The sequence below is a fragment of the Equus asinus genome, chromosome X (genome assembly GCF_041296235.1).
Source record: "Equus asinus isolate D_3611 breed Donkey chromosome X, EquAss-T2T_v2, whole genome shotgun sequence".
Classification (NCBI taxonomy): Eukaryota; Metazoa; Chordata; class Mammalia; order Perissodactyla; family Equidae; genus Equus; species Equus asinus.
The window spans coordinates 61,826,319-61,967,500 of record NC_091820.1 but is presented as its reverse complement, the minus strand read 5'-3'; the positions used below and the strand labels follow the sequence as shown (position 1 = coordinate 61,967,500).

Below are 141,182 nucleotides of genomic sequence, written 5' to 3'. Positions count from 1 at the left end.
GGGCAAAGAGTAATTCAAATTACTACCTAGTTCTAGTCTCCCTTTTAAAAAACTTCAAACAACTGACAAAGAAAACCAAGAAACTTCATCCCCTCTCACTCTTCCACGTAGTTTTCATTTTTACTGGATAATGGTTGTAGTTCCTCAGCATAACATTTGGCTCTTTCTTCCATCCACAAAAGAAATTTTCATTGTTAAAGTATCACCACAACAACTCTTCTTGGATATCAATTTTTTACTTAAATGTAATGTATTTAAATCTAATTATAAGACCATTCCAACACACATGCTGTAGCCCTGTGGGGCTTGATTTCTGACTCTGTGCCTTTTCCCACTATGCCACACTTAGTATTCAGCATAACTGACATCTTCACTATCTACCATTTCTTCCCCTGTTTTGGAAGGATTCTATCAACAACCTATATCCTAATTTTGTAAGGATATTGGAAGAAGGCTAAAATTCCTTGATTCAAGGGAATTAGGAGCTGGTGTATTAACAGAAAAATTGAGACTTTTCTCAAGGCTGGAATAATTATGAAGGCTTAATGGGGGTGTTCATACCACTAGAACCTCAGGAAGCATCTTGGAATGCTTGAAAGGAGCAATTTGAGTTGATATTTGCACAGTGTGTACCCAGGAACCCTCAAGGGAGAACACAGATGGAAGCCAGGAGATTCTGGTTGGTTTGTGCAATCTCCTCCCTAATCAACTGTATTCTTCGTGAATCACTCCTAGGATATCCATCTGGTTTCCTGACTTCCTTGCCAGAAAAAAAAATATTGACTGGCCAGTAGGAATATTCATCTGTTTAGCTATTCTATTTTGACTATAAATTATTCAATTGGCTTTCTGGTAAAAATTCTGCTGGTAAGTTTGGGCAACATGAGCCAGTTTCCCTAGGGCCTTATCTCCACACCCTCTTTTCTGACACACCAACTCAGTCCTGAATAAAATAAGTTAACCAAGATGGAGGTTTCTAGAACTAACGCTTTGGAAACCCCACTCTGGAATGGAGAAAAAGTATAACTCCAAGGTCTTGCTTATCAAGCTATTCCTCAATACTACAAATGGTACTTTGAAAGTAGAAACCTATTATAATCACTTTGACAGTGTTTGCAAATAATTTTTCAATATTTTAACTAATTAAGAGTCTTACAATCTGGGAATTGGATGGGGCCTCAGAGGTCACATAGCCCAGATTCCCATACTTTGTTTGAGGCCACTCTAGAGCCTTCTGTCGAGTGGTTATTTAATCCATTCTTTAAATGACAGGGAACTCACTACCTTCTGAGACAGCAAAGAAAAGAACTAGTCTAGTAAGTTAGAGTTTTCTTTGTTGGTATCAAGAAAAAACTATACAGAAAAAAAACTAACTTACAGTTGCTGGTCTGATATGCAGAGAACTTGAAATTTGACACTGTCATCCCCACAACAAGAAAAAGCTGAACAAACTGAAAATCAACAATTCTTCTTAGACCCTTCAGAGATTTGAGGTCACAGGGCAAGTTGCCATGCCAAAAATTGGAGAGACAAATGAATACAGAGATTCACAGCTTACCAGGAGCAGAAGCCCAGGACCAGAAACATGCCACTGGAGACAGTACTGGTATGAACACTTAAACTGTGATTAAAAAATTGCTAGAAGCTTAGTGAGGACAAGCTTGAGATCTAAAAAATACAAGGGGGCCCAGTATTAGGGGAGCTGCCACACTTTTGTGAGGTTTACCTCCAGGAGCCCCACAAGGTTCTCAGGGTAAAGATCAGATAAAAATTCCCTCTTGTTTCTGAGTAGGGGAGAGGAAAAGTAGCCATTGTGATGTAAGCCCAGAGCACTGTGTTCCCCTTAACAAAATCCTGCCCTGAAGGAAAACTCTTTTGCTAGAGCACAAACAAATTGGGTTTACTAGAATATAACTAACCTGCCATAAGGAAAATACCCAGTTCCACCCCACTCTAAACTTGCTGCCTCCCTTAAGGCAGAAAAAAACCTGACAATTACTGGTAAAAGTCACAGCCCAGGGGAACAGGTTCACTGAAAAACTGAGACCTAATCATAGAACTACAGAACAACTCCCCTCCCCCATACCTTAACATATACCTTAACATTACATTATTACACAGGTTTCTGTATAATAACAGGGGATTACAGCTGAAGGAACTGCAAGTATCAGACCTACTTAAGAAGAGTCTCTAGGGAGCCACAAAGACAACAGGAGAGACTAAAACAAGGACACTAAAGGAAATTTTAGCTTTGGAGGCCAATAGCTATGGAAAAAATGGTAAATGTAGCCTACATCCTAGCTAGATAAACATAAAATTTCACAATAAAGGCCTATTTACCTCAGTTCATTTTACCAGAAACATCATGTCTGGCTATCAACAAAAAATTGCAAGGCATGCTAAAAGACTTGAAAAAACAAAGCAAGCAATGGAACCAGAATAAGATATGGCTGTAATAGAATAAAAAATGCTTTTCATGTCCTCTTCAGTAGACTGGAAATGATTGAGGAGAGAATCAGTGATTTTGGAGATACGTCCATAGGAATTATCCAAACTGAAAAGTACAGATAAAAAAGAATGAAAAAGAACAAAATATCCAAGAAATGTGGAACAATTACAAAATGTGGAACATATGCACAATGATAACAATAGACGAAGAAAGAGAGAACTAAACAGAAGAAATATTTGAGGTAGTGGGAGCTGAGACTTTTCCAAAATTAATGACAGACACCAAACCATAGATCTAAGAAGCCCAGAGAACACAAAGCAGATAACATTTAAAAATCTGGAGTGGGGCAGGCAGTTCAAGATGTAGGAAGATCCGGGGTTGGTGTCAAGATGGCAGCATAGGCAGACTCTGAGCTCAGCTCCTCTCATGAATACAACCAAGCTACATCTAATCTCGGAACAATTATCCCTGAGGGAGAACTGAAATCCAGATAAAAAGAAACCCTGCAACAAGGAACAGTCCTGACTGAGGCAGAAATTCCTTCTGGAGAGAAAAGCCACCTCCACAAGCCACAGGGCTTCACAGCCAGCCAGGAGCAACCCTAAGGTACATAGCCTTCCCTGGAGGAGCAGGGTATCTGAACAGGGGAGCATTACCACTATAAGCATCCTTCAGACTCAGCACAACTGAGACAAATGTCATAATACTTGGCTTTGATGGCTATTAACTACAGTACTCCTAGAAAAGTTATTGGACGTAAGCAGAAAAAAGCTGGCTCTTATAGGGCCCACACACAAATTCACCCATTTCAGAAAATAACCTAAAATCACCAGAAAGAAAGGTGCACAGCCATTTGGTGAAAAGAGACTCATCTGGTAGGCTCTGGGTACATCTTGGTGAGAGGTGAGACCTCTACAAGGATTGAGACTTTGGAAGCAACCATTATTTTGACCTAGTACAAGCGTGCTGATACAGATGCTGGCAGACACCATTGGAGATCTACTCCTGGTCTGTTAGCCCAGAGTTTGCCCCACCCACTAAAGGACTGATTTAAACCATCTCAGCCAGGAAAGTTAGCCTGCCCTAGGGACTGGCCTCACCCAACAGCAAGCCCTTGGACAACTTTTCAGCCTGCACAGACTGGGTGCCTGAATCATGTGCAGGCAGGTAAGTGGATCTGCCTCTGCAGGGCAGGGCTTCTTTCAGGAGTGGTAGAGTGGGTGGGGCATTGGTGGAGTGTGTGGGGGCCCATGCAGTGGAGTGACTGGGTACACTCCAGGGGGCTGGGACATATGCATGAGTCAGGACCTGTGTGGAAAGTATGTGTGGACCTGTAGGTGGTGGGGCTTACCAGCAACAGAAGACCTGTGCTTCACAAACAGCAACATAAGGGATCAGCCCTGCCTTCCATAGGCTAAAATAATTCAGTGCTCCCATGCCTGGGGCCAGCCCCACCCAGCTGCAATCCTGAGACAAATGACAACAGCCTTGCAGGCCAGAGGCCTACAGCAATTGTAAGCCCCTGAGCCTAATAACTAGCCATGTTGGGGGCCCACTAACTTAACAGAAAAACTACAACAGAAATGTCCTATTAGACATTGCAGTTGCAGCCAACTGTGTTGGGGCTCCCTAAACCTGATAAAGTGACTAAAAGGTCCATATCAGCCACATGCAGCTGAGAGTTACAACTAGCTGGACAGGGGAACAGCCTAGACTCCCTGGGCACCTGCAGCAATAGCAATCCTGCCACAACAGAAGGACACACATAGCCCACACAGGGGCCGCTCCCAGAACATTGGAACTGGTGATGAAAGGGAAGCATGCTGCTGGACCTCAAAGCCATCTCTTACATAAGGCCACTTTTCCAAGATCAGGAGACATAGCTAACCCACCTAATACATAGATATAAGCACAGAAAAAGAGGCAAAATGAGGAGGCAAAGGAATATGTCCAAGAAAGGGCACAGGACAAAACCCCAGAAAAAGAACTAAATGAAACAGAAATAAAAAATCTACCTGACAAAAAGTTCAGACGAAAAGTCACAAGCAAGCTCATTGATCTTGGGGGAAAAAATGGATGAACACAGTGAGAATGTCAACAAAAAAATTGGAAAATATGAGAAAGAACCAATCAGAAATGAAGAATACAATACTGGAAATGAAAAATTCACTAGAGGGACTCAATAGCAGAGTAGATGACAGGAAGAACAGATCAAGAAGCTGGACAAAAGACTGGAGGAAGTCACCCAAGCTGAAGAGAAAAAATAAAAAAATTAAAAATAACAAGAACAGTCTAAGGGAACTCTGGGACAACATCAAGCAAACTAACATTCATATTATAGGTGTTTCAAAAGGAGAAGTGAAAGACAAAGGGGCAGAGAATCTATTTGAAGAAGTAATAGCTGAAAACTTTCCTAACCTAAGGCAGGAAACAGACATCCACGTACAGGAAGCATAGAGAGCACAAAACAAGATAAACCGAAAGAGGCTCACACCAAGACACATTGTAATTAAATTTCCAAAATTAAAGAGAGAATCCTAAAAGCCACAAGAGAAAGGCAACAAGTGATATACGAAGGAAACCCCATAAGGCTATCAGCTGACTTTTCATTTGAAACCTTACAGGCTAGAAGGAAGTGGCATGATATATTTAAAGTGCTGAAAGGAAAATACCTATAGCCAAAAATACTCTACCCAGCAAGGTTATCATTCAGAATGGAAGTAGAGATAAAGTGGTTCCCAGAAAAGAAAAAATTAAAGCAGTTTATCAACAAGAAACTAGTTTTACAGGAAACGCTAAAGGAACTTATTTAAATGGAAAATAGAAGACCACAAATAGGAATAAGAAAATTGTCCCAAAAAAGGCAATAAAATTACTGTTAAAGTCAAAAATACAGTAAAGTTGGCAGATCAACCATCTATGAAGATAATATGGAGGTCAAAAGATAAAAGTACTAAAATTACCCATTTCAATGATGAGAAAGTAATGGATACACACAGACAAAATAAGAGGCTAGATATGATATCAAAAACATAAAATGTGGGAGGAGGGGAACAAAAGAGTAGAGCTTTTAGAAAGAGATCAAATTAAAGAGACTATCAACTCAATAAAGATTGCTATACACATAGTTCGATATATATGAACCTGATGGTAATCACAAACCAGAAACCTATAATAAAGACACAAATAAATAAGATAAAGGAACCCAAACATAACACCAAAGAAAGCAATCAAATCACAAGGGAAGAGCAAGAGAAGAAGAAGGAAACAGTGAATAACTACTAAAACACCCAGAAAAAAGTAACAAAATGGACATAAGTACACAGTTATCAATAGCTAGTTTAAGTGTCAATGGACTAAATGCTCCAATCAAAAGTTATAGGGTGGCCAATTGGATAAAAAATCAAGACTCCTATATATGCTGCATACAAGAGACACACTTCAGACCTAGAGACGCTCACAAAAAGTGAAGGAATGGAAAAGATACTCCATGCAAATGGCAAAGAAAAGAAAGCAGGGGTAGCAATACTTATATCAGACAAAAGAGACTTTAAAACAAAAACTGTAACAAGAGACAAGGAAGGCACTACATAATGATAAAGGAAGCAATCCAACAAGAGGCTATAAGACTTGTAAATATCTATGCACCCAACAAAGGAGCAACCAAATATATAAAGCAATTATTAACAGACGTAAAATGAGAAATAGTAACACAATAATAGTATTGGACTTTAACACTCCGCTTACACCAATGCATAGATCATCCAAACAGAAGATCAATAAGGAAACACTGCCCTTAAATGACACATTAGACCAGATGGACTTAGTAGATATATATACAACATTCCACCCAAAAACTATAGAATACACTTGTTTTTCAAATGCACATGTAACATTCTCCAGGAGTGATCGCATATTAGGCCACAAACCAAGTCTCAAAAATTTAAGAACGCTGAAATAATACCAAGCAACTTTTCTGACCACAATGGTATGAAACCAGAAATCAAATACAGGAGGAAAATATGAAAAGTCAGAAATATGTGGAGATTAAACAGAATACGACTGAAAAATGATTGGGTCAATGAAGAAATCAAAGGGGAAATCAAAAAATACCTGGAGACAAATGAAAATGTAAACACAACATGCCAAAATCTATGGGATACAGCAAAAGAAGTTCTAAGAGGGAAGTTTATAGCAATACAAGACTACCTCAACAAACAAGAAAAATCCCAAATAAACAATCTAACAGTGCACCTAAAGGAACTGGAAAAAGAAGAACAAACAAAGCCCAAAATCAGTAGAAGGAATGAAATGATAAAACTCAGAGTAGAAATAAATGATATAAAGATTAAATATGAATTTAAAAAGTCAATGAAACCAAGAGCTGGTTCTTTGAAAAAATGAACCAAACTGACAAACCTTTAGCTAGACTCACCAAGAAAAAGAGAGAAGCCTCAAATCAATAAATTCATAAACTAAAGAGGCGAAATTACAACAGACACCTCAGAAATACAAAAGATTATAATAATATGAAAAACTATATACCAACAAATTGGATAATCTAGAAGAAACGGATACAATCTTCCAAAACTTAATAAAGAACAAATAGAGAATTTGAATAGACCAATCACCAGTAAGGAGATGGGAATGGTAATTGAAACCCCCCCCCCCAAAAATAAAAGTTCAGGACCAGATGGCTTCCATGGTGAATTCTACCAAACATTCAAAGAAGACAATACCTACAGTTCTCAAACTCTTCCAAAAAAATTGAAGTGGAAGGGAAGCTTCCTAATTCATTATATGAAGCCAGCATTACTCTGATACCAAAACCAGACAAGGATATCACAAAAAGAGAAAATTACAAGCCAATATCAATGATGAACACAGATGCAAAAATCCTCAACAAAATACTAGCAAATCAAATACAATAATACATTAAAAGGATCACACAATGGTCAAGCAGGATTCATTCCAGGGATGCAGGGATGGTTAAACACCTGCAAAGGAATCAATGTGATGCACCACATTAACAAAATGAAGAATAAAAATCACATGATCATCTCAAAAGATGCAGAGAAAGCATTTGACAAGATACAGCACCCATATAATAAAAACTCTGAATAAAATGAGTATAGAAAGAAAGTACCTCTACATAATAAAGGTCATATATGACAAACCCACAGCTAATATTCTCAATGCAGAAAAACTGAAAGCTATCCCCCTAAGAACAGGCACTAGACAAGGATGCCCATTTTTACTTCTCTTAATCAACATAGTATCGGAAGTCTTAGCCAGAGCAATCAGGCAAGAAAAAGGAATAAAAGGGATCCAAATTGGAAAGGAAGAAGCGAAACTGTCACTATTTGCAGATGACATGATTTTGCATATAGAAAACTCTAAAGAATCCACTAAAAAACTTTTAGAAATAATAAATGAATATAGTCAAGTTACAGGATACAAAATCAACATACAAAAATCACTTGCATTTCTATATACTAATATCAAAGTAGCAGAAAGAGAAATTAAGAATACAATCCCATTTGCAATTGCAACAAAAAGAATAAAATATTTAGGAATAAACTTAACCAAAGAGGTGAAATATCTGTACACTGAAAACTATATCACATTGTTGAAAAAAATTGAGGAAGACACAAAGAAATGGAAAGACATTCCAAACTCTTGGATTGGAAGAATCAGCCTAGTTAAAATGTTCATACTTCCTAAGCAATCTACAGATTCAATGCAATCCATATCAAAGTTCCACCAACATTTTTCAGAGAAATAGGACAAAGAATCTTAAAATTCATATGGAACAACAAAAGATCCCAAATAGCAAAAGGAATCCTGAGAAAAAAAACAAAGTTTGAGGTATCACACTCCCTGATTTCAAAATATTTTACAAATCTAAAGCAACCAAAACAGAATGGTGCTGGCACAAAAATAGACACACAGTCAATGGAACAGAAGCAAGAACCCAGAAATTAAACCCACACATCTATTGACAGCTAATTTTCAACAAGGAGCCAAGAACATACAATGGCAAAAGGAAAGTCTCTTCAATAAATGGTGTTGGAAAAACTGGATAGCCACATACAAAAGAATGAACATAGACCATTATCTTTCACTATACACAAAAATTAACTCAAAATGGATTTAAGACTTAAATGTAAGACCTGAAACCGTTAGACTTCTAGAAGAAAACATAGGCAGTACACTCTTCGACATTGGCCTTAGCAGCACATTTTCAGGTACCATGTCTGACCAGGCAAGGGAAACAATGGAAAAAATAAACAAATGAGACTACATCAAACTAAAAATCTTCTGCACAGCAAAGGAAAGTGTCAACAAGATGAAAAGACAACCTAACAATTGAGAGAAGATATTTGCAAACCATATATCTGATAAGGGGTTAATATCCAAAATATACAAATAACTCGTACATCTCAACAAAAAAAGAACTCAATTTAAAAATGGGCAAAAGATATGAACAGATATTTCTCCAAAGAAGATATACAGATGGCCAACAGGCACATCAAAAGATGTTCAACATCACTCACTATCTGGGAAATGCAAATCAAAACTACAATGAGATATCACCTCACTCCCGTCAGAATGGCTATAATTAACAAGACAGGAAACCATAAGTGTTGGAGAGGATGTGGAGAGAAGGGAACCCTCATACACTGCTGGTGGGAGTGCAAACTGGTGCAGCCACTATGGAAAACACTATGGAGATTCCTCAATAAATTAAGAATAGATCTACCATATGATCCAGCTATTCCACTGCTGGGTATTTTTCCAAAGAACATAAAAACATGAATGCATAAAGATATACGTCCACCTATGTTCACTGCAGCATTATTCACAATAGTCAAGACTTGAAAGCAACCTAGGTGCCCATCAAGGAATGAATGGATAAACAAGATGTGGCATATATACACAATGGAATACTACACAGTCATAATAAATGATGAAATCCTGCCATTTGTGATGATATGGATGGAACTTGAGGGTATTATGCTAAGCAAAGTAAGTCAGAGGGAGAAAGTCAAATACCATATGATCTCACTCATAAATAGAAGATAAAAACAACAAACAAAGACATAGAGACAGAGATTGGATTGGTGGTTACCAGCCGGGAAGCGGAGAGTGGGAAAAGTGAAAGGGGTGATTAGGCAATGTGTGTGGTGATGGATGGTAATTAATCTTTGATTTTTGACATGATGTAACCTACACAGAAATCAAAATGTATAATGATATACACCTGAAATTTATATAATGATTTAAACCCATGTTACTGCAATAAAAAAAAATAAAAAAGACGATGTAGGAAGATCCTGAACTTGCCTCCTCCCACAGGCACACCAAATCTATAGCTACATATGTAACAATTTTCTGTGATAGAGAAACCCAAAAACTAGCTGAATGGCAACTACACATTGGGCAAATAAGATATAAAACACTTCAAAGCAGGTAAGAAAGGCTGACACAAAATCCCCGTAAACCCGACCCCTGGCCCAGCAACCCACAAACAGAAGAGAATTCAAAACTCAGAGCTTCTCCCTGAGAAGCGAAGGGTTTGAACCCTACATCAGGTACCCCAACTTTTAAGACCTGCAACTGAGAGATTGTTACTGAAACCAACAACTTAAACCTCCTGGCTAATTAAATAAGACTCTCCACCAGAAGTAAGTTGTCTCACAACGTAAAGTATATTTTCAGGAAATAGGAGACCATGTGGAATCATTTCCAAAGTCATGGCGTCCCAGAACACAAAGAAGCAGGGACCTTTTATTTCAAATGGGGAATGAACATTCAAAAGGGAGAGATGGGTATTCGCTTGCACGGGCTCAGTTGGAAAACATGCTTCCACATATACTGCAGGTTATGGTAATAAGGCCTAAGTGCCTCCTGGAGAGATCTTAGCATGAAAAATAAGGCAAAGGTCATAGGCTTTGCTCTTGTGGTGAAGCTTGATCTGGTTCAGGGTGGTTGGTGATTGCATCTCCTTAACATAACAAAAGGGAAAAAAATAATTTAGAAAAACAGTTAAATGCTTCCAAACCCACCCTTGAGTTCCTCGGGGCAACTAGTTGGTGACAAAATGAGCCCTTAAAACATCTAGCTTTGGGACCAGCCCTGTGGCCCAGTGGTTAAGTTCACACACTCCGCTTTGACAGCCCAGGGTTTTGCTGGTTTGGATCCCAGGCATGGACATGGCACCACTCGTCAGGCCATGCTGAGGTGGCGTCCCATGTAGCACAACCAGAGGCACTCACAACTAGAACATACAACTATGTACTGGGGGGCTTTGGGGAGAAGAAAAGAAAAGAAGATTGGCAACAGTTGTTAGCTCAGGTGCCAATCTTAAAAAAAAAATCTAGCTTTGAAAGCCAATGGGGCTTGCATCCACAAGACTCACAAGGCCATAACAAACAGAGCTCATGTATGAATTCACTCACCCCAGGGCCCAAGGCAGAGAGAGCCATTAGAAAAGTGCCCAGGCTTTCAGCCAAAGAGACTTAATTGCTTATCTTAAAGTATCAGCCTGAGGGACAGGCATACAACTTAATGAACATTTATATGCCTACTGGGGTACTTTCTGGGAATGGAGGCTGGCAAGTGATACCTTTGTGCTCTCCCTCTGCCTGACTCTCCAGCCAGTGAGTGCTAACTTTTTTTTTTTTAACTCTAGGCTCTTTTTTTTAAACTCTAGGCCCATTTTTTTCCAGCAGGCATCATCTTTGCTCTCTCCCTCTGCTGCACTCCAGAGCACCAGTATCTCCTAGAGAGGAACTTTTACACATGTCTCATACCCCCATTTTTATATCTGGTGCCCTGGTTTTTGCAGCTGCCATCCATGGGACACCACTTGATTGCCTGTCTCTGGCGGCCAGGGAGGCTGTGCTCCTGGTTCCCACAGGACTGTCACGATCAGAGAGAAAGTTCTTAGCTGGCTACCACACCCAGGACACTGCACAGACAGCAGAGAGAAACATATCCCCAGTATTCCTGTAAAAAGGCCTACTTGCTTGTCCTGGAGCTTCATCCTGAAGGGCAGGCTTCTGGTTTGACACACATCTAGTGGCTTACTACTTGCTCTCAGGGAACAGAAGCCAGAGGATACCATCTTGATTCTCTCCTTCTGCCTTGATCCAGCTCACCAGTATCTCAGAAAAGAGCTTATACTCTCATCAGGCACTCTGATTTTTGTGGCCGCTTCCAAGGGACACTTCTAACTCACCTGGTTCTGGTATACAATGGGAAGTAGGATTGCAGTCCCAGTAGACTGTACATATTTGCATACTTTAAAAGCTGCTGCCTGAGGGTCTGGCTTCCAATCAGCCTGAATCTAAGTACTGATTGACATCCTCCTCTTTGGGACACCGACAGATCTTGGCACACCCTCAACTACTGGGAGCCACTAAAAATAAAATAGGCTGCTTGAAAATCAAAAAGGTTTGAGAAACAACCAAGGGCAAGGTTGAATGATAAGGTTCATCTCCTACACAAAGCCACTGTCTTAAGACTGGGAGAGATGGCTGCTTTATCTTATGCATAGAAACCAACACAGAGAGTCAAGGTAAATGAAGAAACAAAAGAATATGTTCCAAGTGAAAAAGTAAGATAAAACCTCAAAAAAAAATCCTTAATGAAATACACATAAGTGACTAACCTGATAAGGTATTCAAAACAAGGGTCATAAAGATGCTCACTGAGCTCAGGAGAAGAATGGATAAAAACAGTGAGAACATCACTGTTCTCACTGAGTTGAAAAAGAAAATATAAGGAAATACCAAATAGAAGTCACAGAGATGAAGAATACAAAAAATGAACTGAAAGATACACTAGATGGGTTCAACAGTAGACTAGATGAAGCAAAAGAAAAGATCAGTGAACTCAAAGACAGTCAGTGAAACTCATATTAACAGAGCAGCAAAAAGAAAACAGAATGAAAAAAAAGTGAAAATAGCCTAAGGGATTTATGAGACAGCAACAAGCAGACCAACATGCACATTATAGGGGTCCCAGAAGGAGAATAGAGAGATAGAAAGGGGCAGAAAACTTATTGGAAGAAATAATGGATGAAAAATTCCCTAACCTAAGGAAGGAAGCAGACATCCAGATCCAGGAAGCTTAGAGAGTTCCAAACAAAATGAACCCAAAGAGACTCAAATCAAGACACATGACTATTAAAATGTCAGAAGTTAGACAATGAGACAATCCTAAAGGCAGCAAGAGAAAAACAACTTCTTGTATACAAGGGAACCCCCATAAGACTATCAGCATATTTTTCAGCAGAAATTTCTCAGTCCAGAAGAGAATGGTGCAATATATTTAAAGTGCCATAAGAAAAAGAATTTACAGCCAAGAATACTCTACCTGGAAAAGTTGTCATTCAGAACTTAAGGAGAGATAGAGTTTTACAGACAAGCAAAAGCCAAAGAAGTTCATCACCACTAGACTAGCCTTACAAGAAATGTTAAAGGAAGTTGTTTAAACTGAAACAAAAGAGTGCTTATTAGTAACAGGAAAACATATGAAACATATAAAAACATATGAAAGTATAAATCTCACTGGTAAAGGTAAATATATACTAAAACTCAGAATAATCTAATGTCATAAAGGTGGTGGGTTAATCACTTATGAAGCTAGTATGAAGGTTAAAAGATAAAAGTAGTAAAAATAACTATAACTACAATAAGTTCTTAAGGGATACACAAGCTAAAAATATTGTGACATGAACAACATAAAACATGGGGAGTGGAGAGTAAAAATACAGAGCTTTAGAATGCAATTTAACTTAAATTGTTATTAATTTGAAACAGACTGTAAGGAGAGAGCAAGAGAAGGAAAAAAACAGAAGACATACAACACATCCACAATATTAACAAAACGGTAATAAGTACACACCTATCAATAATTACTTCAAATTAAATGGAATAAATTCCCCAATCAAAAGACATAGAGTGGCTGAATGGTCAAAAAACAATGCCTAGGGGCTGGCCTGGTGGCTTGGAGGTTAAGTTCACATGCTCTGCTTCAGTGGCCTGGGGTTTGCGGATTCGGTTTCCAAGCACAGACCTACACACTACTCATTGAGCCATGCTATGGTGGTGTCCCACATACAAAGAGAGGAAGATGGGCACAGATGTTAGCTCAGGGACAATCTTCCTCAAGTGGAAAGGGGGAGATTGGCAATGGATGTTAGCTCAGGACCAATTTTCCTCTTGAAAAAAACAAAACAAGTCCTAGGGCCAGCCCTGGTGACCTAGTGGTTGAGTTTATCACATTCCACTTCAGTGGCCCAGGTTCAGTTCCTGGCCATGGTCCTACATTGCTCTGTTAGCAGTTATGCTGTGCTAGTGGCCCACATACTAAAAAACAGAGGAAGATTGGCATGGAAGTTAGCTCAGAGTGAATCTTCTTAAGCAAAAAAAAAGGGAGCCTATCAATTGCTGCCTACAAGAGATTCACTTAAGATGTAAAAACACACACAAACTGAAAGCAAAGAGATAGAAAAAGATATTCCATGTAAGTGGAAACCAAAATAAAGCTGGGGTAGTTATACTTATATCAGCCAAAATAGACTTTTAAAATAGAATGTAATAAGAGACAAGGAAGGTCATTATATAATGATAAAGGGGTCAATCCAACAAGAGGATATAACATTTTTAAATATTTATGCACTCAACATAGGAGTACCTGAATATATAAAGCAAATATTAACAGACCTACAGGAAGAAATAGATAGCAATTCAATAAGACTAGAGGATTTTATTGCCCCACTTGCATCAATGGATAGATCTTCCAGACAGAAAATAAACAAGGAAACATTGGCCTTAAATAATACATTACACCAGATGGACTCAACAGATATATACAGAACATTTCATCCAAAAGCAACAGAATACACATTCTTCTAAAGCACACGTGGAACATTCTCCAGGATGGATCATATGTCAGGTCACAAAATAAGTCTTAATAAATTTAAGGAGATTGAAATCATATCAAGCATTTTTCCTGACCACAGTGGTATGAAAGTAGAAATCAATTACAAGAAACTGAAAAATACACAAATATATGGAGATTAAACAACACACTACTGAACAACCAATGCATAAAAAAGAAGTTAAAATATACCATGAGACAAACAAAAATAGAAATACAACATACCAATATTTATGCAATGCAGCAAAAACACTTCTAAGGAGAAAGTCCACAGCAATAAATGTTTACCTGGAGAAACTAGAAATATTTCAAATAAACAACCTAAACTTACACCTCAAGGAACTAGCAGAAGAAGAACAAACAGGCATGACGTCAGCATCATGGTGAAGTGAGTTGCTCCCTTTGTCTCTCCCCTCTCAGTTACAACCAGTAGGACATCCATAAACCAACAAAGGCCCTCAACAAAGCACGCCAGAACTCCTGAAAGATCCATACATCTATACAACTGAAGGTGAGTCGACTGGACTTCATGGAAACAGTAGAACCAGGGGAGCAGAAGAAGCAGCTCCTGAGACCAATAGCTCCAGGAACTGTGTAAAAACTAAAAATCACATGATAGTCTCAGTAGACACAGAGAAAGCATTTGAGAAGATTCAGCATCCATTTATAATAAGGTCAACTCTAATAAAACAAGTATAGAAGGAAAGCATCTCAATATAATTAAGGCCATTTATGACAAACTCACCCCTAACATCATACTTAACAATGACAAACAGAAAGCTATTCCTCCAACAACAGGAACAAGACAAGGATGCCCACTCTCACCACTCTTGTTCAATACAGTATTGGAAGACCTAACCAGAGCTATTACACAAGAAAAAGAAATAAAGTGTATCTAAATTGGAAGGGAAGAAGTAAAACTATCACCAGTTGTGAATGACATGACTTTACATATAGAAGACCCTAAAGAATCCACAAAAAAACTATTAGAACTAATTAACAACTACAGTAAAATTGCAGGTACAAAATTAATAGTTAAAATGTCCATATTACCTAAATCAATCTACAGAGTCAATGCAATCCCAATCAGAATCCCAACAACACTTTTCATGGAAATACAACAAAAAATCCTACAGTTATATGGAAAACCAAAGGCCCCAAATAGCCAAAGCAATCCCAAGAAAAAAGAGAAAACCTGGAGGTATCACAATCCCTGACTTCAAAATATACTATAAAACTATAGTAATCCAAACAACAGGGTACTGACACAAAAACAGACACACAGATCAAGGGAACGGAATTGCTGGCCCAGAAAAGTACCCCTGCATCTATGGACAGCTAATTTCTGACAAAGCAGCCAACAATATACAATGGAGAAAAGAAAGTCCCTTCAACAAATGATGTCAGGAACACTGAACAGCCATATGAACAAGAATGAAAGTAAGCCATTATCTTACACCATAAACAAAAATTAAATAACAAGAGATTTGAATGTAAGACCTGAAACCATAAACTCCTAGAAGAAAACCTCGGCAGTATGCTCTTAGACATCAGTCTTAGTAGTATGTTTTTGAACATGTCTCCTCACGAATGAAGCAAAAGAAAAAATAAACAAATGCAACTACATCAAACTAAAAAGCTAATTCATGGCAAAAGAAATCATCAACAAAATGAAATGACAACCTAACAGTTGGGAGAAGATATTTGCAAATCATATGTCCAATAAGGGGTTAATATCCAAAATATATAAATAACTTATGCAACTCAAAAACAAAAAACAAATAACCCAATTTAAAATATGGGAAGAGGATCTGATCGTATATTTTTCCAAAGAAGATATACAGATGGCCAACAGGCACATGAAAAGACGTTTAACCTCACTAATTATTAGGAAAATGGAAATCAAAACCACAAGGAGATATCTCCTCATGTTCTTCAGATGGTCATTATTAAAAAGACAAGAAATAGCAAGTGTTGGAGAGGATTTGGAGAAAAGGGAACACTTGTACACAGCTGGTGGGAATGTAAACTGCTGCAGCCACTATGGAAAACAGTATGGAGATCCTCAAAAAATTAAAAATAGAACTACCATATCATCCAGCTATTCCACTTCTGGGTATTTATCCAAAGAACATGAAAGTGCTAATTAAAAATCTTTTTTGCACCCCCATTCATTATATCATTTTTCACAATAGCCAAGACTTGGAAACAACCTAAATGCCCATTGACATATTATTAAAGAAGATGTGGTGCATACACACAGACACACACACAATGGAACACTACTCTGCCATAAAAAAAAGATGAAATCGTGCCATTCACAACAACATGGATGGACTTTGAGAGTATTATGTTAAGCAAAATAAGCCAGACAAACAAAGACAAGCACCGTATGATTTCACTCATATATGGAAGATAAACTAACACATGAAAAAACAGAACACTTTCTTGATTACCAGAAGGGAAGGGAGTTGGTGGGTGGGTACAAGGGGTGAAGGGGCACATTTATATGGTGCCTGACAAATTATAATGTATACATTATACAATAAATTATAATTTGTTATATAATAAGTTATGTAACAAATTATAACTGAAATTTCACAATGTTATAAACTATTATGGCCTCAATAAAAAAAAAGTATATCCTAAGGAAAAAAAGGTAGATGCATTTGCAATGCTACAAGTTCACTTTTTCATGTTTAACAATTACTTTTCATAGTGTATAATATATTTGAAATGTTAAAAAACATCAAAAGTTAAGGAGATAATCTTAAAAGCAGCAAGAGAAAAAAAACTAGTTACATACAAGGGAACCCCCATGAGACTACCAGCTGATTTTTCAGCAGAAACTTTCCAGGAGTGAAGGGAGTGGCACGATATATCCAGAGTAATGAAAGAAAAGAACTTACAACCAAGAGTACTCTATCGGCAAAATTATCCTTCAGAATTGAGGAGAAGTAAAGAGTTTCCCAGACAAGCAAAAGTTAAAGGAGTTCATTACCACTGAACCTGCCTTTCAAGAAATGTTAAAGGGACTTCTTTAAATGGAGAAAAAGGCCATAGCTAGAAATAAGAAAATTACAAAAGAAAAATCTTTCACTGATAAAGGCAAACATATAGTAAAGGTAATGCATCAACCACTTACATAGATAGTATGGAGCTTAAAAGACAAAAGCAGTAAAATCATCTATATTTACAATAATTAGTTAAGTAATACACAACCTACAAAGATGTAAAATATGATGTCAAAAACTCAAAATGTCAGGGTGAGGAGTAAATATGTAGTGCTTTTAGAACATGTTGATCTTAAATGACCATCAACTTAAAATAGACTACTATATACATTGGTTATTATATTACGAACCTTATGATAACCACAATCCAAAGACCCATAATACATACACAAAAAAAATAAAGAGAAAGGAATAAAAAGATAACACTAAAGAAAGCCATCAAATCACAAGGGAAGAGAACAAGAATAAAAGAAAGGAACAGAGAAGAATTACAAAAACCACCAGAAAACAATTAACAAAATGGCAATAAGTACGTCCCTATCAATAATTACTTTAAATGTGAGTAGACTAAATGCTCCAATCAAAAGACATATGGTGGCTGAATTGATTAAAAAAACAAGACACATCTATATGCTACCTATAAGGGAGTCACTTCAAATCTAAAACAGATGCATAGTGAAAGTACAGGGATAGAAAAAGATATTCCATAGAAATGGAAATGAAAATAAAGCTGGGATAGCAATACTTATATTAGACAAAGGAGACTTTAAAACAAAAACTGTAACAAGAGACAAAGAAGGGCACTACATATGATAAAGGGAACAATCCAACAAGAAAATATAACACTTGTAAATATCTACGCACCCAACATAGGAGCAGCTAAATATATAAAGCAATTATTAACAGACACAAAAGGAGAAATAGGCAGTAACACAATGATAGTAGTGGACTTTAACACTCCACTTACATCAATGGATAGATCATCCACACAGAATATCAATAGGGAAACACTGGCCTTAAATTACACATTAGAGCAGATGAACTTAGTAGATAAATATAGAACATGCCATCCAAAAACCACAGAACAGATGTTCTTTTCAAGTGCACATGGAACATTCTCCAGAATAGATCACATATTAGGCCACAAAAGGTCACAATAAATATAAGAAAACTGAAATCATATCAAGCATCTTTTCCAACCACAATTGTATGAAATTAGAAATCAATTACAAGGAGAAAACTAGAGAAAACACAAACGTGGTGATGAAACAACACGTTACTAAACAATAAATGGGTCAATGAAGAAATCAAAAAGGAAATCAAAAAATACTTTGAGACAATGAAAATGAAAAGAGCATACCAAAATCTATGGGATGCAGCAAAAGCAGTTCTAAGAGGGGAATTTATAGCAATAAACACCTTCATCGAGAAGCAAGAACAATCTCAAATGGACAATCTAACCTTACATCTAAAGAAACTAGAGAAAGGAAAACAAAGTGCAAAGTTAGTAGACAGAAGGAAATAATAAAGATCAGAGTGGAAATAAATGAAATAGAGACTAAAAACACAATAGAAAAAGATCAATGAAACTAAGATCTAGTTCTTTGAAAACAAAGAAAATTAATAAACCTTCAGGCAGACTCATCAAGAAAAAAAGAGAGAAGGCCCAAATAATAAAATCAGAAATGAAAGAGGAGGAGTTACAACTGACACCATAGAAATACAAAGGATTGTAAGAGATTACTGTGAACAATCAGCCAAAAAGTTGAACAACCAGGAAGAAATGAATACATTCCTAGAAACATACACTCTTCCAAGACTGAATCAGGAAGAAATAGATCATCTGAAAGATGGATTACTAGTAACGAAATTGAATCAGTAATCAAAAAGCTTCCAACAAACAAAAGTTCAGGATCACACAGCTTTACAAAGGAATTCTACCAAGCATTTAAAAAAGAGTTAATACCTATCCTTCAGAAGCTCTTCCAAAAAATAGAAGTGGCGGGAATGTTTTCAAACTCATTCTACGAGGCCAGAATGACCCTGATACCAAAACCAGAAAAGACACTACAAAGAAAATTGCAGGCCAGTATCCCTGATGAACATAGACGCAAAAATCATCAACAAAATATTAGCAAACTGAATTCAACAATACGTTAAAAGGATCATACACCATGATGAAGTGGGATTATCCCAGGGATGCAAGGATGGTTCAATATCCACAAATAATCAATGTAATACACCACATTAACAAAACAATGGATAAAGATCATATGATCATCTCACTAGATGCAGAAAAACTATCTGAAAAAATTCAACATCCATTTATGATAAAAACTCTCAACAAAGGGCATATAAAGGAAACAATCCTTGATATAATAAAGGCCATATATGACAAATCCACAGCTAACATCAATCATATTCAATGATGAAAAGATTAAAGCTTTTCCTCTAAGATCAGGAACAAGACAAGGATGCCCACTCTCGCCATTTTTATTCAACATATTATTGGAAGTGTTAGCCACAGCAACCAGACAAGAAAAAGAAAGGAAAGGCATCAAAATTGGAAAGGAAGAAGTAAAACTGTAACTATTTGCAGGTGATATGATACTATATATAAGAAACCCTAAGGCTGCCACCAAAAAACTATTACATAATAAATGAATTTAGAAAAGTTTCAGGATACAAAATCAACATACAAAAATCTGTTCTGCTTCTTTACACTAATAACAAACTATCAGAAAGAGAATTTAAGAAAATAATCTTATTTCCAATTGCATCAAAAAGAATAAAATACCTGGGAATAAATTTAACCAAGAAGGTTAAAGACCTATACTCTGAAAATTGTAAGACACTGATGAAAGAAATTGAAGAAAACACAAATAAATGGAAAGATATACAGTGTTCATGGACTAGAAGAATTTATATTGTTAAAATGCACGTACTTCCCAAAGCAATCTACAGGTTCAATGTAATCTTTATCAAAATGCCAATGTTATTTTTCACAGAACTAGAACAATCTTAAAATTTGTATGGAACCACAAAAGACCCTGAATAGCCAAAGCAATCTTGAGAAAGCAGAACAAAGCTGGAGCTATCACATTCCCCTGATTTCAAAATATAGTAAAAAACTATAGTAATCAAAACAGTATAGTACTGTCACAAAAACACACACATCAATGGAACAGAACAGAGAGCCTCGAAGTAAACTCACACTTATATGGTCAATTAATCTATGACAAAGGAGGTATGACTATACAATGGGGAAAAGACATTCTCCTCAATAAATGATGTTGTAAAAACTGGACAGTTACATGCAAAAGAATGAAACTGGACCACTTTCTTACACCACATACTAAAATAAATTCAAAATGGATTAAAGACTTAAATGTAATACCTGAAACCATAAAACCCCTAGAAGAGAAGATAGACTGTAAACTTTGACACCAGTCTTAGCAATATTTTTTTTAATCTGTCTCCTCAGACAAGGGTTACAAAAACAAAAGTAAACAAATGAAACTACATCAAACTAAAAAGCTTTTACACAGCAAAGGAAACCATCAACAAAACAAAACTGCAACATATTGAATAGGGGAAGATGTTTGCAAATGATATATCTAATAAGGGGTTAATATCCAAAATATATAAAGAACTCATACAACTTAATATTAAAAAAAAATGATCCAATTAAAAAATTGGCAGAGGACCTGAATGGACATGTTTACAAAGAAGACATACAGATGGCCAACAGACACATGAAAAGATGCTCAACATCACTAATCATCAAGTAAATGCAAATAAAAACCACAATAAGATAACATCTCACACCTGTCAGAATGGCTATTATCAAAAAGATAACTAACAAGTGTTGGCAAAAATGTAGAGAAAAGGGAATCCTCCTGGACTGTTAGTGAGAATGTAAATTGGTGCAGCCACTATGGAAAAGAGTACGGAGGCTCCTCAAAAAATTAAAAATAGAACTACCAAGCAACCCAGAAATTCCTCTTCTGAGTATTTACTTGAAAGATACAAGAAGACTAATTCAAAAAGACATATGCGGAGTGATGTCAGCAACATGGCAGAGTGAGCAATTTTCTTTGTCTCTCCCCCTTTGAACTACAACTAATTGGACATTCATTGATCAATGGAGGATACTCACATAGCACCTCAGGATGCCTGAAAGACCCATGCTGCTATACATTGGAAGGTTGATGGACTACCCCCAGGGAGGAGGTGGAAATAGGTGAAAACTCTCCAGCCCCCAGACAGCCTAGTACCTGCAAGTGACTCTCTCCCAACTGACAAGCTCATAGCACCACCACAGCACCAAGGGTGGGCATGTGCATCAGTGCAACTGTGGAAACAGGTGGCTACAGCCCTAAGCCCCCATGATTGCTCCTTAGTCCAGTGGGAAAATCCAAGGTCCCACAGTGACCACAGGGAAAGACACTGGTTGCCCCTAGTGGAGAGGCTCCACCCACTAAATGCAAAGGCTGGGAGGGCTTGTGGCAGAAGTGGCTCTGCCAGGTGAACTACCCACCAGCTGCATTAAACACTCACAGCTCTACTGTGGCCCTGAGGGGGCAAGTGAGACCCAGCAGGACCATGCAAGTAGGCAGTGACAATCCGGAGCCCCAGTGTGACTGGTCCTTGATCCAGTGGGAAAATCCACAGTTCCACACCAGCCACAGGGCAAACTTCTACTTGGCCTTGGTGAAGAGGCCCCACCCACCAAGCACAAAGGCAGGGTGACCTAAGAGCAGAAGTGACACAGCTGGTTGAGCTAACCACTGCCTGTATTAGCTGCTCATAGCTCTGCTGTGGCCCAGAGTAGGCAAGTGAGATCCTGTGGGAACAGACAGTGGCAGAGCTAAGAGTCTAGGTGAATCAGCTTGTGACTGCTGTGAAAGATCATAATACTGCTGCAGACCCTAAGGAGGGAGTGTGTCTAGGCCAATCTGTGAGAGCAGGCACAAGCAACCCAAAGCCCCCTTGTGATTGTTCCCACAGCTGACAGGAGACCTCACAGGGCCACTGTGATCCTGAGGAGGGGCCCAGGCTTGGTCAGGAACAGCTGACAGGGATCCTAGTTGGTGCAGATTACACACCTGCTGCCCTCTCCCCCCCCAGTGGCAACAAGTAGAAGCAGTAACCAAATTCTATCTCTATGCAGAGGTATAAATCCACGCTATACAGCAGTATGAAAAAAAATACATTAAATCTCCACAACAGAAGGAAAATGACAAGTACCCAGAAAACAATCCCAAAGACACAGAAATCTATAGCCCAAATGACAAAGAATTCAAAATAGCTATCATTAAAGAACTCATTGAATTAAAAGAGAATACAGATAGATAACTCAACGAGTTCAGGAGCTACATCACAAAAGAGCTTGATACCATAAAAAAGAACCAATCAGATATGTTGGAGATGAAAAACACAATGGAGGAGATTAAGAAAAATCTAGACTCCCTGACAGTAGGGCTGATAATATGGAGTACAGAATTAGCAATTTGGAGGATAGGAATATAGAAATGCTTCAGATAGAAGAGGAGAGAGAACTAAGACTAAAAAGAAATAAGAAACTTTCTGAGAAATATCAGACTCAATTAGGAAATGCAACATAAGGATTATAGGTATCCAAGAAGGAGAAGAGAAGTAGAAGGGGGCAGAGTTTGTTCAAGAAATAATAGCTGAGAATTTCCCAAACCTGGGGAGAGAGCTGGAAATCCATGTGAGAGAAGCTAATAGACCTCCAAACTTTATCAATGTAAAAAGACCAACCCCAAGGCATATAGTACTGAAGCTTGCAAAAGTCAATGACAAAGAAAAAATATTAGGGGCAGCAAGGCAGAAGAAAATAACCTACAAAGGAACTTCCATCAGGCTTTCAGCAGATTTATCAGCAGATACCTTACAGGCTAGGAGAAAGTGGAATGGTATATTCAAAACTCTGAAAGACAAGAACTTTCAACCAAGAATACTCTATGCAGTGAAAATAACCTTCAAACATGATGGAGAAATAAAAACTTTCCCAGATTAACAAAAGTTAAGGGAGTTCATCACTACAAGACCCTCCTTATAAGAAATGATCAGGAAGACCCTCATACCTGAAAAAAAAAAGGAAAGGGGTGACAAAGCCCTGAGCAAAGGAGATAAGTAGAAAGACACAATCAGAAAATTGCAGCTCTCCATCAGAACAGGTTAGCAAATGCTTAAGTATAACATTAAAGATAAAAGGAAGGGAAACACCAAGAATAAATGTAGTCTTGTCATTTTAACCACAAACTCACAACACAAGAAGAAAAAAAAGATCTGACAATAACAACCTAGAAGGGGAAGAGGTAAGGGATGGAACCGGCTTAGTCTAAGGAAGTAATAGGTTATGAAAATGGACCATCTCATCTATGAGATGTTTTATACAAACCAGTTGGTAACCACTAAACAAATAACAAGAACAGAGGCACAAATTACAAATAAGAAGAAAAGCAACATAGAAAACTACCTACCTGAATTGGTAGTCCAAAATTCATGGGACAAGAAACAAAGGAAATGCAGGAGAACTGGAAAATGAGCAATAAAATGGCAGCATTAGCTCCCACATTTCAATAATCACTCTAAATGTAAATGGATTGAACTCTCCAATCAAAAGACACAGAGTGGCTAGATGGATTAAAGAACATGACCCAACAATATGCTGCCTCCAGGAAGCACACCTCAGCCCCAAAGACAAACACAGACTCAGAGTGAAGGGATGGAAGTTGATACTCCAAGCTAATAGTGAACATAAGAAAGCAGGTGTTGCCATACTTATAGCAAACAAAGTAGACTTCAAGGTAAAGAGAGACAAAGAGGGGCAGTTTATAATGATAAAAGGGACATTCCACCAAGAAGACATAACACTTATAAATATATATGCAACCAACACAGGAGCACCAAAGTACATAAAGCAACTAAAAGGAGATATCAACAAAAATATGATAATAATAGGGGAACTCAACACCCCACTAACACCAATGGATATATCATCCAGATAGAAAGTCAACAAGGAAATTGCAGAATTAAATGAAAAACTAGACCAGTTGGACTTAATAGATATATATATAGAACAGTACATCCAAAAACAGCAGGTTACACATTCTTCTCAAATGTGCACGGAACATTCCCAAGGATTGACCATATGTTGGGAAACAGAGCAAGCCTCAACAAATTCAAGAGGATTGAAATAACATCAAGCATGTTTTCTGACCATAAGCTATGAAACTAGAAATCAATTACAAGAACAAAGCTTGGAAAGGGACACAGATGTGGAGATTAAACAACATGCTACTGAACGTTCAGTGGATCATTGAAGAAATTAAAGGAGAAATCAAATATTATCTGGAGAAAAATTAAAATGAAAACACGCCATACCAACTCATTTTGGATGCAGCAAAAGCAGTCCTATGAGGGAAATTCATCGCAATACAGGCTCACCTCAATACACAAGAAAAACGTCAGATAAGCAATCTCAAACTACACCTAACGTAATTAGAAAAAGAAGAACAAAAAAAGCCCAAAGTCAGTATAAGGAGGGAAATAATAAAAATTAGAGCAGAGATAAATGAAATTTAAACAAAAAAGACAGTAGAAAGGATCAATGAAACAAAGAGCTGGTTCTTTGGGAAAATAAATAAAATTGACAAACCATTAGCCAGGCTCACTAAGAAAAAAAAGAGAGAAGACTCAAATAAATAAAATTAGAAATAAAATAGGAGAAATAATAACGGATACCACAGAAAAACAAAAGATTATAAGAGAACACTATGAAAAACTATATGCCAACAAACTGGACAACCCAGAAGAAATGGATAAATTCTTAGACTCTTACAACTCACAAAACTGAATCAGGAAGAAATAGAGAATCTCAATAGACCAATCACAAGTAAAGATATTGAAACAGTAATCAAAAACTTCCCCAAAAATAAAAGTTCAGGACCAAGGCTTCTCTGGAGAATTGTAGCAAACATTCAAAGAAGATTTAATACCTATCCTTCTCAAACTATTCCAGAAAATTGAGGAAGATGGAGCACTTCCTAACACATTCTACAAAGCCAACATCATCCTGATCCCAAAATCAGACAAGGACAACACAAAGAAGGAAAACTACAGGCCAATATCACTGATGAACATAGATGCAAAAACCCTGAATAAAATATTGGCAAACCGAATACAGCAATACTTTAAAAAGATCATACACCATGATCAAGTAGGATTTATACCAGGAACACAGGGATGGGTCAACATCCAAAAATCAATGTGATACACCACATTAACAAAATGAGAAACAGAAACCACATTATCATCTCAATAGATGCAGAGACAGCATTTGACAAGATCCAACATCAACTTATGATAAAAACTCTCAATAAAATGGATATAGAAGGAAAGTATCTCAACATAACAAAGGCCATATATGACAAACCCACAGCCAACATAATACTCAATGGGGAAAAACTGAATGTCATCCCTCTGAAAATAGGAACAAGACAAGCATGTCCACTCTCACCACAATTATTCAACATAGTACTGGAGGTTTTGGCCAGAGCAATTGGGCAGAAAAAAGAAAAAATGAATCCAAATAGACAATGAAGAAGTGAAACTCTCAGTGTTTACAGATGACATGATCTTATAGATATAAAATCCTAAAAAAATCCAACAGAAAGCTACTAGAAGTAATCGACAACTACAGCAAAGTTGCAGGGTACAAAATCAACTTACATAAATCAGTATCATTTCTATATTCTAATAACAAACTAACAGAAAGAGAACTCAAGAACACAATCCCATTCACAATTGCAGCAAAAAGAATAAAATATCTTGGAATAAATTTAGCCGAAGTGAAAGACCTATACAATGAAAACTACAAGACCTTCCTGAAAAAATTGATGATGGCATAAGGAGGTGGAAAGACATTCCATGCACATGGATTGGAAGAATAAACATAGTTAAAATGTCCATTATACCTAAAGCAATCTACAGATTCAATGCAAGCCCAATCAGAATCACAATGACATTCTTTGCAGAAATAGAACAAAGAATCCTAAAATTCATATGGGGCAACAAAAGACCCCGAATTGCTAAAGATATCTTGAGAAAAAAGAACAAAGCTGGAGACATCACAATCCCTGACTTCAAAATATACTACAAAGCTATAGTTATCAAAACAGCATGGTACTGGTACAAAAACAGGCACACAGATCAATGGAACAGAATTGAAAGCCCAGAAATAAAACCACACATCAGAGGACAGCTCATCTTCAACAAAGGAGCTGAGAACACACAATGGAGAAAAGAAAGATTCTTCAACAAATCGTGTTAGGAAAGCTGGACAGCCACAGGTAAAAGAATGAAAACTGACCATTCTTTTACACCATTCACAAAAATAAACTCAAAATAGATCAAAGACTTAAAGGTAAAACCTGAAACCGTAAGACTTCTAGAGGAAAATATAGGCAGTACACTCTTCGACATCAGTCTTAGAACGATCTTTTCAGACACCATGTCTTCTCAGACAAGGGAAACAATAGAAAGAATAAACAAATGGGGCCTCATCAAACTAAAGAGCTTCTACAAGGCAAAGGAAAACAGGGGTGAAACAAAACCACAACCCACCAATTGGGAAAAAAATGTTTGTAAATCATATATCTGACAATGGATTAATCTCCATAATATATAAAGGACTCACACAACTGAACAACAAAAAATCAAACAACATGATAAAAAAAATGGGTAGGGGATATGAACAGGCATTTCTCCAAAGAAGATATATGGATGGCCAATAGGCACATGAAGACACTCATCATCACTGATCATCAGGAAAAAGCAAATCAAAACTTCACTAAGATATAGCCTTACACCCGTTAGAATGGCTAAAATATCCAAAACAAAAAATAGCAAATGTTGGAGAGGTTGTAGAGAAAAAGAAACCCTCATACACTGCTGGTGGGAATGAAAACTGGTGCAGCCACTATGGAAAACAGTATGGAGATTCCTCAAAATATTAAAAATAGAAATACCATATGACCCAGCTATCCCACTACTGGGTATCTAGCCAAAGAACTTGAAATCAGGAATTCAAAGAGACCCACGCACCCCTATGTTCATTGCAGCATTATTCACAATAGCCAAGATGTGGAAGCAACCTAAGTGCCCATCAACTGATGATTGGATAAAGAAGATATGGTATATATATACAATGGAATACTACACAGTCATAAAAAAGGATAAAATCGTCCCATTTGCAACAATATGGATGGACCTTGAGGGTATTATGTTAACTGAAATAAGCCACATAGAGAAAGACAATCTCTGTATGACTCCACTCATATGTGGAAGTCAAACATGTGGACAAAGAGAACAGATTAGTGGTTACCAGGGGAAAGGGAGGGTGGAGGGTGAGCACAAAGGGTGAAGTGGTGTACCTACAATATGACTGACAGACAATAATGCACAACTGAAATTTCACAAGGTTGTAAACTATCATAACCTCAATAAAATAAAATAGAAAAAAAGATATATGCACCCCCATGTTCATTGCAGCATTATTTACAATAGCCAAGATATGGAAGCAACCTAAGTGTCCATTGATAGATAAATGGATAAAGAAGATGTGATATATGTATAGAATGGAATATTACTCAGTCATAGAAAAAGAATAAAATCTTGCCTTTTGCAACAACATGGATAGACCTAGAGGATATTATGCTAAGTGAAGGAAGTCAGACAGAGAAAGGCAAATACCATTTTATTTCATTCATATGTGGAATCCAAAAGCCAAAACAAAACAGAAACAAACTCATAGATACAAAGAACAAACTGGAGGTTGCCATAGGGAAGAGGTCAGGGGGATGAGCAAAATAGGTGAAGAGGATGAAGAGGGACAAACTTCCAGTTATAAAAGAAATATCATGAGGATATAAAGTACAACATAGGGAATATAGTCAATAATATTGTAATAATTTTATATGATGACAGTTACTGGAGTTATCATGGTGGTCATTGCATAATTTAGATAAATGTTGAATTACTGTGTTGTACACTTCAAACTAATACAATATTGTATGTCAACTATATTTCAATTTTTAAAAAGCAGAAAAGGCAGAGTAGAAGACAAAAGAGGAAACAAAATAGGACAAGGAATAGAAAACAGTAATAAATATGGCAGGTATTAATCCAACTACATCAGTAATCACCTTAGATGTAAGCAGTCTAAATATACAAATTAAAAGATAGAGAACATGAGAGTGGATTAAAAAAACAAGACCAACTATATGTTGTCCTCAAGAAACCCACTTTAAATATAAAGACACAGATAGATTAAAATTAAGGGGATGGGGAGTTCTCGTCAAGATGGCGCTGTGAGCAGACGTTGAACTCACCTCCCCCCACGAACACAACCAGGATACAACAATTTTGGGAAGAATCACCCTGGATTGAAAACTGAAAACTGGATAAAAAGAACCCCTACAACAAGGGATAGTCCTGACGAAAGCAGAAGAGGCAGTAACTCTGGCAGGAGAGGAAAAAAGCCACCTTTGGGAGGAGCGGAGCTTCTCAGCTGGCCAGGCGGGAGCCAACCTAAGGTACGCAGCCCTCCCTGGAGGAGTGAGTTCTGGAGCGGGGGCAATACTGCTATAACCATCCTTTGGACTCAGCCCAACTGAGAGGGGGGGTCTTACTGTCTGGCTTTGCTGGCTATTAACTGCAGCGAGGACACCCCAGAAAAGCTATCGGCTGAAAGCCAAAAAGATCCGGGTCTTAAAGGGCCCACACACAAACACACTCATTGGAGCAACCTAAAATCACCAGAGAGAGGGCTGACTGTCCTTTGGTGAAACAAGACTCACCTGGTGGGCTCTTGGGGCATCTTGGTGAGAGGATGATCCTCTCCTGAGACTGAGACATTGGTGGGGGCCATTGTTCTGAGCTGGTCCAGGCGTGCTGATACGGACACATGTGGGGGCTATTGAGTTGCGTCCCTTGGGCTGTTAGCCCAGCAGTCTGCCACACCCACTAGAGCACAGATTTAATCCAGTTCAGCCAAGGCAGGCAACCTGCCCTAGGGACTGGCCCCGCCTAACAGCAAGCCCTCAGGCTACTTTTCAGCCTGCATTGACTGGGTGCCTGGATCCTCTACAGGCAGGCAAGGGTGTCTGCCTCTGTGGGGCAGGGCTTGTGTGAGGACCAGGAGAACTGTGGGAGGCATTGGGACAGAGGTGGGGGCCTCTGCAGTGTGGCAGTGGGGCACGCTCCACGGGGTTGAGAAGTGTGCACAGACTGGGACTGTGTTGACAGTGGATGTGGTCCAGAGGGGGGTGAGGCTTATCAGCAGCAGAAGACTTGTGCTTCACAAATAGCCATAAAAAAGGATCAGCCCCACCTTCCAAAGCCTGAAACAACTGAGTGCCCCTATGCCAAGGGCTAGCCCCACTCAGCTGCACTAAGAGAACTGACAACAGCCTTGTTGGCCTCAGGCCTATCACAACTGTAGGCCCCTGAGCCTAGCAACCAGCTACACTGGGTACCAACCCAATTAAGAGGACACTTGCAATAAGAGTGTGCTAATAGACTTTCTAGCCAACAGTGCTCAGACCCCTACAAAGCAGATTTACAAACAGCTGGCCAGGGAAGGAAAGATCAGACTCCCTGGCTACCTGCAGTGGGAGCAACCCTGCCACAGCAGAAGAACACAAGTAGCCCACAAAGAGGTCACTCCTGGTTCTTATGGTCTGGTGACGAGAGGGAAGCACACCATTGGGCCTCATAATGCATCTCATACATAAGGCCACTTCTCCAAGATCAGGAGACACAGCCGACTCACCTAGTACAAAGAAAATAGCACAGAGAAAGAGGCATAATGAGGAGGCAAAGGAATACTTTCCAAGCAAGGGAACACTACAAAACACCAGAAAAAGAACTACGTGAAACAGAAACTAGTGACCTCCTTGACAAGGAATTCAAACAAAATATAATGAGGATGCTCACAGATATGCAGAGAAGAATGGATGAACATAGTGAGGACATCAGGAAAGAATTGGAAGATATAAAAAAGAACCAATCAGAAATGAAGAATACAATACTTGAAATGAGAAATTCACTAGAGGGACTCAATAGCAGAGTAGAGAAAGCAGAAGAACGGATCAGCGAGCTAGACAACAGACTAGAGGAAATCACCCAAGCAGAACAGAAAAGAGAAAAAAGAATTAGACAGAATGAGAACAGTGTAAGGGAACTCTGGGACAATACCAAGCGTGCTAACATTCGGATTATAGGGGTCCCAGAAGGAGAAGAGAGAGACAAAGGGGCAGAAAATTTATTTGTCAAAATAATAGAGGAAAATTTTCCTCACCTGAGGAAGGAAACAGACATCCAAGTTCAGGAAGCACAGAGCTCCAAACAAGAGAAGCCCAAAGAGGCCCACACCAAGACATATTATAATCAAAATGTCCAAAATTAAAGACAAAGAGAGAATCCTAAAAGCAGCAAGAGAAAGGCCACAAGTGACATATAAAGGGAAGCCCATCAGGCTGTCAGTGGACTTCTCAGCCGAGACCCTACAGGCGAGAAGAGAATGGCACAACATATTTGAAGTGCTAAAAGGAAAAAATCAACAACCAAGAATACTCTATCCATCAAGGCTGTCATTCAGAATGGAAGGAGAGATAAAGAGCTTCCCAGACAAGCAAAAATTAAAGGAGTTTATCACCAAGAAACCAGTTCTACAAGAAATGCTGAAGGGACTTATTTAAGTGGGAAAGTAATGACCACAAATAGAGATAAAAGAAAAAAAATTATCAAAAAACCCCAAAACAACAAGAAAACACAGGCAATAAAATCACTTGTAAGGTAAAAGTATAGTAAAGGCAGCAGATCAACTACCTGTGAAGGTAATATGAAGGTTAAAAGACAAATGTACTAAAATTACCTATTTCAATGATAAGAGGGTAATGGATATACACACACTAAACAAAAGACTATATATGATGTGAATAACATGTAATGTGGGAGGAGGAGAGTGAAAAAGTAGAGCTTTTAGAAAGAGGTCAAGCTAAAGAGTCTATCTACTCAATATAGACTGTTATATGCATAGTATATTAAATAGGATCCCCATGGGAACCACAAACCAGAAACCTATAACAAGCAGGAAAAAAATTAAGACAAAAGAAATCAAACATATTACCAAAGACAGCCATCAAACCACAAGTGAAGAGAGTAAGAGAAAAAGAAAGGAACTGAGCAGAACTACTAAAACACCCCCCAAAAAGAAAAAGTGACAAAATGGCAATAAATACATATTTATCAATAGCTACTTTAAATGTCAATGGATTAAATGCTCCAATCAAATGCCATAGGGTGGCCAACTGGATAAAAAACAAGATCCATGTATATGCTGCATACAAGAGAGACACTTCAGACCTACAGACACTCACAAACTGAAAGTGAAAGGGTGGAAAAAGATATTCCATGCAAACGGCAAAGAAAAGAAAGTGGGGTAGCAATGCTTATATCAGACAAAATAGACTTTAAATCAAAAACTGTAATAAGAGACAAAGACGGGCACTACGTAATGATAAAGGGAACAATCCAACAAGAAAATATAACACTTGTAAATATCTATGCGCCCAACATAGGAGCACCTAAATATATAAAGCAATTATTAACAGACATAAGAGGAGAAATAGACAGTATCACAATAATAGTAGGGGACTTTAACACTCCACTTACACCAATGGATAGATCATCCAAACAGAAGATCAATAAGGAAACACTCACCTTAAAGCACACATTAGAGGAGATGGACTTGGTATATATATATATACAGAACACTTCATCCAAAAACCACAGAATACACATTCTTTTCAAATGCCCATGGAACATTCTCCAGGATTGATCACATATTAGGCCACAAAACAAGTCTCAATATATTTAAGAAGATCGAAACAATACCACGCATCTTTTCTGACCACAAAGGTATGAAACTGGAAATCAACTACAGAAAGAAAACCAGAAAAGCCACAAAAATGTGGAGATTGAACAAAATGCTATTGAACAATGATTGGGTCAATGAAGAAATCAAAGAAGAAATAAAAAAAAAATCCTGGAGAAAAATGAAAATGAAAACACGACATGCCAAAATCTGTGGGATACAGCAAAAGTGGTTCTACGAGGAAAGTTTATAGCAATTCAGGCCTACCTCAACAAAGAAGAAAAATCCCAAATAGACAATCTAAAAATGCACCTAAAGGTACTGGAAAAAGAACAACAAACAAAATCCAAAATCAGCAGAAGGAAGGAAATAATAAAAATCAGAGCAGAAATAAACAAAATAGAGACTAAAAAAATAGAAAAAATTAATGAAACCAAGAGCTGGTTCTTCGAAAAGATAAACGAAATTGACAAACCCTTAGCTAGACTCACCAAGAAAAAAAGAGAGAAGGCTCAAATAAATAAAATCAGAAACGAAAGAGGAGAGATTACAACGGACACCTCAGAAATACAAAAGATAATAAGAGAATACTATGAAAAGCTATACACCAACAAATTGGATAATCTAGAAGAAATGGATAAATTCTTAGAAAGATACAACCTTCCAAAACTGGACCAAGAAGATGTAGAAAATTTGAATAGACCGATCACCAGTAAGGAGATTGAAGCAGCAATTCAAAACCTCCCAAAAAATAAAAGTCCAGGACCAGATGGCTTCTCTGGTGAATTCTACCCAACAGTCAAAGAAGACTTAACACCTGTCCTTCTCAAACTCTTCCAAAAAATTGAAGAGGAGGGGAGGCTTCCTAACTCCTACTCCGAAGCAAACATTATGCTGATACCAAAACCAGACAAGGACAACACAAAAAAAGAAAATTACAGGCCAATATCACTGATGAACATCGATGCAAAAATCCTCAACAAAATACTAGCAAATCGAATACAACCATACATTAAAAAGATCATACATCATGATCAAGTGGGTTTCATTCCGGGGATGCAGGGATGGTTCAACATCCACAAATCTATCAACGTGATACACCACATTAACAAAATGAAGAATAAAAATCACACGATCATCTCCATAGATGCAGAGAAAACATTTTACAAGATACAGCATCCATTTATGATAAAAACTCTAAATAAATTGGGTATAGAAGGAAAATACCTCAACATAATAAAGGCCATATATGACAAACCCACAGCAAATATCATTCTCAATGGAGAAAAACTGAAAGCTATCCCTCTAAGAACAGGAACCAGACAAGGATGCCCACTGTCACCACTCTTATTTAACATAGTATTGGAAATCCTAGCCAGAGCTATCAGGCAAGACAAAGAAATAAAAGGGATCCACATTGGAAAAGAAGAAGTGAAACTGTCACTCTTTGCAGACGACATGATTTTATATCTAGAAAACCCTAAAGAGTCCACTAAAAATCTTTTAGAAATAATAAAGGAATACAGTCAACTTGCGGGATACAAAATCAGTGTACAAAAATCCGTTGCGTTTCTATACACTAACAACAAAGTAGCAGAAAGAGAAATTAAGAATACCATCCCATTTACAATTGCAACAAAAAGAATAAAATACCTAGGAATAAACTTAACGAAAGAGGTGAAAGATCTGTACACCGAAAACTATAAAACATTGTTGAAAGAAATCGAAGAAGACACAAAGAAACGGAAAGATATTCCATGCTCTTGGATTGGAAGAATTAACATCGTTAAAATGTCCATACTTCCTAAAGCAATCTATAGATTCAACACAATCCCTATCAAAGTTCCAACAACATTTTTTACAGAAATAGAACAAAGAATCCTAAAATTTATATGGAACAACAAAAGACCCCGAATAGCCAAAGGATTCCTGAGAAAAAAAGAACAAAGCTGGAGGTATCACACTCCCCAATTTCAAATTATACTACAAAGCCATAGTAACCAAAACAGCATGGTACTGGCACAAAAACAGACACACAGATCAATGGAACAAAATTGAGAGCCCAGAAGTAAACCCACACGTTTATGGACAGCTAATATTCAACAAGGGAGCCAAGAGCATATGATGGAGAAAGGAGAGTCTCTTCAATAAATGGTGTTGGGAAAACTGGACAGCCACATGCAAAAGAATGAAAGTAGACCATTCCCTTACACCATGCACAAAAATCAACTCAAAATGGATTAAAGACTTGAATGTAAGACTCGAAACCATGAGACTTCTAGAAGAAAACATATGCAATAGGCTCTTCAACATTGGTCTGAGCAGCATATTTTCAACTCCCATGTCTGACCGGGCAAGGGAAACAAAAGAAAAAATGAGCATATGGGACTACATCAAACTGAAAATCTTCTACACAGCAAAGGAAATCATTAACAAAACGCAAAGACAACCTAACAATTGGGAGAAGATATTTGCAAACCACATATCAGATAAGGGGTTAATATCCAAAATATACAAAGAACTCATACAGCTCAACAACAAAAAAACCAACAATACAATTAGAAAATGGGCAAAAGATCTGAACAGAGATTTCTCCAAAGAAGATATACAGATGGCCAACAGGCATATGAAAAGATGCTCAACATCATTAGCTATCAGGGAAATGCAAATCAAAACTACAATGAGGTATCACCTCACTCTGGTCAGAATGGCTATAATTAACAAGACAGGAAACAACAAATGTTGGAAAGGGTGTGGAGAGAAGGGATCCCTTGTTCACTGCTGGTGGCAGTGCAAACTGGTGCAGCCACTATGGAAAGCAGTTTGGAGTATCCTCAGAAAATTAAGGATAGATCTACCATATGATCCAGCTATTCCACTGCTGGGTATTTATCCAAAGAACTTGAAAACACAAACACATAAAGATACTTGCACCCCTGTGTTCATTGCGACATTATACACAATAGCCAAGACTTGGAAGCAACCTAGGTGCCCATCAAGGGACGAATGGATAAAGAAGAATTGGTATTTATACACGATGGACTACTACTCAGCCATAAGAAATGATGAAATCCAGCCATTTGTGACAACATGGGTGGACCTTGAGGGTATTATGCTGAGTGAAATAAGTCAGAGGGAGAAAGTCAAATACCATATGATCTCATTCATAAGTAGAAGATAAAAACGACAAAAAAAAAAAAACACCACATAGCATTGGAGATTTGACTGGTGGTTACCATTGGGGAAGGGGGGGAGGGCAAAAGGGGTGATTAGGGTCACATGTGAGGGGATGCACTATAATTAGTGTTCGGCTGGTGAACATGATGTAATGTATCCAGAATTTGAAATATGATGTATACATCCGAAAAATATAAAAATTAAATAAATAAATAAATAAATAAAATTAAGGGGATGGGAAAAGATATACCATAATAACACTAATCAAAAGAAAGCTGGGGTAGCTATATTAATTTCAGTCAAAGCAGACTTCAGAGCAAGAGAAATTATCAGGTACAAAGAAGGGCATTGCAAAATGATAAAGGGATCAATTCCTCACAAAGACATAACAGTCCTTATTGTGTATGTGCGTAATAACAATGCGTCAACATGCATGAGGCAAAAATAGATAGAACTTTAGGGAAAAATAGATAAATCCACTATTAGATATAGAAGTTAGATACTAGAGATAGATGAATCCATTATAGTTAGATACTTCAACACCCCTCTATCAGAAACGGACAGGGGTTGGCCTCATAGCCAAGTGGTTATGTTTGTGCACTCCACTTCAGCAGCCTGGGGTTCATGGATCCGGATCCTGGGCACGGACCTATGCACCACTCATCAAACCATGCTATGGTGGCATCTCACGTAGAAGAACTAGAATGACTTACAACTAGGATATACAACTATGTACTGGGGCTTTGGGGAGAAAAAAAGAGGAAGATTGGCAACAGATGTTAGCCAATCTTCCTCACCAAAAAGAAAAAAAATGGACAGATCTAGCAGGCAGAAAATGAGTAAGAACGTAGTTAAACTGACCATCATCATCAATCAACTGGATCCAGTTAACATTTAAAATACTTCACCAAAATAGCAGAATACTCATTCTGTTCAAGTTCACATGGAACATTCCTCAAGACAGACCACATTTTCAAAAAAAAAAAAAAAGACTGCATTCTGAGCCATAAAACACATCATAAACAAATTTAAAAGAATGAAAATAATCATACAAAGTATGTTGTCAGACCACAATAGAAATCAATAACAGAAAGATAGCTGAAGAACTCCAAAACACTTGGTGCTTAAACAGCTCACTTCTAAATAACACACGGGTCAAATAAGAAGTCTCAAGAAATTTTAGAGAATTTTTAACTAAATGAAAATTAAAATATAACTTATCAAAATTGTGGGATGCAGCAAGACCAGTGCTTATAGGGAAATTTATGGCAATGAAGGCATATATTAGAAAAGAATAATGATCTAAAATCAATAGTTAAACTTACACCTTAGAAAACTAGAAAAAGAAAAGCAAATTTAATCCAAAGCAAGCAGAAGAAAAGAAATAAAAAATAAAGCAGAAGTCGATGAAATTGAAAAACAGGAAATCAATAGAGAAAATCAACAAAACCAAAAGCTGGTTCTTCAAAAGATCGAAGAAATTAATTAATCTCTAACCCGATTAACTAAGAAAAAAAGAGAGCACAAATTACTAATATCAAAATGAAAGAGTGGCCATCACTACTGATTGCATGGACATTAGAAAGATAATAATGGATTATTGTGAACAATTCTAGGCCCACAAATCTGAAAATCTAGATGAAATGGATCAATTATTTAAAAAATGTAATCTTACTAAAACACATAGGGGGAAATAGATAATGTGAAATCATCTATATCTGTTGATGAAATTAAATCAATAATTAATAACCTCCCAAACAGAAAGCACCAGGCCCAGATTAGTTCACTAATGAATTCTACCAAACATTTAAAGAAGAAGTGATACCAGTTCTCTACAAGCTGTTCTAGAAAATAGAAGGAGAAGGAATGTTCCAGACTCATTCTATGAGGTCAACATTACCTTAATGCCAAAACTGAACAAAGACATTACAATAAAGGAAAACTACAGACCAGTATCTCTCATGAACGTAGATGCAAATCCACAACACAATATTAGCAAATCAAATCCAACAAAGTATAGAAAGAGTTATATATCATGACCCAATAGGATTTATTACACTTATGCAAGGCTGGTTCTTTTTAAAATCAATTAACATGATCCATCACATCAACAGGCTAAAGAAGAAAAATCACATGAACATATTAATGCATGCAGAAAAAAAGCATTTTAAAAGAATCTAACATTTATTCATGATTTTAAAAAACTCTGAGCAAATTAGGAATACAGGGGAACTTCCTTAACTTGATTTAAGAAAGAAACATTTACAAACAACTTATAATTAACATTCTTCATGGTAAGAAACTAGATCCTTTGCCCCTAAGATTTGGAACAAGGCAGGATGTCCTCTCTCACTACTACTATTTAACATTGTACTAGCTGAAGTCCTAGCTTATACAATCAGACAAGAAAAGGAAATAAAAGTCATAAAATTGGGAAGGAAAAAATAAAACTGCATTTATTCACAGATAATATGATTGTCCCTGTAAAAAATCCCCAAGAATCAACAAAACAGTCCTGGAACAAATAAGCATTATAGCCAGGTTGCAGGATACAAGGTTAATATACAATCATCAGTTGCTTTCTTATATACTATCAATGAATAAGTGGAATCTGAAATTAAAAACACAATACCACTTACATTAGCAGTCAAAAAATGAAAGACTTAGGTATAAATCTAACAAAACATGTATACGATCTATATGACAAAAACTACAAAATTCTGATGAAAGAAATCAAAGAATATTGACATAAAAGGAGAGATACTACATGTACATGCACAGGAAGACTCATTGTCAAGATGTCAATTCTTCCCAACTTAATCTACAGACTTAATGCAATCTCAATCAAAATTCCAAAAAGATGTTTTGTAGATATCAACAAAATTTTTCTGAAGTTTATATGATAAGGCAAAAGACCCAGAATAGCCAACACAATATTGAAAGAGAAAAACAAAGTCAGAGAACTGACACTACTCAACTTCAAGAGTTACTATAAAGCTACAGTAATCAAGACACTGTGGTACTGGCAACGAAAAATAGAAAAATAGATCAATGGAATAGAAGAGAGAACTCATAAAAAGACCTACATAAATACAGTGAACTGATCTTTGACAGAGGAGCAAAGACAACACAATGGAGTAAAGAGTTTTTTCAACAAATGGGGCTGGAATAACTGGATATCTGCATGCAAAAACATGAATCTAGTCACAGACTTTATACCTTTCATGAAAATTACTTTACTTTCTCCTATTATGTTCAGAATAATTATGTTGAGCAGTGAGTACTGTTAACCAAAATGCTACTTTTTACCAGAAAGATGTCTTTATCTTTATTTGGTAAAGTGATCTAAACCATATGTTTGGTAACTGCAGAAGAGTATTAGGATATAACCTACGCTTACCTTGTTCTTTCCAATTCTTTCTCCCTTTGTCAGATGATGTAGTACTCTCTCTCTCCCTCCCTCTCTCTGATCATTATTTTCTGTGTATATCTTTCTCTTTGCAGGTTCCTATTTACTATGAAGGCCTCAGTTAAACTATTTATTTTCTTGTTTTCAAGGAAGACGTGTTTAAAGCGTGTGCCGTCTACTATGTCAGCTCTCCTAACCTCCCTACCAAGCTCCCTAAGGCCAAAAATAGATTTATTAGTAACTTACTAGTCATTATGATGTTAGATTACTCTTGGCCTTGAGGAGTAAGAAAATAGGCCATGGCAGCAGGGCATTAAAATTATGAATTAGGAATGCCATGGTAACATGACAAATAATTGTTATAGTGAAAACACGGTGTCACAAGTTGTCTTGATTTCTTTGTCCCTAACCCCATCCTTGTCTACACTTTGGAGGCTTACCTAAAGTGATTATTCTCTTCCCCACCTCCCTTCACTCTTCTATCCTGTTATGCATTACTCATTTAATAACAATTTTTGGCATGCCCACCACATGCCAAGCACTTTTTATCATGATAAACACTTTGTATTTGGCAATTCCCAGGATCACAACTGGATAATATTTGTTTTCTAACTCTCTCTAGCTTAGTCTATTTTCCATGCATAGACATGGAAAATGATATATTGTCCCTTCTGGATAAAATCATTTACATGCAACACTTGATGTACTACATTATATAAAAATGCAAACTGGGTAATGCTGTAAAAAATAGGAAAGAGAAGTTAAGGTCCTTTTTTATTAACAAATCTTTTACAATTAACTTTAGAGAAGTGCCCAGGATTAAAATATTAGCCATCTAAGAGTAACAAAGGTGAGCTGTGGTTTCAAATAAGGATAGTTGGTTCCTGCCATGAGATCTCCATTCTCCCTTCCAGCAGAAATCATAGGCTCCTGAGACCCTCATTTTGCCTTTTCTACTTAGGTAATCTAATGGAAGTGCTCTATCTGAGCTGGCCTTCCCCCAAATTCCAGACTTTTTCCAATTCCTTCCTGAATCCCCTTATCAAAACTGAAATGTTCTGTTCCCTCAGGCTCAGTTTGCCACTTTCTATGGCAGCAACAACTAAATCTGACCAAAACAAGAAAAGAAAATCCTTCTGGTATGGCTAGGCTCTTCCTCATTCCTCATTTCATTCTCACTATACACGTACATCCACAATTTCTCCTCTCATTATTACATGTGTGCTTTTTATCAGTGATCTTCTACAGAAAATGCCTTAAATAACTGACTCTCTACAGGCCAAACTAACAACAAAGAATTAATTTGAACTAAAAGTTGAAAATAAGGAACAGTGATAGGATTACAACTAATAGTTTTACAGTTGATCAATAAGACTTGAATTTTTAAAAGAGAATTCATGATTCCTTATATTTGATGACCATAAAAAATTCCGATTAGTTGAGCACCAAAAATAAATTTTCAAGCTAAGTCAATATATTGTGTAAAATCTTTCAAATATTCAAATGTGTTTTTTTAATATTGCAATAGCTATACATTTCTGATCAAATTATTATTATCACAATTAGGGGTTTAGTGTCATTTTCCATGAAGATTTTATGTTATTTATGGATTTATAACTTATAAGCCAATAAATAACAATAAGTAATTGAAGCAAATAGTATTCCTTTTATTATTAAGCCATCTAAAGAGAGTTATTCCATTTAAAGTAACTGTATGTAAATTTAGTCCAAAGAATCAATATTAGTTTTGACTAAAATGTTTTCATTAGTAAAGAAATATTATTTATGCTTCAGATAAATGAAACTTGATCAGCCTTAGATTATTTTAAAATTCAATTTATGTATTTTAGGGATATTCTATTCAAAGGCTTAAACACGCTGTAGGCTAAAACATCTCAGTTCATATTCTTTGAGTTCCCCAGAGACATGGTCCCAACGTAAGGCTAAATCCAATCTAAGTGGCATCTGTACCTCAGCATGAGAGATGAAACTTCATCTAGAAATAATACTCTTCTCTCCCTCCAATCCCTGGAAAGTTTGCAGATCAATGGCTCTTGTGATTTAAAAGACACCTTGGGAGACGAGGGTACAGCAGCATTTTGTGATTTCTGATTGATACCTCTACCCTAGCTCCATGATGACCCTGGGTCTCTCCCAGAAAGGACTAGGTCACCAGACTGAAATACCTTCCAACACATTTGGCCAACCCGCACCAATCATCTCCATGAATATACATAAGCTATTAGCTACCCAGGAAGCACATTTAGGCTACCTAGAAGATGATGTGGATAAGAATCTTCTCTCATGAACTTAGAAATTGTATGTTTCCATAAGTGTAGGAGAAGATGGAACTCATAACAGCTCAATTTAAGTTCTTTTTGTAGCTGTTGATTTTACAATCTCACTTAAGCCTGCAGTAATTATTTTCTCAGTCATTCCCTTACTTAATACCTTAGGCTTTACACGCAAAATATGATATAGCCAGACATGAATGACCCAATATGTTCCGTACACATATTATTTAAGAATAATTCAGGTCTAAAGAGTCAACCAAAAATTTCCAGAACAATTGATGGTGCACAGTTGCCTTTAAGAGTGGATTTACATTGTCACGAAGTGAAACCAACTGATATGTGAAAATTGACCATGAATTCAGAAAAAAAAGTTGACTCTGTCAGGTACATAAGGTCTCACTCATAACTACATTTTCAGTGTGAGCCATCATTAAGTTGTTTTCTGACAAATATAAAGAGACATTTTCAAATGTTTTCCCAAATTGCACTCATATCACTCATGAGTATTAATAATACAAAGAAAAATCTCACTATAAAATAGTTTGCTGTTCAGTTGTCTCCACTTTATGGAATCAAATCATGTTTCCCATGTATGTAGTCAAATATAGCACATCTATTCATTATAATATAGTATCCTTCTTCTTTGGTGCCAACATTACAAAGGAATGAAAGCAATTATGATTCATGACTGAATACTTATGTCTCACATTAAGCTGATACCTAGCCATTGTACTGCGTTTGAAGTAGTTTCAGTTCAATTTCTTGTCATGTCTGCAATGTTATAAATAGTGACAGATTTCAGGCTAAATATCAAGACCACATAAAGAATAACAGCTAAGCTTCTTAATATGATATACACAGGCCTCCATGATCTAACCTCTGCCTAACTTTCTAACCTCATCTCTCATCTTCCCCTACCTCATATTTTATAACTCCAGTGAAACTCAACTGCTTGAATTACCTCCCTACACACACTGCACAGTTTCTCACCTCTAAGCTTTTGCTTATATTACCAGGAGTATCTAGCCCTCATTTTCTTTTTGCATAGCTAACAACTACTCATTCTTTAAGACTCAAATCGAGTGTGTTTCATTGTCTCCTCAGGAAAGCTTTTCCAGATTATCCCCTATCATGTTAAATGAGGTACTTAGCTCCATAAGATACTGTGCCTTTCTATCTTTCACATTTATCACACTGTGGTAATTATCTATTTTTAGTTCTCTCTCTCCTATCCAACAATGAGCTCTTCCAGCTCAGTGACGGCATATTACTTATCTTTCCATCCCTAATACACAGTCAGCACTTATTTTTCACAATGTCAAAACTTTTATTTCCCAAGTATACAAGATAAAATGGAAGAGTAGTTGTCTCAATAAGTGGGAATCAGTGTGTTCAAGTGGGAGAGGCATTGCAAAGTATGGGTTCTCATCTGAAAAAATTAATGAAAACGAGAAAGTACTAGAAATTCAAAAGGTATTATGATGCTTACTTTTATTGTATGAAATTATTGTACTGTATTTTTGTTCTGTTTCATTAAAATGCACTAATTTGAAAGTAAAAGTAATGAAATTCTTTAAAGGAATATATTTTTTACAACTATCACTTAAACATTCATAAGAAAGTCAATCTTATTAAATACAATAGCTAACAGAACATGAAGATATAGCTAAAAATATCATTTTTAAAAATCCATGGGCTCTCCACAATGGCTTTTAACATAAATCACCTTTAGTCAACAAAATAAAAATTTGTTATAAAGAAAAAATTTTAGACAATATTTATTTTCTCATTGTCTTCAACAATAGTGTAGGTGTGTTTCACTTGAAGAAAATTTAGCTACTGGATTCCTACAGTAAAATTTCAACATTTAACACAAAAAAGTACACAAATGTTCATAGCAGCTCATAGTCAAAAATTGGATTCATCCAAAACGTCCTTCAACAGGGAGTGATTAAACAAACTTTCTAATCTCTACTGTGGAATACTACTCAGCAATAAAAAGGAGCAAACTGTTTGATACATGCAACAATTTGGATGAATCTCCAGGGAAATATTCTGAATGAAACAATTGAACCCTAAAAGGTTACATACCATATGATTGTTTATATAACATTTTTCAAATGGAAAAATAGTAAAAATAGAGGAGACTCTAGTGGTTGCCAAGGGTTTGGAAGGGGAGGTAAGGAAGGTGCATGCAGTTATAAAAAGACAACACAAGGCATCCTTGAGATGATGAAACTTTTCAGTATCTTGACTACAGTGGTGAGTACACAAATCCATACTTGTGATATGATAGCATAGAGGTGGTGACATCAGCAAAATGGCAGAGTGAGCTGTTCCCTTTGTCCCTACCCGTCTGAATTACAATTAAATGGACATTTGTTGACCAACAGAGGATACCCACACAGCACAACAGGATACCTGAGAGACACACAGCTATACATCTGAAGGTGGATGGACTGGATCCACAGGAAGCAGTGGAGACAGGTGAGCACTCCCCTACTCCTCCCTGGCAGCAGCAAGCCAAGTCACCATCCTCATAGAGTGGCTGATGCTACTCTAAGAGGAGGTGGGGACAGCCCAGTCTCTGCAGAAATGTTATCCTGGCCTGCAGGAGCACCCACCATGCTGCAGCAGCCCCACCACTGAGAATGTGCCCTGGCCCAACTATAAGAGGAGGTGGCAGCAGCCCTGAACATGCACATGTATGCTATTCCGGCCTGTGGGAACACCCACCATGCCACTGTAGCCCCAGTGAGTGGCCCCAGCTCAGCTCCCATGAAAGAGCCCTGCCCACCAAGCACAGTGGCTATAGCAACTATAGGCAGAGCTAGCAGCAGTCAGGCACGTGTGCAAATACTATCCTGGCCTGTGGGAGTGCCCCCTCTGCCACAGTAGCCCCATCAATGGGAACACACTCCAGCATGACTGTAAGAGGAAGCAGCAGCAGCTGTGCATGCACACATGAATGCTATCCTCACCTGAGGGATCACCAACCATGCCACAGCAGCCCCACTAAGTGACCCCAGCCCAGACTCCATGAAAGAAGCCAGCCTGCCAAGCACAGCCCAGCATACACAAGAATGCCATCATGGCCTGTGAGAGCACTCACCATACTGGCACAACTTCTAGCAGATGAGGTGGGATCAGAAGCACAACTCCTGCTGCCCCCTAGCAGTGGCAGGTGGAATCTGTGACCTGATACTACTGTAAATGTGCCAGAAAAGGATCAGTTCATCAAACACCATGAAGAACTACAATAACACTTCAGAGCAGAAGGAAAATGACAAGCCTCCAGAAACAAACCCTGAAGTCACAGAAATTTACAATCTAAAGGACAGAGAATTGAAAATAGTTGCCATAAAGAAACTCAATGAGTTACAAGAAAACTCAGAAAGACAGTTCAATAAGCTCAGGAAAAAATTAATGAGCAGAAGGAATGCTTCACCAAAGAGATTGAAAATATTTTAAAAAAGAAAAACAGAAATTCTGATGTGAAGAACAAAATTAAGGAGATAAAAAGTAACTAGAATCCTTGAAAAAGAGAGCTGATATTATGGAGGAAAGAATTAGTGACTTAGCAGATAGAAATATAGAAATGTTTCAGATGGAGGAGGAGAGAGAGCTAAGATTTCAAAAAATAAAGGAATTCCTCAAGAAATATCTGACTCAGGAAAAACAACATAAAGATTATAGGTATTCCAGATGGTGAAGAGAAGGAGAAAGGAGCAGAGAGCTTGTTCAAAGTAATAATAGCTGACAACTTTCCAAATCTGGGGAAAGAACATAAAACTAATAGGATTCCTAATTACATCAATGCAAAAAGAACCTCTCCAAGGTATATAATAGTAAAGCTGGCAAAAGTGAATGACAAAGAAAAAATATTAGTGTCAGCAAGACAGAAGAAAATAATCTACAAAGAAACCTTATCAGGCTTTCAGTTGATTTCTCAGCAGAAACCTTATAGGCTATGAGAGAATTGAATGTTATATTCAAAACACTGAAAGACAAAAACTTTCACCCAAGAATACTCTATCCAGCAAAACTATCCTTCAGATATGATGGAGAAATAAAAGATTTCACAGATGAAAAAAAGTTGAGGGAGTTCATCACCACTACACCTCCCTTACAAGAAGTTGTAAAGAACAAGAAGCCCTCATAACTGAAGGAAAAAGGCAAAGGTCTACAAAGCTTTGAGCAAGGAGATAAATAGACAAAATCAGAAAGCTGCAGGTCTCTATCAGAAGAGCTTAACAAACACTTAATACCACTTAATACCATAAAAGATAAAGGGAAGGAAAGCATCAAAAATAGCTATAAGCACTTCAATTTAGTCACAAAATCACAACACAAAACATAATAATATGTGACAACAATAACTCAGAGGAGGAAGAGGAAAGGGATGCAACCTTCTTGGGCTAATAGAGATAAGACGCTAACAGAAAATGGACTCTCTCATTTTTTAGATCTTTTATACAAACCTTATGGTAACCACTAAAGAAAATCAGATAAGAGCCATAGTTCATAAATAAAGAAAAAACTGAGAAAACCATCACAGAAAACCACCAAACTGTACTGGTAGTCATAAATATAAAGGAATAGAAACAATGGAAATATAGAACAGGAAAACATTAAATGTCAGTATTAAGCTCTCATATACAAATAATCACTCTAAAAGTAAATAGACAGACTACTCCAATCAAAAGACACAGAGTAGCTGGATAGATTAAAACACAAGACCAAAAAATATGCTGCCTCCAAGAAATGCATCTTAGCTCTAAAAACAAATATAGGCTCAGAGTGAAGGGATGGAAGATGGTACTCCAAGCAAAAGGCAAATAAAAGAAAGCCTTAGCTAGACTCATTAAGAAATAGAGAAGTCTCAAATAAATTAAATTAGAAAAGAACGAGTAGAAATTACAATGGATACAACAGAAATGCAAAGGATTATAAGAGAATACTATGAAAAACTACATGCCAACCAACTGGATAACCTAGAAGAAATAAATAAATTCTTAGACTCCTACAACTTCCCAAAACTGAATCAAGAAGAAATAGAGAATCTGAATAGACCAATCACAAATAAAGAGATTGAAAAAGTAACCAAAAATCTCCCCAAAAACAAGAGTCCAGCACCAGATGGCTTCTCTGGAGAATTCTATTAAACATTCAAAGAAGATTTAATACCTATCCTTCTCAAACTATTCCAAAAAAATGAAGAAGATGCAATGCTTCCTAACTCATTCTATGAGGCCAAGATTACCCTGATACCAAAACTTGGCAAGGACAAGACAAAGAAGAAAAATTACAGGCCAGTATTGCTGATGAACATATATGCAACAATCCTCAGCAACATATTGGTAAACCAAATATAGAAATACATTAAAAGGATTGTACACCATGATCAGGTGGGATTTATACCAGGGATGCAGGGATGGTTCACCATCCACAAATCAATTAATGTGATATACCACATTAACAAAATGAGGAATAAAAATCACATCATCATCTCAATAGATGCATACAAAGCATTTGACAAGATGCAACACTCATTTGTGATAAAACTCTGAATAAAATGGGAGTAGAAGGAAAGTATCTCAACATAATAAAGGCCATATAAGACAAACCCACAGCCAACATCATATTTAACAGTGAAAAACTGAAAGCCATCCTTCTGAGAACAGGAACAAGACAAGGGTGCCCACTCTCACCGCTCTTATTCAACATAGTACTGGAGGTTTTGGCCAGAGTGATAAGGCAAGAAAAGAAATAAAAGGTATCCAAACTGGAAAGGAAGAAGTGAAACTCTCACTGTTTGTGGATGCCATGATTCTATATATAGGAAACCCTACAGAATCCACCAGAAAACTATTAGAATTAACTACAGCAAAGTTGTGGGTACCAAATCAACATACAAAAATCAGTTGCTTTTTGATACACTAATAATGAACTAGCAGAAAGAGAAGTCAAGAATACAATCCTAGGGGCCAGCCCGGTGGTGCAGTGGTTAAGTTCACACATTCCACTTTGGTGGCCCAGGGTTCACGAGTTCAGATCCTGGGAGCAGACTTATGCACTGCTTGTCAAGCCATGCTGTGGCAGGCATCCCACATATAAAGTAGAGGAAGATGGGCACAGATGTTAGCTCGAGGCCAGTCTTCCTCAGCAAAAAGAGGAGGATGGGCAACTGATGTTAGCTCAAGGCTAATCTTCCTAGAAAACAAAATACAATCCCCTTTACAACCACAACAAAAAGAATAAAATATCTACGAATAAATTTAACCAACTAAGTTAAAGCCTATAACCTGAGGAAAGCCTATAAACTGAAAATTCTAAGACATTATTGAAAGAAATTGAAGAAGATATAAAGAAATAGAAAGATATTCCATGCTCATGGATTTGAAGAACAAACTTAGTTAAAATGTCCATATTACCTAAAGCAATCTACAGATTCAGTGCAATTCCAACCAGTACCCCAATGACATTCCTCATGGAAATAGAATCAAGAATCCTAAAATTTATATGGAACAAGAAAAGACCCCAAATAGCCAAAGCAATCCTGAGGGCAAAAAACAATGCTGAAGGCATCACAATCTTTGACTTCAAAATATTATACAAAGTTATAGTAATCAAAACAGCATGGTACTGGCAAAAGAATTAACGCGAAGATCAATGGAACAGAATTGAAAGACCAGAAATAAAACCACACATCTGTGGATAGCTGATCTTCAACAAAGGAGCTGAGAACATACAATGGAGAAAGGAGTCTCTTCAGTAAATAGTGTTGGGAAAACTGGACAACCACACACAAAAGCATGAAAGCAGACCATTATCTTATGCTGTACACAAAAATTAACTCAAAATGGATTAGAGACTTGAGGGTTAGACCTGAAACTATGAAACGCCTAGAAGAAAATATAGGCAGTACACTCTTTGACATCAGTCTTAGCAGCATGTTCTCAAATACCACGTCTACTCAGGCAAGGGAAACAAAAGAAAAAATTAACAAATGGGTCTACATAAGACTAAAAACCTTATGCAAGGCTAAGAAAACCATGAACAAAATGACATCCAACTCGACAACAAAAAACAACTCGATCAAAAAATGGGCAGACACTATGAACAGACATTTTTCCAAAGAAGACATACAGATGGTCAACAGGCAGATGATAAGATGTTTGACATCGCTAATTATTAGGGAACTACAAATCAACACTACAATGAAATATCACCTTACACCTGTCAGAATGGCTATAATTCAGAAGAAAAAATAAGAAATGTCAGAGAGGATGTGGAGAAAAGGGAATGCTCATACACTGCTGGTGGGGATGCAAACTGGTGCAGCCACTATGGAAAACTGGCGACTTCTCAAAAAATTAAAAATAGAAATATCATACGACCCAGCTATATTACTACTATTTATCCAAAGAACTTGAAATCAACAATCCAATGAGATTTATGTACCCCTATGTTCATTGCAGCATTATTCACTATAGCCAAGATGTGAAAGCAACCAAGTGCCCATCAATTGATGAATGGATAAAGAAGATGTGATATATAGATGTGGTGTATACATATATGGAATACTACTCCTCCATTAAAAAAAAGACAAAATCGTCCCATTTGCAACATCATGGATGGACCTTAAGGGTATGATGTTAAGCAAAATAAGCATGACAGAAAAAGACACACACTGTATGATTTCACTCATATGTGGAAGATAAACAAACACAGGGACAAAGAGAACAGATCAGCGGCTACCAGAGAGGAAGGGGAGTTGGGAGGTGAGCAAAAGTGGTAAAGGGACACATACGTATGGTGAAGGATGAAAATTAGACTATTGGTGGTGAGCATGATGCAGGCTTTATAGAAACTGATAATAGCATACACCTGAAACCACAAAATGTTATAAACCATCATGACCTCAATAAAATAATTGGAAAAAAAAGACACTCAAAATAAAGGGAAGTGTCCACAAGCAATAATAATCATAACAATGGTGGTTAACCTTCAAAAAAACAGCATAGAATACAATACACAAACACAAACTAATGAGTACAAGTAGAAGTGGGGAAATCTAAATAAGATTAATGGATTGTATCCAGAGTAATATCTTGATTGTGATATTATACTGCAGTTTTGCAAAATGTGGCCATTGGGGGAAACTGAGCAAAGTGTTTAAGAGATCTCTCTCTATTATTTCTTACAACTGGATGTGAATCTACAGTAATCCAAACTGTAAAATTCAATTAAAAATAGAAAAAATAAATATTTCTTAAACTTAAATATGTATGTTGAAATAAAATGGTAACTTTATGAAATATTAACAATAATATAGGAAATTTCCAATGGGTTATCTTAGAATATTTGTAAGTTTCACTTAAGTTGGAGGGTATTTTCCCATGGAAATATTATCATAAAGTCATGTTAGATTCCTAGGGTATCTCAAAATGCTATTGAATTTATGAGAAGGCTAAAATTCTGTGATTTTGCAATATAAAAATAGTAGAAAACAGCACTGCAATACATATAATTTGAAAAGACAAAAATGTCATTGACATTTTTCACAGAAATAGAACAATCTTAAAGTATGTATGGAACCACAAAAAACTCCAATAGCCAAAGCAAACTTGAGAAAGAAGAACAAAGCTCAAGACACCACACATCCTGATTTCAAACTATATTATAAAGCTATAGTAATCAAAACAATATGGTGTTGGCATAAAAAACAGACACATAGATCAATGGAACAGAATAAAGAGCCCAGAAATAAACCCATACGTATATGGTCGATTAATTTAGGATTAAGTAGCCAAGAATATCCAATGGGGAAATGACAGTCTTTCCAATAAATGATGTCGGGAAAACAGGACAGCCACATGTGAAGGAATAAAATCAGACCACTATCTTACACCATACACAAAAATTAACTCAAAGTGGATTAAAGATGTGAACATAAGACATGGAACCTAAAACTCCACAGATCCTGGCAGTAATTTTTTTTGAGGTATAATTTACATACATTATATTAGTTTCAGGTATATAACATAATGATTAGTAATTTGTATTTATCGCAAAGTGATCACCACGATAAACCTAATTAATGTCCATCATCGTACATAGTTAACAGAATTTTTTTTCTAGTTATGAGAAATTCTAAGATTTACCCCCTAGCAACTTTCAGATATGCAATATAGTATTATTAACTACAGTTGCCATGCTGTACATTACATTCACATAACTTATTTACTTCATAACTGGAAGTTTCTACCTTTTGACTCCCTTCACCCATTTTGCCCTCCCCCAACACCCCACCTCTGGCAATCACCAATCTGTTCTCTGTATATATGAGCTTAGTTTGGGGGGGGGGTTCTTTAGATTCCACCTCTAAGTGAGATCATGTGGAATTTTTCTTTCTCTGAGTTAATTCTCAGCATAATGCCCTTAAAGTCCATCCCTGTTGTTGCAAACGGCAAAATTTCATTCATTTTAATGGCTGAATAATAGTCCATTGTGTATATATATGTATATACCAAATTTCCTTTATCCATTCATCCATTGATGGACATTTACATTATTTCCTTATCTTGGCTATTCTAAATAATGCTGCAATGAACATGGGGGTGCATATATCTTTTAAAGCTAGTATTTTTGTTTTCTTTGGATAAATAAACAGAATTGGAATTTCTGGATCATATGGTAGTCCTATTTTTAATTTTTTGAGGAACTCCCATACTGTATTCTATAGTGCTAAACCAATTTACGTTCCTACAAGCATTGCACAAAGGTTCCCTTTTCTGCACATCTCCACCAAGATTTGTTATTTCTTGTCTTTTTGACAATAGCCATTCTATCAGGTATGAGGTTAGATCATTGTGTTTTAGATTTGCATTTCCCTGATGATTAGTGATATTGAGCATCTTTTCAGTGTTTATTGGCCATCCGTCTGTCTTCTTTGAAAAAATGTCTATTCAGATACTCTGTGCATTTTTAAATTGGATTTTTTGGTTTTGTGCTATTGAGTTGTATGAATACTTTATATATTTTGGATATTAACCATTGATCAGATATACGAGTTGCAAATATTTTCTCCCATTCAGTGGGTTGACTTTTCACTTTCTTGATAGTGTCATTTGCTGTACAAGACCCTTTTAGTTTGATGTAGTCCCACTTTCTTATTGTTGCTTTTGCTGCCTTTGCTTTTGGTGTCAAATTCAAAAAATCATCACCAAGACTGATGTCAAGGAGCTTACTGCGTATGATTCCTTCTAGGAGTTTGATGGTTTCATGTCTTACCTTCAAGTCTTTAATCCCTTTTGAGTTTTCTTAGGGGGGCAGGTATTGTGTAAGATAATGGTCCAGCTTTATTCTTTTGGGTGTAGCTGTTCAATTTTCCCAATACCATTTATTGAAGAGATTATCCTTTCCCCATTGTATATTCTTGGCTCCATTGTTATAATTAATTGACCATATATGCGTGGATTTACTTCTGAGCCCTCTACTCTGTTCCTTTGATCTATGTTTCTGTTTTTATGCCAATACCATACTGTTTTGGTTACTATAGCTTTGTAACATCATTTAAGATCAAGGAATGTAACTTCTTCACCTTTGTTCTTCTTTCTCAAGATTGCTTTAGTTATTCAGGATCATTTGTGGTTCCATACAAATTTTAGAATTGTTTTTCTATTTTTGTGAAAAATGTCACTGGAATTTTGATGAGGATTGCGTTGAATATATAGACTGCTTTGGGCAGTATGGACATTTTAGCAATATTAACTCTTCCAATCCATGTGTATGAAATATCTTTCCATCACTTGTGTCTTCACTTTCTTTCATCAATATCTTGTAGTTGTCAGAGTATAAGTCTTTCACCTCCTTGGTTAAATTTATTCCTGGATATTTTATTCTTTTTTGATGCAATTGTAAATGAGATTGTTTTCTTAATTTCTTCTGCTGATAGGTCATCATTAGTGTAAAAAGTGCAACAGATTTCTGTATATTGATTTTATATCCTGCAACTTTACTGAATTCATTTATTAGCTCTAACAATTTTTTGCTGGAGTCTTAGGGTTTTCTAGATATATCCTGTCATCTGCAAATAGTGACAGTTTTACATCTTCCTTTCTAATTTGAATGGCTTTTATTTCTTTTTTTGCCCAATTGCTCTGCTAGGACTTCCAATACTATGTTGAATAAAAGAAGTGAGAGTGGGCATCCTTGGCTTCTTCCTGATCTTAGAAGAAAATCTTTTAGCTTTTCACCATCGAGTATGATATTAGGTGTATGCTTGTCAAATATGACCTTTATTATGCTTAGGTATGTTCCCTCTATTCCCACTTTTTTGAGAGTTTTTATCACAAATAGATGTTGAATTTTGTTAAATGCTTTCTCTGCATCTATTGTGATGATCATGTGATTTTTATTCTACATTTTGTTAATGTGGTGTATCACATTGATTTGTGGGTTTTGAACCATCCATGCATTCCTGGTATAACTCCCACTTGATCATGGTGTATGATCCTTTTAATGTGTTGTTGAATTCAGTTTGCTCTTAGTTTGTTGAGGATTTTTGTATCTATGCTCATCAGGGATATTGTTCTGCAATTTTATTTTCATGTGGTATCCTTGTCTGGTTTTGGTATCAGGATAATGTTGGCCGTATAAAATGAGTTTGGAAGAAGTCCTTCCTCTTCTATTTTTTGGAAGAGTTTGAGAAGGATTGGTATTAATTCTTTGAATGTTTTGTAGAGTTCACCAGGGAAGCTCTCCGGTCCTGGACTTTTGTTTCTTGGGAGGTATTTGATTACTGATTCAATCTCCTTACCAGTAATGGGTCTGTTTGGATTTTCTATTTCCTCATGATTCAGTCTTGGAAGGTTGTATATCTAGGAATTTATCCATTTCTTCTAGGTTATCCAATTTTTTGGTGTGTGATTGTTCATAGTAGTCTCTTACGATCCTTTGTATTTTAGTGGTATATGTTGTAACATCTCCTCTTTCATTTCTACTTTTACATGTTTGAGTCCTCACTGTTTTTTGGTAAGTCTAGCTAAAGATTTTTCATTTTGTTTATCCTTTCAAAGAAGCAGTTCTTGATTCATTGATCTATTGTCTTTTTAATATCTATTTTATTTACTTTTTCTCTGATCTTTGTTATTTCCTTCCTTTTATTAATTCTGGGCTTTATTTCTTCTTCCTTTTTGTAGTTCCCAGAGGTGTAAAGTTAGGTTATTTTTTTGAGACTTTTTTTGTTTCTTGTGATAGGCATGTATTGCCCTGAGCTTCACTCTTAGAGCTGCTTTCGCTGCTTCCCATAAGATTTGGTATGTCATATTTTCACTTTCATTTGTCTCAATGTTTTTTATTTCATTTTTTTATTTCTCTTTTGATCCACTGGTTATTCAGTAGCATGTTGTTTAATCTCCACATATTTGTGAATTTTACAATTTTCTTTTTGTAATTATTTTCTAGTTTAATACTCTTGTGGTTGGAAAAGATACTTGATATAATTTCAATCTTCTTAAATTTGTTAAGACTTGTTTTGTGGCCTAAAATATGATATAGCCTGAAGAATGTTCCATGTGTACTTGAGAAGAATGTGTATTATGCTGCTTTTTGATGGAAAGTTTGTATATATCTGTGAAGTCCATCTGGTCTAACTTTCATTTAAGGCTGATGTTTCCTTATTGATTTTATGTCTGGATGATCTATCCATTGATGTAACTGAGGTATTAAAGTCCCCTACTATTATTGTATTGCTGTCTATTTCTCCCTTTAAGTATGCTAATATTTGCTTTATACATTCTGGTGCTCCTATGTATAAATATTTATAAATGTTATATCCTCTTATTGGTTTGAGCTCTTTGTCATTATATAATGCCCTTCTTTGTCTCTTATTACAGTCTTTTTTTAAAATTCTATTTTTTCTGATATAATTATAGCCAATCCAGAAAACTAAGAAAACCATCATAGAAAACTATCTAACTGAATTGGTAGTCCGAAATACAGGGGATGAGAAACAAAGGAAATGCAGGAGAACTGGAAAATGAGCAATAAAATGGCAGCATCAAGCCCTCATATATCAATAATCACCCTAAATGCAAATGGGTTGAATTCTCCAATCAAAAGACACAGAATGATGAGATTAACTAAAAACCAAGACGCAACAATATGCTGCCTCCAGAAAACACATCTCAGCTCCAAAGAAAAGCATAGGTTCAGAGTAAAGGGATGGAAGACGAAACTCGAAGCTAATGGCAAACAAAAGAAAAAAGATGTTTCCATACTTATACCAGAGAAAACAGACTTAAAGATAAGACAGGTAAAGAGAGACACAAAGAGAGGCAGTATATAATGACAAAAGGGACACTCCACCAAGAAAACATAACACTTATAAATATCTGTGCACCCAACACAGAAACACCAAAATACATAAAGTAACTATTAACAAACCTAAAAGGAGATATTAACAACACGATGATAGTAGGGGACCTCAACACCCCACTTACATGAATGGATAGACCATCCAGACATAAAGTCAACAAGGAAATAGTGGAATTAAATGAAAAACTAGACTGGATGGACTTAACAGATATATAGAGAGAACATTCCATCCAAAACCAGAATACAAATTCCTCTCAAGTGCACATAGAACATTCTCAAGGATAAACCATATGTTGGTAAACAAGGCAAGCCTCAATAAATTTAAGAAGACAAATAATATCAAGCATCTTTTCCAACAAAATGCTATGAAGCTAAAATCAACTACAAGGAAAAAGCTGGGAAAGGGACAAAGATGTGGAGTCTAAATAACATGCCACTGAATAACAAATGGATCTTTAACGAAATTAAAGGAGAAATCAAAAAATATCTGGAGAAAAATGAAAATGAAAATGAAAACACACCATACCAACTCATATGGGATGCAGCAAAAGTGGTATTAGGAGGGAAATTCATTGCAATACAGCCTCACATAACAAACAAGAAAAATCTCAAATAAGCAATCTCAAACTACACTTAACAGAATTAGGAAAAAAAGAACAAACAAAGCCCAAAGTCAGTAGAAGGAGGGAAATAATAAAAAAGCAGAAATAAATGAAATTTTTTTAAAAGACAGTAGAAAAGATCAGTGAATCTAGGAGCTCATTCTTTGAGAAGATAAACAAAATTGACAAACCCTTAGCCAGACTCACTAAGAAAAAAAGAAAGAAGGATCAACTAAATAAAATTAGAAATGAAAGAGGAGAAATTACAATGGATACCACAGAAATACAAAAGATTGTGAGAGAATACTATTAAAAACTTTATGCCAACAAACTCGACAACGTAGAAGAAATGGATAAATTCTTAGACTCTTAAAACCTCCCAAAACTGAATCAAGAAGAAGTAGAGAATCTGATCAGACCAATCACATGTTAAGAGATTGAAACAGTAATCAAAAACATCCCAAAAAATAAAAGTCCAGGACCAGGCAGCTTCTCTGGAGAATTGAACCAAACATTCAAAGATTTATTACCTAACGTTCTCAAACTATTCCAAAAAATGGAGGAAGATGGAACACTTCTTAACACATTCCACAAGGCAAACATCATGCTGATACCAAAGCCAGACAAGAACAAAGCAAAGAAGGAAAATTAGAGGCCAATATCACTGATGAACATAGATGCAAAAATCCTCAACAAAATACCTTAAGGGTATGAGGTCAAGCAAAATAAGCCAGACAGAAAAAGACAAACACCATGTAATTTCATTCATACGTGGAAGATAAACACATGGATAAGGAGAACAGATTAATGATTAGCAGAGGGATGGGGATGGAGGATGGACAAAAGGTGTAAATTGGCACATATGTGAGGTGATGGATAAAAACTAGACTATTGGTGGTGAGCATGATGCAGTCAATACAGAAACAGAGATATAATAATTTATACCTGAAATTACACAATGTTATAAACCAATATGACCTCAATAAAATAATTTTTAAAAAAAGAAGAAACAGAGAGTGAAGTCAGCGACATGGTAGACTAAGCTCACCCAGGACTCTATCCCCTCCAAACTACAACCAAAATGGAACAACTGAATTTCAACCAATAACTCTAATAATACAGAGATCATCAGAGACCCACAGCAACCAAAGGATGGAGGGCGGAGAGGCTGGAGCCACCCCTGGAGGAGCTGGAACAGGGTAAGAGAGAACTTCACTCCCTCCCCTAGAGACTGAGATCGCTGCTGTGGGTGAGGGAAGGAGTGGAGGAGGGGCCACGTGTCTGCGGGATCATCCAGGACTCCCACCACCCAAAGAGTGGAAATCCGCTAACGGGGGAAAGCTTTCACATGTGGGGACCCCATCAAGCCAGGGCCCTGGGAAACCAGGGAGCGAGAGATGATCGGAATCCAGGTCTGCACGTGAGAGAAAGTGCCCCTCCTCCCCCAACCCACGCTGCGTGCCTCCATCACAGCTGAAGGCAGAGGGCTCAGAAAGTGTGGCTCTCGACCCCATCTAGTGGCAACAGGCTGTAACTGCAACCAAATAATAGCATCATGTGGGAAAACTGCTCCTCTACCATTAAGCAATTTATAAAAGCTCCAGACCAGGAGGAAAACAATAAAAACACAGAAGTAAGTCCTGAGGACTTGGAAATAGGTAAACTAAGTGAAAACGAGTTCAGAGTAGCTATCATCAAAAAACTCAATGAGGTAAAGGGAAATATAGAGAAACAAGTCAATGAGTTCTGGAGTTACTTCAGAAAAGAGATTGAAACTATAAAGAAGAATCAATCAGAAATACTAGAGATGAAAATACAATGGCTCAGATAAAACAGAATACAGATTCCCTGAATGCACGTGTAGACACCATAGAGGAGCAAATTGGCATAATCGAAGATAGACAGGCTGAATGGCTCCAGACAGAGGAAGAAAGAGAACTAAGAATTTAAAAAAATGAAAATAATCTCCGAGAAATAGCAGATTCAATGAGGAAATCCAATTTAAGAATTATCAGAATCCCTAAGGGCATGGAAAAGGAAAATGGAGAGGAAAGTGTGCTTAACGAAATTACAGAAGAGAACTTCCCAAATCTAGGGATTGAGGGAGAAATGTGTGTGGAGGAAGCTTTCAGATCTCCTAGATTTGTCAATGTAAAAAGACCTATTGCAAGGCATATAGCAGTAAAAATGGCAAAAATGAATGACAAAGAAAGAATACTCAGGGCAGCACGACAGAAGAAAATAACCTACAAAGGAACCCCCATCAGACTTTCAGCAGATTTCTCTACAGAAACCTTACAAACTAGGAGAGAATGGAATGACATATTCAAAACTTTAAAAGATAAAAATCTTCAGCCAAGAATACTCTATCCAGCAAAAATATCCTTCAGATATGAGGGAGAAATCAAATCTTTTCCAGACAAACAAAAGTTAAGGGAATTTGTAACCAAAAGACCTCCACTACAAGAAATCCTCAAGGAGGCTCTCATACCTGAAAAAAGAAAAAAATGGAGAAAGGGGCCACAAACCACAGAGTAGGGAGACAGATAGAAAGAACCAGAATAGGATAGCAAATATTCAACTATAGCATTAGGATAAAGGGAAGGAAACCACCAAAGCAAAGATGATCTTATCACCCTAACCACAAACACATAACACGAGTTTCAATAAGAGAGGAAAATAATAATTTAGGAGGGGAGGAGGAAAGGGACTAAATCAATCTAGGCCAAGTAAGAGACCGCCAGAAAATGGACTATATTATACACGAGATTCTAAATACAAACTTCAGGGTAGCCACTAAACTAAAAAACAGAACAGAGACACAAAACATAAGTAAGGAAAAATCTAAGAAACCCAGCATAAGAAATTGCAGAAGTCAATGAGTAGGCTAAAACACACAGGACAAGAAACAAAGGTGATGCAGGAAAACTGGATAACGAGTTACAGAATGACAGCATTAAGCACTCATGCATCAATAATCACCCTCAATGTAAAGGGATTGAACTCTCCAATAAAAAGACACAGAGTGGCAAAATGGATTAAAGAACAAGATCCAACAATTTGTTGCCTCCAGGAAACACACCTCAGCCCCAAGGACAAACACAGTCTCAGAGTGAAGGGGTGGAAGACAATACTCCAAGCTAATAGCAAACAAAAGAAAGCAGGTGTCGCAATAGTTATATCAGACAAAATGGATTTCAAAATAAGGCAGGTAAAGAGAGACACAGAGGGACAATATATAATGATCAAAGGGACACTTCATCAAGAAGAAATAACAGTTATAAATATCTATGCACCCAACACAGGAGCACCAAAGTTCATAAAGCAACTATTAACAGACCTAAAGGAAGATGTTAAAAATAACACAATAGTAGTAGGGGATCTCAACACCCCACTCACATCAATGGACAGATCATCCAGGCAGAAAATCAACAAGGAAATAGTGGAGCTAAACGAAAAGCTAAAACATTCGGACTTAATAGACATATATAGAACACTTCATCCAAAAACAACAGAATACACATTCTTCTCAAGTGTGCATGGAACATTCTCAAGGATATACCATATGTTGGGAAACAAGGCAAACCTCTACAAATTTTTAAAAAATTGAAATAATAACAAGCATCTTCTCCAATCATAATGCTATAAGGCTAGAAATTAATCACAAGAAAAAAGCTGAGAAAGGCACAAGGATGTGGAGACTAAACAATACACTATTGAACAAGCAATGGATCATTGAAGAAATTAAAAAAGAAATCAAAAAATACCTGGAGACAAATGAAAATAACATGACATATCAACTCATATGGGATACAGCAAAAGCAGTATTAAGAGGAAAATTCATTACAATACAGATACATCTTAACAAACAAGAAAAATCCCAAATAAGAAATCTTAAGCTACACCTAACTGAATTAGAAAAAGAAGAACAAAGCCCAAAGTCAGCAGAAGGAGAGAATTTAATAAAAATCAGAGCAGAAATAAACGCTATTGAAACCAAAATAAAGGCAGTAGAAAGGATCAATGAAACAAAGAGCTGGTTCTTTGAGAAGATAAATAAAATTGACAAACCCCTAGCCAGACTTACAAAGAAAAAAAGGGAGAAAGTTCAAATAAACAAAATCAGAAATGAAAGAGGAGAAATAACAACAGACTCTGCAGAAATACAACAGATTATAAGAGGATACTATGAAAAACTATATGCCAACAAAATGGATAACCTAGAGGAAATGGATAAATTCTTGGACTCCTAAAATCTCCCAAAGCTCACTAAAGAAGAAGCAGGCGACTTGAACAGACCAATGACAAGGAAAGAGATTGAAGCAGCAATCAAAAGCATCCCAAAGAATAAAACCTGAGTACCAGATGACTTTCATGGGGAATCCTACCAAACTTTCAGAGAGGATTTAATACCTATCCTTTTCAAGCTATTCTAAAAAATTAGGGAGGATGGAACACTTCGTAACACATTCTACGAGGCCAACATCACACTAATACCAAAGCCTGACAAGGGCAGCACAAAAAAAGAGAACTACAGGCCAATATTGCTGATGAACATAGATGCAAAAGTTCTAAACAAAATTTTGGCAACCCGAATTCAGCAATTCATCAAAAGGATCATACATCACAATCAAGTGGGATTCAAACCAGGGACAGAGGGATGGTTCAACATCCATAAATCAATCAACATGATACACCACATCAACAAACTGAGGAATAAAAACCACATGATCATCTCAATACATGCAGAGAAAGCATTTGACAAGATCCAACAGCCATTTATGATAAAAACTCTGAACAAAATGGGCATAGAAGGGAATTACCTCAACATAATAAAGGCCATATATGACAAACCCACAGCCAACATCATACTCAATGGGCAAAAACTGAGCACCATCCCCCTGAAAACAGGAACGAGACAAGGATGCCCTCTCTCACTACTCTTATTTAACATAGTACTGGAGGTCCTGGCCAAAGCAATCAGGCAAGAAAAAGGAATAAAAGGAATCCAAATAGGGAGGGAAGAAGTGAAACTCTCGCTGTTTGCAGATGACATGATCTTATATATAGAAAACTCCAAAGAATCCATTGGAAAACTTTTAGAAGTAATCAACAACTACAGCAAAGTTGCAGGGTATAAAATCAATTTGCATAAATCAGTAGCATTTCTATACTCTAATAACAAACTAACAGAAAGAGAACTCAAAAACACAATACCATTCACAATCGCTACAAAAAGAATAAAATACCTCAGGGTGAATTGAACTAAGGAAGTGAAAGACCTATACAATGAAAATTATAAGGCCTTTCTCAAAGAAATGGATGATGACATAAAAAGATGGAAAGACATTCCATGTACATGGATTGGAAGAATAAACATAGTTAAAATGTCCATTATACCTAAAGCAATCTACAGATTCAACGCTATCCCAATCAGAATCACAATGACATTCTTTACAGAATTAGAACAAAGAATCCTAAAATTCATATGGGGCAACAAAAGACCCCGAATTGCTAAAGCAATCCTGAGAAAAAAGAACACAGCTGGAGGCATCACAATCCCTGACTTCAAAACATACTACAAAGCTACAGTAATCAAAACAGCATGGTACTGGTACAAAAGCAGGTACACAGATCAATGGAACAGAATTGAAAGCCCAGAAATAAAACCACACATCTATGGACAGCTAATCTTGGACAAAGGACCTGAGGGCATACAATGGAGAAAAGAAAGTCTTTTCAACAAATGGTGCTGGGAAAACTGGAAAGCCATATGTAAAAGAATGAATATTGACCATTCTTTCTCACCACCCACCAAAATAAACTCAAAATGGATCAAAGACCTAAAGGTGAGACCTGAAACCATAAGGCTTCTAGAAGAAAATGTAGGCAGTACTCTCTTTGACATCAGTATTAAAAGGATCTTTTCAGACACCATGTCTTCTCAGAGAAGGGAAACAATAGAAAGAATAAACAAATGGGACTTCATCAGGCTAAAGAGGTTCTTCAAGGCAAATGAAAACAGGATTGAAACAAAAAAACAATCCACTAACTGGGAAAAAATATTTGCAAGTCATACATCTGACAAAGGCTTAATATCCATAATGTATAAAGAACTCAGACAACTCAACAACAAAAAATCAAACCCGATCAAAAAATGGGCAGGAGACATGAACAGACATTTCTCCAAAGAATATATACGGATGGCAAATTGGCACATGAAAAGATGTTCATCATCGCTGATCATCAGGGAAATGCAAATCAAAACTACACTAAGATATCACCTTACACCCATTAGAGTGACAAAAACATCTAAAACTAATAGTAACAAATGTTGGAGAGGTTGTGGAGAAAAAGGAACCCTCATACACTGCTGGTGGGAATGCAAACTGGTGCAGCCACTATGGAAAACAGCATGGAGATTCCTCAAAAAATTAAAAATATAACTACCATACGACCCAGCTATCCCACTACTGGGTATCTATCCAAAGAGATTGAAGTCAGCAATTCCAAAAGTCCTATGCACCCCAATGTTCATTGCAGCATTATTTACCATAGCCAAGATGTGGAAGCAACTTAAGTGCCCATCAACAGATGATTGGATAAAGAAGATGTGGTATATATATAGAATGGAATACTACTCAGCCATAAAAAAGAACAAAATCATCCCATTTGCAACAACACGGATGGACCTTGAGGGAATTATGTTAAGTGAAATAAGCCAGATAGAGAAGGACAATCTCTGTATACCTCCACTCATATGAGGAATTTAAAAATGTAGACAAAGAGAACAGATTAGTGACTACCAGGGGAAAGGTGGGGTGGGGTGTGGGCACAAAGGGTGAAGGGGTGCACCTACAACACGACTGACAAACAATAATGTACAACTGAAATTTCACAAAATTGTAACCTATCAACTCAATAAAAATTTTAAAAAAGAAGAAACAAAAGAGACCAAGTCAACCAAAACATACTGCACAGCAAAGGAAACTATCAATAAAATGAAAAGGTAACCTACTGATTGGGAAAAGACACACACAAATCATACATCCAATAAGGGATTAATATGTAAAATATATAAATAACTCATACAACTCAACAGCAAAAAAACAAACAACCCAATTAAAAACTGGGCAGAGGATCTGAACAGACACTTTTCCAAAGAAGATATACAGATGGCCAACAGGCACATCAAAAGATGTTCAACATCACTAATTATTACGGAAATGCAAATGAAAACCACAATGAGATATCACTTCACACCTGTCAGGACGACTATTATTAAAAAGACAAGAAATAACAAGTGTTTGAAGGATGTGGAGAAAAGGGAACCCTCATACACTGTTAGTGGGAACATAAATTGGTGCAGCCACTATGGAAAATAGTATGGAGAATCCTCAAAAAATTAAGAATAGAATTACCATATGATCCAGCTATTCCATTTCTGAGTATTTATCCAAAGAATACAAAAACACTAACTCAAAAAGATATATGCAGTTTTATATTCATTGCAGCATTATTTACAACAGTCAAGACTTGGAAACAACCTAAGTGCCCACTGACAGATGAATGGATAAAGAAGATGTAATGTACATATACAATAGAATGCTACTCATAAAAACGTAGAAATCTTGCTATTTGCAACAACATGGAGGGACCTTGAGGGTATTATGCTAAGTGAAATAAGTCAGATGGAGAAAGACAATTACCATTTGACTTCACTCATGTGTAAGATAAACAAACAAATGAACACATAGATATGGAGACTGAATTGGTGGTTACCAGAGGGGAAGGGAGTGGGGGGAATGGAAAGGGCAAAGGAGCGTATGTGTATAGTGATGGATGGCAACTAGATCTTTGGTGGTGACCATGATACAGTCTACACAGAAGTCAAAATATAATGATGTACACCTGAAATTTATATAATGTCATAAACCAATCTGTCCTCAATAAAAAAAATGTGGTATGTGTATATATATATATATAATATATATATATATACACACACACACACACACACAATGGAATACTACTCAGACACAAAAAAGATGAAATCTTGCATTTGTGTCAACATGAATGGACCTTGAGAATATTATGCTGAGCAAAATAAGTCAGATGGAGAAAGGCAAACATTATTTGACTCACATGTGGAAGATAAAAAATAAAAACATAGGGGCCAGCTCTCTGGCCGATTGGTTAAGTTTGTGTGCTCCGCTGAGGCGGCCCAGGGTTCAGATCCTGGGCGCTGACATGGCACCGCTCATCAGGCCATGTTGAGGCGGAGTCCCACATCCCACGACTAGAAGGACCTGCAACTAAGATATACAACTGTGTACGGGGGGATTCAGGGAGATAAAGCAGAAAAAAAAAAAGATTGGCAACGGTTGTTAGCCCAGGTGCCAATCCTTAAAAAAAAAAAAACAAAAAAAAAGGAAGATTGGCAACAGTTGTTAGCCCAGGTGCCAATCTTTAAAAAAAATTTTTTTTAAATAAAAAAATAAAAACATAGACACAGAGAACAGATTGGTGGTTACCAGAGGGGAAGGGGGATGGGGAGGGTGAAAAGGGTAAAAGGGGACATTTGTATAGTGATGGCTGGAAACTACACTTCTGGTGGTGAACATATGTAATGTATATAGAAGTCAAAATACAATAATGTATACCTAAAATATATATGTTATAATCCAATGTTACCTCAATAAAACATAATATTTTCCAAAGTGAGCAATTAGTATTGAGCTTTTATCATGGGCCATTTTATTTAATTTTCATAGTAACCTGTCATGGTTATATAATTATTATTTTCTAGGTGAAGAAAATAACACTAATTATTAACCTTGCAAAGGCAATACCACCAATAATTTGCAGAGCTAGAATTTGAACCCATACCCATATGACTAACACCAATGCCTCTGATTTCTACTACATGCCTTTGACTTCAGAGGGGGTTAGCTGCTACTCAAAAGCTTAATAACGTTAAGGTGATAATCTTGAGAAATAATGAAATATAAGGCAGAAAATCTAGATAGAAGAACAGCTGGGAGGGTCATGAATGACAAGCAGGATTCCTAAACACTTTTATCAAGAGCTACTTTGCATTTTCTTACTGTTATTCCACAAGAGAAATAAGGGGTGTAAACACCAAGTTAGGGGGCAAGGGGTCTTGAGTGAAGCAGGTAAGAAGTCCTGGGCACTCTCCTTCTCACTGGTAATCCAAGCAAGTCAAATAAAAGTAGGTAGATAAGATAGACAGCAGCAACTTCTAGTTAAATACTATTTAAAGCACTAGTTTTTATTTCTCTTTGAGATGATATTCCAGTAAAGATTTTTCTCAAATTTACTGCATGTTGGAGTGGAGATTATATTCTAAGATACTCTACTCAAAGTCTCTTAAGAAGATGTAACATAAAATTCACTCATACAACAAAGATATATTGATCACCAGCTCTATGTATGATATTCTATGCTGGGTGTTATTGGATGTACAAAGAGAAAAAAATATATAGTCTTTGCACTCAAGGAAGGGACATAGAAAAAAATATACAAAATGGAGAAAACAGTATACAAAAAGTAGTTTATTATATTTACACAAATAAAAGGTGGAATACAATTAGTGCTATGAGAAAGTCAAAGCAAAAAATTTCATTATTACAGTAGCAATCCTGAAATGTGATTTTTGTTATTGTGTTTTGTATTTTTTAAGTATTTTCTGTAATCTAGTTCAACACTAGTGGAAATAATATGCAGACAAGTAAACAAAATCCCTCAAGTTTAAACTTGGACATAAATGGTAAAAGTTTGAGTTAGAGTGGCATCACCAAATACTGCAGAGTAGAAAACTCCAGGGCTCTGTCCCATCCAAAACAAAAACCAAATAAGCTAGCAAACTCTGCCAGAATCAAATTTTGCAGAACTGTAGAATTTATTCAAAAACTTAGAACAACCAAGGGAAAGTGTAGTGAGGAAAGAAGCTACTGCAATCAATAAGGGAGCACTATGGCATTTTACATTTATGCCTACCATCTCCCACCCCCTAGTTTGGCAGTGGCCATGAAGACAGAAGTCCACACTCCTGATGCAAGTTACTAGTGACAGAGGAAGAACTACAGGTCTTATTTTCAAAAAATTGTGGGTATGTGTCTTGAACTATCTGGTGGCTTGCTCAATGACCATTAGAAAGTCTTGCCTTTGCTTCCACTGACTTGGACCAATATTAGTACTGTGGTGGCTTCTGGGGCAGGTTTTTTCAAAAGCATTTTAAGGCAAAATCATTGGACACAGCAGCCTGGGACAGGATAGACCAGTTGGGACAACCAATAGACAGACCAGAAAGCTTGGGAATGAAGAGGTTGGAAAAAGACAAAAGAAGTGGAGGAAAAGGAGCTTTTAAACCTCTAGTGTATACTGGAATATCAAGAATGTCACATCCATACCCAGGGCTGAATACATATTCAGAAAAGGCTTGAGAAGAGCCTAGCTTTCGTCTATGACTGACCTTTAGATTCAGTGAAAACAGGAAATAAATGCTAAGGCAGAGTTGTAAATATCCTGGCTAAGCATTGAAAGAGTGTCTTGAGGCAGAAACAATCTGTGAAGAATAGGTGAGTATTTTTTTTCTCTTTTTTCTTTGCTCAAGACATTTAAGAAAAGTATTTCAAAGCCTAGCTGACCACTAAGATAACAGAACATTGACTTCAGTGGCCACACACAATGAAAAGTACAGAATTTAAACGAAGGGCTTACAAAAGACACTAGAGTAACAAACAACACACAATAAGAAGCAACAACAAACCCAAGGGAGAGAGAAGAATCTGATGTCCATAATATGATTTCAAGAGTAGCCACATTATAATATTCAAAATGTCCAGTTTTTAAGAAAAAATTATAAGGCATACAAAGAAAGAGGAGAGTATGGACCAGTCAGAGGAAAGAAAGAAGTTAATAAAAACCATCTCCAGTGAAGCCTAGGCATTGGACTTACTTGAAAAAAACTTTAAATCAACTGTCGTAAATATGTTCAAAGAACTAAATGAAATGAAGAGAATGATGCCTCACCAAATAGAAAATATCAATGAAGAGCTTATAAAAAGAAGTCAAATAGAAATTCTGGAGCTGAAAAGTACAATAACTGAAATAAAAAATTCACTAGAGGGGTTCAACAGTAGATTTGAGCAGGCTGAAGAAAGAATCAGAGGACTTAATGATAGGTCAATTGAGATCGTCCAATCTGAAGAACAGAAAGAGAAAAGGGTGAAGAAAAATGAACAGAGGATAAGAAACCTGTGGGGCACCATCAAATACACCGATATACACATAATTGGAGTCCCAGAAGGAGAGGAGTGAGAAAAGGGATAGAAAAAATATTTGAAGAAATAATGGCCAAAAACTTCCCAAATTTGATGGAAGACATGAATAAACACATCAAGAAGTTCAATGAACTTCAAGCAGGACAAACTGAAAGAGATCTATAACTAAACATATTATTGTCAAATTGTCAAAAGACAAAGACAAAAAAAGAATCTTGAAAGCAGCAAGAGTGAAGCAATTCATCACATACAAGGGATTCTCAACGAGATTATCAACAAATTTCCCTTCAGGAACTATGGAAGCTAGAAGGCAGTGACAGGACATATATAATGTACTGAATAAAAAAAACTGTCAATCAAGAAATTTATATCTAGCAAAATGATCCTTTAAAAATGATGGATAAGTTAAGACATTTCTAGATATACAAAAACTAAGAGAATTTATTACTAGACCTGCACTACAAGAAATATGAAAAGGAATCTTGCAGATCAAAATGAAAGAATACTAGACAGTAACTCAAAGTCATATGAAAAAATAAATAACAGTAAAGGTAATAATATAGGTAAATATAAAACTAGTATTGCATTTTTTATTTGTAACTCCTCTTTTATTTGCAATGAGATTTAAAAGATGAATGCATAAAAAATAATTATAAATCTATGTCAATGGGTACACAATGTATAAAGACATAATTTGTGAAAATTACACAGGGAGTAATGGATCTATAAAGGTGCAGAGTTTTGTGTACTATTAAACTTTCATTGAAATTAATTCAAACTTGACTGTTATAAAGTTAAGATGTTAATTGTAATCCCTAGGGTAACCATGAAGAAAAAATCTTTAAAATCTACAAAAAAAAAGGAGATCATGAAAATTGTACACAAGAAAAAACAATCTCAAAATAAGGTTATAATTTAGTAATTGAGAAACAAAAAAAGATACAATATATAGGAAACAAATGTCAAATGGCAGAAGTATAATCCTTACTTATCAGTAGTTACTTTAAATTTAAAGGATTAAACACTCCAGTTAAAAGGCAGGGATTGGTAGAATGGGTTAAAAAAACATGATTCAACCAGATGATGTCTATAAGAGATTCACCTTAGATTCAAAGATGCAAATAGGCTCAAGAAAGGATGGAAAAATATATTCCATGCAAATAGTAACAGAAATAGAGCTGGTGGGCTATACTAATATAAGACAAAATAGACTTTAAGTTAAAAATTGTTACAAGAGATAAAGAAGGATATTATAGATTTTTAATAGGGTCAATCGATCAATTTAATCAATCAATATAATTTATCAATTATAAATATATATACACCTAAAAACAGAACTCCAAAATATATGAAGCAAAAATTGACAGAATTGTAAGAATAGACAGTTCTACAATAATAGATTTCAATATCTCACTGTCAGTAATGAATAGAACAACCAAACAGAATATCAATAATGAAACAGAGTACTTGAACAACACTATAGATCAATTATACCTAACAGACATATACAGAACATTCTACCTAACAACAGCAGAATACATATTTTTCTAAAGTACACATAGAACATTCTCCTGGATAAACCATAGTTTAGGCTGCAAAAAAAAAAGTCTCAATAAATTTTAAAACACTGAAATCATGCAAAGTATCTTCTCCAACCACAATGGAATGAAACTAGAAATCAATAGCAGACGGAAAACTGAAAAATTCACAAATATGTAGAAATTAAACAACATGGACTTAACCAAAAAATCAAAGAAATTACAAGTAAAATAAGAAAATAATTTGAGATGAGTGAAAATGAAAACACAACACACCAAAACTATAACAGTGCTCAGAGGAATTTTTAGCAGTAATATCTATATTCAAAATGAAGATTCCAAATCAATAACCGAACTTTACACCTTAAGTAGCTAGAAAAAGAAGAGCAAGCCACACTCAAAGCTAGAAGAAGGAAGGAAATATCAGAGATTAGAGCAGAGACAAATAAAATAGGGACTAGAAAAAAGAGAGAGAATCAACACAACAAGTTCATTTTTTAAAAAGATCAGCACAATGACAAATGTTTAGCTACGCTGACAGAGGATTGAAAGAGGGAACATTACTACACACCTTACAGAAATACAAAGGATTATAAGAGAATATTTTCAACAATTGTATGCCAACAAATCAGATAACCTAGATGAAATGGAAACAAACTACCAAAACTGACTGAAGAAGAAATAGAAAATATGAACAAACCTATAACAAAAAAAGAGATTGACTCAGTAATCAACAAATTCCCAATAAATTGACATCACCAGATGGCCCCACTGGCTAATTCTACCAAGCAAAAATAGAGGAGTTAACACCAAGCCTCTCAAACTCTTCCAAATAATAGAAGAGGAGGGAACATTTCCTAACTTATTCTATGAGGCAAGCATTACCCTGATATCAAAGCAAGACAAAGACACCACAAGAAAAGAAAACTACAGAGGCAGATCTCGTCAAGATGGTGGTGTGAGCAGACGTTAAACTCGTCTCCTCCCACGAACACAACCAGGTTACAACAATTTTTAGAAGAATTACCCTGGATTGAAAACTGAAAGCTGGATAAGAAGAACCCCCACGACAAGGGACAGTCCTGATGAAGGCAGAAGAGGCAGTAATTACTGCTGGAGGGGAAAAAAGCCACCTTTGGGAGCAGCGGAGCTTCTCACCTGGCCAGGCATGCAGCCCTCCCTGGAGTAGTGAGGTCTGGAGCGGGGCTATATGGCTATAAGCATCCTTCAGACTCAGCCCAGCCCAACTGAGAGGGGGGTCTTACTGTCTGGCTTTGCTGGCTATTGACTGCAGCAGGGACACTCCCAGAAAAGCTATCATCCTAAAGCCAAAAACACCTGGGTCTTAAAGGGCCCACGCACAAACTCACTCATTGCAGCAAACTAAAATCACCAGAGAGAAGACTGACAGTCCTTTGGTGAAACAAGACTCACCTGGTGGGCTCTGGGGGCATCTTGGTGATAGGATGATCCTCTCTGGAGACTGAGACATTGGTGGAGACCATTATTCTGAGCTGGTCCAGGTGTGCTGATACGACACTGGTGGGGGCCATTGAGGTTCATCCCTTGGGCTGTTAGCCCAGGGGTCTGCCACACCCACTAGAGCACAGATTTAATCCAGTTCAGCCAGGGCAGGCAACCTGCCCTAGGGACTGGCCCCACCTAACAGCAAGCCCTCAGGCTACTTTTCAGCCTGCATTGACTGGGTGCCTGGATCCTCTACAGGCAGGCAAGGGTGTCTGCCTCTGTGGGGCAGGGCCTGTGTGAGGACCAGGTGAACTGTGCGGGGCATTGGTGGAGAGGTAGGGGCCTCTGCAGTGTGGTGTCAGGGCATGCTCCAAAGGGTTGAGAAGGGTGCACAGACCAGGACTGTGTTGACAGTGTATGTGGTCCAGAGGGGGGTGAGGCTTATCAGCAGCAGAAGACTTGTGCTTCACAAATAGCCATGAAAAGGATCAGCCCCACCTTCCAAAGCCTGAAACAACTGAGTGCCCCTATGCCAAGGGCTAGCCCCACTCAGCTTCACTCCTAAGAGAACTGACAACAGCCTTGTTGGCCTGAGGCCTATCACAGCTGTATGCCCCTGACCCTAGCAATCAGCTACACTGGGTACCAACGCAACTAAGGGGAAAACTGCAATAAGAGACTGCTGAAAGACTTTGTAGCCAACAGTGCTATACGCCAACAAATTGGATAATCTATAAGAAATGGATAAATTCTTAGAAACATACAACCTTCCAAAACTGGGCCAAGAAGATGTAGAAAATTTGAATAGACCGATCACCAGTAAGGAGATCGAAACAGCAATCAAAAACCTCCCAAAAAATAAAAGTCCAGGACCAGATGGCTTCTCTGGAGAATTCTACCAAACATTCAAAGAAGACTTAATACCTATCTTTCTCAAACTCTTCCAAAAGGTTGAAGAGGAGGGGAGGCTTCCTAACTCCTTCTACGAAGCCAACATCATCCTGATACAAAAACCAGATAAGGACAACACAAAAAAAGAAAATTACAGGGTAATATCACTGATGTACATCGATGCAAAACTCCTCAACAAAATACTAGCAAATCGAATACAACCATACATTAAAAAGATCATACATCATGATCAAGTGGGTTTCATTCCAGGGATGCAGGGATGGTTCAACATCCACAAATCTATCAACGTGATACCACATTAACAAAATGAAGAATAAAAATCACATCATCATCTTAATAGATGCAGAGAAAGCATGTGACAACATACAGCATCCATTTATGATAAAAACTCTAAATAAAATGGGTATAGAAGGAAAATACCTCAACATAATAAAGGCCATATATGACAAACCCACAGCAAATATCATTCTCAATGGAGAAAAACTGAAAGCTATCCCTCTAAGAACAGGAACCAGACAAGGATGGCCACTGTCACCACTCTTATTTAACATAGTATTGGAAGTCCTAGTCAGAGCTATCAGGCAAGAAAAAGAAATAAAAGGGATCCACATTGGAAAAGAAGAGGTGAAACTGTCACTCCTTGCAGACGACATGATTTTATATCTAGAAAACCCTAAAGATTCCACTAAAAAACTTTTAGAAATAATAAAGGAATACAGTCAAGTCGTGGGATACAAAATCAACATACAAAAATCGGTTGCGTTTCTATACACTAACAACAAAGTAGCAGAAAGAGAAATTAAGAATACAATCCCATTTACAATTGCAACAGAAAGAATAAAATACCTAGGAATAAGCTTAACCAAAGAGGTGAGAGATCTATACACCAAAAACTATAAAACATTGTTGAAAGAAATTGAAGAAGACACAAACAAACGGAAAGATATTCCATGCTCTTGGATTGGAAGAATTAACATCGTTAAAATGTCCATACTTCCTAAAGCAATCTATAGATTAAACACAATCCCTATCAAAATTCCAACAACATTTTTTACAGAAATAGAACAAAGAATCCTAAAATTTATATGGAACAACAAAAGACCCCGAATAGCCAAAGGATTCCTGAGAAAAAAAAGAACAAAGCTGCAGGTATCACACTCCCTGATTTCAAAATATCCTACAAAGCCATAGTAACCAAAACAGCATGGTACTGGCACAAAAACAGACACACAGATCAATGGAACAAAATTGAGAGCCCAGAAGTAAACCCACACGTTTATGGACAGCTAATATTCAACAAGGGAGCCAAGAGCATATGATGGAGAAAGGAGAGTCTCTTCAATAAATGGTGTTGGGAAAACTGGACAGCCACATGCAAAAGAATGAAAGTAGACCATTCCCTTATACCATGCACAAAAATCAACTCAAAGTGGATTAAAGACTTGAATGTAAGACCTGAAACCATGAAACTTCTAGAAGAAAACATAGGCAGTAGGCTCTTTGACATGTCTGAGCAGCATATTTTCAAGTCCCATGTCTGAACGGGCAAGGGAAACAAAAGAAAAAAATGAACAAATGGGACTACATCAAACTAAAAAGCTTCTGTACAGCAAAGGAAACCATCAACAAAATTAAAAGACAACCTAACAATTGGGAGAAGATATTTGCAAACCATATATCAGATAAGGAGTTAATATCCAAAATATACAAAGAACTCATACAGCTCAACAACAAAAAAACCAACAATACAATTAGAAAATGGGCAAAAGATCTGAACAGAGATTTCTCCAAAGAAGCTATACAGATGGCCAACAGGCGTATGCTAAGATGCTCAATATCATTCGCTATCAGGGAAATGCAAATCAAAACTACAATGAGGTATCACCTCTCTCGGGTCAGAATGGCCATAATTAACAAGACAGGAAACAAGAAATGTTGGAGAGGGTGTGGAGAGAAGGGAACCCTTGTTCACTGCTGGTGGGAGTGCGAACTGGTACAGCCACTATGGAAAGCAGTATGGAGTATCCTCAGAAAATTAAGGATAGATCTACCATATGATCCAGCTATTCCACTGCTGGGTATTTATCCAAAGAACTTGAAAACACAAACACATAAAGATACTTGCACCCCTATGTTCATTGCAGCATTATATACAATAGCTAAGACATGGAAGCAACCTAGGTGCCCATCAAGGGACGAATGGATAACAAAGATGTGGTATTTATACATGATGGACTACTACTCAGCCATAAGAAATGATGAAATCCACCCATTTGTGACAACATGGATGGACCTTGAGGGTATTATGCTGAGTGAAGTAAGTCAGAGGGAGAAAGTCAGATACCATATGATCTCAATCATAAGTAGAAGATAACAACAACGACAAAAAAACACATAGCATTGGAGATTGGATTGGTGGTTACCATGGGGAAGGGAGGAGGGAGAGGGCAAAAGGAGTATTAGGCTCACATGTGAGGGGATGGACTATAAATAGTTTTCAGGTGGTGAACATGATGTAATGGACACAGAATTCAAAATATGATGTACATCTGAAAATAATAAAAAAATAATAAATAAAAAAATTTAAAAGAAGAAATAAAAGTGCTTTTCTGAACGTAAAAAAAAAAAGAAAAGAAAACTACAGACCATTATCCCTTACAAATATACATGCAAAAATCCTCAACAAAAGGCTAGCAAACTGAACCCAGCAGCATACTAAGAGGATTATATGTCATGACCGAGTGATATCCCAGAAACGCAAGCATGGTTCAACATACAAAAATCAGGTAATACCCACATTAATAGAATGAAGGAAAAACACCATATGATCATCTAAATTGATACATAAAATGCATTTGACAAAATCCTTATCCTTTCACGATAAAGGCACATAACAAAATAGCATTAGAAGGGAGCTTCTTCAAGATTACAAGGGCATTTATGAAAAACCAACAGCTAACACTTTTCTCAATGTGAAAGACTAAAAGCTTTCCCACTAAGACCAAGAACAAAATAAGGATGTCCACTTCCACCATTCTATTCAACATTGTATTGGAAGTTCTAGCCAGAGCAATTAGGCAAGAAAAAATTAAAAGCCATTCAAATTGGAAAGAAAGTTAAACTCTCTCTATTCACAGGAGACATGAGCTTATCTATAGAAAAGCCCTTAAAATCCATGGAAAAAAAGTATTAGAGCTACTAAATGAATTCAGCAAATTTGCAGGATACAAGCTCAACACACACAAATCAGTGTATTTCTATACATTACCAAAGAATAATCCATCAAGGAAATTAAGAAAACAACTCCATTTACAATAGCATCAAAAAGAATAAAATAATTAAGAATATTTTTAAGCAAGAAGGTGCAAGACTTGTATGTAAACCAAATGCTACAAAACATTGCTGAAAGAAATTTTAAAAGACCTAAATAAATGGAAAGACACCCCATGTTTATGGGCTAGAAGGCTTAATACTGTAAATATAGCAATAATTCCCAAAGTGAACTAGAGAATCAATGCAATTCTTGTCAAAATGCCAACAGCCTATTTACAGAAATAGAAAAGCTGATCCTAAAATTCATATGGAAATATTAGGGGATCCCAAATGGTCAAAACAATCTTGAAAAATAAAAACAAAGTTGGAGATTCACACTTCCCAATTTCAAAACACACTACAAAGCTATAATAGTCAAAACCATGTGGTAACGGCACAAAGATAGATATATGAACCAACGTAACAGAATTGAGAGCCCATACATCGATGACCAATTGATTTTGACAAGGGTGCAAAGGGCATTTAATGGGGAAAGAATAATCTCTTCAATTAATGGTGCTGGTCCAATTGCATGTTCATATGCAGAAAAATGAAGTGGACCCTTACCTCCCACTATATATAAAAATTAAATCAAACTGGATCAAAGATCTAAATGTAAGAGCTAAAACTATAAAAGTATTAGAAGATAACACAAGAATAAACCTTGTGACCTTGATTTTAGCAATGGAATCATAGAAATGACACCAAAAGCACAAGCAACAAAAGAAAAAATTGGACTTCATTAAAATAAAAATTTTTTGTGCATTAAAGGACACTATCAGGAAGTTGAAATCACAATAGCAGAAAATATTTGCAAATAATATATGATATGGGGTTAATATCTAGAATATGTAAAGAACTCTTACAACTCAACCACAAAAAGGCAACCGATTAAAAAATGGGCAAAGGACTTGAATAGACATTTTTCCAAATAAGATGTACAAATGACCAATAAGCACATAGAAAAATACTTGATATCATTAGTCATTAGGAAAATTCAACTCAAAACCACAATGAGGTATCAATTCACATCCACTAGGATGACTATAACAAAAACATATTAAACAGGTTTTGGCAAGGATGAAGAAAAATTGGATCATATATTTCTGGTGGGAATGTAAAATGGTGCAGCTGCTGTGGAACAAGTTCCATGACCCAGCTATTCCATCCCTAGGTATATACCCCAAAGAACTCAAAACAGGCATTCAAACAACAACTTGCATATAAATGTTCATAGCAGCACTATTCTTGTAGACTGAAAACGACAAAATATTGCTGAAAGAAATTAAAAAAGACATGAATGATTGGAAAGACACCCCATGCTCGTGGATTGGAAGACTTGATATTAATATGTCAATACTACTCAAAGCAATCTTCAGATTTAATGCAATCTTTATGAAAATACCAATGGTGTTTTGTGCATAAATAGAAAAAAATTTATCCTAAAATTCATATAGAATCTCAAGGACCCTGAATAGCCAAAACAATCTTGAAAAAGAATAAAGTTGGGTTTCTCACACTTCTCGATTTCAAATCTTATTACAAAGCTACAATGATCAAAACAGTGTAGTACTGACATAAAGACAGATGTATATACCATAGAATAAAATAAAGAGCCCAGAAATAAATTCTCACATATATGACCAAATAATTTTCAACAAGAATACCAAAACCATTCAGTGGGGAAGGACACTCTTTTCAACAGTGTTAGGGAAACTGGGTATTCACATGCAAAAGAATGAAGTTGGACCCTTACCTTACACAATACACAATAATTAACTCAAAGACCTAAATGTAAGAGTTAGAAGTATAAAATTATCAGAAGAAAACACAAGAGAAAACTTCTTGACATTAAATTTGACAATGTTTTCTTGGATATAATAGCAAAAGCACAGGCAACAAAAGTGAAAAAAAAGATAAATTGGACTACATAAAAATTAAGAACTTCAACTAAATCAATCTACAGAATGGGAGAAAATATTTGCAAATCTCATATCTGTTAATGGGTTAATATACAGAATATATAAAGAACTCCTACAACTCAAAAACAACAAACACAAAACATTTGATTAAAAAATGGACAAGGGCTTTGAATAAACATTTCTCCAAAAAAAGATATATAAAAGGCCAACAAGTACATCAAAAGATGTTCAACATCACTAATCACTAGAGAAATGCAAATCAAAACCACAGTGAGATACCACCTCACACCCATTAGGATGGCTACTATCAAAAAAACAGAAAGTAAGCATTGGCAAAGCTATGGAGAAATTGGAACCCCTTTTCACTGTATGTAGGAATGTAAAATGATGCAACCATTATAGAAAACAGTATGGTACTTCTCAAAAAATTAAAATCAAGAGTACCATATGATCCAGCAATTCCACTTCCTGGTATATACCCAAAAGAATGGAAATCAGGGTCTTGAAGAGATATGTATACCCCTGTCATAGCAGCATTATTCACAATAGCCAAAAGGTGGAAGCAACCCAAGTGTTCATAGATGGATGAACGGGTAAACAAAATTGGCATACACATACAATGGAATATTATTCAGTCTTAAAAAAGAATGAAATTCTGACGCACGCTACAACATGGATGAACCTCAAGACATTATGCTAAGTGAAATAAACCGACTGGTCAAAAAGACAAATATTGCATGATTCCACTTATATGAGACACCTAGAGTAGTCAAATTAATAGATATAGAAAGTAGAAGGGTGTTTGCCAGGGGCTGGAAGGAAAGGGGAATGAAGAATTGTTGTGTTAGGGGTATAGAGCTTCAACTTCACAAGATAAAAAGAGTTGCACAACAATGGGAATGTACTTCCCACTACTGAACTGACACTTACAGGTGGTTAAGATGGTAAATTTTGTTCTCTGTCTTTTACCACAATAAAAAAAAAAGGATTTGCTTTTTTTGATGTACTTTGTTTACTCCCAAGAATTATTTTAACTTGGTCTTCATTTTGGAGCTTGATAGGTGATTTGAGGGGAGCTCCTTTAGAGTTTAATCCCCATTTATACCACAATTCCTGTGGATAATGTTGTTGTTTATAAAATCGTTTTGAATAAGACTCACATTTCCGAGATCTCAGCCCAAGTCCTATTAAATGGAGGTGTGTGCATCTATTTGGATGATGTCACCGTTTGCTAGGAGTGCACTTCTGGCTTCTAAGAGTTCTTGGCTACTGAGTTAGTCATGCCCAACTTGGCCACTAAGCTTCGCTGAGGGTGTTTTCAGTATACCATCTCCACATTCTACTTTTCCAAATTCTCTCAGTTTTCATGATTGCCCAGACATAGACTAAATTCTGTTGGTGGTAAATCCCTGTGAGTTGTTTGCCATTTGCCTGGCAAATAAGTTAGCTGTCTCTGCACACACTTTCAAATGTCTCCACTGAGAAACCTTGTCTAAGGTCACATATAAACATACCCTTAGCAAGAAAAACAGCTTAAAGGGAGCCCCTAAGCACGTTCCCCAGCTTGCTCTTACTATTCCTTGAGTCATTTGGAGGCTACCACCCAGGAGATCACGTGAAAGGGGTAGAAACATGAGTAAGACATGGTTCCTGCCCTTTGATAAACCAACAATTTTTCCCTTCTTTCAACTGTGGCAGCCCTCCTCAAGTCTAGAACCACCCTTAAATTAGGCAAACTGCAGTGCTGCGAAGGGAAGTGCAGACTTCTTTCGCCTACACCTTGAGGGTGTGAGTGGTGGAGAGCACAGGGTTGGGAGTCAGGAGATCAGTCTTGCCACTAAATAGCAAGTTCCTTCGCCTCACTGGACTTTACTTCCCCCCTTAAATTTCATGTTTGGACAGCCCCTGGTTCAAAGGTTCACACATTTGATCTCATAAGTAAGTTAAAACTAGATCTGTCAATATTCTTCATTTCATTTTTAATTGTTTTCCTGCTCAGGTCTCTTCCAGACTCCTTGTTTCTCCTCCAGATCAGACAGGTTGGCTGCTTCAGCAGTCTAAGTCTTGGGATTCCCTTGGCTTTCTTGTTAGCTGCCCCTTCCCAATTCCCACAGTCCCAGCCTGGTGCTCTGTGAGCTCACTTTGTCCTTGGCTCTGCCTGCAGCCTCCCTTTGCACTGGTCCCACCTTGGTCTGTTTGAGGCAGGCAGCATCCAGCTCCATTCCCCAGAGCTGTTCCAGCTTACCTGATGTCTCAGATCTTGCTGCCCACACAGATACTCTTTAACCTCCCACACTTTTTCACTAGGTTGCCTCAGTTTAGGCAGTTGGGAACGCATCTCACCTCCCCCTAGCAACATCCCTCTCTCTGATTCCGGCAGCAGTAAACTCTCAATAAAGGCAGTGATTTGAATTGACTGAACTCCCCTCTGAGAACCACCATTCCCTAAACTCAGCTCCTGGCATTTGTCTCCTGTCAAACATTAGCATCCCTACAACTGTTAAAGACATTTTGTTTACTCTGGCCTCAGCCAGGCTTCGGAGACTCTCAAATCAATTTATGTGAGAGGATGGGGGATTGGCCGGGAAGAGGGAGCCTGGCCATACCGTTCATTGTGAGTTATAGTGTTTTTTAAGTGCCCCTGCCCTTTCCTCTCACAAATCCTTTTGTTAGTGAACACTTGTGTCCAATCCTATGATTCAGCAATTTCCTCTTTCATTCGGGGCCGCAGCTGCCGCAGACCCTTAAGAAACAGAATCCACACAATGAAACGGACAAGGAGACAGGTTTGCAAATTGGGAACGCTAATCTCAAGAGAACGGAAGAAAAGGTTGGCGGGTCCCACGACTGCGCAAATGAGTGAATAGCCTGATACAATGAGGTAACGGTCCTGCTGTCAAAGAACTCTGGAGCAGTGGCTCTCTATTCCCGGGCCTGGGCAGGCACACACTGAGTCAATGTCCTTTGATGTCTCTCTTTCAAAGGGCGAGGCTGCAGCGACTGGCAGTTGTGCCGGACAAATCTGGGAAGGACCTGGGAGGACTTTCTGAGTCCCAATAGTCTCAGAACCCTTAGCCACAAGAAAAGGGGGCTGCTCCACAGTCATTCCTAATTCCTTGGCTCAAAGGACTAGAGAAGAACGCGAAAGGGCTACAGAGGGGCCCGCAGAAAAAGTTCCGTCCGTTGTTTAACTTTCCCTGAAGCACAGTGCTTTTCAAGGAGCCCCTTTCGTCCAACCTGGCAGCCTGAGGGGCTCACTTTGCCCTGTCCAACGCTCAGAAGCAGAGGCGTGCCACGTGGAGGTCGTCCCGTGCCCACTGCTGACTCAAGGCGCTGAGGTCTGGGAGCAGCTCCGTTCGCCACCCCAGTTCTTTCCTAGGTAACGTTGCGTGCCCAATCCCAAAGGTGAAGTCCAGGAGTTTCGGGCACACTTAAGGGCATAAGTGCAGAGACGGGGAAGATGGGAAAGAACAGGGTCTCTTTCAGCACTCTGGGAGGGGAGGCAGCCAAGGAACCACCGCCATCCCCTTCCCCCTGACCTGGTGACCTGTCAGGGTTCGCCCTGGGTCTGTGACCTTGCGGAGGCCACAGGAGGCCACTCTTCTTTTTCTTTTCCTCTTTTTCCTTCTTGCCCCTCCCCTCCAAGTCGTTGGGCTTAGGAACAGCTGCTGTTGTGGCTCCTAACTTTGTGCCTTTCTTTTGCCCCCAACGGCTGTTGGCATGCTTAGAGATGCCAAGGGGGCGTAAACAGCCTCCGCGAGGACTTCCGCGCGGGGACTCGTGCGCTGGGAGACCACACGGAAGACGCGGTGGCCGGATGGAACGCGCCGAGTAGCATGCGGCGGCGGTGGGGCGGGGGCGGCGGGGGCGGCGGGGGCGGGGGTTGGGAGGGTGTGGGGCGGGGCCGCCAGGCCTGGAGCTAAGTTCGCCTGTTGCTGGGATGCTGATGGATAGGATTACATGGCTGCTGCGGCCGGTTCAAGGAGGTTAGGGGATATTTTTGGAGGGAAGAGTTTCCGAGTTGAGGGGGAGGGTGAGGGGAGACCAAGGGCTCCTTTTACATCTGGAGCCTCATTTAGATTGGGACCTTATGAAAGGCAGGTTCCCTCGCCAGCCATTGGGTGCCGCGTGGAAGGACCTTCCTTCCACCGCCCCCAACGCCGCGCGCCTGCCGCTCGGGCTACAGAGGTCCCGCCCGCTCCTCTCTTTCTTCGCTTCACCGTTTGTCTTTGTACTTGGTGATTGCTTTTCCAGCCCAGTCTTTTATCTTTCCTAATATCGGACGGGTCACTGTAGCTCGGTCTCTTTTCCTATTCGGAACGCCCTGTCCCGACTAGGAAATACCTGGAGAGTGACCTGCTTTGGGAGAGTCATCTTTTCTTCTGCTTTCTATGTTCCTGGACTTTGCAGCAACTCCAGTGTTCTGTGCAGTTAGTTATAGAAATCTGGAGCTCCTAGGGTTGGAGGACGGTTTTCAGGAAAGACTTCTCTGTTTCTGCCCAGTGTTGATTTTAATCTTGCCTTTTCCCCCCCTTTTCCGTAGACATTGACTGGTAAGTGAACCAGGTGCTTATTTTATTGAAGGGAGAAATGTAGATTCCTTGCGGAATGTACACAAGAGCATTGCCCAGCTCTTGGCATATTTTTTTTTTATTTAACCACCTAAGGGATCAGTATTTGTGGCTTAGGGTGGAGAGGTTGATTTGTTTGGAAATCATTGGGATTTATTTCTTTACCTTTGCATCACACCTTGAGGGCACCAGTTATCATTTCCTTGAATGTTGACTACTTTTCTAAAGCTAAAAGGAAAACTAACTGGTCATGCCCTTGTTTTATCTACCTGTACTTTATTATTATTATTATTATTATTAATTAAAAATTTGAATAGGCACCATGTGAAATCCTTTGAATCGAGTTGTCTAGGTTTCTTTCAGTGGTATACTTGCAAGTTGTTTCTTTCCCAAATTTGTCCTTATATAAGCAATACCTTGACAATAGGACAAATTAATTGTTTTCAAGGAGTTTTGTTGATGCCGAATTCATTTAAGAAAGTAATTATCAGTATCCTATCAAATATTCAAAGGGATCAAGGGCCATAAGCATTAATTCATAACTTACCTTACAGGGAGAAATCAACCCTTTCCTCCCTCTAGTCTCCAGGCACCACTACCCCCCCCCCCCCCCCCCCCCCCCCCGCCCCACTGGCGCCGGCAGCCCCTCCTTGGACATGCTACTCTCTTAGAAGGTTGAAAACATAATGAATATAAGTGAAACGGGATTCTTAAAGTAGTATCTGTCATAAAGAGTGGCTAACAGAAATACCAAGGAGCTTTTATGATTTATTTTTGCAAGTGACCACCACAATTTTTTAGTGTACTTTGTTACTTAAAAAAGCTTTTTTGCAAAGAATGGAAAATTAAACTCTAATTCTTGGAAACTTTTGTTTATATTTTTCTCCACAAGTGATAATATAAATCGCTTTTAATCAAAAATAAAGCAATAAAGTATTCAGGGAGGGAGGCAGATTAAAGATACAGCTAATTTGCATCTTGAGAATACTTTTAAATAACTGTCCTTAATAAAATTAAAAAGTTTTATTTTATACTGCTTTGCAAGCCCAAAAATAGATGACTTATTTGAAAAGTTCCCAATGATAATTTTTCATTGAACACCAAATAGAAACCTGAATGGCTGAATTAGCAAAGCATGGCTTTTTTTGGTAAGTATTTCCATCTGTTTTGTGTCTATCTCAGAGCAAGTGTGTGGTGAAATCTTTCCAGACGGAGGTGGCTCCATGCAGCTCATCACTGCTGAGTGCCAGACTTCAGCAGAAGAGTAAGTACCTTTTGCAGCGTTGACGTCTTTTATTAAACCCTTGAAGCGCTTATTGAAAAATCACTTCCAGCTCCTAATTTAAATTGCTCTGCTTGTCAGCGCAAACCTGACTCATCAGTAGAAACCTGACGTTTTAGGTCCCCAAATCCAATTTTAAACTCTAGGCAAAATTCCTTGTGTTCCCTTCCAGTAGAATTAAACTGACAAAGAAATTTGAATCTCAACCAACTTTCTACTATATTTCAACTGTGCTATAAATTGAAATTGCACTTCATAATGCAATTTGTTCTGGAAATATTGAGGAAAAGTAGATTTATAATGATAAACTTGCCAGCTTTCAAGGTCTCTAAAATCTTAAGATACTGTGTCTCTGTGTGTGGTGGGTTTTATTTGTTTTTGTTTGTTTTGCTATGATTTAGATTTAGAGTTTGGCTCTATCACCAATATTTTCACCTCTAAGTGAAAGTAAAACGTTTCACAAACTCTCCTTGGGTTTTAATTATACTACTTAGTGAATTAAATATTCTAAAAGGAAAAAATGGTGAATTTAAATTTACCAGATATGCTCACTTGGTTTATTTGTTCACTTATTTTTTCTAAAAGTAAGTAGAAAAGGTCTTCTTTCTGCTCTCATCTTTCAACAATTAAAAATAATCTACTCATGCTAAAATTTAAATTTTTGGCATGACTTAAATATACAGTTTTTTGCTTAAGATAATCTATTTTGTCACACATTTTAATGTTCAGCATAATTTTATTTGTAATGATAATTTGAGAACATAAAGTTAGTAGCCTTTCTAAAATTAAAGAATTAATGGCATTTAAAATAACTCTTTTTAATGATAACATCTTGTTTCTCTAATACATAAATGCTATTCTCTTCAACAAAAAAATTAAATGTTTTTTGGAGATTGAAATAATTTTATATAGTCGGAATTATATCACACCAACACAAGGAATGTATATATAGGTATATCAATCTGATGTAATAGTTTGTAACGCTTTCATTCTTTAAAACTATTTCGCCAAAAAGTATCATTAATTTCGTCAAAGGTTTAAAGGGCCACGACCTTCAAACAGAAACTCAAGGGTCTGTCTAGGAATAATAACACATGCAACATATGAATATATGACACCACGGACCTTTGCCAGAACTGAACATTAGTTTTGAATTGTGACTGACATTTGTAGTTCTGGCTTTTCTTGCAGGCCTTAGTTAAAAAAAAAAAAAAAAAACTCGTAACTTAAGTTTCCCTATGGAGAAGCTTTGGAGTTAGAAATGCCATACTAGAGCAGCCAATGATTATCCACTCCTGTGATTCGTGGTGACACCGAAAAACACTTCGCGAAGACTAGAACAACCTTCTATGACATCAGCCTCCGAAGAGTGTGTATCCATCACATACATCCTCAGCTTCCATTAATAACCCAATATTGATCATCTTGGAATTTTTTCCAGTCCTTTCTCAAATCTATTGAGGTACTATATACATATGTATTTTCTATCACAAGTTCTATATATAATCTCAAGTAGGAGTACTACTTGGATGACGTATCCTTGTAGTTCTTCTTTTGATTTGCCTTTTTTTATTGCAGTAACACTGGTTTATAACATTATATAAATTTCAGGTGTACATCATTATATTTCGATTTCTATATAAATTGCATCATGTTTACCAGCCAAAGACCAATTAGAATCCATCACCATACACATGTGCCTAGTCACCCCTTTGGCCCACCTCCCCCGCCCTTCCCCACTGGTAACCACCAACCCAATCTCTGTCTCTATGTGATTGTCTGTTGTTGTTTTTATCTTCTACTTATGAGTGAGATCATACCGTATTTGACTTTCTCCCTCTCACTTATTTCACTTAGCATAGTACCCTCAAGTTCCATCCGTGTTGTCACACATGACTGGATTTCATTGTTTCTTATGGCTGAGTAGTATTCCATTGTGTATATATATACCACATCTTCTTTATCCATTCGTCCCTTGATAGGCACCTAAGTTGCTTCTGAGTCTTGGCTATTGTGAATAATGATGCAATGAACATAGGGGTGTGTGTATCTTTATGTATTTGTGTTTTCATGCTCTTTGGATAAATACCCAGCAGTGGGATAGCTGGATCATATGGAAGTTCTATTCTTAATTTTTTAAAGAATCTCCGTACTGTTTTCCACAGTGGCTGTGCCACTTTGCACTCCCACTAGCAGTGTATGAGAGTTCCCTTTTCCCCACATCCTCTCCAACACTTGTTGTTTCCTGTCTTGTTAATTATGGCCATTCTGATGGGCGTGAGTGAGGTGATATCTCATTGTAGTTTTGATTTGCATTTCCCTGATAGTGATATTGAACATGTTTTCATGTGCCTGTTGGCCATCTGTATATCTTCTTTGGAGAAATGTTTGTTCAGATCTTTTGCCCATTTTTTAATTGAGTTGTTAGTTTTTTTGTTGTTGAGACATATGTGTTCTTTGTATATTTTGGACATTAACCCCTTATCACATATATGCTTTGCAAATATTTTCTCCCAATTGTTGGATTTTCTTTTCATTGTGTTGATGGTTTCCTTTACTATGCAGAAGGTTTTTAGTTTGATGAGGTCCCATTTTTTTATTTTTTCTATTGTTTCCGTTGCCCAATCAAACATGGTACTCGACAATATGCTGCTAAGACCAATGTCAAAGAGCATACTGCCTACGTTTTCCTCTAGGAGTTTTATGGTTTCAGGTGTTACTTTCAAGTCTTTAATCCATTTTGAGCTAATTTTTGTGCATGGTGTAAGATAATGGTCTACTTTCATTCTTTTGCATGGGGCTGTCCAGTTTTCCCAGCACCATTTGTTGAAGAGATTTTCCTTTCTCCATTGTATGTTCTTGGCTCCCTTGTCGAAATTTAGCTGTCCACAGATGTGTGGATTTATTTCTGGGCTCTCAATTCTGTTTCATTGATCTGTGTGTCTGTTTTTGTGCCACTATCATGCTGTTTTATTTACTATAGCTTTGTAGTATATTTTGAAATCCAGGAGTGTGATACCTCCAGCTTTGTTTTTTTTCTCAGGATTCCTTTGGCTATTCGAGGTCTTTGATTTGTCTTTAAAACCATTTCTTCAGCTTTCAAGTCAGGGGAGAGGAGGATCTTGATTCTGGTATTCCGTTATTTGCTGTACAGATGCAAATTTTTACTAGATTTCCCTCTCATTTCCTCTTTTTATGAAATAATGTGTTTTAGTTTTGAAAGTTAGAGTAATTTTAGAAAATTTGAAAAATAGAGAAAACTTATTTTTAAAAATATATCACTTATAATCCCACCCAATCAGCAATAGCCACTGGTAAAATCTTAGTATATTTCCATCTAATCTATTTTCTATGCATATATGTATATACATGTGTAAATATATTAGTCATAATTGGATGCATGCTATGTATAGTTTTATATTTAGTCATATTTACCCAACAGTGTCTCTTGGGTATTTTCCCATGTCTTCAGAATTTATTAAGCTCCAGTGGTACTCATTCCTTCTCATCCTTTTGCTTTCTATACCAAAGTCCTAACTTTTGAAGTCAACCTTTAAGTATACTTGTTTTATTGATATTTGGGATCATTTTTGTATCTCAAATGATGAGTTATTTCAATATATATTTCACTGATGTGCAAATATAGTCTGCTCAAGAGTTGTTTGTGTCTCTTTTGGTTTAACATTGCCTGTTTATGAAAGTCATCCAAAATACTTAAATTTTATGTAGCGTTTTTTAAAATTATTCTCAATATCTTTCAAAATGTATTCTAAGCAAAAATTTTTAACCAGAACCCCTGTTAGAGTTTTGACTTTAAAATTCTGTTTTCACTCATATAAATTAATAATAGCATATTAAATCTCTGGCTTTAAAAAAATCCATTCTTTACATTTATTTTTTAATTTTTATTTATTTATTTATTTTGAGGAAGATGAGCTTGGAGCTAACATCTGCTGCCAATTCTCCTCTCTCTCTCTCTTTTTTTTTTTTTTTTGCTGAGGAAGATTGGCCCTGAGCTATCATCCATGCCCATCTTCCTCTATTTTATATGTGGGATGCCTGTCACAGCATGACTTGATAAGCAGTACACAGGTCCACGCCTGGCATCCAAACCAGCAAACTCCAGGCCGCTGAAGCAGAGCATGTGAACTTAACTGCTGTGCCACCGGGCTGGCCCCTAATTTTTATTTTTTTATTGAAATATATTTGACATATGACATTGTGTAAATTTAAGGTGTACAGCATGTTAATTTGATACATTTATATATTGTAGTATGATTGCCATTGTAGCAATAATAAGCACCTCTGTTATGTTATGTAATTATCCCTTTTTTAGTGGTTGGAATAATTCTAGTCTCTCAGCAAGTTTGATGATTATTACACAATATTGTTGTCTATATTCACTATACTGTTCATTAGATCTCGAGGACTTATTTACTACTCATTGCAAGTTTGCACCCTTAAACAACATCAGTTCTATTCCCTCACCCCTCATCCCCTTGTAACCACCATTTTACTCTCTGTTTTTAGGAGTTCAGCTTTTTTAGATTCCACATATAAGTGATAGCATACAGTATTTGTCTTTCTTATCTATGGCTTTTGTCTGACTTATCTCACTTAGCATAATGTCCTCAAGGTCCAAAAAATCCATTCTTTATAATTGCACGTAGCAACTTGAAAATTTAAAATACTTTATGTGAATTTTTTACATTTTACTCTCCAATATTACCTCTTGTGTCCACTTTTAGGAAAACATCTCAATGATATTTATTCTTTATAATTCTCATCCTAATTCTTTATTAGAATATATTTTTATCAACCTACCCATCTGAGTGAGAAGATGGCACAATAAATGATAAAAAAATTTATATGTGACTTTCTTCTGAAACAATTATTATTTTTTCAAAATTCTGAAAACTTTATCAGTCAAGCCACAATCATTCGAATGTTATGAATAAGCATTTGTAAAGTTAAGTAGTTTTGAAAATCTTTTGGTTCACAATAGGTGATATATATGTGTATACAGGCATAGTGTGTCTGTGCGTATGTATCTGGCCTGTGTCTGTCTTGGTACTATGTCATTGATCTTTCACATTCTCCCGGGGTTGCTCTAAATTCCAATGGGGCCTGTTGGAGGTATTTCAGTAAGAATAACTTTATTCCCTCAGAGGCCCTTATTTAAAGCAGAGCAGCACTATTGAAGTAGGAAGACAGTGATTAATAGGCCTCCAATTTTAGGAAAGGAAATTTTAAAGTTAAGGGCTATAGTAATTGCTCTATATAACAACAAAGAGGCTCTATATAACAACAAAGAGGGTTGAAACTTTGGAGAATTGTTACTTGCATTCCGTGACTTCAGTGTGTAAAAGATTATTTTGCTTAATATTTGTATATATTGTTATTTACTTTACATTATATAATCTATATATTTATATACTTATTTTCTATTCAAATTCCATATAAATATTTACATATATATTTATAGTATATGTATACTTCATATAATCTTCTAACCTAGTTGAACATTCATAAGATAACAAAAGGCCTTTGATCTTAGTTAATAAACACATTTCCCAGCTCACTTAAAATCTCATTTATCTGTGATAATTTCAAACACCGATCTCTCCCTTTCCTGACTAATTCTGAACTTATTGTCTGTATCATATAATTTAATTTTTCAATTTATTCAGTTAAGCATTTTGATTTATATAGGTGACTCCCATTTTACAAACAAGTATATTTTTTAAATGTGTAGGCTTATGAATCTTGACCCCATCGTGCATTTTCCAAAAGAAATAATGTTATAAGATGGTAGAGTCCAGGGCCAGCGCCAGAAAGCTTATTCAACACATCGTGAAGCCAAAATGCTCTATATCTGTAATGACAAATAGTAAGAACATAGTATTCTTACATTGTTAGTAACTAAAACACGGGAGACGCAAAGTACTTTAAAATCCTTTGTTATTGAAAATTGAATAATGGTACATGAGGGGAGAAAGAGACTAAATTAAAGGACAATGAAAAATTAGTAGCTGAAGACATGGGAATTCTTAGGAAACTTCTGGGTAGGTGGGTGGATGGCACTTATCGGCCATATATAATTTCACTTTTAAACTTAACACTTTGTTTTAGATTTATCACCAGAACTACTCTTTATTAGAAATATAATAAGGTTTTTTCCTTCCTTAGGCCCACAAATTACAGAGGAATTTTCTGGGGGACTTGTGCAAGAGTTGGGAGACCAAAGAAATAGGATGTAATGTGAGAAAAATCTTGTCTGTGGTGGAATTAACTAAATGGAAAAACTATAGACTACAGGGTGAACTAGTTTAGGGGATGAATTGGATAGAAAATGATCTTAAGTCAATTATCTTTTTGGCCAACAGATGATATCAGGCCCAAGAGTTAGGCTGGAGGGGTGTGGGCAGGGCAGGAGACAGAACTCAGGAAATGACTACATTGTATTGTCTTATTTGTTTTATTTTTAAACACCCTTCCACAAAAGAAAAACTTACATTTGAGATCAGAAAATGTACAGTATCTTTCTTTTGTATCCCACACCATACAAAACACAAGCTAATCATATAATATATGCTCAACATGTAACAGCACAATAAAATGCCTACTTCATAGGTTTATTGTTAGGATTCAATGAGTTAATGTATGCATAATACTTAGAACAGTGCCTGGCACATGGCAAGAGAGCAATATGTGTTTATTATTATTATAATTATTACTACTATTACTATTACTACTATTATTAGCTTTCTTTGATTAAACCTCTTGCACACATCCCTGTGAGTTAAAAAGATGAAATTTGACCAGCCAACCTAATTAGAAGTTACCTTACAGTAGATGCAAACTTTAACCTTGGCCTCAGAAATAAACTGGTCTTTTGAATGTGGAACTGAGGTTGGGCTGAAAGAAGCATGGAGATAAGCTCCAACTATATCATCTGATGTTGACTGACTTCTTTGTGCCCTCTTAGTGAAAACCTAGAAATCTTGACAATTTTGCATTGTTCCCATGGCTGCATCCCTCACAGCCCATTTCCATGATCCTGATCCAATCATTTTATTCATGAGAAATTTTACTTGAAATGTACTTCTGATGGGTAATAGTAGACAATTTTACTTTTTACTTCTTTGGTTTAAATGAAATAGACTTCTCTGAAAAAAGCCACCTATAAATTTTAAAATGTGTAATACATACACTAGATGGCTTTTATAGACCTACTTTTATCTTCAAAGCGGTGATTTTTCATTTTTAACTTTGAAACACATACATCTGTTAATCTTAGATATCAATAAATCAGAGACTTTAGAGACAATTATTCCTTTAGATATTACACTATATTTATTATTTAAAGTGTTCTCCCTTCCTTGAAAATTGAATATTTGATTTTGAATATTTGTAAATAGGAATATTTTTAAATTACTGCCTACTCGAGTACGACATTTTCAGGTAGAAGATTCATTATTTGTTCAAAATTTATTTTTTCCAATTTTATTGAGATATAATTGGCACATATCGTGTAGGTTTAAAGTGTACAACATGATAACTTGATATGTGTATATATTGTGAAATGATTGTCACAATAGGCTTAGTTAACACATTCATTGCCTCACATAATTACCTTTTTCGTGTGTGGTAAGAACCCATAAGATTTATTCTCTTAGCAACTTTCGTGTATATAATATGGTATTGTTAACTATAGTCACCGTGCTGTATATTAGATCCCCAGAACTTACTCATCTTATAGCTGGAAATTTGCACCCTTTGACCAACATCTCCCCAGTTCCCCCACCTCCCTGGCAACCACCAATCTACTCTATGTTTCTATGAATTTGTTTTTTTTAGATTCCACATATAAGTGAGATCATACAGTATTTGTCTTTCTCTGTCTGAGCTATTTTAGTTAACATAATGCCCTCAAGGTCCATCCATGTTGTCACAAATAGCAGATTTTCTTCGTTTCTATGGCTGAATAATATTCCATAATACCAATTTTTTTTTTCACACATTCATCCATTGATGGATACCTGGGTTGTTTCCATGTCTTGGCTATTTTTAATAACACTTCAATGAATGCAGGGGTGCAGATATCTCTTCAAGATAGTGATTTTATTTCCTTCAGATATATACCCAGAAGTAGGATTTCTGGAACATATATAGTTCTGTTTTTAATTTTTTGAAGAACGACCATACTGTTTTCCATAGTGACTGCACCAATTTACATTCTCACCAACAGTGCACAAGGGTCACCTTTTCTCCACATCCTCACCAACACTTGTTGTACCTTGTCTTTTTGATAATATCCATTCTAACAGGTGTGAGGTGATATCTCCCAGACTTCCACATTGGCACTCTTGTCTGTGGGTGATTGTCAAAATCGGTGCTTTTGGGAAGGGATGAGGATGGTAAAAAAGACTCTTATTCTGCCATGTTAGTGACATCACTCCATTTAACATTTCTTAAGTGCTTACTATGTTCTAGGCAATGCAGAATACAAACATAAACAAGACTTGCCTAATAAGGGGCAAAGCAGGAATGCGACCTCGGGTCTTTTGACTCTCAGACTTACTGCTATATAACCTGCAATTTTACCTTCTCTGAGAAGAAACTCAAATAATGATAATATGATCACGTTTTCTTTCACTAAAATTCAGTTTGCCTGATCATTGGCTTACATAAGTAATATTGATTTCAAGGGAAAACAGAATATACTTTTTATCAAGCTAGAAGTTAAATTTAAGCTGCAGTTCTTTGGCAAGAGTACATTCTAGACATGGTTTCTTAAAATAATTTATTTCCAATTTTAGAAACAGTTATTTGTGACTTTAGAATTGGACCTTTAGGGGCCAGCACAGTGACGTAGTGGTTAAGTTCATGTACTGCACTTCGACAGCCCGGGGTTCACTGGTTTGGATCCTGGGCACGCACCTACACAACTGCTCATCAAGCCATGCTGTGGTGGAATCCCACACAGAAGAACTAGAAGGACTTACAACTAAGATATGCAACTGTGTACTGTGGCTTAGGGGAGAATAAAAAAGAGGAAGATTGGCAACAGATGTTAGCTCAGGGCCAATCTTCCTCACCAAAAAGCATTCCTTAAAAAAAAAAAAATCTGGGGGCTGGCCCCGTGGCCAAGTGGTTAAGTTCGCACGCTCCGCTGCAGGCGGCCCAGTGTTTCCTTGGTTTGAATCCTGGGCGCAGACATGGCACTGCTCATCAAACCACGCTGAGGCAGTGTCCCACATGCCCCAACTAGAAGTACCCACAACGAAGAATATACAACTATGTACTGGGGGGCTTTGGGGAGAAAAAGGAAAAGAAATAAACTCAAAAAAAAAATCTGACTGCTGAAATTGGACTTTTATAAGGTTGTTATAGGGAACTTTATCTGAAGAATGATACATTTGAAGGAAAAAGTAGGAAACACAAGTGCTTATGGACCAAAACTATGTATTCTGAATTGAAATACCCCAATTATGAAGTTGTATGGAAATTCTGAGCCTAAGAGTTAATTCTGGAAAATAAACATTGCTTCTTAATCAGGCTAAGTATTTGTGGTATTTTCCCACTTTTTAAAAAGGTTGAAAATAGTGTCTAAGGTTCACATATTTCTTTCAAAATGATCGTACATGGCATAATATAAAGTGTGTTTAAATTAATTCTGAAGTTATACTTATGTTGTAGCACATACACAACTGGACGTTAATCTATTTTTAAATCATTTAAGGATGTCTATTTTCTCACTATAAGATAAATGTTTAATATTGACATCTGACCAATAATTGAATTAAACTCTATGAAAATTCAACTCTATGAAAATTCATAAATCAGAGTACTTCCTTGTAGTCCTTGCCCTATTGATGCACTCGATTTTAGTGCTCCTTGTCTATAGTCACATGGTTTAGCTTGGGCTTCATGCCGTGAGGCACAAAAACCCTTTATTGCAACATGCAGTAGGGCATCAACACTGTTTAAGTGTAGCATTCTCTATGCATTTATGGAACTGTGAGGGTACTTAAGTTTAGACTCAGCTTGAAATTAAAACTATCAGAACTAGTAAGAAGCCTGAGTCTGTCTATTTTAACATTTTTCTCCCCAGGTTATAAGGGGGGTTTTTTTGCTTCTAAGGAAGCTAGGTTTTTTCATTTTTCTGTGTTCTGTAATTCCTTGTTTCAACCAGAGTTAATGATTTTGTTCATACACAGAGTTTATTAAGACCGATGTTTGAGGATTTGTGTTTCACTTGTAGTAATGCCACTCAACATTTTGTGCTTTTTCTCATATAGTATTTTCTCTTGTTAGAGCTACTTCGTGTTAAAACATCACATATATAGTCCAACTCCAGTGCAAAGTAACAGGGGAATAATGGTAAATTTGTGAAGAGAATAGAACAGCAAAGTGGAGGCTTCCATGGTATTTCATCAAGAGATTTCAAGAGTCTGAAAGGCAAAATTATTAAAGCTGCATTGAAAAAGGTAATTCACCTTATAAAGTAGCCTAGTGATCTACCTAATGAGATGGGAAATAGATTTTGTTGGGGAGAAGTATTTAATGAAGCAACCCTAGAAATTCTCTACATGGGAAAAAAATCTTCGGCAACCAAGCTTTTGTCAAATTGTCCTTCATTATGTAGTTATTTATCTTACTTGAATATAATGGATAAAAGCTGCACTTAAAGCAGATGTTGAATTAGGTTCTAAATAAGAAAATTATATGTTATATTGCCTTTATTCTACCTTTTTATGTAATAATACTGATATATCTATAAAAATTACTAAGGTCTATAGTTTCTGCATTTTGATTATTCAGTATTTTTATTGTATATTCCAAAAAGGATAAATGTATCTTCATAAAAAAGTAATTGTGATACCATCCTTACTCTTAAATTTTGGTTGTTCTCATATAAATAATTGGTCATAACATTGATAGAAATTGAAGATCTAAACACGAATTTAGCATTTAACTTTAAAATGATAAAAGTAATGACTAAAACATAAGGGGAAAGAACAAGAAGTTCTCCAACTTCTAAAAGGAAATTTGCTCCTTTATGTAATAGAGATCATTTAGCCTGTAAAACTGAGGTACTGAGAACAATCTCTCTGAATGGGGCACTTAGTCATATATAACATTGACATGTTAACAGGTAGGAACTTTTAAAGCATTTGTGTTTTAGGGAATCTAATATCAATTAGTTTTAGTTTTAAAACTTCTCAGTTTTTGCTGAAGGAAAGTTATGTACCTCGGGCTGTCTACTTTGAATCTGTTGATGTATGGATGTCACCAAGATTGAATCAATGATTAAATTAATTCTAGCTCTAAGTTGGTGCACAGCTATAGAAAAGATAAAGAGGTGAAACAGTAAAACCTATTAATTTGACAGACCACGTGTACCAATGATTGGAAGTTCTGATGAAACTTTCCAATAAGTTCCAATAAGGGATGGGAGGGGATATATATCTACACACAAAAATAGTTGTTGCCACAGTCTCTATTTTTTAAATGCCGTTGTAGGTTGTTTCAAATCTTGACCAATCTAGTCATTAGAATGAGCTAGAGAGCAATGACTGTTGCCATGAATGAAGCAAATTTTCTGGTGATGCAAGAGAGATTTAAATTAGCCTAAGGTGCTTTTCACTGTTGAATGGAAATTTAAAAACATTAAACTCGTACCTATTTCGTATAACCCTAACCTAAGAGAACATTCACATTTTCCTGCTAGATACATTCCGTATTTCTTTATGACTCTCAACAGTTTTCTTTTCAAAAAACTTAAGTCTTTCGTTTATGGAAACCTGTATTCACAAGTAAAAAGTCTCCTAAGACTACATCAAAAACCTTGGTAAGGAAATGATTCAGTAGTGACTAGAATTATGACATAGTGAACATTCTTTGCATCAGCGTTACCAAGGAGTTGTAGAACCACAGCAGTCACTGCGTTGGGAGGACTCGCCTACCTCCAAGAGATTCCCCTTGTAAGTATCCTCTTTCTCTACCTTCAAAGTCATATTTTTCTTTTTGGTTTTTGTCCAAGTGTTTATGGAATCAAGGACCTAGACTATTACACCATATTCTGTCCCTTGGTGCCATTTCCACATGAAGTATTTGAATCTGGAAAATATTTTAAAAGTTTGAGTTTGAAGCTTTGGATTATGTTTAAGATATTCGGTTTTAGTATCTGAAAGAGTTAAGGTAAATATCTATGTTCGTATCATTTTTAAACAGATCTAGTTAATTTGAATAGCCTTCTAAGCAATGTGAAGTCATATTTGGCAGTTAACTTCGTAGACTGGAAATTAACTGAACTTTATCTGAGTGGATCAAATGACCAATGACTTGATTAACTAAACCATTCTTCACACTGTGAAATGGAGTTATCTTTATTTGTCTTCATGAGTGAACAGTGAACAAGTCAAAACTCTTGACTCCAAATTTTATATTCTTTCATTTATGAAGACCAATGATTATTCTGAAATGTTGCCATAAAACAATTTCAGTTAAGCAAACATTTCTGGAGAGAAAAAATATTTAAGATGGCTTTTCTCAGGAGTATTTCATCAGGTTTTGTCATTTAAAATCACTAATTTAACTTCATTTGATTAATTTAAGATTCCACTTTCTTTTTAGAAACATCACTTATTGTGAAAGCCAGTATTTTTAGACATGACTGAACAGGGGCCAGCACCTACTCCTGCTGAAATACCTCCTGTAGCTCCAGTTATCAGTTGGGATCCCGTGCATCACGTAAGGGTAGTTTTACTTTTCTTTTTCATTATAACTAGTCAGATTTTTCTTGATCCAGTGTTAGCTTCTATTTAGAAAAAGTATGTTTTTATGACGGGTACTTCTTATGATTGGTCACTTAGTTTGGAAGTTTTTAATCTTTTCACCAACATTGATTTATCTTCCTTGTCGCCTTTTTAAAATTGTTTGAGAGGCATTTACCACCAGCTTAGGTCACATATAACCTCCTTTGGGGTTGATTTAGCTACTTTTTCAGCCTCCCCTGATCAGCTCAAAAGTCATGGTGTTGTATCTTAAAGTTGATACTACCCACAATTTCTTCTGATGAATAGTTTAAAAATATGACTCTGTTGCAGACTAAAGTTCCTTCATACTCACTCACAGCACTGAGTTCAGCTTTCTAATATTTACAAGTATTGTTTTGAGCAGCAATGACTGCTACCTATGGGATTGGTCTACAGAAAGAAAGAGAGGGTATAGTTTAGATTTAGCATTTACTCATTTAATCTATTCAAGAAAAGTCTTATCTACATATGTAATGTCAAGAGAGTGCTTCACTTTTCTTTGGAGTTAAAAAAGAATCAGCAAATAGTGTACTTCTAACTTATACTTTTGTTTGACATCACCACATCAAAGTGAACTGAGATAAAAAATGATCTTACTGAAATTAAAATTACTTTTTTTACTAGATGGAGAATTATCCTATGGACACCACTGTTGCAACACAGTATACTAGTAATTATTCACAAATGATGACTCATCCCAAGAGATATACCAGATGGCCTTCTGGTCCTCAATACCGGATACAACAAGTATGTCTGAATTTTACCTTCAGATAAGTTTTGTTTTCTGCTTTTCATGTTTTGAAGGGCTTTTCGGGGATGGGGGTTGGTCTTCCCATCTCAGTGCACCTATTTTTTATGACCTTATATTAAGTTTTGCTTGGATGGGGGAAGACCTGTTCTTACTTAGGGATATTGAATTTCTCCTAAGAGTTCGTTAATCCAATCGTACCCTTCTCCTTGAACATTTCAAGATTCCCAATAATTAGTGAGTCTGAGTATTTTTCAAAAAAACAATAGTGATTTTTTCATAGATTAATTAACAGAAAAGTACATCATCAAAGAATGGTTTATTTCTAGATTATATTGGTGCAAGTTAACCCTGGGGAGACCCTCACCATCAAGTCTAATGACGGGAACATTCAGAATATTCAAGGTGAGTAAAAGTATAATTAGATGTGTGTTGTTTGATATCAAATAGACTGAACTTAAATATCTGTGAAATGACTTTACTAGCAATCTATTCCACTAATATCCTTTCCTGTTTGAGCCAGATTGAATGCTCTTAAATTTACACGTTCCTAATAGCAGCATAGCATCAATAGAACCACCAAAGCTCATTTTGCTAGTCTTACTAGAGATCTTCATGTAAGGTACTTTTAAAAATTGAAGATTAATTCAAGAATTCTATTTGAAAACGTCCAGATTTTGGAGATATTGACAGCCACGGATAGTTTTGGACTATTCTCCTATAGGAGATGACTGCTGAGGACTTCAGACAGCTCATTCATTCATGCATGCAACAAGTATTACTTTAGGGCCTAGCATGTTCCAGCACTATACTAGACATTTAAGATAGAACAATGTACAGGAGGTGGTAAAATTATTTATATATGTATATGCATATATGTATGTAGATATGTAGATATGTATACGTATACATATATAAAAATTTTCTATATATGCATACTATATATATAGCAAATGTATAGCATATAGAATCGCTTCAGTAGTAACATAAAATTAATAAATATTTACTTCGCATAAGATTTACTATTATTTCAGAGTGAAATGATTGTGTCTGTTTTTATGCCAATTATTTTGTATCCTAAAGTGATGTTGAGCTGTCTTGAAAATTTTTCAAAACGTTATCATTTAGCAATGGATTCCATGTAGCAACTATGTAAAGTTTATCATGAACTCATATTTATTATTTTCCTCATTATTAAAAGCAAATTACCATTCTAGGACTTGACAGCCACATATATTATTTTTAGAACTAAGCACTAATTCTAATAATTTCAGATAAACAAAAAAATGACGACATATGAAAGTCTCCATTGTGTGTTGTATTTCTAGTTCCTATGTGAACTGTATGTTTAAGACAGTAAGAATATCTAGTAGAAAAGTAGGGTATCACATGAATAACATTGCATCCTCTATATTGTGCTGTTTTCTAAAAACTACTTCACTTTATTATTATAGGTGAAAAAACTTAAAATGAAAATTGATTTAATTTTCATTATGTAACCTCACTGTAAGAAATATATTTTATGGTACAGAGTAAAATTTCTATTACTCAGTATATAACTATGATAAGTGAAAAAGAATGGGTAAGTAAAAGTACAATTATACTGAAAGGCTGTAGTTCATTTTTATTAGCAGTTAGAATTTGTTGACACTTTTATAATATAAATGTACCCAATCTCCATTATGTGCTTTGGTTATTTTCCATCTGTTGTGCTGAATTTGTATTGATTCATCTACATTCTTACCTAGTCTCCTTTGCAAGTAAACACTTTCAAAATGGCTGGCTACTGTTAATAAAGCTTAGAGATGATTTTCACTGTGCAAAGTTAAATAAACTTAGTTTAAAGTTATTAAAGAATTTACTAATTATAATTCTCTTTTAGGACCCGCTGATGTACCTCTGATGTCACCAAGTGGTACTTTGCCACCAATATATCTTCCTCCTGGTTACATGTCTCAGGTAGACTAGTGTGGTTTTATTTGGTGTTTAGCACTAAATCATCATTTAACAACTTTCATTATGTCTATATGTTAAGGGAACTTCTGGAATACCATTTATTCATTTTGTTATCATCATTGCTAAAAAGCAATTGCAGTGATGTTGAACAAAACCACCCTTAGATTGCCTTGTAAATAATGCCTTATTCATCTAATGAATTCCTATCTCTCCATATTGATTAATCGTGCTTTGTTTTTCGTTTCTGAGCACTTTAACCAATCTTAATTATCTATTACAATTGCTACAGTAATGGCTTCTGATAGTGTGTGGACTTAGGTCCCTAAAATTACTAAGTATTTTCAATTCACTAGTATTTCATTCTCAATTGCCAGACTACAGATGTACTTTTAAAAAATTCCTCAAATATTTATCAAGCACCTAATATAGGCAGGGAGATATGGTTCCTATAGAAGTTAAGATATTCCATGGTCTCAGAAATTTTGTAATTGAGAATATGTCTCTTTCTGTTGCACAGCTGCCGAGATCAAGAACACACCAAATAAGTTGATATAATATGGTTTGATTCTAAACGGAATTATCTATTTGAGCAATATCTAACAAAAATACAAATGCATATACCTTTCCACCCAACGATTGCACTTTGGGGAATTTATCCTACAGATGTATTTTCACAAATCTGGAATAATAAATGTACAAGATTATTCATTATGATGTTGTTTGTAATCACAAAAGGCTGGAAACAACCTCTTGCTTGTTAACGGGGGACTGTGTAGTATATTGACACAGTGGAGCACTGTGCAGCTGTGCAAAAGAAAATAGGGAAGCTGTATGTACTGATATAGAAAGGTCTTCGAGATATATTGCTAAGTATAAAAAGCAAGGTACAGAATAGTACAAATAATGCTACCTTTTATGTAATAAAGAGGAGGAAAAATAAGAATTTGTATCCTTATTTGCTTGTATACATAAAGAAATTCTGGAAGGAGTCATAAGAAACTAAGAACAGTAGTTATCTACTGGGGGCATCTAGCAGAAAAGGGTTAGAAGGGAAACTGTTCATGTGTATTTTTTATACTTTATGGTTTTGAATCATGTCAATATATTATCTATTGTCAAAAATTACCTTTTTGAAAACTATACATGTGGGAAAAAGGAAGAATTACCTTGCCTCCTGTTTGACGTAGTTTCACTTGACTGTTGGTTTTTGATCCTTTAGGTTTTCTAAATTAAGAGCACGGGATGTAAATCAAAAACTTAGTAGGAAAAATGCTGATTTTATGGATTCTAATATGTTTATATGATCCTGTCTTCTGTCTTAGGTGGTGGAAGAGAATGGGATTCGCAAAATTATCGTTGTGCCTCAGACAGTAGACTATCACAGGACCATGCCTCCTCCTATACAAAATGTATCACACTTCATTGCACCACCCTCTTCTCTGTATCCACAAGCCCCTCAGCTGATGTATCCCACAGCTCAAAGGGAATTTCCACCACCTTACATCCAAGAGCCTGTGCCACAGCAGCTACCACCACCACCACTGCCACCCCCACCCCCATTGCCACCACCAGCAACATTTGTATACCACGAGCAAAATGGTAATATGTAATTTTCTTAAAAAGGAACTATTTTGAGTTTCTTAAAAGTAACAGCTTTGGGCAATTATTAAAGTGAAAAAAGTAGAAGATAGTAACATTTCCATGAATGATTGCATTTCACGCATGTATATTAGGATTGATGACAGTAAGTACTGGCTTGTGTCTCAGGCAAAATGCTCATAAACAGAATTTTCTATAAATTTTTTATACTTTGATATAGCATGTGATTTGTGATATTTACTTTTATTTATTGGGTCTATAAAATCATATTAGAAAAAATAAAAATGTTTTGATTATTAATGCTATACAGTGGGAATATAAAAGATACTAATGGGTCAACATTACAGTCACCTTAGGACCTTAAAATTTTGAAGTGGAGTTATTCTCTAGGAAAACATTATCTGTATTTGCTCACATTTTTCTTTCTATATGTATCAGTGCATTATAAAAATATGCACACACACACCCCTCTAATATCTATATTAAAGGAAAAATTTTAAAAGTAAAGCGTGGCTTATCAGTGCTTTTTTGTTGGTTTGAAAAAAAGATTTCAAAGACTTTGAGATATGTAATTATTATAAATATTAAATAGTATTTCATTGTCTCTTTTAGAAACCTATTCTCATGGAAGAGCAAATTATAACCAACTTGATAAAAGGGCTGATAAAATGGGAGAATATAGGAAGGAAAAAAAGAGAGAATGCCAAGTTGATGGACACAAGAATAGCTATATGGTTAACAACACCTCTTTGCTTGTGAACAAAACTAATGATTTTTCCAGTATTCCTGGTATTCCCAGCACTTACACTGTGGACTATGCTCCTGGTACCTATACTGTTGACAATACTTTGAGCACCTTCACTGCAGACAATGCTCCGCACACCTACACTGGTGACAGTACTTCAAGCACCTACACTGTGGATGATACTTCAGGCGCTTACACTGTAGACAATGCTCCAAGAACCAATATTGTTGGCAATTCTTTGAGCACCTACACTGTGGACAATGTTCCATGCAGCTACACTGTTGAGAATACTTTGAGCACCTGCACTGTGAACAATACTTTGAGCACTCACACTGTGGACAGTGCTCCAAGTACCTGCACTGTGGACAGTGCTCCAGCCACCAACACTGCAAACAACACTCTGAACATTTACACTGCTCACAATACTCCCAATACTTACACTGTTGACAACCCTCCAAACACTTACATTGCTGATAATACTCCCAGCAATTCTTCCACTGACCATGCTCCTAGTACTTCCACCACAGACACTTCTCTGCCCCCTTCCACCATCGATAGTGTTCCGAGCCCTTCCAGCACTAATTATGCCCCACAGACGTCCACCTCTGACGGTACTCTCACACCATCATCTATTGATGGTACTCCAGGTTCTTCCATTTCTGATAGTGCTCCCGACACTGCCACCTCTGAAAATGCTCCCAGCATTCCTGCCACTGATAGTGCTCTTGGTACTTCCAATGCTGCCAGCACTTCCAGTGCTGCCAGTGCTCATGTTGAGACTAGTCATGGAAAGAAACAGAGTACTACAGGAAGCCGAGACATTAAGCAGAAACCAGATGGAAAACAAAGCAAGAGCCCATCATCAAATGCTGCAGAAAAAGGTAAGGTCAAGAGTTTGGTTTTGTTACCAATCAATAAACATCCTAATATTTAGGAATTTTAGTAAATTTTAAATACTTAGGTGCCATTTTCTGCTTCCATTTCCTCTTGGCTTCTTTGTATCCCTCCTTCTAAATTCTTAAGGAAACCACAATTAAGCTGCCTTTTATTATTATTATTAATGCTATGATAGATTACAGCCTTGTGAGATTTCAGTTGTACATTATTGTTAGTCATGTTGTGGGTACACCACTTCCGCCTTTGTGCCCTCCCCCCACCCCCCCTTTTCCCTGGTAACCACCGATCAGATCTCCTTGTCAATATATTAACTTCCACCTATGAGTGGAGTCATATAGAGTTCGTCTTTCTCTGACTGGCTTATTTCGCTTAACATAATACCCTCGAGGTCCATCCACGTTGCTGCGAATGGGCCAATTTTGTCTTTTTTTATGGCTGAGTAGTATTCCATTGTGTATATATGTCATATCTTCTTTATCCAATCATCAGTTTCTGGGCATGTAGGTTGGTTCCACGTCTTGGCTATTGTAAATAATGCTGCGATGAACATAGGGGTGCAAGGGACTCTTGGGATTTCTGATTTCAGGTTCTTAGGATAGATACCCAGTAATGGGATGGCTGGGTCATAGGGTATTTCTATTTTTAACTTTTTGAGAAATCTCCATACTGTTTTCCATAGTGGCTGTACCAGTTTGCATTCCCACCAACAGTGTATGAGGGTTCTTTTTCTCCACAACCTCTCCAACATTTGTCGCTCTTGGTTTTGGATGTTTTTGCCAATCTAACGGGTGTAAGGTGATATCTTACTGTAGTTTTGATTTGCATTTCCCTGATGATTAGCGATGATGAACATCTTTTCATGTGTCTATTGGCCATATTCATATCTTCTTTTGAGAAATGTCTGTTCATGTCCTCTGCCCATTTTTTGATCAGGTTGTTTGTTTTTTTGTTGTTAAGCAGTGTGAGTTCTTTGTATATTATGGAGATTAACCCTTTGTCGGATAAGTGGCTTGTAAATATTTTTTCCCAATTAGTGAGCTGTTTTTTTGTTTCAATCCAGTTTTCCCTTGCCTTGAAGAAGCTCTTTAGTCTGATGAAGTCCCATTTGTTTATTCTTTCTATTGTTTTACTCAACTGAGGAGTTATAGTGTCCAAAAAGATTCTTTTGAAACTGATGTCAAAGAGTGTACTGCCTATATTCTCTTCCAGAAGACTTATTGTTTCAGGCCTAATCTTTAGGTCTTTGAATCCATTTTGAGTTTATTTTGGTGTGTGGTGAAAAAGAATGGTCAATTTTCAATCTTTTGCATGTGGCTGTCCAGTTTTCCCAGCACCATTTGTTGAAGAGACTTTCTTTTCTCCATTGTAGGCCCTCTGCTCCTTTGTTGAAGATTAGCTGTCCATAGATGTGTGGTTTTATCTCTGGGCTTTCAATTCTGTTCCATTGATCTGTGGACCTGTTTTTGTACCAGTACCATGCTGTTTTGATCACTGTAGCTTTGTAGTATGTTTTGAAATCGGGGATTGTGATTCCGCCAGCTTTGTTTTTCTTGCTCAGGATTGCTTTAGCAATTCGCTGTCTTTTGTTGCCCCATATGAATTTTAGGATTCTTTGTTCAATTTCTGAGAAGAATGTTCTTGGGATTCTGATTGAGATAGCATTGAATCTGTAGATTGCTTTAGGTAGTATGGACATTTTAACTATGTTTATTCTTCCAATCCATGTGCATGGAATGTCTTTCCATCTCTTTATGTCATCGTCAATTTCTTTCAAGAAAGTCTTGTAGTTTTCATTGTATAGATCCTTCACTTCCTTGGTTAAGTTAATCCCAAGGTATTTTATTCTTTTCATTGCGATTGTGAATGGGATTGAGTTCTTGAGTTCTTTTTCTGTTAGTTCATTGTTAGTGTATAGAAATGCTACTGATTTATGTATGTTGATTTTATACCCTGCTACTTTGCTGTAGTTGTTGATTATTTCTAATAGTTTTTCTATGGATTCTTTGGGGTTTTCTATATATAAGATCATGTCATCTGCAAACAGCGAGAGTTTTACTTCTTCGTTACCTATTTGGATTCCTTTTATTTCTTTTTCCTGCCGAATTGCTCTGGCCAACACCTCCAGTACTATGTTGAATAGGAGTGGTGAAAGTGGGCACCCTTGTCTTGTTCCTGTCCTCAGAGGGATGGCTTTCAGTTTTTGTCCATTGAGTATGATGTTGGCTGTGGGTCTGTCATATATGGCCTTTATTATGTTGAGGTACTTTTCTTCTATACCCATTTTATTGAGGGTTTTTATCATAAATGGGTGTTGGATCTTGTCAAATGCTTTCTCTGCATCTATTGAGATGATCATGTGGTTTTTGTTTTTCATTTTGTTGATGTAGTGTATCACATTGATTGACTTGCGGATGTTGAACCATCCCTGTGTCCCTGGTATAAATCCCACTTGATCATGGTGTATAATCTTTTTGATGTATTGCTGTATTCGGTTTGCCAGAATTTTGTTGAGGATTTTTGCATCTATGTTCATCAGTGATATCGGCCTGTAGTTCTCCTTCTTTGTGTTGTCCTTGTCAGGTTTGGGGATCAGAGTGATGTTGGCTTCATAGAATGTGTTAGGGAGTACTCCATCTTCCTCAATTTTCTGGAATAGTTTGAGAAGAATAGGTATTAAGTCTTCTTTGAATGTTTGGTAGAATTCTCCAGAGAAGCCGTCTGGTCCTGGACTCTTATTTTTGGGGAGGTTTTTGATTACTGTTTCTATTTCCTTACTTGTGATTGGCCTATTCAGATTCTCCATTTCTTCCTGATTCAGTTTGGGGAGGTTGTAGGAGTCTAGGAATTTGTCCATTTCTTCCAGGTTGTTCAATTTGTTGGCATATAGTTTTTCATAGTATTCTCTTATGATCACTTGTATTTCATTGGTATCTGTTGTGATTTCTCCTCTCTCATTCCTAATTTTATTTATTTGCGATTTCTCTCTTCTTTTCTTGGTGAGTCTGGCTAAAGGTTTGTTGGTTTTGTTAATTTTTTTGAAGAACCAACTCTTTGTTTCATTGATCCTTTCTATTGCCTTTTTTGTTTCAATATCGTTTATTTCTGCTCTTATTTTTATTATTTCCCTCCTTCTACTGACTCTGGGCTTTGTTTGTTCTTCTTTTTCTAGTTCTGTTAGGTGTCGTTTGAGGTTGCTTATGTGAGCTTTTTCTTGTTTAGTAAGGTGAGCCTGTATTGCGATGAATTTCCCTCTTAGGACTGCTCTTGCTGCATCCCAAATGATTTGGTATGTCGTGTTCTCATTTTCATTTGTCTCCAGATAATATTTGATTTCTTCTTTAATTTCTTCAATGATCCATTGTTTGTTCAGAAGCGTGTTGTTTAGTCTCCACATTTTTGCACCTTTCTCTGCTTTTTTCTTGTAGTTGATTTCTAGTTTCATAGCATTATGATCAGAAAAGATGCTTGATGTTATTTCAACTCTCTTGTATTTATTGATGTTTGCTTTGTTTCCCAAAATATGGTCAATCCTTGAGAATGTTCCATGTGCACTTGAGAAGAATGTGTAACCTGCTGTTTTTGGATGAAGTGTTCTATATATATCTATTAAGTCCATCTGGTCTAATTTTTCATTTAATTCTATTATTTCCTTGTTGATTTTCTGTCTGGATGTTCTGTCCATTGGTGTTAATGGTGTGTTGAGGACCCCTACTATTATTGTATTGTTGTTGATGTCTTCTTTTAGTTCTATTAAGAGTTGCTTTACAAATTTTGGTGCTCCTGTGTTGGGTGCGTATATATTTATAAGTGTTATGTCTTCTTGGTGGAGAGTCCCCTTTATCATTATATACTGTCCCTCTTTGTCTTTCTTTATCTGTTTTGCTTTGAAGTCTACCTTGTCTGATATTAGTATAGTGACACCTGCTTTCTTTTGTTCATTATTAGCTTGGAGTATTGTTCTCCATCCCTTCACTCTGAGTCTGTGTTTGTCTTTGGGGCTGAGGTGTGTTTCCTGGAGGCAGCATATTGTTGGGTCTTGTTCTTTGATCCATCCTGCCACTCTGTGTCTTTTGATTGGGGAGTTCAATCCATTTACATTTAGAGTGATTATTGAGATGTGGGGGCCTACCACTACCATTTTATGTCTTGTTTTCCGGTTTTCTTCAATTTCCTTTGTTTCTCGTCCCGTGGTTTAATCTGTTCTGATGTAGAGCTGCTACTCTCTGTTGTTGTCCTTCTACTTATCTCCTCTGCTCTTCGTTTTGTAGCCCCTTTCCTCTTTTTGATTTTTCAGGAATGAGGGTTTTCCTGAGGATTTCCTGAAGAGGAGGTTTTGTGGCAATGAACTCCCTTAATTTTTGTTTATCTGGGAAAGTTTTTATTTCACCATCGTATTTGAAGGATATTTTCGCTGGGTAGAGAATTCTCGGCTGTAGGTTTTTGTCCTTCAGATTTTTGAATATATCATTCCACTCTCTTCTAGCCTGTAAAGTTTCTGCTGAGAAATCTGCTGATAGCCTGAGGGGGGTTCCTTTGTAGGTTAGTTTCTTTTGCCTGGCTGTCCTTAGTATTTTCTCCTTGTCGTTGACTTTTGCTAGCTTCACTACTATATGCTGTGGGGTTGGTCTTCTTGCATTGATAAAGTTTGGAGATCTGTTGGCTTCTGTCACCTGAAGATCCATCTCTCTCACCAGATTTGGGAAGTTCTCAGCCATTATTTCTTTGAATAGGCTTTCTGCCCCTTTCTCCTTCTCTTCTCCCTCTGGTATACCTATAATCCTTACGTTGCATCTCCTAATTGTGTCTGATAATTCTCGGAGAGTTTCTTCATTTCTTTTTAGTCTTACTTCTCTCTTCTCCTCTGCCTGCAGCATTTCTATATTCCCATCTTCCAAATTGCTAATTCTTTCCTCCATATTATTGGCCCTACTGTTCAGTGCATCTAGATTTTTCTTAATCTCCTCTATTGTGTTCTTCATTTCCAGTATTTCTGTTTGGTTCTTCTTTATCGTATCAAACTCTTTTGTGACATAGCTCCTGAACTCGTTGAGTTGTCTATCTGAATTCTCTCTTAACTCATTGAGTATTTTAATGATGGCTGTTTTGAAGTCATTATCATTTAGGTTATATATCTCATTTTCTTTGGGATTGTTTTCTGTGTATTTGTTATTTTCCTTCTGTTCTGGAGATTTAATGTATTTTTTCATATTGCTTGATGTTGTAGATTTGTGCCTCCACATAGAGATAGAGTTTAGTTGCTCCTTCCACTTGTTTCTGCTGCTGTGGTGGGGGAGCAGCTGTTTATACTGCACCAACCAGGAACCCTATCTGCAGTTGCTAACTGGGCCTGGGCCCCTCCTCGTAGCCAGAGGTCCTTTGGATTCCCTCTTCTGCCGTGGGGGCCGTCACGGGGGGGCTTCAGGCTGCTGGTGCCTACTGTTGCAGCCCACCTAGATGTGCTCCCTCCTTGGGGTCTGCAATGGTGTTATGGGATTTTCCAGCGGCCAGGTGTAGGATCACTTATATTTGCCGCTCTGTCACTGTTGGCACCCACAAAATCTCACTTGTCCACTATGGGCCGCAGCAGAGCTACTGGCATCTTCTACAGTCTGTGGTTAGCTCACCTAGCTATGCTACTTTTGTCCCGGGGTCTTCCAGCCTTGTGGCTGCTGGATGGGTGCTCTCTACTAGTGCTGTGCAGAGGCTTTCCCTGAGGCTGCTGTGAGCCTGTAGGGTTTCCCCCTAGGCTACGGAGCTGGGTCGCTGGAACTCCACCCAGCCCCAGTCCTGTTCCCCAGGAACTCAGGGAGCCCTTTGCCCTGTCTGGGGGATAGGCGGAGATCCTGATTTCAGTGGTAGCTGGTCAGCTGCTGCCCTGCCTGATATTCTCCTCTCCGGGACCCTCCCGGTGTTGTGGATGCTGGGCGTAGCCCCTCCACTAATGGCAGTCAGAGAGGTTGTCTGCTGCCCGGGCGGAGCTCTGGAGCTTCCCCTCCGGGGCGCAGAGCCAGCCTCTGGAGCTTCACCCAGCCCCAGTCCTCTCTGAGATCTCCGGCAATCCCTTTCCCCACTGTGCAGGCAGTGGCAGCCGGGGGGCCGCCGTACCCTCTGTGATTCTCTCTGGGACCCTCCGGGCGCCATGAACACTAGGTGGGATCTCCCCACCAATGGCGGAGCGAGACTCTCCCCGCGGGCTCAGGTGTGTAACTCTAGAGTTTCCCTCTGCATTTAGGAGTAATTGCGGGGGGTTTAGGTGGGGTTCTGGTCACCTGTTTCCACCATCGCTCCTCTGGTGTGTGCTCGCTCCTGCCCTGGGTGTGTGTTGATCTTCTGGGGGCGTCCGTTGGAAGAAAGCCGCTTGCAGGTACTAGGCTGTTTGGTCAGGGTCGGAGAGTTTTCACTTATCTCCACATCCTCCCGGAGGGAAGTCCATCCGCCTTCCGATGTATAGTCGCGTGGGTCTCTCAGACGTCCTGAGATGCTATCTGGATACCCTTTGTTAAGCGATGAGTGTCCAAATAATTGTAGACTCGAAGGGGGAGAGACAAAGAGGACTACTCACGGTGCCATCTTGGATCCTCCTCCTTAAGCTGCCTTTTTAAATCATGCACCATCCTCATGCAAAATGTGTCAGGTATCTTATATGCACACCACATAATTTTTTCTACCTGCCTGCCAGTGAAACATTGCAAATTACTCTACAGTCCTAACTAGTTCACATGATTTTATTTAAGTTGGGAGCTTTTGTTTGTCTTTTTTTAGAGGTTGTTTAATAGTACGCACTTTAGACTGCTCTCTTCTTTTAAAACTTTTAATGTAAATTGCTGCTAGGTGTTTAGTAGATCTCTTGGTGATGATGTATTTTTAATTGAATAACAGATATCTAACTTCTTTCTCTTGTTTTTGCCAATGTAATATCTTGTTTGGGGGTGGTTTTTTTACTTTTAGAATGCAGAACAGAACATGGAAGATCGTGCTGTCTCAGCATTGAGAAACCTGTAGTAAGTAACTGAAGTGAATGTTTAAGTATTCTTTTTAATTTACTTTGTCACTCTAAAACATGCAAATTCCCTGATATTTTTCTCTAGTATAGTTTAATTTGAATCCTTCACCTAATTAAAATTTCATAATCTCCTTTAGCTATTCAGTACATAAATATCCAGTGTGGCTTTGTTAAAGATAGTATTAATGGCTCATTGTTTAATCACAGTATTTAAGCACCTAATATGAGGAGAACAATATACTTAGCATAAAACAAGACTTAGGGAAAGATTATATCATAAATTACAGATTATCATCTTTAAGTGGCCTGCTTGAATTTTTGTTATTTATTTTAGGTTTCTGATATTCAATCAAGATCTGCTGTTATTTCATGGAAACTGCATGGTTCTGAGAAATGTGACCATATTAAATCTCCTGTAGTATTTGAATTGGAAATATCTCACAGCAGTAAAAATGGAAAATATAAAAACATGTATACGTAAGTCTCTTTTTATTTAATCATCTGTCATTTCTCATAATTCAATTAAAATATGCTATCTAAACATGTAGACCTCAACTTATACCTAGGCTGAGTTCTAAAATTTTTGTGCAATTTTTCCCAAGCTTTGAATGCAATTTTCTACAGAAATCATTTTATAAATGGTGGTAGGTTGTAGGGTCAGTCCTTGGAAATTCACTGAATCATAAATCATGCACCACATAATGATGGTTTCTGTCAATTACAGACCACATACATGACAGTGGTCCCATAAGATTAGTGCCATAAAGCCTAGGTGTGTAGTAGGCTATACCACCTAGGTTTGTGTAAGTACACTCTGTGATGTTCGCACAACGATGAAATTACCTAACTATGTATTTCTCAGAACATATTCTCATCGTTAAGCGATGCATGGCTATGTTAGAGCTGAGGGGGACCTTTAATGTCAATTGGTCCATTCTTTTCAGTTTACAGCTTTCCTATTTGACAAGTTTAGACTCGGGGGGAAAAAGATTCCCTCTAATTCTCCTTTCTTTTTTTTCACTTAGGTCATTTTAGGGAAAAACGAAGTTTCACATGATGGTAGGCCTTTGGGTACACAGGAAAGGTATTTACATTGCACTGGGAATTTAAGACTTGGGCTCTCCTGGGCATTTCATTACCGGAGCTAGTTGTAGGTGGAGCTGTGATAGTAGCAGGATGAGCTCAGGAATGTGCTCAGAAGATAGGACCAGGACTAGGGAGGATACAATGGAGGACACAGCAAGAACATACTCAACTACTCCCAACAAACAGTTTCTCGAGTAAATAGGGACATGCAATCTGAAAGAGAGCAAACTGAGAGAGGCAGAGTGGAAAGGAAATTCCAAGAGGGGAAGAAAGAGAAATTCATTTGCTCACCAAACAACTAGGCAAGATACAAATCAGAGATCTGGAGCTGTCTGTACAGCACTTTAAAAATCCTAACACATCTTAAACTTTGGTTGCTAGAATTTGTCATCTTTATTCAGAGACTCAATGTGAAAATCTGAATGTAATTAGTTATTATCTAAAGTTTTATTGCTTTTATAATTAGTAGCTAGAAATTTTAAATTTTAGAATTGCAATACACAATCTGTATTGGGTAGAGGGATGGGGAGATGTAAAATGTGATGAAAAACTTTTTATAAAATTGTCTTGCATGAATTTACATGGTGGTGTATGTATTTCACAAAAGTCAATTTAAAATATAAACAATTCTTGCGTATACCTCTAATCACTCTACAATCTTGAGTACTCTTTGCTTAGAAGTATAAGCCTTCGCTTAGAATTAACAATCTTTTAGCTCTTTCAAAGGCTATTTCAGGGTTTAGAGCCTGAAGGAGCTCTTTGAGGTGATAGATTACACCTAGGAACTTATGACTGTTTGCTCAGGAAGACATAGGTGTGTGGGAGCACAGCCACTCTATCCACTGTAGCAGATAGGTGCCCACCTCAGAAAGATTGCTACACGTGACTGAACGAATAAACTGCATAATGCATGGTGTCTTTGAGGCTTTTCATATCAACACTATTTAAAATAAGCAAGTTAAAGACAAATCTGTATTATTACAGTATGAACAAGTTGCAGTGGTAAAATGATAAAATTTCATTTCTTAAAGCTATATTAGTTTGGCATGCCAATGAATAATTTTGAATAATTAATATCACTTTTTTGCATTTATATAAAATGGATTAAAGTTATCTAAACTTCAAGGAAAATTGTCTTCTTTGTTTATCAGTTGAATATATAAGATAAGGACTGTTACTTAGCTTTTAAGTATGTGTGAGATCCATTATAAACAAAGGTTATCTTCACAGTGGTGATGAAGTTACATTTACTCTACTTGATCTACAGCCATCCATGGCCTATTTTGTAAGGTAAGAACTCCATTCTACGCAACCTCGCCCCACGCTGTAGCCAGCCAGACTCCCCAGTCTGTATCAGTTCACTACTTATGATTCCTGCAGTCAGCCTTGCTACTTGCCAGCAGAGTGGCCTTTCCTTCAAGCTTCAAAACAAGCCCCTGCAATTCCAGCAATTACTTCACTTTTATTCATTTAGAACAGGTGAGAGGGTGATTTGGGAGCCGTCATCTGCAAGGGTACGGCTTTACTCTATTAGAAAATGTTTTATAATTAGCTTCTAAGAAATGTATCTGGAAACTCATGTATGCAATTTAGTACATATGTTAGGATAAATATTTGAAAGCTTACAACAATTGTCATTACATTTTTAGAATTACAAGCGTAAGAGGCTCAACACACAGAATTGTGTCTGAAGTGGTTAGCTTCGCAACTCCAGGTTGCAAACCAGACCCTCCCCTTGCACCCAAACTGATTAACCGATCCAAGAGCAGCCTGAATTTACAGTGGAAGGTAAGGCTTTTACTGCCAAAAGCTCCTTAACATGTTTTTTTTTTATTTAAAAACATTCTTTCTACTTTGTTCTGAATTTTAAATATGAAATTATGCATGCCTCATTTGACCTATTTCCCTAGCACTTTTCCTTCTCTGTAATCATCTTTCTTTTCTTTCTATATCAACCATCAAGTAAATTGAGAAATGTCAATCAGAATTTCAATAATTAGCAAAACTTGGAGTGTCAATTTCTACAACCTAAATTTATTTATAATTGTAGTTCCCAATAAGTATACCTCTCAATTTACTTAAGTATTAACTTTCTTCATTGCACAAAGTTTGGAAAACACAACAAAACATAGAGTTTGGGCATGTTTATAGACTGTAAAAAGTGAATTTTAACTTTAAAATCTGGATTGCTTCAAAAACAATGAAAGCAGATTAATTTACAGTAATTTATATCACTTTAATCACATATAGTATATATATACACATATACTGTGTAAAAACAACCCATCATAATTTTATCTTTCTGATACTTTTAGGCTTCCAATGAAAATGGTTCCAAAATAAACAGCTTCCTTTTGGAATGGGATGAGGTAAGCAGTTTTATTTTTAAAAAGCATTTGTTTGTAAATTACTATTAATATTCTGATGAATTTTTGTATTTGTAGCATTTTGTAATATTCTAATATTTTGTGTCTATTATTAAGGGCAAAGGTGAAGACTTCAAAAGTTGCTATATGGGTACCATGAAACAGCACAAGCTCCTGAAACTGAATGCTTCTACAAAATATTCATTCAGATTAGCTGCCAAAAATAACTTTGGCTTGAGGTACATTGAATTACTGCAATGTTTAAAGGCCTATACTTCAATAAGAACCTGAAACTAATTTTTCCATCTTTATTTTTCAGTGATTTCAGTGAAATAGCAGTCTTTCATACATCAGGAACTACGCCTCCAACACCTTCACCTCCGAAGCTAAAAGAAGCAGGAATCTATAATATGACATTAGAATGGTGTGCCCCAACCAACACAAACCCTAATGACAGTCTTACTTATGTACTAGAAATGGAGGAAGCAGGATCCGTAAGTTTTCTTTTCATATGCTTTAATCTTCGATTTCAGTCTCAGGTACATTTTATATGCATGTTACACTGAAAAAAATTTAAATTTGATCAATTTAATTTCTATCAATTACTGTATGATTCCTGAGTCTGTGTTTTCTGGATGGGACCAATGCAGACCCACGGTTAGGCAAGCCTACACAGGGAGATCTGAAGGTACCCAAGTCTCTGCAAATTAGCTAGGAGCAGCAGTAGCCACAACAACAGAATAGAGACTCATAGAAGTGTGTTAGTTCTTCAACTTCGGGCCTATCCCACATGACCTTGCATGGTCACACAGGTCTTTTGTATACTTTTACCAGCGTAAGCCCTTTCCTCATCTCCCTGGATTCCTGATGTGGGTGGGCAAACTGCTTCATTCCATTCTGAACTTTCAAGTCTATACTGGATAGGCTAGTAAACTTAAAAAGCAGCTGTGAATTTTATGTTATGCATATTTCACCACATTTGAGATAAAGCAACTAATATTTAAAGTGTAAGTAATATGCTAAGTGCCTTCATATATATTATCTCATTACATCCCGAAAAAAAGGAGCCCTTTAAAGTAAAAATTATCTCTACTTTTTTATGTAGAGAAAGTGAGGTTCAGAAAGACTAAGGTACTCGCTCAAGACCACCCAGATGGAAAATAAGTTGAAGCTGTAACTTGAGCCCAGGCCTGCCTGATTCTTAAGTTCATTGTTTTTCATTTCCAGGGATTGGGTTTTAAACCTAAATACAATGGAGAGGACCTCTCATGCACTGTAAGAAATCTTCAGAGAAGTACTACATACAAGTTCAGGGTATGTGGCTGTAATTTCTAAATTTGTATCATGTTTTTAATATATAATTATACTCTTCACTAGAGATAAAAATGAATGCCTTTTTCAGTTGAAATTAAACCTTATTTTGCATTTAGTTCTCAGAAATTTTCAGTCAAATAACTTGCTTTATAATATTATTTGCAAACTGTGCACATTTCCAAATCAGATATTTATTTCCAGCGATCAACTAAGATATTCTCTTTTACTCAAATAGATCTTTTCCTACAATATGGAAGGAAGGAGTAACCCCAGTGGAGAAGTAAAATATAGTACCTGTCCTGATAAGCCTGGATCCCCTAAAAAACCATACACAAAGGGAAAGATCCATGCGCACAAAGTAAAAATTGGATGGGGTAAGTAATATTTTTGCATTTAAAATCCTGTCTTAATATTAACTATTGAAAAGCAATCTTCTAATTGCCCTCAGCTTTCTAAAATATTCTCTTAATCATTTTTATATGAAATGTTTCACCATATAAATGAGTTTAGTTGTAAACAACAGTTTTTTCGAGTTCTCTATAGAGTTCTCTATTGCTATCTCATTAATTCACACATGAATAAACTTCTGAACTTTATATGGGCCTTTAAAAAGTACATTTATTCCAAGTAAGATTATATCAAATGTAGAGGCCACAATTAGAAGGACACATCAATGATAAACTGTCAACTTGACAAGAAATTATATTTATACAAATTATTTTGCCTCTTAACTGGCAAAATCAACTTTAAGGTGCATATACTTAGCATTTCAGTCTCTTCCAGAGAACTTTAAAATATTACTTAAATGTTTCATGTCCAGTATTCTAAGCATGTAACTGGGATTATGTTTTATCCTCTTTACTATTATCCCAATATTAATGTCTTATTACGGTTAATGTTTATATTTTTCCTCAATGAAAATTTTTAACATTCCAGTGAAACACTTTTAAGTTTATTTGATACTAATTTCAATTTTATTTCTCTTTTCAGAACCACCCAAAGACAATGGTGGGACATACATTTCAAGCTACAGTTTGGAAGTTAGTGAAAATTCAGATGGTAAGGCATCATTATTTTTTTTTCAGTTTTTATATTGAAATAATTTTAGACTTACCTAGAAGTTGCAAAAATAATCAAGAGAATTCCCCAGTATAACCACTCAGCTTCTCCTAATATTAGTATCTTACATAACGATAGTGCAATTATCCAAGCCAGGAAAATGCCTTTGGTACAATACTACTAACTAAACCTCAGAACTTACTTGGATTTCTACAGTTTTGGGTAATAAATCATGTTTAGTTACTGATCTTTTATGATTTCATGGCCAATTCTACAGGAAATATAATTATTTGACTATTGTAAATAGGTAGTTGGACCACAGTTAATTTCCAAAATGGTTATTTATTAGTATATAGATAACAGCAACCCACAAATTTATAAGCTACCTATAAATAAATTGCATAAATTTGCTTTATCCCTTCAGTGAATTTCTGGAACATAATCTACAATGGAACTACAAGGGAATTTCTATATGATCACCTGCAACCTGGTACTACATATAAACTGAGGGTCTTTTGCACTTCGCCTATAGGCCAAAGCCAGGTGAGGAAAGAGAAAGGGAAAAGTTTTTAAATTGAGGATTGAAATGAACTGTATCATATTACTATAGGCATACCTCAGAGATATTGTGGGTTTGGTTCCAGACCACCCCATTAAGCCAATATTGCAATAAAGTGAGTCATGAATTTTTTGGTTCCCCAGTGCATATAAAAGTTATGTTTACACTACACCATAGTCTATTAAGTGTGCAATGGCATAATGTCTAAAAATAATGTACATACCTTAATTAAAAAATACTTTATTGCTAAAAAAGGCTAACTGTCATCTGAGCCTTGAGAGAGTCATAAACTTTTTGCTGGTGGAGGGTCTTGCCTTGATGTTGATGGCTGCTGACTGATCAGGGTGGTGTTTGTGGCAGTTTCTTAAAATAAGACAACAATGAAGTTGGCCACATTGATTGACTCTTCCTTTCAAGAATGACATCTCTCTAGCATGCAATGCCATTTGATAGCATTTTACCCACAGTAGAATTCTTTCAAAATTAGAGTCAATCCTCTCAAACCCTGCCACTGCTTTATCATCTAAGTTTATGTCATATTCTAAATCCTTTGTTGTCATTTCAACAATCTTCACGGCATCTTCAGTGAACCAGGAGTACATTCTCTCTCAAGAAACCACTTTTCTTTGTTCATCCATAAGAAGCAATTCTTCATCCGTTAAAGTTTTATCATGAGATTGCAGCAATTCGGTCCCATCTTCAAGCTCCACTTCTAATCCTAGTTCTCTTGCTCTTTCCACCCCATCTGCAGTTACTTCCTCCACTGAAGTCTTGAATCCCTCAAAGTCATCCGTGAGGGTTGGAATCAACTTCTCCCAAACTCCTGTTAATGTTGATATTTTGACCTCTTCCCATGAATCACAAATTTTCTCTGCATGTTTGTGTTGTGTGTGTGTGTGTGTGTGTGTGTGTGTAGGTTTTTTTTTTTTTATTGAGGTAACATTGACTCTGTTCTGAATTTTGGTTTTGTGGCTACCATGTGGTTTGTGTAAAAGATCTCATAGAGGAGATAGTCCTTTTTCTGTTGATGCCATCTTATCTTCATTTGCATTTGCAGGTTCCATCCTTTTCCTCTTCCCCTTCTGTGCTTTTGTTGTCACAAATTATCTCTTTTGTATTGTGAGTTTGTTACCAAATTGAAGTGTTTATAGTTATTTTTAATACTTCCTTTGTCTTTAACCTTAATGTTATATTTAAGTGTACACTATTGTATCATGATACAGATTTGCAATTTTCTGATTCTGTCTATCTATTTATCACCTTGCTCAAAGATTTATAAACCTTTACCTTTTTGTTTCAGGTAGGAGAGCTCCTTTCAACATTTCTTGTACTGCAGGCTTAGTGGTGCTGAACTCCCTCAGCTTTTGTTTGCCCGGGAATGCCTTTATTTCTCCTTCATATTTGAAAGATAGCTTGCTGGATAGAGTAATCTTGGCCCACTGTTTTTAATCTTTCAATATTTTGAATATGTCATTCCACTCTCTTCTAGCCTGTAGTATTTCTACTGAAAAATTTGCTGATATCCTAATGGATATTCCTTTGTACATTGTTTTCTTTTTCTCCCTGATCTTTGACAGTTTTATTATCATGTGTCTTGGAGGAGGTCTTTTTGCATTGAGATGATTGGGTGTTCTGTTTGCTTCAAGGATTTGTACATCCAGTTCCTTCCCCAGGTTTTAGAAGTTCTCAGCTATTATTTCTTTAAATAACCTCTCTGCTCTTCTCTCTCTTTTCTTCTGGGATACCCATTACCCTTATGTTGCCCTTCCTAACGCAGTCAGATAATTCTCGTAGAATTTCTACTTTTTTTAAGTCTTGCTTCACTCTCTTCTTCTACCTGCACCATTTCTAGGTTTGTATCTTCAAGCTCACTAATTCTCTCTTTCATATGATCTCCTCTATTTCCAATACTTTCTAGTGCATTCATCCGTTCATTTATTGAGTTATTCATCTCCAGAATTTCTCTGGGGTTTTTTTATAGTTTCAGTCTCTTTGGTGAAGTATTCCTTCTGTTCATTGATTTTATTCCTAAGTTCATTGAATTGCCTTTCTGAGTTTTCTTATAGCTCATTGAGTTTCTTCATGACAGCTATTTTGAATTCTCTGTCAGTTAGCTCACAATCTTCCATGACTTTGTTTAATTTTTGTAATGCCATGATACTGTGGCTCTTTGTGATGTTTGCTGAGTTATTCCTCTGCTTGTGCATTTGTTGTAGCAAACTTGTTTTTTATTTAGGCATATCTTTGTTTTGATTCAAACTTTTCAACTGCTTAGAGATTAGAAGCCTTTCTTTTGTTTTTCAGTAGGTGGCACTATAGTGCTAGTTTTGGGTTTCTCTTACCTGAGCTGCCTCTGGCTAAGGATCTGCCAGAGGATCTGCACATTCCATACTTTACCACCTCTATTTGGGGTGTCGCTGTTACTCTTGTTTTTACCACCTGCACTTCTGGAGGTCACTGATGCCTTGCTATTGTTGGTGTCATTGCAGTCACTGGCTTTGCCATCTGGGGCAAAGGAATGGCTGACACCTCAACCACATCCAGGACCACCTGGGCTGGAAACTCTGCCACCCATGGTTGTGGACAGAGGTGGGTAGGGAGGGAGCCTGGTATGTGTGGCACCATCTCAGTTGTTGCCTGTTACCTTGTGGTCACTGGAACCATGGCAATTGGGATGTAGGAGTCCTTTGTGCACCTCTGCTGCAGCCACCAGGCTCCAAGCCACAGCCAGAGGGCTCTGGATTACAGAGTTCCACCTTCACTGATCCTCTGCTTCCTGTGGCCATAGGTGCCACCATGACTGCTTGGCTGGTTGGAGTCACATGTGTACCTCTGCTGCTTCCCACTTAGTTCTCTGGGGCTGGGGGCAGATGGCTCAGCCACTGTGGCCAGGGATCCAGGATCCTGGGCTCTCCATCTCCTGTTCCCCCATTTAGCCTCTTCTATGTGTTCCAATTCACTCACCTTTGTATGTACCGATTGTGGATCTTTCCAGCATCCTGGTGTATTGTTCACTGTAACCTTTGTTGGGTTATGGATGTTTCACTTGCTGTAGATTAAAGGGGAAAGACAAAGGGATCCTCTCACACTGCCTTGATGTCTTGATTTATGGCATTATTTTATTACATTATTAGAACAACCAAGCCAAATCCTTTGAGATTTACCCCAGACAGCATTCATCATATCATTGTTTACTTGGTTTTATATGGAATTGGGATGCTTTATAAAGCACAAATGTTCTTAACAGCGTCTAGAAAGGTGAATCCTTTCCAGAAGGTTTTCGATTTACTTTGCCCTGATCCATCAGAGGAATCACAATCTATGTCAGCTATAGCCTTACAAAATGTATTTCTGTAATAATTAGACTTTAAAGTCGAAATTATTCCTTGATCCATGGGCTGCAGAATGGATATTGTGTTGGCAGACATGAAAACAACATTGATCTTGTTAATATCTCTATCAGAGATCTTGGGTGACCAGGTGCATTGTTGAACAGTAATATTTTGAAAAGAATCTTTTTTTCTGAGTAGTTGGTCTTAACAGTGGTCTTAACATATTCAGTCAACCATGTTGTAAACAGATGTGCTGTCATCCAGGCTTTGTTGTTCCATTTATAGAGCACAGGCAGAGAAGATTTAGCATAATTCTTAAGGGCCCTGAGATTTTCAGAATGATAAATGAGCATTGGCTTCAATTTAAAGTCACCAGCAGCATTTGCCCCTAACAAGAGAGTCAGCCTGTCCTTTGAAGCTCTGACACCAGGCTTTGACTTCTCCTCTCTAGCTATGAAAGCCCTAGATCACATCTTCTTCCAATGTCAGGCTATTTTGTCTACATTGAAAATCTGTTGTTTAGTGTACCCACCTTCATTAATTATCTTAGCTGAATCTTCTGGAGAACTTTTCTGTGGCTTCTACATCAGCACTTGCTGCTTCACCTTGTGCTTTTATGTTATAGAGATAGCTTCTTTCCTGAAACCTCATGAAACAACGTCTGCTGGCTTCAGACTTTTTTTCTGCAGCTTCCTCACCTTGCTCAGCCTTCATAGGATTGAAGACAGCTAGGGCCTTGCTCTGGATTAGGCTTTGCCTTGAGGGAACGTTGTGGCTGGTTTGATCTTCTATCCAGACCACTAAAGCTTTCTCCATATCAGCAATAAGGCTGTTTTGCTTTCTTATCTTTCATGTGTTGACTGGAGTAGCACTTTTAATTTCCTTCAAGAACTTTTCCTTTGCATTCACAACTTGGTTCACTATTTGGCACAAGAGGCCTAGCTTTTGGCCTGTCTCAGCTTTTGACATGCCATCCTCACTAAGCTTAATCATTTCTAGCTTTTGATTTAAAGTGAGAGACATACGACTCTTCCTTTCACTTGAACACTCAGAGGCCATTGTAGGATTATTAATTGGCCAAATTTCAATATTGTTGTATCTCAGGGAATGGAGAGGCCTGAGGTGAGGAGGAAAGAGACAGGGAAACAGCCAGTCAGTGGAGTAGTCAGAACAAACACAGCATTTATCAGTTAAGTTCGCCATCTTATATGGGTGCAGTTTGTCTCACCCCAAAATAATTACAATAGTAACATAAAACATCACTGATCCCAGATAATCATAACCAATATAATATTAAGGAAAGGGTTTGAAATATTGTGAGAATTACCAAAATGTGACACAGAGACAGGAAGTAAGCAAATGCTGTTGGAAAAATGGCACCAATAGATTTGCTTGACTCAGGGTTGCCACAAAACTTCAATTTGTAAAAAATGCTATCTCTGCGAAGCACAATAAAGTGCAATAAAATGAGGTATGCCTGTAAATGTTTTACAAAACTGAACTTGAATTCAGTATAGTCATAAGGTGTTTTGTATTTCTCTTAGCCTTCAGATATATTGACTATTCAAACACCTCCTCTTTCTCCTGCATCTTGCTGTCCTCCACCTTTGAATGGTAAAGCAAAGGCCAAGGAAACCAATGTACAATGTGGTGAGGCTTCTTGTGTGATTGGAATGACTGCACCTAAATTTCCTGTTTTGTAACCTCTGATTTTATATATTTAGTGTTATCAAGGTGGAGCAAATTGTTATCTTTTACCACAAAATCAAATAATGTTTAGAAAATTGTTTCTTACTTACTTGAAATCGCAAATTTTTTTATATATAATGGCTGGGCATTTTTCTTTTTAAAGATTGGCACCTAGGCTAACAACTGTTGCCAATCTTCCTTTTTTTTTTTTAAGGATTGGCACCTGGGCTAACGACTGTTGCCAATCTTTTTTTTTTCCTGCTTTATTTCCCAACCCCCCACCCCCCTCCCCCGCCCCGTACATAGTTGTATATCTTAGTTTCAGGTCCTTCTAGTTGTGGGATGTGGGACGCCGCCTCAACGTGGCCTGACAAGTGGTGCCATGTCCGCACCCAGGATCCTAACCCTAGGCCACCACAGCGGAGCACGAGAACTTAACTGCTCGGCCACGGAGCTGGCCCAAAATCACAAATTTTTTAAATGTCTGGAAATTAAAAAGTTAGTTGACACAGACTAATGTAATTTGACTTTTTTGTTACTTTATTGTGTTTTAACATAGAGTCTTCTTAAATTATTTTGTATTATTTTAAACATGCATAAAATTATTTGCAAATTTTTTTAGTTTATTTTGTATATTTTTGTAGACAATCCTCCTGATAATGGAAACTCTAAAGCACGTGCACGTGTCAAAAAGGCAAAAGGTAACCGAGATGACAAACAAGGGCGCCCTGACTCTGAAGCGAGATGCATAGTGAGTAAACTAATTCCTGAAGAATTCACAGTTTCTGGTTAAAAGCTGCAAATAAGGCTAGGGAAGTTATACTGTTCAGTTGACCCCTTTGTACTACATTTCAATTGGGATAAACATGTGCTTCTACTTCCTGTCAAGGTGGGGAGTGACCATGCCCCATTCCTGCACAATCATTCATGTGTTTGCTTATTTATGTTTATTTGTAGTTTGGATCTCATTCAATGAAGTGTGAAACTGCGACAGTCCCAAGCCCTCCTTCCCAATGTGGAACACCTGTGCTAACCTGCAAGGGTCCAACTTGTGTTGCTGTTAGTTGGGAAGTATGTTATCAATTTATTTTTATTAATTTTTGTGATATAAGAAGGTAGTAATTGGCTTAGAAATATGTTAGAACATCTAGAACTCCCTAAAGAATTAGAGTTTAGATTAGGGTTTCACAAATCTTGGACCGTGATTCTAGAACACACTTAGGACCTAATACTAGTGCTATTAGGAGGTCTAAAGCTATGGTAATCCTGCTTTTCAGATCCTTTATTTATGGAGGATAATAAATTTGGAAAACCAAATAGACTATTAATAGGTAACTAGTTGAATTTTTAAAACCAAAACAAAGAGATAATAAAATTAAAGCAATTTATAAACATAGTATTTTTTTTAAAGTTTCATTGGGAAATCTCTGGTAGTGTGTGTTTGTCTGTAACTGTACAGTATGATACATAAGAAATGTGACTATGAGGTAAAGAAGCTTAAAAAACCACAGTTTTTACATCCATGTGAATATCTTTTCATTCAAACTAATCAGGCTCAAAAAGTAAGACTTGGCCTAGTTATTATCCACCTAAGTATCTTCAAATTTTTCTTCCCTTTTTCTCAGTCTCTAGCAGAGGTTTTTTTAGCATTGACACAAAAGCTCTAGTCTGATAATAATAAATGATGGGTATGATTACATCATTGCACACATGCCAGAGTACTGGGGTCTGTGTTTGATCCCACTAATCAATAGTAATATTAAGCAACATTAATATATCTAAGTTTACTCTTTTTTAAGTAACCTATTTGATAATAATTTAATAAATTAAAAATAAGAATTAATCCTTTCTCTTAATTTTATTTGAGCCTTTTAATGTTAATTATAATGTTCTGCCTTATGTTTAATTACTTATATTTATCTATATCTCATATAATGTAATAGATTATAAGCTTTGACATTGAAAGGATCATGTTGTAGCTCTCCACAGTATCTAGTATAGTAACCATTTATAGAAAGAACTCAATTTCTGTTTGTTGCATCTTTCAGATTCCTGTATGTAATGGTGCTGAAATCACTGATTACAGACTAGAGTGGGGACAAATTGAAGAATCGATGCACTTGATTTACACTGGCCCTTGTCTGAATTATGAAGTTAAAGGTCTCATTCCTGCAACTACGTATTTTTGCAGAGTTCAGGTAATCTTAACAGTTCTTATGTAAACAAAAGAGTGGTTATGAGCCTGTGCTATCCACATTCATAACATCGGCATCATTTCCAGTGTAGAGACCAGAAGGGAGTCATAGACTTCCAAATCTTAAATGTTCCTCATATTTAGTAACAATCTTCTGAGCTCCTTCACCTGCCATTCAAAGCTCCACATACTCTGGCACCTGCTTTCTATTCCAACTTGATCTGCCATTATATTCTCTACAGTTCTGTGTTTCCCAAATTTCCCTGAACTTAACAATCACCTGAAATGCTTGTTTAAAACACTGATTCCTGTTCTAAAGCCATGCCACCCTGAACGTGCCAGATCTCATCTGATAAAACACTGATTCCTGCACCTCCACTCAGACCTATTGAATCAAAATTTCTATCCAGAGACTTGCTAATCTGTATATTTAAAAAGCACTCAAAGTAATAATTATCATCAGTTAGGAAAAACGGCATAAACTATTTGAAACGAACAAGTCTGCCACCACCTCCAAGTATGTCTTGTACATTTGTTCATACTGTGTTTTCTGTCTATCGTGTCCCATAAAACCAAGCTTTTGCATGAATGCTTCCTTGAAAACTTTAGCTGGAAGTGATCTCTTCCTCTTCTAAACTACTAGAATTATAAGACTCATAACTTTAAGGTTTTGGGAGACAGTCCAAATTTAAAACAACCTGATATGTTGTCCCCATCAAGTTAAACCATCAGATCCTAGGAGCCCTAATACTGGGTATCTAAGCTAAATCTCCCAGATTGCCTTTGATGATTGGAAGTTGTTTTTTTAAAAAGATGCATGAGATTTTTTGGGTGTCCCTATTTTTTGTATTAGAAAAATGCTCTTACAATATATATTTATCAGTTAGAAGGCCACAGCAATAGTCCAAAGGATAGGTGAGGTTATGAACATTAAATCTGCTACAGTGGGAATGCTGAGACATTAATGGATTTGAAAGATATTAGAGAGGTAAAAATCAATGGAATGGGTTCCTGCCAAGACAGGGTATTACCATACTGCCCAGGTCCTCCCTCTTACAACTAAAAAACCCTGAACACAATACAACAAACAAGCATAGGAAGACTCTGAATGGTGGAAAGAAAGAAAGATGTGGAAAGAAAAAGATCTTTCCAAGTTGTGAGGAACCTTGCAACTTGAGGAACAATACAGTAGTAAGCCCCTGGGGTTTTCTTATCACTTCCCATATATCCCAAAAAGGATATGGGAGAAGCCTCCAACTCAAAACCGCCAACAGGGACAGACAGAAAAAATCTTCAAGAAATGCCTGCCTCCCCTCGCTCCCCCCAAGCAAAATAACTTGGAAAATGGTAGCCTAACAACAGAAAATCTTTTAGGCAATACCTTACTCCAGGCAAACATCAACAGAAAAATCACACACCCCTGCCCTTCCCTACCCCTAAAGTTTCAACAGACCGAGTGGGAAGATGACCATCCAATTCACTCCAGAAGCAAGCAACATGCTCCACTTTCCCTACCCAGTGGTTTCAGTTTTGGCAGGGCCAAGCAAATAGTTAATATTCCATCCCCTGCCTGGCAGAAGCAGGCAGTGCTTTGCTTTCATTCCCCTGCTGACTGGTGCCAGTATGGCCAAGCAGGGAACTTATGATCTTCTATACCTCCCTGACAGAAGCAGGCAGTAACACTCTAATTCCCGTGCAGGGATAGTGTTGGCAAGTTGAGCTTCCACCCCCAGCCAGCAGCAACAGACTGAACAAGGTGGTGTGATTCAAGCTAGATAGCATTCTGTGTTCCTCCTATTCCTGTATCAGTGAGGCCTAGTGAGAAGCTGAACCTACATTTCCACTTACCAACACTGAGAATGAAAGAGGATATGGGAAGCCAGGCTAATCAGCACTCAGATTGCCCCTTCACCTGCTATCAGTAGTGTCCAGTGGAGAGCTCAGCCTCCATCTCTACTCAGCATGGAGGAGGTGGATCTAGGCGGTGAGACGCTATGCTACGTAGGACGCCACTCCCCTCGCTCCTTTCCCCTGGTGTCATTAAGACCCAGCTGGGAGCTGAGCTTCTACCCCCACCCCCCCACCCCTGCAAGAACACAGAGGTGTTAGTCAGTCCTCCACTTCCCCCCTCCATGGTATCAGCAGGGCCCAATGGGGAGCTGAGCTTAAACCCACACTCAGAAACAGTGATGCAGTGCAAATAGTTTCCCCACTTTTCCTGGAAAAGTATCAAAGGCGCCTAGACAGGAGCTGAACTTCCACCCTACCCAACCTTTGCAGTATACCTCTAGACATGCCACAATAAGCATCACAGCCTTTGAATTAAGCACAACCAAGACAAATTTCCATAATACCTGCCTTTGCTGGCTTTTAAAACCAAGGGGAATACCCTCAGAAAAACTATCAAAATTCAGAGAAAGAAAACCCTGCTCTTAAAGGGCCCAGACACAGATTAATCCATTCCAGAAACCAACACAAAATCACTAGAAAGAAAAGTGCATAGTCTTTTGGCAAAAGAGACTCACTTGATAAGCTCAGTGCATCTCAGACAGGTAGGAGGTGACTGGGTCCACCTCCCCAGGGACTGAGACACAGGCAGCAGCCATTATTGTGACCTAGTGCAGACATGATGATATGGACACTGGCAGATGCCATTGGATTTCTTCCTCTGGCCTGTTAGTGCAGAGGGTTTTCCCTGCCCACTAGAACACTGATTCAATCAAGCACAGCAAGGACAAGCAGCCTGCCCGAGGACTGGCCACACCCACCAACCAACCCATAGGGAACTAGTGGGGCCCACATAGGTAGGGAGTGTGGGACCTCTGCAGTGGTGCGAGTGGGTACACATTGGTGGGGCAGGTGATGCACATGGGGCAGGACCAGTTGACAGGGTTTGTGGGCCTGCAGGTGGTGGGATGTGTTGGCTATAGAAGACTTGTGCCACTGGCCATCTCCAACAGCCACACAGAGGATCTGCACCACCTTCCAATACCTGAAATTACTGTGTGCCTCCATGCCTGGGGCCAGGCCCACCCAGCTGCACTCCGGAGAGAGCTGACAACAGCCCCGCAGGCTGGAGGCTTACAGCAATTGTGAGCACCTGAGCATAGCAACCAGCCACACTGGGGGTCTAACTCACTTAACAGCAAAATAGCAGCATGTTTGTGCTATTAGACCTTGCAGCCAGTGGTGTTGGGGCTTCCCTACCCAATAAAGTGACTAAAGTGACCACAGCAGCTGAATGTGGCTGAGCCATACAACCAGCCAGCCCAGGGGCTATCCTAGCCTACCTGTGCATTCACAGCAAGAGAAACCCCACCACAACAGAAGGGTACATGGAGCCCACGCAAGGGACACTCCTGGAACATCTGGAACTGGTGACGAGAGGGAAGCATATTGCTGGGCCCCATAAGGCTTCTCTTGCGTAAGGCCACTTCTCCAAGATTGGGAGATGTAGCTGATCTACCTAACACATAGATACAAACAGAGAATTAAGCAAAATGAGGAGACAAAGGAATATGTTCCAAATAGGAAACAGGACAAATCCTCAGAAAAAGAACTAAATGAAACAGAGATAAATAGTCTACCTGATAAAGAGTAGAAACTAATAGCAATAAGGAAGCTAGCTAATCTTGGGAGAATAGATGAATAAAGCAAGAATTTCAACAAAGAATTGGAAAATATAAAAAAGAACCAATCATAGCTAAAGAATACAATAATGGAAATGAAAAATTCACTAGAAGGAATTAACAGCAGAGTAGATGACACACAAGAATGGATCAATAAGCTGGAAGAAAGAGTAGAGGAAATCACCCAAGCTGAACAGAAAAAAGAAAAAATAATTAAAAAGAACAAGGATAGTCTAAGGGACCTCTGGGACAACATCAAGTGTAACCAACATCCATATTATATTATATATTGTATACTATATATTATCTGGTGTCCCAGAAGAGAAGAGAGAGACAAAGGGGCAGAGAACAGATTTGAAGAATTAATCGCTGAAAACTTCCCTAATCTAAGGAAGAAAGACATCCAGGTACAGGAAGCACAGAGAGCACCAAACATGATGAACCGAAAGAGACCCACACCAAGATGCATTATAATTAAAATGTCAAGAATTAAAGATAAAGAGAGGACCCTAAAAGCTTCAAGAGAAAGACAGCAAGGTACATATGAAGGAAACCCCATAAGGCTATCAGCTGACTTCTCAGCACAAACCTTACAGGCTAGAAGGGAGTGGCATGATATATTCAAAATGCTGAAAGGAAAAACATACAGCCAAGAACACCTGGCAAGGTTATCATTCAAAATGCGGAGAGAGATAAAGAGTATGCCAGACAAGCAAAAACTACAGAAGTTTATCACCAAGAAACCAGTCTTACATGAAATGTTAAAGGGACTTATTTAACTGGAAAAGAGAAGACCACAAATAGGAATAAGAAAATTATCAAAGAAAAAAAATCACAGGTAAAGGCAAATATACAGTAAAGGTAGTGGATCAACTACCTATAAAACTAATATAAAGGTCAAAAACCAAAATTAGTAAAAATATCTATCTTCATGATAAGAAATTAAGGTATATACACAAAAAAGAGGGTAAATATGATATCAAAAACATCAAACATGGTGGGAGGGGAGAAAAAGTATAGGACTTTTAGAAAGAGGTCAAACTTAAGAGGCCATCAGCTTAATATAGATTGCTATTTACACAGGTTATTATATATGAACCTCATAGTAATCACAAACCAGACACTTATAACAAATACACAAAAAATAAAGCGAAAGGAACCCAAAGATATTACTAAAGAAAACCATCAAATCAAAAGGGAAGAGAGCAAGAGAAGAAAGGAACAGAGAACTACTGAAACACCCAGAAAAAAAGTAACAAAATGGAAATAAGTACATACTTATCAGTAGCCACTTTAAGCATCAATGAACTAAATGCTCCAAACAAAAGGCATAGGGTGACCAACTGGATAAAAAGCAAGACTCATATATATGCTGCATACAAGAGACACATTTCAGACCTAAAGATACTCACAAACTGAAAGTGAAGGGATGTAAAAAGATATTCCATGCAAATGGCAAAGAAAAGAAAGCGGGGGTAGCAATACTTATATCAGACAAAATAGACTTTAAAACATAAACCATAACATGAGACAAAGAAGAGGCTACAGAATGATAAAGGGAACAAGAGGACATAACACTTGTAAATATCTATGCATGCAACATAGGAGCACTTAAATATATAAAGCAATTATTAACAGACGTAAAAGGAGAAATAGACAGGAACACAATAACAGTAGGTGACTTAAACACTCCACTTACATCAATGGATGGATCATCCAAACAGAAGATCAATGAGGAAACACTGGCCTTACGTGACACATTAGACTAGATGGACTTAGTAGATTTATACAGAATAGTCCATCCAAAAATCACAGAATACACACATTCTTTTCAATTGCACATGGAACATTCTCCAGGATAGATCACATATTAGGCCACAAAACAAGTCTCAATAAACTTAAGAAGATTGAAATAATACCAACCATCTTTTCTCATCACAATGTTATGAAACTAGAAATCAACTACAAGAAGAAAACTGGAAAAGTCACAAACACGTGGAGATTAAACACAATGCTACTGACCAACTATTGGGTCAATGAAAATCAAAGGAGAAATAAAAAAATACCTGGAGACAAATGAAAATGAAAATATGTCATGCCACAATTTATGGGGTACAGCAAAAGCAGTACTAAGAAGGAAGTTTATAGCAATACAGGCCTACCTCAGAAAACAAGAAAAATCTCAAATAAACAATATAAAGTGCACCTAAAAGAACTGGAAAAAGCAGAACCAACAAAGCCCAAAATCAGTAGAAGGAAGGAAATAATAAAAATCAGAGTGGAAATAAATGAACCAGATATTAACAAAACAAGAGAAAACAAAGCAATGAATCTAAGAGCTGGTTCTTTGAAAAGATCAACCAAATTGACGAACCTTTAGCTAGACTCACCAAGAAAAAAAGAGAGAATGCTAAAATAAATAAATTCAGAAGAGAAATGTGAGAAATTACAACAGACACCTCAGAATACAAAGGACTGAGGGCAGTGTCAAGATGGCAATATAGGCGGACTCTGAACTCACCTCCTCCCATAAGCACAATGAATTTACAACTACTCTTGTAACAATTACTCCTGAGAGAGAACTGAAAACTGGATGAAAAGAACCCCCACAACAAAGCACAGTGCTGACAGAGATGGAAGAGGCAGAAATTCCTTTCTGGAAAGAAAAATACCACCTTTTAGCCATGGCACTTCATGGCCAGCCAGGAGCAATCCTAAGGTACAAAGCCTTTCCTGGAGGAGCGGGAGAGCTGAGCTGGGGAGCATTACCACAATAAGCAGCTCTGGACTCAGCACAACTGAGACAAGTCTCATAATATCTGATTTTGCTGGCTATTAACAACAATGGGGAATATCCCCATAAAAGCTGTAAGACATAAGGGGAGAAAAGCCTGCTCTTAAGGGGCCCAAGCACAAATTCACTCATCTCAGAAAGCAACCTAATATCACCAGAAAGGCACACAGTTCTTTGGTGAAAAACGACTCACTTAATAGGCTCTTGGCATATCTCAGTGAGAAGTGAGACACCCCCAGGCTGGGACCACCTCCTCAGGGACTGAGACATTGGTGGCAGCCATTATTGTAACCTAATTCAAGTGTGCTGACACAGATGCTGTGTTGACGCCATTAGAGTTCTTCCCCTGACCTGCTAGACCAGGGGTCTGCCCTACCCACTAGAGCACCAATTTAATCCAGCTCAGGCAGGGCAGGCATTCTGCCTTAGGGATGGGCCCAGCCAATAGCAAGCCCTTGGGCAACTTGTGGGCCCACATAGGTGGGATGCCTGGAACCTCTGCAGCTGGGTGAGCATGTCTGCATCCACAGGGCAGGTCATGTGTGAGGGGGAGGCCTGCTTTGATGGACTGTGTGGGGCCCCTGGCGAGAGGCAACTGGGTCCACTTAAGTGGGTCAGGGCATGCACATGAAGCAGGAATGTGTTGATGGGGTGTGTGCCCTTATGAGCAGTGGGACTTGTCTGCTGCAGCAGACTTGTGCTTCTCAAAAAAGTCACAAAGGAGATTGGCCCCACCTTCCAAAGCCTGAAATAATTGAGTGCTATTAGACCTTGCAGCCAACTGTGCTGGGGCTCCCCAAGCCCAATAAAGTGACTGATGAGTCCATAGCAGCTGCACACAGCTGAGAATTACAACCAGCCGGCCAGAGGGACAGCCTAGATTCCCTGGGCATCTGCAGTAAGAGCAACGCTGACACAACAGAAGGACACAAGTAGCCCACATAGGGGACACTGCTGGAACATTTGGAACTGGTGATGAGAGGGAAGCACCCTGCTGGGCCTCATAAGGCATCTCTTACATAAGGTTGCTTCTCTAAGATCAGGAGACATAGCTGACCTACCTAATACACAGGTATAAGCACAGAGTAAGAGGCAGAATGAGGAGACAAATAATACATTGCAAGTAATGGAACAGGACAAAACCCAAGAAAAAGAACTAAATGAAACAGAGATAAACAATCTACTTAACAAAGAGTACAAAATAATAGTGAGAAAGATGCTCACTGATGTTGGGAGAAGAATAGATGAACTCAGTGAAAAGTTCAGTGAAGAATTGGAAAATATAAAAAAGAACCAAGCATAAATGAAGAATACAGTACTGGAAATGAAAAATTCACTAGAGGGATTCAATAACAGAGTAGGTGACACAGAAGAACAGATCAGCAAGCTGGATGAAAGACTAGAGGAAATCACCCAAGCTGAAGAGATAAAAGAAAAAAGAATTAAAAAGAATGGAGACAGTCTAAGGGGCCTCTGGGACAACATCAAGCACACTAACATTTGTATTATAGATGTCCCAGAAGAGAAGAGAGAGACAAAGGGGAAGAGAACATATTTGAAGAAATGATAGCTGAAAACTTTCCTAGCCCAAGGAAGGAAACAGACATCCAGGTACAGGAAGCACAGAGAGCACCGACAAGATGAACTGGAGGCAGGCACCAAGACACATTATAATTACAATTTCAAGAATTAAATATAAAGAGAGTCCTCAAAGCTGCAAGAGAAAGGCAACAAGTTACATAAAGAAGGAAACCCCATAAGGCTATCAGCTGACTTCTCAGTAGAAACCTTACAGGCTAGAAGGGATTGGCATGATATATTTAAAGTGCTGAAAGGAAAAAACCTATAGCCAAGAATAAACTACCCAGCAAGGTTATCATTCAGAATGGAAAGAGAGATAAAGAGTTTCCCAGACAAGCAAAAAGTAAAGGCATTTATCACCAAGAAACCAGCCATACAAGAAATGCTAAAGAGACTTATTTGAGTGGGAAAGAGAAGACCACAAATAGGAATAAAAAAATAATTTTAAAAAAACAATAAAATCACTAGTAAAGACAAACATACAGTAAAAAGAGTAGATCAACCACCTATAAAAAAAATATGAAGGTCAAAAGACAAAAGTACTAAAATTACCTATTTCAATGATAAGAGAGTAACAGATATACATGCACAAAAAAGAGGTTAGATATGATATCAAAAACATAAAATATGGGAGGAGAGGGTAAAAGAGTAGAGCTTTTAGCAAGAGGTCAAACTAAAGAGACCATCAACTTAATATAGATTGTTATATACATAGGTTATTATATATGCACCTCATGGTAATCACAAACCAAAAACCTATAATAAATACACAAATAATTAAGAGAAAGGAACCCAAACATAATACTAATGAAACCCATCAAACCACAGGGGAAGAGAGCAAGAGAAGAAAGGAACAGAGAAAAACTTCTAAAACCCCCAGAAAAAAATAACAAAGTGGCAATAAGTACATATCAACAGCTACTTTAAGTGTCAGTAGACTAAATGCTCCAATCAAAAGACATAGGTGGCCAATTGGATTAAAAAACAAGACCCAGGGGCCAGCCTGGTGGCGCAGCAGTTAAGTGTGCACATTCCACTTCGACGGCCTGGGGTTCGCCGTTTCAGATCCCAGGTGTGGACACAGCACCGCTTGGCAAGCCATGCTATGGTAGGCATCCCACACATAAAGTAGAGGAAGATGGGCAGGGATGTTAGCTCAGGGCCAGTCTTCCTCAGCAAAAAGAGGAGGATTGGCAGCAGATGTTAGCTCAGGGCTAATCTTCCTCAAAAAATAATAGTAATAATAAATAAATAAAAATAAAAAACAAGACCCACGTATATGCTGCATACAAGAGACACACTTCAGACGTAAAGACACAACAACCTGAAAGTGAACAGATTGAAAAAGATACTCCATGCAAATGGCAAAGAAAAGAAAGCTGAGTTAGGAACAGTTATATCAGACAAAATAGACTTTAAAACAAAAACTGTAACAAGAGACAAAGAAGGCACTACATAATGATAAAGGGAACAATCTAACAAGAGGATATAACACTTGTAAATATCTATGCACCTAACACAGGAGCATTTAAATATATAAAGCTATTATTAACAGACATAAAAAGAAAAATAGACAACACAATAGTGGTATGGGACTTTAACACTCCACTTACATCAATGGATAGATCATCCTAACAGAAGATCATAAGGAAACATTGGCCTTAAACAACACATTAGACTAGATGGACTTAGTAGATTTCTACAGAACAGTCTATCCAAAAGCCACAGAATACACATTCTATTCAACCGCATATGGAACATTCTCCAGGATAGATCACATATTAGGCCACAAAACAAGTCTCAATAAATTTAAGAAGATTCAAATAATACCAAGTATCTTTGCTGATCACAAAGGTATGAAACTGGAAATCAACTACAGGAAGAAAATAGGAAAAGCCACAAATATGTGGACATTTAAGAAAATGCTACTGAAAAACGATTGGGTCAATGAATAAATCAAAAGAGAAATCAAAAGATACATGGAGACAAATGAAAATGAAAATAAGACATGCCAAAATCTATGGGATACAGCAAAAGTGGTTCTAAGAGGGAAGTTTATGGCAATACAGGCCTACCTCAACAAAGAAGAAAAACCCCAAATAGGCAATCTGAAAGTGCATCTAAAGGAACTGGAAAAGGAAGAACAAACAAAGCTGAAAATCAGTGGAAGGAAGGAAATAATAAAAACCAGAGCAGAAATAAATGAAATAGAGACTAAAAAAATAGAAAAAAAATCAATGAAACTAAGAGCTGGTTCTTTGTAAAGATAAACAAAATTGACAAACCTTTGGCTAGACTCACCAAGAAAAAAAAGAGAGATGGCTCAAATAAATAAAATCAGAAATGAAAGAGGAGAAATTACAAAGGACACCTCAGAAATACAAAAGATTATGAGAACACTACAAAAAACTATACACCAACAAATTGGATAATCTAGAAGAAATGGATAAATTCTTAGAATCATACAACCTTCCAATACTGAATCAAGAAGAAATAGAAAATTTGAATAGACTGATCGCCAGTAAGGGGATCAAAACAGTAATCAAAAAGCTCCCACAAAATAAAAGTCCAGGACCAGATGGCTTCCCTGGTGAATTCTATAGAACATTAAGAAGACTTAATACCTATCCTCAAACTTCCAAAAAAGTGAAGAGGAAGCTACCTAACTCACTCTGCAAAGCCACCAGTAGCCTTATACCAAAACCAGACAAGGACAACACAAAAAAAGAAAATTACAGGGCAATATCACTACTGAACATTGATGCAAAAATCCTCTGGAAAATCAAATACAACAATACATTAAAAATATCGTACACCATGATCAAGTGGGATTTATTTCAGGGATGCAGGGATGTTTCAAAATCCACAAATCAATCAATGTGATACACCACATTAACAAAATGAAGAATAATCATCACATGATCATCTCAATAGATGCAGAGAAAGCATTTGACAAGATACCGCATCTGTTTATGATAAAAACTCTGAATAAAGTGGGTATAGAAGGAAAGTACCTCCACATAATAAAGGCCATATATGGCAATCCCACAGCTAATATCATTCTCAATGGAGAAAAACTGAAAGCTATCCCTCTAAGAACAGAAATCAAAGATTCCCACTTCATCACTCTTATTTAACATAGTATTGGAAGTCCTAGCCAGAGCAATCAGGCAAGAAAAAGAAATAAAAGGGATCCAAATTAGAAAGGAAGAAGTGAAACTGCCACTATTTGCAGATGACATTTTATATATATAAAAGGCTCTTTAGAGTTTATTTAATCTACAGAAAACTATTAGAAATAATAAATCAACACTAAAGTTGCAGGATACAAAATCAAATATGAAAATAAGCTATATTTCTATACACTAACAACAAAGTAGCAGAAAGAGAAATTAAGAATACAATCCCATTTACGATTGCAACAAAAAGAATAAAATATCCAGGAATAAATTTAACCAAGGAAGTGATAGACCTGTACAATGAAAACTATAAAACATTGTTGAAAGAAATCAAAGAAGACACAAATGGAAAGATATCCCATGCTCATGGATTGGAAGAAGTAACATAGTTAAAATGTTCTTACTTCCTAAAGCTATCTACAGTCAATGCAATCCCTATCAAAGTTCCAATGACGTTTCACAGAAATAGAACACAGAATCCTAAAATCTATATGGAACAACAAAAGACCCCAAATAGCCAAAGTAATCTGGAGAAAAAAAGAGCAAAGCTGGAGGTATTACACTCCCTGATTTCAAAACATACTGCAAAGCTATAGTAATCAAAACAGCGAGCTACTGGCACAAAAACAGACACAGAGATCAATGGAAAAGAGTCGAGAGCTCAGAAATCAACCCAAACATCTACAGACAGCTAATTTTCAACAAGGAAGCTGAGAACATACAATGGAGAAAGGAAAGTCTTTTCAATAAATGGTGTTGGGAAACTGGACAGCCTCATGCAAAAGATGAAAATAGACTATTATCTTACACCATACACAAAAATTAACTCAAAATGGATTAAAGACTTCAATGTAAGACCTGAAACCATAAAACTCCTGGAAGAAAATACAGCTATTACACTCTTTGACATCAGTCTTAGCAGCATCTTTTCGAATACCATGTATACTCAGGCAAGGGAAACAAAAGAAAAAATAAATAAATGAGATTACATCAGACTAAAAAGCTTCTGCAAAGCAAAGGAAACCATGAACAAAATTTAAAGGCAACCCTCCAACTGGAGAAAATATTTGCAAGTCATATATCCGACAAGGGGTTAAATTCCAAAATATATAAAGAACTCGTACAACTCAATAACAAAAAAACAAAGAACCCAATCAAAAAATGGTTGGAGGATACGAACAGACATTTTTCCAAAGAAGATACATAGATGGGCAACAAGCACATTAAAAGATGTTCACCATTACTCCTTATTAGAGAAATGCAAATCAAGACTACAATGAGATATCACCTTACACCTGTCAAAATGGCTATAATTAACAAGACAAAAAATAGCAAATGTTGGAGAAGATGTGGAGAAAAGGGGACCCTCACACACAGCTTGTGGGAACGAAAACTGTTGCAGCCACTATGGAAACCAGTATGGAGATTTCTCAAAAAATTAAGAACAGACATACCATATAATCCAGCTATCCCACTCTTGGGTATCTATCCAAAGAACATGAAATCAACAATTCAAAGAGATTTATGCATCCCTATGTTCATCACAGCATTATTCTCAATAGCCAAGACATGGAAGCAACCCAAGTGGCCATCAATGGATAAATGGATAGAGAAGAGTGGTATATATACATACAATGGAATAGTACTCAGCCATAAAAAAGACAAAAATCTTGCCGTTTGCAACAACATGGATGGACCTTTAGGGTATTATACTAAGGAAAATAAGTCAGACAGAGAAAGACAAATAGCGTATGATTTCACTCATATGTGGGAAATAAACAAACACATAGATAAGGAGAACAGATTAGTGGTTACTGGAGGGAAAGAGGCTGAGGGGAGTGAAAACAGTAAAGGGGCATATATGTATGGTGATGGATAAAAACTAGACTATTGGTGGTGAACACGATGCAGTCTATAAGGAAACTGAAATATAATAATGTACACCTGAAATTTACACAGTTGTGAGCCAATATGACCTCAATAAAATAATTTTTAAAAAACACAATACCATTTACAATCACTCCAAAGAAAATGAAATATTTAGGTATAAATCCAGCAAAACATGTACTGCACTTGTATGCTGAAAATTACAAAATCCTGATTGATCAAAAAGACTTAAGTAACTAGAGAGACATATCATGTTCATTAAAAGACTTGACATAGTAAAGATGTCAGTTTCCCCCAAATTGATTTCTAGGTTTAATGCAATTCCTATCAAAATCCCAGCAAGATCATTTACAGATACATGCAATCACATTCTAAAATTTATATGGAAAATTACAGGATCTAGAACAGATAAATCAATCTTGAGAGAGAAAAATAAGGTTGAAGAAATCACTCTACCTAATGTATACTATATACTACTATATGACTACAGTAATCAAGACAGTGTAGTATTAGTATATGGTCAGACACATAAGTCAATTGAACAAAAGAGAGAATCCATAAATAAACCCACACAAATATGCCCAACTGATTTTTGACAAGATGCAAATGAGTTAAGGATACCCTTTTCAACAAATTATGCTGAAGAAACTGGATATCCATAGGCAAAAAAAAACTAAAATCAACCTAATACACACCTTAGATAAACAGTTACTCAAAATATACCATAGAAAACTGAAAATTCAAATATTAAACTATAAAACTTTTAGGAAAAAAACCCAAGAGAACATCTTCAGGATGTGGTCTAAGCAAAGAGTTCTTAAACTTGATACCAAAATCACAAGCCATAAAATGAAAAATTGATAAATTTGACATTCTCGAACCTAAAAACTTTTACTCTGCATAAGGCCCTGTGAAGAGGATTAAAAGACAAGCTACAAACTTGGAAAGAATCTCTACAAAACATGTATCTGACAAAGAACTAATATCTATAATATAAAAAGAACTCCCAAAACTCAACAGTTAAAAATCCAAACAACTCAGTTAGAAAATGGGCAAAAGACATGAACAGACAAAATTCACAGAAGAGGATATACAGATGGCAAATAAGCACATGAAAAGATCTTCCACATCATTAGCCATTGGGGAAACGCATAATGAGATACCATGACACACTTGTCATAATGGCTAAACTAAGTAGTGATAACACTAAATGCTGATAAAGATGTGGAGAAACTGGATTAGTCATACATTTCTGGTGGGAATTACATCCACTCTGAGTATGGCAGTTTCTTACAAAACTACAAATTACAAACATCCACTTACCATATGCCCAGCATTCTTGGGCACTTATCCCAAAGAAATGAAAACTTATGTCCACAATAAAAACCTGTACCTGGATGTTCATAGTACTTTTATTTGTAAGAGCCAAAAACTAGAAATAGCTTAGATATCCTTCAATAGGTAAATGGTTAAACAATATGTAGTGCATCAATACCATGGTACACTTTCAGCAATAAAAAGAATCGGGCTACTGATGCATACAACAACTTGGATGGATTTCAGGGGGGTTACGCTGACTGAAAAAAGCCTATCTGAAAAATTTACATACTGCATTATTCCATTTATATAACATGCTTGAAATAACAAAATTATAAGGATGAAGAAGAAATTACTGGTTGCCAGAGATTAGAATAAGTGGGGAGGGAAAGAGGTTGCTGTGGCTATAAAAGGATAGCACAAGGCATTCTTGTGATGGAACTTCTGTATCTTAACTGTGTTGGTGGTCACATAAAGCTACACGTGTGATAAAACTGCATAGAACTAAATACATACACAAATGAGTGTGTGTAAAACTGGTGAAATCTGAATCTTAATGGATTTTATCAATGTCAATTTCCTGATTGTAATATTCTACTATAGTTATGCAAAATGTTACCTTTGGGGATAAGTAGGTAAAGGGTACATGTGAATCTAAAATGATGTAAAAATAAAAAGGTTTGACAAAATCAATGAAATTTACTGAATAGATGTGAACTTCAGGCTACCACCAAGAAAGACAGAAACTGCAAGATGAAGAAAAGGAGGAAAGTTCAGTGGGATAAATGATGAGTTCAGTTTGGGTGTTTTTCCTGAAGTAGCCATATTAGCGCTCTTCACTTACCTTATCATATTTAGACTCTTCACCTTCCTAAATATGCAACCTAAAGATTTCAGCATGTATGTCAGCATCTTAGAACTATATTGTTTCATAGTGCAGTATATAAATGAATCAAATCAACATACATCTTAAACTCGCACAATGTTATATGTCAATTATATCTCAAATTTAAAGAAAGAACCATGTTGTTAGAACTTGAGTTTTAGAAAATTTGTTTTTATGCAACAAAATGATTTATGCACGGAAACAAAATAATGATGAATCTCTAACAGAGTATACTTTTTCAGGCCGTAAATACAGTTGGAGTTGGAATGTTTGGAGGAACTGGCATAGTAACCACACCAGCAACTGTACCAGCAGTAGTGCCAATGCTGCATGAAGTTGAAAACAAAGTTCCCGCCAAATTGGCATCATCTTGCATTGCTATTGAGTGGGAGGAACCAGATTGCCATGGCTCTCCAATCACTGGATATAACGTTGAATATGGAGACAGAAAACTTTTGACTGTTGATAGAGTAACAGAGTGTCTTCTGAAAAATCTACAGCCTGATACCACATACAAGTAAGTTGCTTACATCTTACTTTGCGTAGATGGAAAGCTTTTTCAGAATTTTGAGCAAATCTACATTTGTATGTTTTATATAGTCTACATAATATTTCCTTTGAAAGTGGGCTCTACTGTTTTAGAAATACTTGGCACTACTAACAGCCAGTTTCTCCTTCCCATCAAGAATTGCCAGTAGTGATTATGCAAATTCAAGATTTTTGTCTCAAAAATTTGTTGCTAATAATTAGTATAATATGATGGTCACTATCCTAAATAGAGTTACCAGGGATTTAGCTTAAATGTAGAAAATTCTTTTCTTTTCTAAATCTAAATTAATATAGTTTAATTTTTTTTCTTCTCACCACTAGAATCAGAATTCAAGCTATCAATCATTATGGACTAAGCCCTTTTAGCCAATCAATAAGAAGCAAAACCAAGCCACTACCCCCTGAGCCTCCACATCTTGGCTGTGTGGTCTATGGCCACCAGAGCCTCAAACTGAAATGGGGTAACTCTTCAAGCAGAGGGTTACTTTCCAACCTTATAAGCTACAATCTGCTAATGAGGGGTCGATCTGGCAGGTAAACTGTTTTTACAATTTAACATGTATTATAATAAAAATGTTCTAAAATTTTCTATCTTAATCCTATAATCCAGAGTGGTTTCAATGAACTCACAGATGTGAAAGCAGCCCATTGTCATGTTAGATATACTTTCTTACATTCCAACTGATAACTTAGCTCTCTATTTTTGTCTCTTCCAAAACACTTCTTTCTTTACAGAACATATGTTAATACCAGGGAATAGAAGTTACCAAAGAAATATGAAAGCCAGCACCTTGCCATTATGATATTTACAACTTGATTTTTTCTATTGTTTTTTACCTATCAGGCTTCAAGTTGATTTGTTTAGGCCTTATTGAGGTTTTAAAACCAGTTCTAAGGCAGTTATATAGAGTTATTTGTACCTGTATGATTGTTGATTAATAATATTGCTTCCCCCATCTCAATTCTCACTCCCAGATTTTCTATCATTTACCATGGTCCTTGTCAGACTCACAAAGTACAAAGACTGAGTGAATATACTGAATACAAATTTAAAATCCAGGCATGTAATGAAGCTGGTACGGGACCACTGTCTGGTATCTATACTTTCTCTACAACCAAAACCCCACCAGCCGCACTTAAAGGTAAGTGTTATAAGCCATGACAATGAAGGTTGCGTTAATTTGAGTTCCAATAGCTCATACATAAAACTATACAGTAGGTTTATTTTAAGTATTCAGCAATGTAATACCAAAATAAACTACTACTCAATTATGGATTCAAAGGGCAATGTAGAATTTAATGAAACTCCCAAGATGATAATATTTTTTAAAATATCTTTGAGATCAACTAATCTGGCCAATCACTCTATCACCACTGCCATTTTTTAAAAGGAAGAAAGTAAGTCCCCAAAATGGAAAGTTACTTAGCTAAAGGACACTATGAGCCAGTAGCAGAGCCAAAGTTAGAATTGTAGGCTCCTGATTCTCATCATACTTCTCCTTCCATTTTGTCATGATATCCAAACGTTGCTATCTCTTACATTTTCTCAAATGGATCAATACACAAAACTCATCAACTCATAGGTGTGATTATACTGATTAAAGCTGAAAAAATAAGACTATGTAAACTTAGTATTTGGTACATATTTGTACATACTTAGTACAAATTTGTAATGTCAAATTTTATATTTGGTAATTTCTGAACTGTGAATTTTTTCTTCTTATTTGAACAGCAAAATAAACTGCTGTCTATATTACATAACAAGGCCAATTGGCAGTCATGAAAGCTTGAACTTTGGTGATTTTTTTTTCCTTCCCAGTCTGAAATTCAGTTGTTCCAATCCATCCATGCATGAGTCCAATCACTATTATGAAATACTTTGTTTTCAGTGTAAAGCTAACTAGAACATGTTGGAGTTAAGCATGACTTAGACCACAATAATGTGTTGCTCTCTTTATATTTTAAGCCCCATTTTCCTGAAATGTAGGGAGATTAATAACATGAAATAAAGATCCTACCCTACACAGTTGCTGGATCATAAAATAAAATTATTAATATATGTGAAAATGCTTCCAAATGTATGATACACCATATAAATATGATGCAAGAGATTATACCAGTGGGGATTAAACAATAGTAATAAAAGTTGTAATAAGATATTACTAGAAAAATGAAACACGTATTATTAATTGCTAGCTTTAAGTTCTTAAAGTTTTTATTACAACTTTTAATATGCCTGATGGTATAGCAAAAGGCTTTACAATAAGAACTACAACTATATATTTCTAAGATTTAAACTACACAGACAGCCTTTTAATGACAGTGAAAAACCGTATGAGAAATTTCAATGTATTCAAGACAATTTAGGAAAAATGGAATCCTCTAAACTGAAATTCTCTTTTTCTAGCACCTAAATTACATCAGGTGAATAGCAATATTTGTGCAATCAAATGGAAATCTTTGGAGCCAATAAAAGGAGATCCCATTGTTTACAATCTTCAACTCATCAGTGACAAAGGAACTGACGTGGTAAATTCTTGCAAATTTAATCTCTAAAATTTTATAGTTTTGGGGCCAACCCAGCGGTGCAGCAGTTAAGTTCTCACATTCCACTTCGGCGGCCTGGGGTTCGCCGGTTCAGATCCCGGGTGGGAACGAGGCACCGCTTGGCAAGCCATGCTGTGGTAGGCATCCCATGTATAAAGTAGAGGAAGATGGGCATGGATGTTAGCTCAGGGCTAATCTTCCTCAAAAAAAAAAATGTATAGTTTTATATCCTGCTTGGGACTAAGTTCTTGTCAAGGAGTAAGATATTGTTTTAGGATGTTTGAAGTAACTAAATCTTATGCAAAAGTCCTATCTGGTCCCTAAAGTTTTATGTACATGATACTTATTTTGGGATAATCAGCTTGTTCATTTAATTAACCTATTACCATTGAATGATTTGGCATTTCTAGGTTCCACTGACCACATGCACAAGTCATTCCAAACCAAATGCCATTAAAATTTAACAATTTTAAGTCTTTCTTATTTTTTACATTGAACAAAATTACCTAAATGGTACTGGGCCCTCAGGACATTAGAGACTGTAAGAGTAAATTTTTATTTTTCTTGTGAACATATTCATGAAATGAATGGATTAATTCACTTTTTTTCTGTTGTCAAAAACTGTACCATATTATTTTATTTGGGAAGAAAATATAATTTTTACTTTAACTCCTTTTCCTTTAGATTTACAAAGGACCGAACACGTCATTCTCCTTTTCCAACTTTCTCACAAATTCACATTATCGCTTCAAGGTCTGTGCTGGACGCCAATATCAGAATTCTTCTGGGATACAAGAGCTCTGGGGACCATATAGCCCCAGTGTTCTTTTCTCAACTTATAAGCAACACCCAGGACATGGCAAAGGCAGTAGAGGAAAGGGAAAAAGCAGTCCTAGTGAAGAAAAAGATGAAAAGTCCAAGATAGAGATGAGTGATGATACGTTTGTTCTAATCCTTGTGATAGGATTTGCACTAGTTGCCATTCTGTGTGCTGTTTCAATTCAACACTTCCTAATCAATTAATCTATTTTTATGCATTTTTACTTTTTAGGAAGTTCTAAAATAAATTACATCAAATATAGAAATTGCTAGATACACTTCAATTCTTACAAATAAATCTCATTTAGTAGAAATCCCTACAATCATTTACCTGACACCAAAAGAACTGCCTTACTTTCAAGAAAATCTATGTGACAGTAGAAGAGAATTTTTTAGGAAATAGGTTTATTTTGAATTTGAGAATTTTAGCAACAAAAAAACTTCCACTATTGTATAAAACTATCTACAACCTCTCATGATAATTATTCTCTGCCTTAATTTTTCAAATGAATATTTTGCAAACTTTTTAGAATTATGAGAGGATAGCAGCATTTTGGACTTTTATTTAGAACAAAGTGGGAAAAATCAATTATACGTGTCAACTTACATTCGTATGGAATAATAAAAAAGTATCTTCCAACTTTCTGTACTGTAATTTTTTCAAAGTATCATATTCAGTTGTTTGGCTTGTGCCCTGATAATTACTTTGATAGTGTGAAATAGTGATTTACAGCACTTTGGGAGTAGAAGTAGCAAAGCAGGGAGCCATTTTATACCATTCCAAACTCTTTAAAATACACACAGTGTTGATCACCTTCTAATCAGGATGATTAAACATTATACATATGATGACTCATATTTTTACATGGCGTATTAAAATGATTTCTTCTGAAAATGTTTGTGTTCACATCCATTTCTAGTTACAAATGAAGTGTCTCTTCTATATTACCACAATTCATCCTCCAGGAGCTGTTTTGGCCATCCTGCAAGGGAGACATTACCCATTCCATTCCAAAAGACTATTTCTTAGCTTTATTGAAAAATTTTAAATATTATCTCCTATTT

General features: G+C 36.9%; 1 protein-coding gene across 2 annotated transcripts; it reads left to right on the top strand.

The window, feature by feature from the left end:
• The first annotated feature begins 79,607 nt into the window (after positions 1–79,607).
• Positions 79,608–140,757, top strand: LOC106846930 (fibronectin type III domain containing protein 3C1-like). 2 transcript variants are annotated; one of them, XM_070502760.1, is made up of 30 exons: positions 79,907–80,258; positions 81,459–81,540; positions 91,879–92,051; positions 93,475–93,548; positions 94,201–94,317; positions 95,007–95,129; positions 95,460–95,535; positions 97,013–97,089; positions 98,409–98,685; positions 99,298–100,311; positions 107,276–107,328; positions 107,665–107,807; positions 109,647–109,706; positions 110,066–110,204; positions 110,732–110,785; positions 110,900–111,021; positions 111,102–111,276; positions 112,010–112,096; positions 112,332–112,470; positions 113,087–113,155; positions 113,580–113,698; positions 118,591–118,696; positions 119,380–119,486; positions 119,693–119,806; positions 120,784–120,933; positions 136,445–136,719; positions 137,073–137,285; positions 137,727–137,893; positions 139,159–139,280; positions 139,983–140,757. In XM_070502760.1, exons 5-30 carry the CDS (start codon positions 94,237–94,239, stop codon positions 140,319–140,321), a joined length of 4,401 nt encoding a protein of 1,466 aa, XP_070358861.1. In that variant the 5' UTR covers positions 79,907–80,258; positions 81,459–81,540; positions 91,879–92,051; positions 93,475–93,548; positions 94,201–94,236; the 3' UTR covers positions 140,322–140,757. The 2 variants fall into 2 exon arrangements, with proteins under 2 accessions (XP_070358862.1, XP_070358861.1); XM_070502761.1 differs by lacking the exons at positions 79,907–80,258; positions 91,879–92,051; positions 93,475–93,548 and adding an exon at positions 79,608–79,691.
• Positions 140,758–141,182: the final 425 nt, after the last annotated feature.

Excerpts from the sequence above, each read along its gene's own strand:
- LOC106846930 (XM_070502761.1), top strand. The coding sequence starts at position 94,237 with ATGACTGAACAGGGGCCAGCACCTACTCCTGCTGAAATACCTCCTGTA. Across the intron at positions 119,487-119,692 it reads ACTCTGAAGCGAGATGCATA|TTTGGATCTCATTCAATGAA; the intron begins GTGAGTAAACTA and ends GTTTATTTGTAG. Across the intron at positions 137,286-137,726 it reads ATGAGGGGTCGATCTGGCAG|ATTTTCTATCATTTACCATG; the intron begins GTAAACTGTTTT and ends TCTCACTCCCAG.